General features: G+C 42.6%; 1 protein-coding gene across 4 annotated transcripts; it reads left to right on the plus strand.

Moving 5' to 3' along the window:
• Positions 1-4,983: 4,983 nt before the first annotated feature.
• LOC148012323 (nudix hydrolase 9-like) lies at positions 4,984-116,210 on the plus strand. 4 transcript variants are annotated; one of them, XM_087668823.1, is made up of 9 exons: positions 4,984-5,106; positions 61,764-61,838; positions 61,933-61,989; positions 62,140-62,225; positions 86,969-87,027; positions 113,635-113,783; positions 113,938-114,078; positions 114,848-115,006; positions 115,163-116,207. In XM_087668823.1, exons 1-9 carry the CDS (start codon positions 5,008-5,010, stop codon positions 115,280-115,282), a joined length of 945 nt encoding a protein of 314 aa, XP_087524949.1. In that variant the 5' UTR covers positions 4,984-5,007; the 3' UTR covers positions 115,283-116,207. The 4 variants fall into 4 exon arrangements, with proteins under 4 accessions (XP_087524949.1, XP_087524952.1, XP_087524951.1 ...); XM_087668824.1 differs by lacking the exon at positions 4,984-5,106 and adding an exon at positions 5,175-6,374 and having other exon boundaries at positions 115,163-116,209; XM_087668826.1 differs by lacking the exon at positions 114,848-115,006 and having other exon boundaries at positions 115,746-116,210.
• The last annotated feature ends 2,725 nt before the right edge of the window (positions 116,211-118,935 follow it).

A 118,935-nucleotide genomic window follows, 5' to 3' on the forward strand; every position in this document is an offset into this window, starting at 1 on the left:
ACAAGTTGGATTCAAAGTTCGTCAAATGAATTGGTTATGGTGCTGCAAGTGAGATAGGCTATCACCTTTGGGATGCAAGCTCAGAAGGTTATATGTAGTCATGAGGCATATGAGACCATAGTAGGTGGTTGAGGTATGAGACCTTTCAAGAGGAGCATCATATTATAGTATATCCAGCCCAAATTAGACAACCTGCAACAATTGTTGATGATGTAGTGGCCTAGGATTCCCCTATTGTACATGATCATGATGCTAGACAAAGATGATAGGTTGTACAAGCTCCACAGTCAATTTTGAGATGCTCTACTAGAGCCCCACATCCTCCTTATCATTTTGAGCCCTTTATGCATTATCTCTTCATGACAAATTTTGATGAGCCCTTACTTATGAGAAGGCTATGTGTAGATGTGATAGTCACTCTTGGGAGAGGGCCATGTAGTCCAAGTTTGATTCATTGTAGAAAAATTATATGTGGGACTTGGTTTCCTTGCTAAATGGTAAACATGCATTGTCATGCAAGTGGATCTATAAATTGAAGAGCACCCTTGGTCACCCTAAGCCAACATACAATGCCCATTTGGTTGCAAATAGTTTAAGATAGGAAAAGAGAGTTGATTCTGATGAGATATTCTTCCCCATAGTCAAGATGACTACCTTCAATTGGTTTTAACCTTGGTTACATAGTTAGATTTGGAGCTTTATTAGATGGATTTGAAAACGACTTTCATATATAGGGACCTGCATGATGATATTTATATATAGCACTTCATCAGAGAGATGATTGAGGACAAGTAGATAGAGCTTGTCAAGATCTTGAGTGATAAAAATCCTACTGATCTGCTCACTAAAAGTCCCCCAATGGAACGTGATGCCTTCCTTAGGAAGTTGATGGGCATAGGATGAGATGATGTTTGAGAATTAAGGCTACCCACCCAAGAAACCCTATATAAATAATATGTAAAATAAATAGAATGTCTCTTCTTATGTGTAAAGTCTAATATTCTTCATTATTGCTTCCACCATCACCAAAGCTTGAGAGAGAGAGAGAGAGAGAGAGAGAGAGAGAGAGAGAGAGAGAGAGAGAGAGAGAGAGAGAGAGAGAGAGAGAGAGAGAGAGAGAGAGAGAGTATATGTGCGATTAAAACATATAAAGTTAAATAATTGAAAAAAGTAAATTAAATAACCAATTTCAAGAAATATGTTGAGATATAAACTTAATACTATATATAATGATAATGTATTTTAAAATAAAATAATTAAAAAGTAAAATTTGAATTTTGAGAATGTATATGATTACACTTTGAGAATTTATAAAAATTTTATTTATTTGAAATATAAAAAATAGGAGGAGAAAATAATATAATTGATTTTGTTGAAAGTAGTCCTTAGGATATTTATTCCAAGCCTAAGTCAAAAAATTAAAAAATTATATTAGACTCAATAACTAATTCAAATAGACATATTAAGATATATATTATAATTACATAATGAACATATTGTAAAACTCAATTAGATATATTTTAAAAATTATAAAAGAAATAAATAAATAAAATTATAAATTAAACCTTGATAATATATACAAATTATACTTTGAGAGTTTATATACATATCAAACTCCTTAAAATGTACAAAGTATAGGGAGAGTAGATTTTGTCAACAAGAAGTCCTTAAGAGTAGTCTTTCCATGCTCGAGTGGGTGAAGGGTCTAGCTACTATTACTTACATACATACTAAAGAAGAAGGTGAAAGCCTTACCTTCTAATGCATATTGCAGGCGTAGTCACGGGACCTAGTTGTCATCACAGTTCCACCTACAAAGATGCTAGAAAAGCCATACCCTAAGGAAAATGTTAATATGAAACAACAATTTAGAATATTTAAAAATCTCTAAGTAAATTTAACTTAAAAGGTAAAAGTAGGTAGAATCAAATAAGAATTAATGCATAATCTTACTTAATGGTTAATATATATTTGGGAAAATCAACTCATGATAAATATATTTTACAACCAACCATACTAGAAATTCTAGAGTTTTAGGACATCATCTTTTGCTAGTGCCACTTACTTATAATATGTCATCTACGCATGTGTTAATAAATGAAGGGATTTGACAACTTAATAAAATTTTCTCCAATACAAACACATTGAGGTTTCTCATCATACACTATCATATTTCAAAACTTAGCATTTACCCTTTAGCAACCTAAAAGTTGTGAGAGTATCGATGTGGATCCTAAAGTGTGTGCTCAAGTTATGGTGAAATTGCATCAACCATAACCTATTTACTGAACAAAATCATGAATAAAATCCAAAAATTTATTGATTAGACTCACTAAAGAAATAAAAAATTACACTTAATCAGATATTAAAAACTTAGAGCAAGCAAATCATTCCATAGAATACAATGTTATTGATTAGATTCACTAAAGAATGTAAGAATTATACTTAACCAATATTGAATACTTAGAGAAAGCAAATCATTCCATAGAATACATTGGTATAATTTGCAACATTCAAGGCACCATCGTATTAGTCTTTCAAGTTACCTACATTCACATAGAAAAGAGGATTATAAATTGATACTTAAAATATGGGTGCAAGGTATCCATGAAAATTGATATAAGAGTTATTCTAGGATTTGGGAAAAACTCTCGAGCATGTAATTAAGTCCATCATGTTCAAAGGTTTAAGAACTAATCATACTAATAACTAAGAACCCTAAAGGATTCATGTTTAATTATTTGTACGTAAATCCATATGATAGTGTATTGGCCAATCAGTTGATTTTCATCCATTTATTTTAGTAAAAAGATAGTATAAAGATATAATGGATATGCTTCAGGTTTGTATGCTAAAGACTAAAGTTGCAAAGAAACTTTGCTAAAAACACATCTCCTTATCCCTTTTCTTATGAACTTCTCATAATCCAAACAAAGGAGTAAAGTAAGCTTTTGATGATGAAGACTTAAGAGAGCTTGACCACAAAGACCTAAGGGAAATAATTGAACAACTTAAGAACCTCATTATTTTGTAAGCGCATGAATGTTTTGGTAGAACACAATTAGTTTCTCTCATAACTTTGTTTTTTAATGTATAGAAAAGCTAAATGTAAGCAATTGTAAGGGCTTCTTTATGGATATAAACAATGTGTAATTTAGGTGTATCTATTGCATACATGTGACCATATAATCTAGAGGTAATGGCATACATGTCACAATATATGTGCCTCATCAAGTTTAGGCTAAAGATGCTAAGGATGTCCTTCACTTGTGGCTCATGTTACCATGATTCACACTTATCTCAAAGTGAACTAAGAACCTACTAACTTAGCTGAGAAAGTAAGGCTACTTCTTATATTTATTTCCTATACCCATGCTCAAGGATTAATGCCGTCTACATCCTTAGATACTACCGTCTAGGGCTAATACATCTCAATGTGATATGAAGGACCCTAGATGTGTGGACTTTTGTGGACTTATTCCCAGGTGATTCTAACACGCATTTTGTGCATCCTCCTCCTCCTCCTCCTCCTCTCTCTCTCTCTCTCTCTCTCTCTCTCTCTCTCTCTCTCTCTCTCTCTCTCTCTCTCTCTCTCTCTCTCTCTCTCTCTCTCTCTCTCTCTCTCTCTGTGTCTGGTGAGAGGGCATTATATTAGAAGATAAAAATACACACATAGCTTTTTAATGGCCAAGGCCTTAACCATACTCCACTTTTCAAAGATAACCACCTCCAAAGTTTTTTGGGTGTGGAACCACAAAGATAGAAGCGAATCCTTTTGACCTATAACTTAGAGCCATTGACATTATGTTAATTTGTTCACAACCACTATGAATAATTACAAAGTTATGATAGGGACTAGGGTTTCCACTTACTGGACTATTAAATGCTACGTATAAGTAGATCATAGCATGCAGACCACCTATAATATGTGTTGTAGACTTGATTAGCATCCTTATTATTTTGTAGTAGCATTACAACTTCATCTTCTGCTTTTCTAGCTACAACAATTTGAAGGCATTCTTTGACAACCTTGAGAGTCATGTTTTGCTGCTTCTTCATTTCCCATCACATTCAACCTACACTAGCAAACTCCACTTTAAAGCTTGAAGGAAGGGTTATTTTACCTTGGAATAGGGCTTCATACCTTGGTGACCATATGAACAAGAGAATGTTAGCTTTGAGCCACATCCAAACTTTAGTAGGCATTCCATTAGATTCTCCTAGAAGGAGTTTCTTCCAAGTTGGACTATAGGGGTCATGGCTAGGTTAGCTAAATCAATTGGCACCTTTAAGGTTGTTGCTAAGCTTTTGAAGAAGCTATCTTATCCCACTTAGCGTGATGTAAGTTTCATTCCTCCTTATTTGTTAATATAATGCTTTCACATTAAAAAGCGAGGTTGTATGGGTGGAGGTCTTTATTGATAAACTAGAGAAAGTTCATGATGCCTTCATTGTACTTGTAGCTCAGAAAAAGGTGAGAGATTGATTCGTCTTTTACTTTACATCTTGGATACATACCATTTCCTATTCCAAGTTTTTGAGCCCTTTCCCTGGTCCAATTTGCCTTATGTAAGATGAGCAAGAGCAGAGTGGATTGCTTAGCTTGAATGTCAGGGACCATAAGGGTGGGTTCGGGTGGACTGACTAAGAAACCCATTTTTGTCATGTGGTTCAAAAACGGGTAGACAAATGTGCTATATTGTACTTTTAGTATTAAAAAAAAACCTCAATTAATTGTTGTAGACCAGGTGGAATGGCATCCCCTCTTCAATTGCAGATGGCACAAGTTCAAGCCTTGTATAAATTTGTCCATTTCTTGACTGGCATGGAATGTGGTGGGCAACTCTGATGTCCGCATACTGTTTCCAAGGCCGCTCTCCTTTAGACACAAATGCTAGACGCGCCTATGTAAAGCGAGTGTCCGCCGGACATGTCTAAACCCAAGCCTAAGCACCCTTTATCTATTTTAGAAGGGGCCCTTTTACTCCACCATTTCTTGGAGAGACTATGCTGGGCGGCATAAGCGGCCAGTCCTACGCGGACGATGGCAAAGAGCCTGCCTATGAATTGCTGCTTTCCTGCCCGAGAGGCCTCACTCGCTCGCAGGTGCTTGATAATGAGATTTAGTCTTCCCGTCGAGAGATTTATCCTTTGGAGTGTGTATCAGATCTATTTATTTGTTTATTGTGATTATTTCTGGATTTATTTATTTGTTTTTATGGGGGAAGGCCAGGGGGGACTAACTGTCTAGTTCTCCGGCTTCCCTTCAGTCATAGCTTCGGGGGGCCATGGCTTCTTCAGTTTTACCAATGGCTTGAATGCAAAGGCACGGTTGGCAATGCAGACACGAATTTTTGGCAGTTCTCATGAATTACTTAATCATAGTCTCATGACTCCTTGGTAGTGCAGAGTGTCAGATACACTACTTACAGGATTCGTGAATCCGAAAACAGTGACAATGATATTTGATGTATGTTCTGTGCCATCATATTTGATATTGCGTACTAAAAAGCCCTAATGCAAGCACAAAAAATTGAGACCACCCAAATGATGTTTGAAACCCAGTTGCCGGAACCAGAGCCGCATTCCAGGTCTAGCCTAGTGATCTTTACAGTTTCTCTTGCCAAGTGATCAGATTGATCATGACTTTGGGTGGAAGGAGTTTATGTGAGCTTGTTCAGGGCTTTGTAATCAACAGAAAGCAGCTTGCTTTTGTACTTGACTGAAAGAATAGGTATACCAAAGGGGATTCAAACACACTCCAAGAGGGCAATTGCAAGTGAAACGTGTTGTTTGGAAGGAGACATAATCCTCACTTGTCTATTTGTGGCAGTAGGATGAGGGGTAACATTTTTCATTAACGTGCCAATAGTCGTCTTGGCATAAGTTGATTCTGACCTTGGTGCCTCCCTCAAACTCATCTTATTGCATGAGCAACAGTGAGTTCAAGGAGTTCACACATTAGGTCGAGGAACGAGAATTGAATATGTGATAAGGTCTTGAAAAGAAAAAAATCCTCAGCATTCCATGGTAGAGATGAGAAAGATAGATATGACTATATGGTGGTCGAGCAGTTTGAGGTTGATAATGTAGGAAAGGTCTTTGCTTCCTCTTAGAGGAAAAGGTGAGTTGTGAGACTCTTAATGATGAGTCCACTTGTGCGAGCACATGTGTTGGTATGGAAGTTGTCATCATTGGATTGCGACATTGAGGACAAACAGGTGTAGATTACCATGAACAATCACTTTGAGCTGGGTAAGTGCTCAATACTGCTGCATCAGCAAACATGATGAGCGTGAAGAGTCTTGTTACAAGCAGATGCCAGTCTGTCTGAACTGAAGCACATTCGTCTCAAGCAAGCTTAAATGGACAAGGTGGGTTTGTGCTTTAATACTGTTTCAGCTGAGGTTTCTTTCTCATTCAACACTGGTTGCCAGTCTGCTAGTCTGCTAGGTTCATTTTTATATCATGCTGGATTGCTATCTTGGTGGTTATGCCTTCACAATCTTGACTGGTATTGGAGTCCTCTCCCGAGGTCAAGTTTCAGGCATGCCTACAACATGTGATCAGCACATGAACCTTAGCATTGTACATATAATGGGTCGTGTGGGCATTGGCATTTCAGTGGTCTAGCATTGGGCGCATTTACTATCATATGGGCAGGTCATTTCCAGCCTGGCTGACCTCTATTTGTGGCTCTTTCTGAGGCTGGCTGATCTGATCCATTTGTGACTCCATTTCAGTCTACCTATAGGCCACCTCTCCTTCATGTCATTGTTATCATTCATGCACACATCATCCCATTGGAGAGAGGGAGTATGGCAACACTCTGCTCGCAATCTGTGTAGTTGTACACATTCCTGTGCTCTAGTATGTGGATAATGGATTCCATTTACCAAGTTCATTATTGTTGAGTTCATGTTTTCTTGTTCTATTGCTTAGCTTTCTGTGTATACAACAGTTTCATTGCTTTGCTTCTGTTACTCCCTATCTGTCTGACATGGTATCAAAGCTGAAGCATCTTGGTTCTTGTTCCTTCTGCTGTTGTTGACTGCTGTTTCAGGTCTTCTACACCCTGCTGGACTGTCCAAAGCTTGCGTTTGACTATTCCTATCCAGCTGGACCTTGCAGCCTGTTTAACACAGTGTTTTGTTGCTGTACCCTGTGTTTTATCAGCCTCAATCTGTGTTTTGATCAGCCCTGCGATTGTTTATGCTCAGTTGCTGACGGTTTTATCTTTTATGCAGTTGCTTTGCATTTTTGTGCATGTATAGTCTTTGATTGCCTGTATTTTATGCTTTTTATGAAATTTTCAGCCTGATTTGTACACCTCAAGGAAGGTTCACACATGTTGGTTGTCATGCTACACTTCACATACTATTCCTCTCTTGATTTGAACTAGTATCTCTTCCTTGAATTGTTGAACTGGTGCTTTTGGCTTATTAACCATAAGTGGTCCAAGTATTCTTTCTAAAACACTTATCTTCTCTTCACATCATCTATCAAAGGCTCTTCCATGTTGTAACACTGATGACAAGCTTAAAGGCCTTGACTATCTAACTTGGAGTGCAGTGATGAAAGCCTGGTTTGTGTAGAAGTGTCTTTGGCACATTGTTTCAGGTTCTTTGATGTATCTTGAACGGAGTCCTACCAAGGGTCATCTCCTATGGGAGATCTCTCGAGGTGCAGGAGAAACTCCGGCATATATATGAGGCTCTATCGACCATGAGAGCTATTACCCTCTACAACCACTTGTAGACTATTTGGTTTGAAGCCACTAATATGATTCGGTCATTCATCCTCCAGCTAACAAAAATCTAGGATCAGCTTTGCAATATGTAGTCAGGCCTACCCAAAGCTCACTTCATGGGGATTGTTCTTTACAATTTCCTTCGGAGTTTGATTGTGTGGCAAAGGCCTTATGATCTTGGACATCTACATCTCATCAATTTCCAACACATGATATTTGTATTACTAGAGAATAAATCTGATTTGTGATTATGGGGGAGGCTGCTATGTTAGTTTGGTGGCTCACATTCAAGAACCTTGGTTGTTTTAGAGAGAGGTGACATGTAGAAGAAGAAGAAGAAGAAGAAGGGTCCGTGCTACTTTCGTGGCGGCAAGAAGGGGGACCTTTGTTAGAAGTGGAGCAGTCAATGGAAGAGTAAACATATGCTGTAATAAACTGCTGAACACAAGACAAAAGAGAAAAGAAAAGAAAGAGAGAACATTATACATATGAGAACTCATATGTATACTCGGGAAATGGAATCCATATATCAGACACGAGACTGTCGCATATAACAATTGAGTCATTGGCTGCGTGGGCTCTGGCACCGGCTCCTCTCTCCATGGGACCTCTAGGTAGTGAACTGATTGACTTAGGAGGAGGAGCCCAGAATATATAGGCATGAATAAAGCCATAAAATATGTCAGGTTGGCCAGCAATAAATGCCATAAGCATAAAATGCTACACAATAAAAATGCCTAAAATATCTACATAATGTGCCTAGCCCACAATACACGCTTAGACTCACACATGAGCTGACATACACTGCTAATACCCTCTCTTAGATCGTGAGTGATTTGATACAATACAATAATACAATGATAAATGACTCATCATAGCAAGTAGAACCATGGATACCCAGGTAGTGGGTGATCAAGCCACCACCGAGGTGCCTTGGAGAGAACTTGATGTCGATGTCAATTGTACTAGCTCCTGAAGATAAAGAAGGTTAAAGTAGCTCTCAATGTCTATTAACAATGTCTCTGATGTAGCACGTGACTATCTTGTCACCAATACTGTAGCGCATAAATGACTATGGATCCCCCTTCTTTGGCTAGACCGCCAAAGTGTCCCCTCATGTGAGCTCCAAACGAAAGCCACCCGCTCTCTGTCAAATAACCAGCCCATCATGAACCTGGATATCAATCCCAGCTCTAGGATTTGAATCTGCCAGATTTCGCTCGATGCATTAGGGACGCCCCTCTTTGGATCCTATGCATCTGTATAGAAATATAGATGAGGTGCAACTGCCCCATCTCACCACCCTCTCACTCTTCCTTTGTGGCATTGGGGAGTTGTGAGGGATGACCTCATCACCACCACTTAAAAGCAGTCGAGGAAGGGGCCACCAAGCCCTTTCCATGATCCGAAGAAGAGGATCCCTTTTGCGCCTTGGACTTCATCTTGGTCGGAGGATCTGAGTCGAAATTTGAGGCAAATGATGACTCGTCGGAGGAGTCCACATCCCGCTTCGTCTTTTGCTCTTGTTTCTTCTTGGAAGCCACTAACTCTTTACAGTCCTTCCGCAAATGGCCTTTTTGCCATAGTGGTAACATTGGGCCTTCGACTTCTTTATCTTCGAACCCCTCTCTGAAGCTGCTAGAGCCTCACCCGAACCTCCATAATGTGACAGAAGCCGCCCCTGTAGTCACAAAGTCTCCTCATGCTCAAGTAGCATCGAGGACATTTGAAGAAAACTGACAGGAGTAGTAGATATCTGCGCCCTCAAAGCATTCGCCACTCCATCAAACTCCGGAGGAAGCTTGTAGAGTACCATACCAACAAGATGTGCCTCTGATAGGGCAGACTGCATAGTCCCAAGCTAGTCCTGGATTTGGGTAACTCGAAGTAGGAATGATTGGATCGTATCTTTGGTTTCAAACTTCAATTTGCTAGAGTTGGCCATAGAGAGTAATGGCCCTCATGGTGGAAGGAGCGTCGTACATCAGTTGCAACTTCGACCATATGTTTGAAGCTGTCTTGCAGGAGGTGATTGCCAGTAGGATTTCTTTGGAAATACACCAAAGTAAGGCTGAGTAAGCATGGGCATCATTTGAATCCCATGTAAGCACTGCTTCCTCATGGTTGTCTTCATCAAAATCAGTTGGAACAAGAGAAGGCCGTTGAGGATGTGCAATAGCTCCGCAAACCATGTACCATAAGGCCTTCATCACTGCACTCCACGTGTGATAATTAGGTCCATGGAGCTTGTCATCAGTGGATGTGCATGGAGGAGCCATCTGTAGAGTATTTAGAAGAGAAGTAGAGAAAAGAAGTTATTTGGAGAGGAAACACAACCAAAACAGGAGCATAGACTGCAAAAAGCAAGAGTTCACATATAATATAACCAAAAATCTGACCAAAAGAAGACAAAAGCTGCTGCGAAAAGTAAAAAAATTAGTCGAAAACTGCCAAAAACAGCAAAAACGGCCTGATAATGCAAGCGCCCAGCTAAGAGGAGACAGGAACACCAAGATGCAAGCTGAGTATTGCCACAAATAGGCTGAAAATCTGTCGTAGCAATCTGAAAACTGAAAATGCAGGCAGCAAAGGGGCTGTAGACAGTAGGCGATGGCAAATCTGCAGAAAACGAAGGTAAAATAGGTTGCTTGGTTGGAACAGCAATCACTTGATCAGCAAGGGTGAAAACAGTCCTGAAATCAGCAAGAAAACACAGCAGGAGCATAGATCCTGAAATCTGATACCATGTTAGAAGTGGAGCAGTCAATAGAAGCGTAAGCATATGCTGTAATAAACTGTTGAACACAAGATAAAAGAGAAAAGAAAAGAAAGAGAGAACTCAATACATATAAAAACTCATATGTATGCTTGGGAAATGGAATCCATATATCAGGCATGAGACTGTCGCATACAACAGTGAGTCACTGGCTGTGTGGGCACTGGCACCGGCTTCTCTTTCCATGGGACTTGCAGGTGGTGAATTGACTGACTGAGGAGGAGGTGCCCAGAATATATAGGCACGAATAATGCCATAAAACATGTCAGGTCGGCCAGCAATAAATGCCATAAAGCATAAAATGCTACACAACAAAAATGCCTAAAATATCTACATAATGTGCCTAGCCCACAATACATGCTCAGACTCACACATGAGTTGATATACTTTGCTAACAACCTCCTCTAGGACTACAAGAAGCTCGTGGCATTGTAGAAGTAGAAGGAGAAAAAGAGCAAGGATAAGTTCAACTCTTCATTATCCTTGGATTCCACTACAAGTTCCTGTCATGTGGTGAAGGCCTTGGTGATCTTGGTATCATTCTTCTATCCCAAGTGGCTGCATCCTTGCAACTTTCTAGTGTTAGAGAGGGAGTGTGACTGGGTGGTGGAGGTGGGTCTTGCTAGCCTTGTCCGTATGTAGTTGTGGTGGACCTTGAGCTTGCGTTTTTACATGCACCAATAAAGTTTGATAGATTCAAATTCTAAGTGAGACAAAGAGTGATATTTACTCTTAGTCTATTCCCGCATAAGGGTACACTTTGGTGGTTGGTCAAAGGCGAGAATCCATTGTCATGATGTGCTTTCAATGGAGTTGATTTATGACAGGCATTGAGATTTAAGTATTTCTACTTTTTGTGGCTAGGGATATGCATTTTCGAGGTACCTTGGTAGCGGCTTGATCACCTTGTGCTTGGGTATCCATTGTTCTCTTTGATCGTCATTGTAGTGTGAGAGTGCGCAACGGAAGAAGAACACGAACACAGAGGAGAGGAGAGAGAAAGCAGAGAATGAAGGAAGAAAGTCTGCACTGACTGAGATGAATGCTGAATACACTGGAATGGACAGAACAGTCCCTGCACGCAGCCCGGAGCGTCAGTGAGGGAACCAGGACAGACTGGAAGCAGTGGCAGCACCAATGCCGGAGACGGAGACGACGGGAGCAGTGCTGTACCTGCAGAGCATAATGCTGGACTGACTGGGGGGGCTGCTATAAATAGCCCCCAGGCCAGCAAACTGGCCGACCAGCCAAACTGGCCGACCTGGCCAGATTTGGCCGACCAGCCAGATCTGGCCGACTTTGGCCAGATCTGGCAGACTGCCCAGAAAATGGGCAGTCTGGACAAAAACCAGCCCAGTTTGGGCTGTAACACACCCAGGGCTGCAGGCTAACTAGGGCAGCCACCAAAATGACCTGACAGAGCTCCTCTGTCTCCTGTCAGACTCTGACAGGAGCTCACAACCAGGAGATGACAGATTGAGACTGAAAAAGAGCAGGCTAACACCCCCTCTCAACTCCTGGGAGAGTCTGAAGACCCAAGAACCACATGTGATGAAGCAAAGAAGCCTGAGGCAACGGCTTCGTAAAGAGATCAGCTGCATTGGCCGCCGTAGGACAATAGACCACCACCAGCTCCGAATCCACGATCCGCTCTCGAACATAGTGATACTGAACCTCAATGTGCTTCGTGCGAGCATGGAACACCGGGTTCTTAGCCAGAGCAAGAGCACTCTGGTTATCCACGCGCAGCTCCGTAGGTCCGGTCTGGGAAAAGCCAATCTCCGCGAGTAAGCGACGGAGCCAAACTGCCTCCATAGCGGTCGAACATAGGGCCCGATACTCAGCCTCTGTAGAAGAAAGTGCCACAGTAGGCTGCTTCTTGCTGCTCCAAGAGACAGCACCAGATCCAAGGGTGAAAGCATAACCTGTAGTGGATCGTCTCGAATCCACATCACCTGCCCAATCAGAATCACTCCATCCAGAAAGGGTAATCCCATCTCCATACATGATCCCGAAGGATCGAGTCCCCTGTAAATAGCGAAGAACCCGCAAGGCCGCCTGCCAGTGATCCTGGGTAGGAGTCTGCATAAAAGAAGACAATAAAGCCACCACAAAAGAGATATCCGGCCGAGTGTGAAGCAGCCAGATAAGAGAGCCGACAAGGCACCTGTAACGGGTGGGATCAGTAAGAGGAACTCCAGCTGTCAAAAGCTTGGACTCAGGGTCCATGGGGCATGAGATAGGCCGACACTCAGCCATATCAAACTCCGAAAGAAGCTCGGAGATATACTTGTGCTGCGAGATAAAAATGCCCTGTGCCATCTGATAGATCTCCAGACCTAGAAAGAAGTGAAGGATCCCTAGATCCGTCATGTCAAACTCCTGCTGAAGAATGGACCGTGTATGCTCCACCTGCGGAGTGTCGCTCCCTGTAATGATAAGATCATCCACATACAAGATGAGGAACACCGAAAGAGAATCCACAACCCGTAAGTAGAGGTTGGGATCATAAGCGGAGCGCGCAAAGCCACTCTGTAGAAAGTAGCGATCAATCCACTGGTACCAAGCACGAGGAGCCTGCTTTAGGCAAATAAAGAGCCTTCCGCAGCCTGTAGACATGATCCTCCTTCCCCTGCACAAGAAAACCAGGAGGGTGTGAAACATAAATCTCCTCCTCAAGAACGCCATTCAGAAAAGCAGACTTGACGTCCATCTGATAGACAGGCCAACGGTGGTGAGTAGCAAGAGCCAAAAGAACTCGGATGGTAGACATCCTGGCTGTAGGAGCAAAAGTCTCAAAGTAGTCCAACCCTGCACGCTGTGCAAAACCCTTGGCAACAAGCCTAGCCTTATGCTTGTCCAAGGAGCCATCTGCAAGGTACTTGGTCTTAAAGACCCATTTCACACCAATCACCTTCTGTTTCGCGGGACGCGGTACAAGGTCCCACGTATGGTTTCGCTCGATAGAATCGAGCTCGGCCTGCATAGCCTGTCTCCAAATATCCTGTGCAAGAGCCTCCTCCACGGTGGAGGGCTCGGAATCCTGAAGAATCTGTGACATAAGAGCATAGTTCACACATAGTGAACTGTCCCGCTGGGCTTGTAAACGTGCTGATCGACGTGGACCTGAAGAAGAAGCAGGAAAGTGGGTAACACCTGAATCCTGCATGAGCCGGCGATACCATAAAGGAATCCTGAGAGACTCCTGCTGTGAGGGAGACCGGGGGGTCTCCGGAACCTACAAAGCACCCAAATCGGAGAGGGACTTCCCCTCACCGAGTGAAGGTAGATCCTCCGCATCTGAAGAAGGCTGTACATCCCGTGAAGATCCCGAAGTGGCGGTAGAAGAGCTCGTAGTAGACGAAGGCACATCCACCAAAGGGGAAAGGGAAGCCGAAGGAGGAGGAATAGGGGGGGTGCTAAGAGGCATCCTAGAAGGAAGTGAAGGGAGAGAAGGTGGGGGGGAGTCCGTCGATGATGAAGAAACATCTGTAATAGAACCATCAATCGGATCCTCAGAGGCCGAAGCCTCATCAAAGATCACATCCCTGCTCACCTCAACCGTCCACGTCGTCGGGTCATAGAGCCGATATCCCTTCGTGGTCGTACTATAACCAACGAAGATAAGCTTTCTCGACTTAGAGTCAAACTTCGTCTTCCTCTTCTTCTTGTCCACATGGACAAAAGCATCGCACCCAAAGATGCGAAAATGGGACATGGAAGGCTTCTTCCCAAAGAAAGCCTCGTACGGAGTCATGTCCTGTAATGCCGAAGTCGGAGAGCGGTTGCGAATATGCACCGCTGTAGCCACCGCCTCACCCCATAGGAAATGAGGAAGACTCCTATGCTCCAGCATAGATCGGGCCATCTCAATCATGGTCCGATTCGCACGCTCCACCACACCATTCTCTGATGGTGTGTTCGGATGAGAATACTCCACCCAAATACCATGATCCCTGCAAAACTGAGAGAAAAGGTGAGAAGTGAACTCTCCACCGTGATCAGCTCGAACACCACGAACCTTGGAAGTTGATTGGGTCTCCACAAACACCTGCCACTCACAGAAACGGGAGTACGCCTCGCTCTTGTACTCCAAGAAATAAGGCCACACATAACGACTAAAGTCGTCCACAATCAGCATCAAATACTTGGCCTTCCCAAGGGAGGCCGTGCCCATAGGTCCGCAAAGGTCGGTATGAACCAACTCAAGCGGAGAAGTAGCCCACCTAGAAGCAACCTGCGGGTGAGGCTGCCGGTGCTGCTTGCCCCTCAAGCAGCTAGGGCACAAAGTGTGAAGAGGAGGGAAATCAGGAAGTCCCTCCACCATCTGCCTCCTAGAAGCCCGGCGAAGAGAATCGAGGTTCAAATGACCATACCGAGCATGCCAAAGCAGCCCAAGCTCATGGGAAGTCCGCGCAGCCAAGGCTGTGAGCGTGTAAAGCCCACCCTCCTGAGTACCCGTCCAAAGAGCATCACCTGTAGAAGCATCCTCCACTGTGACTGCATCCTGTGTAAAAATGACTTGGGTACCTAACTGAGTAAGGCCATGCACAGATAATAGGTTAAAACCCAAATCAGGGACATAGAGAACTTTGGCGGAGGAAGACCGCCTGTCAGAAAACATAGGTAAAGTCCCCACGCCTCGAACAGGAACTGTAGAATTGTCACCAATGGTGACTGTACCCCCTCTGGAACGAAGATCCTGAAGCCAATCTTGACGGAAGGTCATATGTGAAGATGCTCCACTGTCGACGAGCCAAGGCTTCTCTTGCGTGGTAGAAGCTAGGGCAGTGTCCTCCTCAACAAAGACATGCACAAACGCAGATTCTGTTGTGGCTGGGGCCGCCTTCGAGTCCTTCTCCTTAGGCTTCAAATGGGGATACTTCTGCCAACACTTCTCCTCGGGATGAGTGCCCTTCCCACAATGGGGACACTTGGGCTTCTTCTCCTTCGCATCCTTCTTGTCCTCCTCCTTCTTGTCCTTGGCCTTCTCCTTCTTTTGTTTCTTCTTCTTGCCGCCACCTGTGCCGGCCATAAATGCCTTGGTGGAGCCACTGGCTCCCACCTCTTTGAGTCGCTCGTCATGCTCCAAGACAAGCGGGGAAAGCTCCTCCCATAGGAGTGTCTCACGGGTCCTCGAAGTGATGAGGCTGGTGTAGAAGACATCATAACGGGGTGATGGCAGCTGAGTCAACAGAATCATCGCCATATCCTCAGACGATATCAGACGACCAAGAGAGGCTAGCTCGCCTCGCATATCCTCCATCTTCGTGATGTGCTCCTTCATGGAAGAAGAACCATCAAGACTGAGCATCTGCAATTTCTTCTCCAGGGAAATCTTGTGAGCAAATGTCTTGTGCTGATACAAAGACGCAAGCTTTGTTCACACTTCCGCCGCGGTCTGTAACCTGTGAACATGTACAAGAACGGAATCATGGAGACTCATAAAAAGAAAAGAACGGGCTCTAGAGTTGAGCCTATCCCATAAGGCTGCACGGTCCATAGAGGTGCCATCGAACGAATCCACGGGGGGTCGGTCGATGGGCGAAGAAACAAGCTCCCAAAGGTCAAAGGTATCAAGGATGCAAGCCACCTTGCACGACCATAGGGAGTAGTTGGAACCATCCAACTTATCTTCCTTCGGAAAGGAAGGGAGAATCGGCACCTGAATAGAGGGAATCAAGGAAGGCATCCGCACATCTGAAGCAGTCTTCACTGAAGAAACCTTCGCAGTAGATGGAACCCTCTGAGATGCATGGACTGAAGAAGGACGAGTGCGAGGAGGTTCTTCCCGATATCGAACTTCACGATAATCCCGCCTCCGCTCAGAGGAATGATGAGAGAGAAGCTCATCCTCTGAGTCTTCAAAGCCTGAAAACTGGTAAGACATCTTCCAATCTGCAAAATACCAAAGAAAGTTGTGCCGCTGTCGAAATAGGACCAGCAATGTGGTCACCAACCACCAAGACGCAGGCAGGGAGTGCCTACAAACACCTGGATCTGCAAAACGCAAAGAGAACTGATGTCGAACACCAGAGAAGAGACCACCAGCACCAGGAAACAGCCCGGACAGAGGTCTCCAGCAGGAAAAGGGCCGCCTGAGGTGGAAGCGACCTACAGAACAGCAAAACGCAGCCTGTAGGGAGGTCGCCCAGCATCAGGAGAGGCAGCCTGGTGGAAAACGCAGGGTTGCTGCGTCGCTGGATGACGTGGCAGCCTCTGTAGTCAGCGTGAGCAGCAAACGCAGGTTGAACAGCCTCCTGTAGCAGTCGCCTGGCTGTGGTTGATCTGTTGACAGCAGCAGCAGGGTATCTCACTCCTGAGGGTATGTCCTCCGTGCTCTCAATCAGGCGATGATACCATGTGAGAGTGCGCAACGGAAGAAGAACACGAACACAGAGGAGAGGAGAGAGAAAGCAGAGAATGAAGGAAGAAAGTCTGCACTGACTGAGATGAATGCTGAATACATTGGAATGGACAGAACAGTCCCTGCACGCAGCCCGGAGCGTCAGTGAGGGAACCAGGACAGACTGGAAGCAGTGGCAGCACCAATGCCGGAGACGGAGACGACGGGAGCAGTGCTGTACCTGCAGAGCATAATGCTGGACTGACTGGGGGGGCTGCTATAAATAGTCCCCAGGCCAGCAAACTGGCCGACCAGCCAAACTGGCCGACCTGGCCATATTTGGCCGACCAGCCAGATCTGGCCGACTTTGGCCAGATCTGGCCGACTGCCCAGAAAATGGGCAGTCTGGACAAAAACCAGCCCAGTTTGGGCTGTAACACACCCAGGGCTGCAGGCTAACTAGGGCAGCCACCAAAATGACCTGACAGAGCTCCTCTGTCTCCTGTCAGACTCTGACAGGAGCTCACAACCAGGAGATGACAGACTGAGACTGAAAAAGAGCAGGCTAACATGTAGTATGTACCATTGTGGGTATTTCATTATTGTATTTTTCATTGTGCTTGTTGCTTGTGATCCGAGAGAGGGTGTTAGCATTGTACATATTATGGGTTGTGCATGCATTTCAATGATCCAACATTGGGTGCATCTACTTTCCTATTGGCAAGTCATTTCCAACTTGGTGCCCTCTCTCCTCCATATCATCATCATTCATGCATGTGGCATCCTATTGGAGAGAGGTAGTCTAGGAGCACTTTGTTTGTTGCCCACAACTCATTTGGCTATGCACATTCTTGTGCTTTGGTATATGGATTCCATTTCCCTGGGTCATTATTTTTGAGGTCGTGTTCTTGTTCTTTTGTTCAATTATCTATCTAAACAATAGCTTCATTGCTTTGTTTTTGCTGCTCCATATTTATTTGATAGAGCCCAAGATGGAGTACGAGCATGTCCCAACTAACTAGATGGCTGAGTCCCTTTCTACCTCTACTAGTGAAGGGGTGTTAAGTCATTCTTCTTCATTAGGCTACTTTAGGACTCATCTTCATGAGGTTCTTGGCACCATGAGCGAATAGTAGCTCCTTTGTGGTCTTTGGCATGATATCCATGTTTCGAGAGTAGGTTATTTACTCCACATGATACATGTAGGTTTTGACTTGTCTTCTTTGTCTTTGACATTAGCATTTGAAACTAGTGTTCTTTGATTGAGAAGAGTGGTGAAGCCTTGATTTACAACTGATTATATCAAAGCAATTGTTAAAACAAATAACTAAATCAAATTGAACACTTTACCAACTTTGTGTGGTCATATGCTTCCGCATTTGCTGCACTCTGACATGGTATTAAAGCAACGTTGAAGGGCTGATTAATTGTGGGTAGACCTGAAAGGGAGATTTCAGTGCGTCAAAAGTTTGCATTTTTAGCATCTCGATGAGCGGGAGGGTTGTGCATCAACACAAGACTGAGGTGAACAAGTGAAGCGTGGGAAAGGAGTGAAGTTGCTGTTTTCTTACAGGTTTTTGCTGTTCCTATAGGAGAAAAGCCTGCGTTTTCAGCCTTTTGGTGCAGATTTTGAGTTTTCATCATGTTTGGCGGTTAAAATAGGTTTAGGACAAGCAGAGGAAGCCCTAACAGGCTGCATTTTTGGAGTTAGAGGGGCTGCCCTTGTTTTTGGGCATGCTTTTGTTGAAACCTTGCACTACAAGGCAAACCTTGTACTACAAGGCAAACCTTATATTTATCTAAAATTCCATTAGCTTTCAATTTGGTCCTAAAGATCCACTTAGTCCCAATGACCTTCTTGTGGCCTGGACAATCCATTAAGGTCTAGGTTTTGTTATGATCAATGCTCTCGAGCTCCTTTTCCATGGCCTCATACCATTGTGGATGCTTTAGAGCCTCCTGCCAAATCTTCAACTCAGAATGCGCTATGTAATCTACCGTAAAGACAAATACAAATGTGACAGTATGTGCAAGTCGGACAGATCTTCTCGAGCCCTCTGGGATAGAATCCAATGGAAGGATCCTTGAATGCTGCATGTTTTGTTGATACTAGTGAGGTAATGGGTACTAGGAGAAGGTCTAGGAGCTGAAGACTTTGCAGGTGGGCCAAGAGCGAGTAGTAGACCTGTGTCAGATGGCACTATCTCCGATGAAGTAGGCTGAGGAATCGGCTTAGAGGTCTACGCAGCGGGATGAACTATATCTCTCTCGTCAAAAACTACATCTCTCTGAGTAATCATCTTGGTTGTTCGAGGATTGGACAAGTGATAGGCTTTCGCCTCAGAGGAGGGTCTTATAAAATCAAGAGATGAGCTCAGGGATCAAGATTTTCCATCTTATCATCAAGCATGTGCATGTAGGTATGACACTTAAAGACATTGAAGTGGGAGATGAGAGGCATAGTGCGAAAGGATGCCTCAAAGACGGTCTTTTGAGGGACTGCCGTAGTTAGGTACTGGTTGAGGATGTATATTGATGTGTTAACAACCTTGGTCCATAGGTGCTTGCGGAGCTCTACTTCAAACAACATAGAGTGTGCCATGTTTACAATCAGGTTCCTACGCTTTATGACTCCATTTTGAGAGGGAGAGTTGATAGAGGTGAATTGGTGTGAGATGCTGTGCTTGTGTAAGGACTCGGAACACTCATGGGTGGTAAACTCACTACTGCTATCACTCCTCATGGTTATGATATGACGACCCATCTAATTTTGTACAAGACACACCCTAGTGGAGAAGTATATGAAGGCGTCAAATTTATGCTTTAAGAAATACACCTACATATATCTTGAATAATCATTCACGATAAAAAAGAAGTGCAATGAGCCATTGATGGTGGTGGTGGATGTTGGCATGCATAGATCAACATGAATCAATCTAAGGGGCTCCTTAGCTCTATGTTTGGTTTGTTGTGGGAATGGCATATGGTGTTGCTTCCCAAGTTGACAGGCTCTACAGACATCCTTGGACAGTTTGAGATATGGAAGGCCCTTAGCCATTTGACGGCATGACAACTGGTAGAGAGAGTCATACCCAATGTGTCCAAAGTGGAAATGCCAGAGACACTCATCATTCATAGACTTCCGTGTGGTGGCTAAAGCTCGGAAATTATGGAACTCAAAGTTCTCTGTGGTTGGTTGGAAAAGAAGCTAAGTCATTATATAGAGGCCACTAGGTTGTGCCTTGTTGTGAGCAATCTAAATTAGTTTGAGAATTTATGGCCTCAATTGTGGTCATAGAAAAGAAGACTGCTCGCCCAAATCGGGAAAGCTATTGTATGGATAAAAGGTTTACCCCAAGCTAGGGGACATAGTATACATTGTCCAACAAAGTGAGATCTTGGTCTGCGTCAATATCAAACTTGACATGACCTAGACCATGGATCTTAACCAAGGAGTTGTTTCCATGTTAGACATTCCCATTGCAAGGGCTTAGGAGACAAAAATGTCCTAGAAGGGGGTCATATGATGGGTGGCTCCACTATCCAAAACCTAAACGGTTGAAGATGTGCTCCAGTTCAGTAGAATGGGCCTTTGTGGTTGCCTTGTCATGAGGTAACTCATGAATATGGACTAAGCTCGCATCCTTTGATGTCTCTATAGAGACAAGCTGGACCTGTGGTCCGATAGACTAGTCAAAAATGCCCTTTGGTGTTGAGAACGAAACTAGCTGTGATGGTTGACCACTGGCAGTGTGGGAGTCCTCCACTACCCCTGATTGTGGTTATCACCACCTTGTCTCTCTTGTTGGCTTACCTGACTGAGGTGGGGGTTTGATTCTTGGGTTTATGTTGTGTGTCTTTTACCTTTGATCAACACTCATAATTAAAATGGCTAGTCTTTTGATAGTGTCAGCAATATCTATTTTTCTTAGGTATATTTTACCACCCTGGTTTGAGAGCACTAGGGTTCCCTTGTGATTCACTTGATTGATTGTGTTTTAGGTTTGATTTTGATTTTGATTTTAGTTTTGTGCCTTCTTGCCTTGCCCTTGTTACCTCCTTCGAGAGATGGTGACAAGAGCCCCTTTCTCAGGAGGGCATACTATGGAACAGATCAAACATCAGAGCATAATACAATAGCCGATACCTCATAGAACATGGGCATAGTCAGCTGTGGAGTCACTTTTACTAAATGAAATTGAAGTATTTCTTTGGAAGCTTATTAAGAAATAGTGTGACTTGGCCGTTTGGGGACTTAGGAGGCCCTATGCTGGATAACTCAGCGATGAGTAATCACCGATATTTTGCCAACTTGACGTTAAGGTCATCCTAGTCTGTGATCCTAAAATCTTGGAGCTCATAGTCGAGATTTATATGATGGGTCCTATCCTAAGTTGCATAGCGGTCAGTCAAGTATTCCCACTATTCCAATGCAAGGTCAAAATGCTGTAGCTGTGAATGAAACTCTGCGAGTAATCCTTGCATCAACTCAATGATAGTGGAGGTGTTTCTAGCTTTCCAAGAACAGACAACCTCGTATGGAATAATGCGAGGGTCTAGTTGGGGTTCCAGCCCTTGTACAATGTCCCACAAGTTCTGTGAGTTTGGGACATGCCCCATTAGGTTTGACCAAGTAGTGTAATTAGACCCATTGAAACGAGTCTTGCCAGTAAATGCATGCTTGGCTTATGAGGAAGAACTATGAGGTGTTGGATAAGAGGGGTAAGTTGGGTAAAAAGGTGGATGAGATGGATTGGCATGAATGGGCTGAGATGGTCCAAAAGGTGCCATTGGAGGAGGCATTAGGACTCTATAGCCTTACCCAACTGTAGGCTCAAGCATGAGAACATAACCAGTTGGTCTAGTAGGTAAAGCCATCTAGGAAAACTGTGGTACCAGCTGATCCACACTTGGGAAAGCTTGGGAGGATGTCCTATGTGAAGCAGGAAAAAGCCAAAAAGTGTATCAGATGGAGGTTGAGCCTCCCCCATTGGTGTATTTGCACCACTCGAAAAAAAATAAAAATCCTAAAGGTTGTGTTTAAGTTTGAAGAACCTCCTGTTGTGATGTGAGATGTCACTAGTAGTGTGTGCATAGGAAAGTGAATAATGTAAATGGTAATGCAACGGAAGAAGTGGGTGGGAAATTTAATTGCGGTGATGATAATGTGTGAGTAAATTCATTAAATTGATTTTTTGAATTTAGTCTTTGAAATTGAAATGTGGATGAAGATGGAAAAGAAGAATGAGATGTTTTTGCCAATGTTTTGGCCAATGGGTTGTAGCCCAAGTGGTTTGAGTGTGTTGGCGTGTACATAGGTGCATGAGTTCAAGCCTTGGATACAACCTTGAGGCATCTTGCATCTTTTAAATTTCAAGCTTTCTCAAGAAAAAGAAAAAGAAAAAAGAAAGAGATGTTTCAATTCAAATTGACCTCAAGAAGCAAAACTTGGAGGACAAGTAGAAGAAGGAAAACTTACAGAAGGGTTTACAGATTTTTTCTTATAAGCACCTCTTTGTGTGTTTACATAAAGATATTGGTCCTTTTTTAGGACTTGCAATTGTTAGAGTGCAGCGATGCGGAAGCGTGGGACCAAGACTGAGAGAGAGTGAACATAGAGAGAAGAGAGAGAGAAAAGGAGACAGTGAAACAAAGAAAATCTGCAGTGCAGAATGCTGTATAGAAATGCAGAAATACACATGGGTGCAGAGAAAATATCTGCGTATGTCTCTGCCTTGAGGATCTCGATCTCTGTCAGCCCGCGCGCTGTCAGTCTCAGCAGGCTGTCTTTGTCAGATGCAAGTGACCAGAGTGTACTACAGGACTGCTGTAAATAGCAGAAAAATACCACGAAAAAATGGCCAGAATCAGGTCAACTGCATTTAATGCAGCCGACTGCATAAAAACTGTCCGATTGCTGCTGTGCCATGTTTCAACCAGTCCGACTGCACTGCGACCGCTAACGTGGCTCCTCCTGCACTGTTCATATTGCGTGCTGCAGCACAGCCGTCCAGGGAATGATACCTCTAACACCCCCTCTCAGATTCCCCTCAAATACTGAAGAATCCTCAGGGCAGCTTGCCAATGCACCTATTTGGGTTCACTCATGAACCCCACCAAAAGATCCACAACAAAATAAAGATCAACATGAGTGTTGAGTAGCCAAATCAAGGATCCAATCAACTGATGGTAGCGGGAAGTATTCGTCAAGGGAGAATCTGAGTGTGAAGTGGCCTTCCAGTTCGGATCCATAGGAGTAGAAATGGTCCGACAAGTCTCCATCTCAAAAGTCACCAAGAGCTCTTGAATATATCTCTACTGAGAGATAAAAATACCCCTCTGAGACTGATAAATCTTGTGACCCAAGAAGAAATGAAGAAGCCCCAAATTTTTCATCTCGAACGTTTGATGTAAAGTTGTCTTGGTCTCTTGGACCTTCTGTGCCTAGTCACCTGCAAATATCAAATCATCAACATACAAGACAAATAACACATGACCAACCTCGGAAGTGTGCACATAAAGCTGCGGATCGGCCTTGGAGCGTCGATATCCCAACTTTGACTGAAGAAACGAGTTAATCTTCTCATTCCATGCACGTGGAGCATGCTTGAGGCCATACAAGGCCTTCTTCAACTTGTAAACTTTCCCATTTGAGGATCCAAAGCCAGTAGGTTGCTCTACATAGATCTCCTCCTGCAAGTCACCATTGAGAAAGGAGGACTTCACATCCAATTGATAGACAGGCCATCTCCTATGGCTAGCCAAGGCAAGAACAGCTCGAATAGTCGCCATATGAGCAATGGGTGCAAAAGTATCATGGAAGTTAATGCCTAGGCGCTGAGCAAAACCTTTAGCAACAAAGTGAGCCTTGTGCTTGTCCAAAGAACCATTGCTAAGGTACTTGGTCTTGAAGACGCACTTGACGCCAATCACCTTCTTGTGAGAGGGATGAGACACAAGGGACCAAGTGCCATTCCTCTCAATAGCCTCCAACTCGGCTTCCATAGCCTTTCGCCAACGGTCAGATTGCAAAGCCTTCTTCATAGAAGTGGGCTCTCGATCCTGTATAACACGGGTCATCAAACAATAGCTAGAGCAAACAAACTCCGTAGAATGTGCGTGATTCCGCCGTGACCTCTTCGGTCCATCCTGCGGTTCCCACTCCTCAAGGATCTCCTTGATCCTTGAATCTCAAAGTGTGTCACGGGCCCAACGAGGAGGAGGCCGGACCTCTCCCCGACCTCTCCCCGTCGCTCTCCATCTGCTGAAGACTCGGGTATATCCATCGGTGGAAGGGAAGACTCTGAATCAAAAGACGAATCTCCATCAAGAGGCTTTGGCTCCAAAGGATTTGTCTCGGGAGCCCAACACTCCCTTGGATCTCCAAGGACGGGGTGCTCCTCACCCCCCTTTGTGGTTGAAACTTCCACGAACCGCACATCTCGGCTCATGTAGACATTCCGCTTGATGGGATCAAACAATCGATAACCTTGGGATTGGGAGCTGTGACCAACAAAAACCTATCGTCGGGAAGCCACCTCAAACTTGTCACGCTATGTCTTCGGGATGTGCACATAGGCGTCACACCCAAAGATCTTGAAATAAGAGACATTAGGCTTAGTCCCCAAAGTAAGCCTCAAAAGGTGTCATCCTGTTAATGGCCGAAGTGGGAGATCAATTGAGGATACGAACTGTGGTTGTCACTGCCTCGGCCCACAGAAACCGAGGTGTCTTTCGGGGTGCTCCATCATGGTGCGCACCATCTCGATCACACTTCGGTTCTTTCGCTCCAAAATGCCATTCTCTTGAGGAGTGTTGGTGTTAGCAAACTCCTGGTGAATGCCCCTATCTGCACAAAAACAAGCAAACTCATTAGATACAAATTCACCACCCTTGCTGAGCGCAAGGTCTTCAGTCTTTGGCCAGATTGATTCTCCTCAAAGAGAAGCCAATCCTTGAAGTGAGAGAAAGCCTCTAACTTCAACGTCAAGAAATAGGTCCATGTCATCATGCTATAGTCATCTACGATCAACATGAAGTACAAGCTTCCCTTCACGGACTTGGTTCTTATCGGGCCACAAAGATCCGTAGATACAAGCTCCATAGGTGAAGTAGATCACCGTGAAGCTTTGTTGAGAATCGCATCCCGATGTAGTTTCCCATAAATGCAGGAGACACATGGTTGTTCGCTCACCACTATGTCCGGCAAACCTCGGACAAACGATCCTCACGACGCCTTCTGAAGGTACTCATAGTTCAGATGGCCAAACCGAGCATGCCAGAGCTTGGATTGTGTTTGAGAGGTAAGAAGAAGAGAGGTAAGATTTGTAGAAGACTTCAATTTTTGAATGTCGTTTTCCTCATATCTTGAAGAGAGAACCTTCCTCGATCCACGATCAAGAACTCGAATAGCATCAGTGTCAAACTCCACCAAGAGACCAAGGTGTAGCCTTGTACTAAAGCCTCTATAAGGCCCCTGCTACAGCCTCTGGATGTCCATCATGTTTGTGGTACCCACATTTAGCCTTTTCTACAACAGCCTCTGGTGTTTTTCCATGTTTTTGGTATGCCCACACTTTGCAAGTGTTACTTTCACTAAATTCTCTACACACTTTGTACTTTCTGGTTGTGATTGAGGGGGGGTATTGAGATATTTGTAATCACACCTACTGTAGCCTCTTTGTATGAGGTATTTTCGGGCTTAGGACATGTAGGCAGACTAAATCCCATAAGCACAGAAAGAGAAATCTGTACCCATCCAACAACTATAAAGCATTGTACTTGACTACAAGTTTTCATATAGAATAAGGACCGAAAGCAAATGATACCCCAAGCCTGACACATGCAACACCTCGGAAGTGTGGGTACCACCACGTCCATTTGGAATCAAGTGCATCTCACCTTGAACAACAATAGACACAGAAGAGCTGTCTCCAATGAGAATCTGCCCATGTGAAGGTCGCAAATGGGCAACACCAATGGGAGGAGTCATGTGCCGTGAGGCACCACTGTCCACGATCCACTCTCGAGCTTGGGGAGCTGTCATCGCAGCATCAGAAGTCTTCGGTGTAGAGTCCTCAATGACCGTTAAGTGTAGAAAAGCAGTTGATGAGGGTACAGCCACCGCTCCAGAATCCTTCGGGTCCTTCTTGTCCTTGTCGAGGCAATCCTTCTTCCAATGACTGGTCTTACCACAAATATGGCAGGTCGATTTCTTCTCCTTGTTCTTCTTGGATTTGTTGTCTTCTTGCTTCTTCTTTTGATTCTTCCCCTTCTTCTGAGAGGCTTGACCAACCAAAGCCTCCGTTTTGGAAGCATTCTGTCCCTTCAACTATTCCTCTTGGTCCAAGACCATAGGAACTAGCTCTTCCCACCGAAGAGTCGACTCCTGTCCTGATGCAATAAGAGCGGAATGAAAGGTACCGAATCGTGGCAGCAACTGGGACAATAAAGTGATCGCCATGTCTTCGGAGAAAATAGGCTTCCCCGTATTTTGAACCTGCATCTGAAGCTGCCAAAGCTTGTTGATTTGTCCCCGAAGCGAAGAAGACTTATTAACGGACAAGGTCCGCATCTGCACCTCCAAAGAAACCCTCTTCATCAGGGTCATTCGGTTATACATCTGGTCGGAGCTCCAACCATATCTCTTGAGCCACTGTCAAGTGCTTGATGTGAGCTATCACGGCTGTAGTACAAGACAGAAAAAGAAAAGAACGAATCCTGGCATTCAGTTTGTCCCAAGGAGACTGGGCCTTAGTCAACTTCGCATGAGCATTGGAAGAGAGTTTGGACTCATCTCTCACCGAGGGCCGGTTAATCTCCTCCATCACAAGCTCCGCCAAATCATAAGACTCCAGAATGGCCAACATCATCACACGCCAGATGCGGTAATTGTCACCATCAAGCTTCTGATCTGATGGAAGAGCCGGTAGGACAGGCACCTTCCTATCCATGATTGCCTGAAACTCCAAGTCAATCTTTGTAGACATGTTCACCTACAATTCTTGCACAAACGCAAAATCAGTCCCCCCTTTGACTGTGAAAACACAGCCTGTTAGGGCTCTTTCCTCTGCTTCCTGAATCTTCTTCAGCTGCCGGAGGCGATGAAAAAGTAAAATCTGCAATGGAAGGCCTGAAACATAGGCTTCATTCCCTTCAAACAGCAACAATCTGCAGCGAATTCACCAATTGGACTCCTTTCCCGCACGCCCACACTCACTTCAGCCTAGTTCTGATGTGCAGCCCTCCCACTCACACTCGAATGTTGGAAACCCAGCCTTGTGTCATGCTGAAATCTCCTTTTCAAGTAGGTTCTTCAATCAGTTAGTCTGATTTCACCACTTTGATACCATGTCAGAGTGCAGTGATGCAGAAGTGTGGGACCAAGACTGAGAGAGAGTGAACACAGAGAGAAGAGAGAGAGAGAGAGAGAGAGAGAGAGAGAGAGAGAGAGAAAGAAAAGGAGACCGTGAAACACAGAAAATCTGCAGTGTAGAATGCTGTATAGAAATGCAGAAATATACGCGGGTGCAGAGAAAATATCTGCGTATGTCTCCACCTTGAGGATCTTGATCTCTGTCAGCTTGCGTGCTGTCAGTCTCAGCAGGCTGTCTCTGTCAGATGCAAGTGACCAGAGTGTTCTAGAGGACTGCTATAAATAGCAGAAAAGTACCACGAAAAAATGGCCAGAATCAGGTACTGCATAAAAACTGTCCAACTGCTGCTGTGCCATGTGGGAACTGGTCTGACTGCACTACGACTGCTGACGTGGCTCCTCCTGCATTGTCCGTACTGCCTGCTGCAGCACAGCTGTCCAAAAAGGCTTGTACTTCGTGCTGGTTTCTCTAGTAGAATGACCTGTCCCACATGGAGTGATTCTTCTTGCAAAATTTGTGGAACTTCACCAAATCTAAAGGGGATAACAAAGGTTTACCTTCTAGTAGCTATTAAGCTCGGTGCATAAGGATAAGATCGTACTTGGCTCGCATAATCTCATACGGTTGGTGGACTCCATGGTAGTCCAGTATCTCCTCCCTTATTCGATCCTTGTAGAGCAATTTGTGAGGCCCACTCTTGCTCAGGTCTCTGCATGGCGGGTTTGGGAGATTGAAGTGGTATGGAAGCATTTGAAGTCATCTTCCCTTTGTGAACTTGTTTCTAATGACAAGCTTTCCAATCAAAAGCCTAGGTTCCTTCTTTGAGTACCTAGCTTTCATACTATGGAAAGAAATACTCGTCTATAGATAATAAACACAATCATATGACAAAGCATAGATTGATAAAGAACACAGTTAGGGTTAGGTTGACTCAAAGATAGTAAATATTGAAGAAGATAATGAATGAATGAATGCTGAATATATATGATGCTCAATGTAGCAAACGCACTATGCAAAGGTAAAATATAGACCCCCGAACTCCTGTCTCTAGGACCGAGGCAAAGAGTATGAGCTGAAGTGTGTCGTACTTTGATGGATCCGCATCAGTAAGCCTTTGGAGATGTCTAGTCACAGCACATGCAGCAACGTGGAGCTGGGCTAAACAGCAGCAGCAACAACAAATCTGGGAGTAAATGCAGGTTGAAATCAGGTTGCCAGCTGATGTAGAGGGTTGAACAGCAGGCTTGCGGTGTTGGACAGCAGTAGACAGCAGCTCAAACTTGAGCTCCATTTGTATCATATGTCTTCCATTCACTACTTTTTACTTTTTTCTTTTGTGTCATTCGAGATCATTGTATTTTCATCGTGTTTGTACACTTTGAATGCTTTAATTGTGTTTGTAAACTATGTGTTTTCTTTGTGCAAACCCTAGCATATCTTCATAGCCCAGATGATGATGTAGCAAAAGCACTGTTGATTGTACCTGCTTTCTTGAACTTGTCTCCTTGTGGCGTGCATTATGCTCCAAGATCATTGGGAGTAACTCAGGGTGGTTTCATACAATTTGTATGATATGTTCAATACACAAATATGTATGGTATGGAACATACACAAATTTTGAGAATAAAATATGACGTTTCATACTCTCGTTAAAAAGTACATATAAAATTGTATATAAAATCAGCTTATACATATAAGCTTGAATGGAAGGTGGATGAGGCTTGAGCTTGAATGGAAAGTGTAGATGAAGCATGAATGAAGGTGGATGATATCAACAAATCTAATGTAGCTAGCATTGCTATGACTAAGGTTCTACTTGCTACTAGTTGTACCTAATGCTAATCCACTATTGCATGGTCCTTAGTCTAACGTGAGATTGATTTCTCAACTCTCTCCCTCAAGCTCAAGTGATTGGTATTACTCCAAGCAGCTTCTTGAAGTACATCAGCTTATCTTTACCAAATGACTCGTTGAAATGTTAACTAGCTTTGTATCTTCACATGAATTAAGTCTATCTTTCTTGCTAGAACCATTTCTTTGGTAAAATGATAATGTACTTCAATATGCTTTGTCTTGGTATGATTGGTGGCAAGTTGAGCACTACTTATGTTGTCATAATATAGCTTAATTGGTTTGTCATCATGAATATCCGAATCTTGCAGTAGTTTACGTAACTTGACAATTTCACATTCAACTAATGCTGCACTTCTATATGCTTCTTTTGTACTTGACAAGGCAACTCTAGATTACTTTTTGCTACTCCAACTAATTATTCGGCTTCCAATCCAAATGTATATCCACTAGTCTCTAGTTGATACTCATAATTTATTATAAGGACATCATGTCCCATTAGCATCATTATACCCAATAAGCTTGATAGGTTTTGTAGATTCATAAAATTAACCATGTTATGTTGTAGCCTTCACATATCTGATGATTCTTCTGATCATATGCAAGTGGTTTTTGTATGAACTAATTGATAACACCAACTAGGTAGTTGAGATTTGGCCTTGTAATAGTGAGATAAATTAAGCTACCAACGATATGTATATACATGGTGATATCTTTTCTTTCACATTTGGTTTTGATCAAGAGTTGTGGCCATAGGTTTACATTCCGGTGTACCACATCTTGCCATGTCAAGTGCATATTGTCTTTGAATTAACAAGATCCAATTGGAACATCAATGACAAGAAAATACTTTAGGTTTTCTAAGTCTTTCATATCAAACTAGGTTTGCAATATTTCCTTAATCTTATTTAACATTGCCATTGTTGCCATCACCACTTAGGGTTAAGCCATTTGCATAAATAATAGTCACAACAAGTTCTGTTGGAGAGACTTGTAGATAGAGAATACTTTGCCTTGCTAACTTTAAAATCAATGCTTTTGAGATAGTTGTTTATATTTTCATTCCATGCTCTAGGTGCTTGCGTTAATCCACATAAGGCCTTCTTTAACCTGCAAACATTGCTTGGATACTTAGGGTGCATCTTTAGGTTAATCCATATATACTTCAATTGGGTCACCATTTAGAAAAGCGTTTCGAACATCCATCTATTGCAAATCCCATCCTTTTGCAACTACAAGAGTATAACAGTCTTACAAGTTGCCATTTTAGGAATATGGTTAAATATTTTTTCATAATCTAATTCATATTGTTATGCATATTCTTTTGCTATAAATCTTGCCTCCTATCTCTTAATTGAACGATCTGATTTGTATTTGACCTTGTAAACTCATTTGCATGCTGTAGAGCTATTTTCTTTCGAGAGTTTAACTTTTGCCTCCAGATCTTGGATGATCTCCAAGAACTTGATCTTCGAATGATTGGCAAGCATAATCCAAAATCTTGAAAGGCTTGCCATCTCCAAATCTAGTCTTTGCACACAAGCTTGTGTTATCAAACGAATTGGAGCACCACCATCAATATACACCTCCCCAATGTTCTCTAGATTAGCCAAGTGTTATGTCCCTAGATATCTGGATGGGCACTAATAGCATTGGTCCCAATGGGTACAAAGTGATTTAGTGTGAATGCACTAAGGACATTTTGGGGCTAGGCCAGTCGAGTCCTAATTATAGGACTCAAGGCCCTATTGTACACATTTATTGTGTGATCACCACTCTTGGACTCTTGGCGTGTTGGCCGACGCATCTGTGGTATGTACACAAAGATGGTGTGGGCTGGTGGTATGGGACGGAAACCCTTGGGATGCAATCGTGACTCAAAGTGTTGCTAGCTCCCATATTCAGCGGTGAGCCCGTTTGGCTCTATGGGTGGGAGGTGACTCTGATGCCTAGTCCCTTTCATTGTGAGATTGGCTTGCATTGTGTCTTGTGTGTAGGTTGGACCCTAGGGGACGTTTCATTGGTACTAGTGCATCAACCTGCAATTGCATGCGAGATCTGATGATGTGCATAAAACCACTTTTGCTCATGGAACCGTGATGGTTCACACGTGAGAGGTACGCCTTTATCTCATTAAGGGTGGTATGGGACACTGTTGACAGGAGGGGTGTGCATGGGGGGACATGTGTTGCGGGTGGTTTGTACAAAAGCAAGGTATGCTTCTTGTTTTGTACTTGTGTTGGGGTTTTGTGTCGGGGCGGTGCTTGTGTGCAAGGATTTTCAGTGGTTTTGATGATCGGTGTTCGGGGAGTTACCACTCTAGGGCTATGGTAGACTAATGCCAGAAGCGGAAACCTTGTGGCCTGGATAAGCATCATAAGTTCAATCGACATTAATATTTAATGTTAATGTTATCATTACTTTTAATTTAACCATTAACATTTAATGTTTACAATCATTAATTTTGATGCTGACATTATGTTTGTTGCAATAGTAAATTTTACTGTTGATATATGTTGAAGTCGTCATGAGAGAATGAGGTAGACTGTTTAGAAATAGATAGTCATGGAGAGAGAGATTTTAAGAAGTTGGAGAGAAGGAAACATTGTGGTTTTAGAGAGAGAGAAAACACTCTCTCTCTATTGAGTGATGAGAAATATGAAGCGTAGTCGAATATTTTTTGGCCATGTCCTCATTTCTTTTTCTAAGTACAAAAATGAACTGTAAACTCTCTAACCTTTCCTTTTAAAAGACTTTAGTCAGAGATTTGTTCTATTGTCCACCCAAAGCTGCCCCCTTGCTACCCACAAAAAAAAAGGAGGTTCCAGTTTTGCATTAAATGCAGACTTTTTTTAGTTTTGTAGAGTCTCTCTCATATAATTTACTCCCCTCTCTTGCGCTCTTCCATCTCCAAATTGTTATATCTCTCTATCTCTCCAAAGTTTCATTTCTTCTCTCAACTTTCTCTTACTGATACCATGACTTCTCACGGGGTGTTTGCTTTTGATGCACCTGTTCCCATTAAACCTCAACACATGGAGGATGTTGGGAATAAAGGGCCATTGTGCCTTTTATATGTGCTCACGTGTGAATGCACCCTTAGCACTTGTACTTTACATATATCTATCACAAAAACCTAAAAGCATAGAGATAGGGAATGCCCGTTCTGGCACATAGGAACGGATCAACGCGTTTCGGGAGGTCCGAGCCCAGGAAACGTTGGCGGAATGTTCCAGCCCGTTCCCTTGCGTTCCCTGGCCGTTCCCTCTTGTTTCAGGGCCGTTCCCTATTTGGAACGGCCGTTTTAGCAGCTAATTAAAAAAAAAGGGTCGTTTCGCTGGCGTGTTGACTCTTCGGCCTCTCCCGCGCCTCTCGCCTTTGTCACCTGCGTTACTCGATTGCCCCGCCTGTGTCGCTTGTGTTGCGCCTACTCCCGCTACTCTTACCTGTCGCCCGCCTGCCCTGCTTGTGTCGCGACTTGCTAGCTTGCTCCCGCGACTCCTGCCTGCCGCGCGTGTGTAGCACATCTGCTCCTGCTTCTCTCGCGTGCTCCACTTGCCACACCTGCCTCACCTGGGCCCTGCCTGCCTCTCTCGCCTACTTGGTGTGCGGCCCACCTCTCTTGCTTGCCTGGCTTGACTCTGGCCCGCGATTAGGTAAGGTCCGAGAAAATTGGGTGCGGCCCACCTCTCTTGCGCGCTTGGCTTGAACTTTCAACTTTGGTTGAAATTTCTACAATTTCATTGAACTTTTGACACATGGATGTTGAAATTTTGGCTGCAAATTTTTGCAATTTCATTGAAGTTTATTGATTATTTGTCACTTCTATATAGATGGCAGCATTGACATCCATGGGATCTTCATCATCCTCAGTAGGTACTTCGTCATCAACTGAACGAAGTCAAAGCGGTACTTGGTCATGGTGGGATGAGGTAGATGCAGGGGCGCCATTGAGAGGTGGAGGGGCTTGCCCTTGGAAATGCAAACTTTGCTCTTATGCTCGCACTAGTGGGGCTGATAAAGTGAGAGCCCATCTTCTACATGAGGAGGGGAAAGAGGTGCGTTTTTGCACCAATGTATTAATTGAGAAAAGGCAGGAGTTACTTGACTGCATAGCCACTTCTATGGGGAATTTACATGCTAGGAGGATGCCAAATATAGTAGTGGATCCAACAACATGAACTCCAAGGCCAGCAGGGCATGATGCTTCATACAAAAGACCACTAGGATTAGTGGCTACGTAGCCTTCTCGTGGGCCATCAATGGCACTAGGTCATGGTGTTAGATAGAGTTCATTGCACACTTCATGGGAACCAAGGAAAAAAGAGGAAACAAATGCAGTAGTGGCACACTTTTTTTACCATGACCATAGCAGTTTGTAGTCGTCTTCAGTCGCTGGTTGTTGCAGGCAGTTAAAGTGTGCAGACGCAAGTCGTAGGTCAGGTGTCAATCAGCGTAGGTGTCACAGCAGCTCAGGCGACGGGTTTCTGTGGCAGTTCCCAGGCGTAGGTCGCACGCAATATATTGATAGTCAATGTTTTTCTTAAGGCAAAAAATTTGTGTTTTTTTCAAAGGTTCATCCTTGCAAATTTTTTGGTGGGCTGTTATGTACGCATAAGCATATTTTGACAATTTTGAGAGAGTGGGCATGCATTTACTCCAGAAAATTGGGGCTTTTGGCGTATGTATGAAGATTTTACTCAGCTGAGTAAAATTTGTGGAGTTTGCATATATTTGGGTCTTAGAAATTGGGGCTTTTCATGTAATTGTGGAAATTGTAGTGGGATAGGTATTATTTCTTGAAATTTTGACAGATTGGACCCTGCACAATTTGGGGCTTTTGCAAAATTTGCAAAATTTGTGTCAAATTTGGTCTTGGTATGTACTTGTAGTGCAATTTCTTTGCAAATTGAGCACATTGAACCCCGGAAAAATTTGGGGCTTTTGCAAAATTTGTGGAATTTTGGCAAAATTGGATCATGGAATCTACTTGGGAGTTATATTTGATGTAATTTGAGTAGTTTGAGTAGAGAAGTTTTGGGGCTTTTGACCGTGTGAGTCAAATTTGTGCCCATGGATGCATTCGGAGCAGAAATTGCAGCTAAAATTTGGGGCTTTCTCATGCAATTGATGTATTAGCCCATGGCACAGCTGCAATTACTTGTGGTGTGCTGCAGCACACATTTTATGACTCTGAAAATTGATTTGCAGATCTGAAATTGCTGCAATTACTTGTTTTTCCATTGCTGATTGGTACTTGCTTTGTACCTTGGTCATTTGAGTGACAATTGGGCTCACATTTGTTGGCTTTTGAGTTACTTTTGAGCTGTAAATCATGGTTGACAGCAATGATAGTAGCAATCTTTTGCACATTAAGAAGCTTGAGGGTACACATAACATTGCTATAAGGTAGAAGCAGTGCTATAATATATTGGTGTAGAAGAAACAGGTAAAGCCCATAAAGACAAAAGGAATAAAACCAGTAACCATGGATCAAGATGAGTGGGATGAGTTAGATGAGCTTGCACGCTTTACCATAGAGCTTTCAGTGTAAGACACTTAACATAGAGAAATTGAAATCTGCTTATGATATGTCGTAAAGACTTGAGGAGTTATATGCTCAGAAAAGTGCACCAAGCAAGGTTTATTGATTGAAAAAATTAATGGACCTTTGTATGAAGGTACAACCATGTTTGTATATTTAAATGATTTTAACTCTATTTTTAGCCAACTGATTGCTTTGGAATTCCACATTGATGAGGAGTTCAAGCAACATTTTTGCTATGCACTTTGCTTGAAAGTTAGGACACTTTTAAGGCAGCAATGAGTAACTCCAATGCCGCGTTGTTATATTCTGATGTGGAGAGCTAACTCATGGAAGAGCTAAATAGGCAAGGCATTGCATACTAGGGATAGATCCCAATAGAAGGGTAATCCTGAAAATAAAGCACGTAGCAAGTCTCATGGGAAAAATGTGAAGTGCCATCATTGTGGCAAGAAAGGGCATTTCAAGCGGGATTGCTTTAAGTGGATGTTAGAGAAGGGCAAGGGCAAAAGCATTGATGATAGCAAATATGAGAAAAAGAACCACCAATATGCTAAGAAAAGCAGTGTGAAGATAGAAGAAGTCAATGTAGTCCGTTACGAGAGTGAGTGGTAATGAGAAAAAGGACAATCGACATGCAAAGAAGAGCAGTGTGAAGATAGAAGAAGTCAGTCATGAGAGTGATAGTGGCAGCGATGTACTCTTTGCTTATTCTTTTAGTGCACAGTAATTGATTGTATATTCTGATGATGATATGCATACTTGGATTCTTGATTCAGGTGCTTCATTCCATGTGATACCACACCGTGAGTGGTTCTTTGATTATAGTAGTGGTAGATATGGTGTTGTCCTCTTGGGGGATAACTATGCATGTGACATTATAGGGATTGGCAATGTGCAGTTGGCATTTCAGCATGGTTCAATGTTCACCTTGCATAATGTCAGGTATGTATCCAAGCTCAAGAAGAACTTGATAAGCACAAGGTAGCTAGATGATAAAGGCTATCACACCACTTTTAGGGATGGAAGATAGAAGATATGTAAGGTATCTAGGATTGTTGCTAAAGGCTCTAAGAGTGACACTTTGTATCCATTACATGTATCTAGTGTGCGTGATCATGTTGTCGCCATAATCGAATTGCCAAGTGTGTCTTTGTGGCATGGCTGGTTGGGGCACATGAGTCAAACTGGAATGAAAGTGCTTTCTTGTTTGGGTTATTTGCCGTGTTTGAGGTATGTTGATTTTGATCATTGTGATCATTGCATTTTTGGTAAGCATGCTCAAACATCACATAAAAAGTCTCTTTCATTAAAACCTTCCCCCTTAGAGTTGGTACATTCAGATGTATGTGAGATGCTAGGGTTGTCTCTAGGGAGAAAGAAATATCTTATCACATTCATTGATGATGCCAAACGCAAACTATGGGTTTATCCAATCCGTTATAAAGATGAGGCATTAGATAAGTTTAAAAAATTCTTAGCATTTGCTGAAAATATAACTAGCAATATGTTAAAGTGTCTTTGCTTTGACAATGGTGGGGAATATGTGTTAAAAGCTTTTCAGGCCTTTTGTGACAACAAAGGGATAAAGAAAGAGCTCACTGCCCCTTATAATCCATTCCAAAACGGTGTTGTAGAGTGTATGAATAGGACTATTTAGGAGAAGATCTGTAACTCGGTCACTAAATAGGTCTTTGGGGAGAGAGAGTTCCTTAAGAAGTGTGGTTGGGCAAGCCATCTTCGTATGTACACTTGAGAGTATTTGGCTACGAGGTTTTTGTATATATACGTAAAAAAATGCAGCAAATTGGAGCCAAAGTCTTGTAAATGCATTTTCCTAGGATATGATGAGGAGGGTGAAATGGGATATAGATTATGAGATCTCAAGAAAAGGAAAATTGTATGTAGCAATGATATTATCTTTTGGAAATATCGCATGCATAAACAACTTGAAAAGACTGAGGAAGTCAAAAGGGTTGTGTTCCAAGAAGAGATACCCGTAAGATAGCAAAGAGTGCCTGCTGTAAAGCAATAAATACCTACTGTAAATGACCCTATAAATGCATGGAATGATGCTGAAATTGATCACAAGAAGTTGCCCATGATATAGTACAGCTTCAGCAAGAAAATGTACCAATAGAACAGCCGGAACAGGTAGGACAGCATGCTGAACCCTTTGAAGAACAAGCTGTTAATGCAGATTTGCAGGCTGAACAACTAGCAAACATTGATCATTGGGTCCGTAGGTTGACTAGAAATACCAAATACCTAGATAGATTTGTTCCTTGTGCAAATTATGTTGCTGATTATGTCATGTTGACAGATTGTGGTGAACCGTCATGCTTCAAGGAAGCAATGGACAGAGAGGATAGCAAGAAATGGCATAAAGCTATATTTGTTAGAGATGGAATCTCTAAAAAAGAATGATACTTGGGATTTGGTGCGTTTTCCCAAGGGGCAGAAAGTCCTACCATATGCAAATGGGTTTACAAGATGAAGATCACTTCTGGTTCCTCGCCAAAGTACAAAGCACAACTTGTTGGAAAGGGGTATAAGTAGGAACATGGGATTGATTTTGACGAGATCTTTTCTCCTGTAGTTAAGATGACTACTTTGCGAACCATATTGGGCTTGGTTGCATGTGAGGATATGGAAATCATACAGATGGATGTAAAGACTACTTTCTTACATGGTAATTTGCATGAGGACATATATATGCAATAGCGAGAAGGTTTTGTGGCCAAGGGATAGGAAAAGATGGTATGTAAACTCAATAAAAGCTTGTATATGCTGAAATAGATACCGCGTGAATGATATCATAAGTTTGATACATTCATGCAATCACAAGGATTTAAAAGGAGTCAAGCGGATCATTGCTTATATACCAAACAAGTAGTAGATGGTAGTCTTATTATATTGGTTTTATATGTGGATGACATGTTGATTGGAGATAGGGAAGCTTATGCTTTGGACACATTGAAGCAAAACCTACACAATAATTTTGACATGACGGATCTTGGTGAGGCAAATCACATTCTTGGCATGCGCATACTTAAGGACAAATCGAAAGGTCTACTTTATTTGCCACAGAGTAGGAGTATGTATCCATGATTTTGTAGCGTTTCAATATGGAGGGAGAGGGGGAAGCAATTGACGTACCATTGCCTCCATGAAACTTACTGCAAAGTACAATCCTATATTTGATGATGAAAAGGTTGAAATGGCCAAGATTCCATATGCTTCAGCTGTGGATAGCTTGATATATGCTATGGTTGCTACACGTCCTGGCATCATTTGCAGTGGGAGTGGTTAGCAGGTACATGACACATCCTGGTAGAAAGCACTGGGAAGCAGTGAAAGATATCATGAGATATCTTAAGGGCACAAAAGACTTGTGCATTTGCTTTGGAAAGTAGTAGGCATCTATTGTTGGCTTTACAGATACAGACTATACCGGTTATGTTGGCTTTACGGATACAGACTATGCCGGTTATGTTGACTGCAGGAAGTCTACTTTAGGGTAGGTATTCACCTTCACAGGGGGAGCAGTTTCTTAGATTTCCAAGCTACATAACTGTGTTGCATTGTCTATAGCGGAGGCAGAGTATATGGCTGCTACACTGAGACATGCAAGGAGGCTTTATGGCTTTCACATTTGGTGGGAGAAATCGGCATTATTGAGACCCCTGCCCTCCATTGTGATAGTCAGAGTGCTATCATGCTAGCATGGAACCTGGTCTTTCATGCAAAGACGAAGCATATACAGATGAAGTATAATTTTATTAGGGATGTACTTGACAACTAGCTTTGAGCTTGTCAAGGTACATATAGATGATAACCTTGTAGATCTTCTCATGAAGGGTTTTCTAGCATAGTGGTTTGCTCATTGCCGATAGATGATGGGAGTTGGATAGTATATATATTTCAGCTTTGTATATACTTTGACTTTGTTGATTCTTTTCTCCGACCTTAAAGGCATGCTACCTTAGGTGGGAGGTTGTTGGGAATAAAGGGCCATCCTGCCTTTTATACGTGCTGAAGTTTGAACACACCTTTAGCACTTGGTACTTTACATATATCTATAACAAAGATCTAAAAGAGGCACAACTCATTGTACCTACACATCATGCATCTCTCTCACTCTCACTCTCTACTACTACTCACTCACTCACTCACTCACTCACTCTCTCTCTCTACCATTGCCATTATTGAACATCATATCTCTATTGTGCATACACCACTTTAGAGGATGCCTATTCGGCTTCTCTTGAATTAAAACTCACACATGGGCAGCATCTTGAAGCCTCTTCTTCTTTCAAATCCGATGGAGATTCGTCCCTTGTGGTGACTCTCCAATCTCGGGTCAAAGAAATGTAGTGGCAGTTTGTAACGTGCCAGCTCCTCAAATTGCGGGACACATCTTAGCAGTCCATCGAGAGATATATCTAGAAGACGCCGCCCGGCACTTCCATGGAATGACACGGGTTTTGCCAACTAGGGTCTCTCGAGTCTGCCCTGCAACGGAACTTATCCGGCCATTCCCACTAGGATCGACCTGAAGTCCGGGTTCCTTGTCTAACTAATGTCCGCATCAAATAAATTCCATTGAGGAAAGCTCTCGGCTAACCGAGACCACCCTATCGTAGGATGGACCCGACGGTCACATCCACCACACTTCCCTCGAGGGTTGTTTTAGTTATCTAATTACCTACCATATTATGTTTGACACATAAAAGCAGCTTCCTTAATTAACCCATTAGTCACAGGTTCCTTTACGTAATTTAGGCCACTGACACGAAGACAAGATAAAACACTTCCTTAACTTATCTTCAGATTAATGTGTGTCTCCCGCCCATACAGGAGAATTAAGTGTTCCTTTCTGCCTCCGCAGAAAAATCCTTCCGTCTTCCGGAAACAAAACCTGAAGGTTTATTCTACTAAGATTCCGCCTTGTAACTAGTATCGAGGCCTCGAGATCCCATCTCGAGTCACGTAGAATACTTGTGTAGGGCCCGGAGGCATTGGGATTTACGGCCAGAGCCCCCACTGGCACCCAAGTGTCCTCCTACGCCAAGTAATTTCCATGGAGAGACCTCTCGTGGCGGGTTTGGTCCACATTTCCGGCACGGATTCACAACCCCCTTGGTTAGGGTTTGGCAGTTCGCGGGGGGTAGCTAGCGCCATCCTTCCTTAATTATCCCTTTAGGAAATCAACCATAGTTGAAGCAACCAACTTAATAACATTTACTAGGGAAAACATCCCTTTTGTTTCCATGGCAATCAATCATCACAGACCCGGCCATGAAGTCATCAACCACACCCCACTTGGGTTAACATCCAAAACCACATTAACAAACAGTTGAATGCACAACCTCTTGCTTCAAGGTATCACAATCCCATTGCATGCACAACTAGAGTTTAACTTGGATGTATCAAAATACTTTTACAACCTAAACAACCAAGCATAACTTGGGTCAACAATCCATCTTTAACAAGATCAACCTTCGTTAAAACCATTTCAACAGTTCTAAGTAACATGCTTAGCATGAATCAACTACCCTAAAGTTCGCTCTCCCCCTTGGGTTAGGGCTTCGCAATGTCGATTTAACAAGTTCCTTCTAGATCCTTTAAAGGAACTAAGTGATTTCATCTTAACCTTTATTAATCATGGCTACCTATTTAGGGTAGAAGATCAACCCAATTCCTAGAGTAGCTATCTAATATCACAGGTCACCAAGTGCTAACCCATATTGCTAGTACATCATTAAGAGTACATTAATGAGATTCCAACATGATTAGCCATAGGTTATCCAATCTTCATCTATCGGCTAGAGTTCGGACAAGGATCTCTAAACGGAATTTCTTTTAGAATCACTGTTCTAACAATGTTTATCGTGCAATCCCATTGAGTGTGCAAGTTAACATATACCGACATGTACATGATCTAACTGTTACTTTAATGTACTCTATCATCCTTGCGCATGAAAAACTTGTTTGCAATCTTAGGATGTTATTGCATTTTTTTGATAAGGGAGTATTTTTATCTCTTTCGATGCGAGGCTCCAATCCTTTTCATGAAAATAATGCAAGATTCTAGCTCTTTCTAAATGCAAACTAAGGTAATCCATTCAGTGTATAATACACAAATATCTTCTATTATTAATCAGTAGAATGTTCTTCATGCAAGATCAACCTTCGTTAAAACCATTTCAACAGTTCTAAGCAACATGCTTAGCATGAATCAACTACCCTAAAGTTCGCTCTCCCCCTTGGGTTAGGGCTTCACAAGGTCGATTTAACAAGTTCCTTCTAGATCCTTTAAAGGAACTAAGTGATTTCATCTTAACCTTTATTAATCATGGCTACCTATTTAGGGTAGAAGATCAACCCAATTCCTAGAGTAGCTATCTAATATCACAGGTTACCAAGTGCTAACCCATATTGCTAGTACATCATTAAGAGTACATTAATGAGATTCCAACCTGATTAGCCATAGGCTATCCAATCTTCATCTATTGGCTAGAGTTCGGACAAGGATCTCTAAACGGAATTTCATTTAGAATTACTGTTCTAACAATGTTTATCGTGCAATCCCATTGAGTGTGCAAGTTAACATATACCGACATGTACATGATCTAACTGTTACTTTAATGTACTCTATCATTCTTGCGCATGAAAAACTTGTTTGCAATCTTAGGATGCTATTGCATTTTTTTGATAAGGGAGTATTTTTATCTCTTTCGATGCGAGGCTCCAATCCTTTTCATGAAAATAATGCAAGATTCTAGCTCTTTCTAAATGCAAACTAAGGTAATCCATTCAGTGTATAATACACAAATATCTTCTATTATTAATCAGTAGAATGTTCTTCATGCAAGTGTTTGTGTCAGGCATTTCGGTATCCTATAATGCGTTTTCCTTAATCAATTTACCTATCATTTCATTGACCATAAAGATGAAATATCTTATGATCATTACATCTATCGTAACTAGATTCATACCTAGGTTCTTTACCTATCAAACCATGCAATATAAATTTTATTATAATCCCCTATCCTCATGAGATAAGCAAGACATCGAAGTAGTACCTGATTGTGGGGAGAAACTTTAGTGTTTACCCTTGGCAGTGTGTTTGCATGGGTGGTGGCATTTTGACCCGAATCTCCGTCCATGGGTGTGGGATTCCCATTCACTTGGGAAGATCTCCGCTTCGGGGCCATCCTCAATTATGAGACTCCCTCTCTCTTCTTTTCTCTTCTCTCCCTTGTTTTCTACCTAGCAGCATCTCGTCATTCCTAACTTCCACCTTCTCTCTTTCTTACTAATCGTCATCTTTTCCTCTAACTTCTCCCTCTCTTCTTGTCTTCTCTTCTTCCTCTCCTTTCTCTCTCTCTTTCTCTCCTTCTTCTTCTCCTCTCTCTCCCTCTTCTTCTTTTCCTCTTCTTCTCCTCCTTCTCTCCCTCTTTTTCTCCTTCTTCTTCTCTTCTCTCCTTCTTTCTCTCCCTTCCTCTTCTCCTTTTTCTTCTTCTTCTTCTTCTTCTCTTCTCTCTCCCTCTTCTCTCTTCTTCTCTTCTCTCCTTCTTTCTCTCCCTTTCTCTTCTCCTACTTCTTTTCCTTCTCTCTCCCTCTTCTTCTCCTTCTTTCTCTCCCTTCTTCTCTTCTTCTCTCTCTCTTCTTCTCCTTCTCTTCTCCCTCTTCCTCTCCTTCTCCCTTTTCTTCTTCTTCTTTTCTCTTCTCTCTTCTCTCTCTCTCTCCTTCTCCTCTTCCTCTTCTCTGCTCACGGTGCCGCAGCAGATTGGCGATCAAGAGGGGGGGGGGGGGGGGGGACGCTCTGACAGTCACGGCCGTAGGGGGGGTTGTTGATCGGACGCCGGGGGGGTGCGCTGTACCCCAAACGGAGGGGGGGGGAACGTTACATTAGAACCGGAGGGGGGGCGTTGTTGCTCACGGCCAGCAGGGGGGGCCGTTTGCACAGAAGATGGAGGGATTAGTACGGGGTTAGTATGGAGGGATTAGTACGGGGTTACGGGGTCAGTACGGGGTTATGGGGGAGGGAAGGAGACATTACATCCTCTCCCCTTTAGAGGAATCGAGATGTCCTCATCTCAAGAGAAATTGGGGAAGACAAGCACAATTGGGGCTTATAGCTTGTGGGTTAGGGCCCATCACGCTTTCACTGCACTACTTTGATTACTCAAATTCTCAACTTGGGATATCTAGTCATCCTCAAAGGTTACAATAAGCTCCAAGCCTTCATCATCATATGGTTCATAATATGAGCCAAAAGTAGAGTTTAGACGGCTTCGTTTGACCGCACGTTCCTGATTCTCAGGGTCCAACTCAGGACAATCTGCTTGGATGTGTCCTAGTTCATTGCAGTGGAAACATCGGTGGTTGGGGTATCTCTTACGGATGTGTCCTATCTCTCCGCACTTGTGGCACCTCTTGTCTTGATCTCGTGAGCCATCTTTATCATAGTTGCCTGATTTAAGTTCTTGGACGATTGGATTCGCTCAGAGTAATGCGTCTTGCAAGTCCGTTGGGCGCATTGATTCCAAACGAGTGTTTATGGGTGGATTCAACCCAACACAGAATTTTGACACCTGTTGTGTCATATCCATTGGGGGTGCATACTTTAGGAGTGAAATGAACTTTGAATAATATGCTTCAAGGGATAATCCTAGCTGCTTCAAGTCGTAGAATTCATTCATCTTCTGTGTGCGGTAGGCAGGTGGCAAATATCTCCCTCGCACAGATTTCTTAAGCTTATCCCAAGTGACTATCCCCTCCGAGATCGCTTGGTCTCTGCACCACTATTTCCACCAAAGTCTCGCTTCGCCTGTAAGCTTAGGTTTGGCGAGCATGGCTTGGTTAGCAGGTGCAGTTCTTGCTACCTCAAAATAGTTCTCCATGGACTCAATCCAGATCTCGGTGTCGGCTTGAAAAGTCCTTCCCCTGCCTTCAAACTTGGGTGGCTTAATTTGTTTGAGAAGGAATTTCTTCTTTTGCATGTCAGCATTCGGGGTGCAGGAGGTATCTGACAATCAAGCCATATCACTTAGGTTATTTCTGTTTAGGATATGTCCATGAACCGAAGATTAATCAATCATGTATCATTAAGAAGTTTTGCTCTGATACCAACTGTAACGTGCCCGCTCCTCAAATTGCGGGACACGTCTTAGCAGTCCATCGGGAGATTCTAGAAGACGCCACCCGGCACTCCTAAGGAATGACACGGGTTTTGCCAACTAGGGTCTCTCGAGTCTGCCCCGCAACGGAACTTATCCGGCTGTTCCCACTAGGATCAACCTGAAGTCCGGGTTCCTTGTCTAAGGTCCGCATCAAATAAATTCCATTGAGGAAAGCTCTCGGCTAACTGAGACCACCCTACCGTAGGATGGACCTGACGGTCACATCCACCACGCTTCCCTCGGGGGTTGTTTTAGTTATCTAATTACCTACCACATTATGTTTGACACATAAAAGCAGATTCCTTAATTAACCCATTAATCACAGGTTCCTTTACGTAATTTAGGCCATTGACACAAAGACAAGATAAAACAAGATCAAACACTTCCTTAACTTATCTTCAGATTAATGTTTGTCTCCTGCCCATACAGGAGAATTAAGTGTTCCTTTCTGCCTCCGCAGAAAAATCCTTATATTTCCCGGCAACAAAATCTGAAGGTTTATCCTACCGAGATTCCGCCTTGTAACTAGTATCAAGGCCTCGAGATCCCATCTCGAGTCACGTAGAACACTTGTATAGGGCCCGGAGGCATTGGGATTTATGACCAGAGTCCTCACTGGCACCCAAGCGTCCTCCTACGCCAAGTAATTTCCACGGAGAGACCTCTTGCGGCGGGTTCGGTCCACATTCCCGGAGCGGATTCACAACCCCCTTAGTTAGGGTTTGGCGGTTCGCGGGGGGTAGCTAGCGCCATCCTTCCTTAATTAACCCTTTAGGAAATCAACCACAGCTGAAGCAACGAGCTTAATAACATTTACTAGGGAAAACATCCCTTTTGTTTCCATGGCAATCAATCATCACAGACCCATCCATGAAGTCATCAACCACACTCCACTTGGGTTAACATCCAAAACCACATTAACAAACCACCACTATTCTTGCTGCCGCTCTATCTTTAATACGCTTGTAGGCCCCATCGAAGTAGAGGGCATGGGTATTCTCCACGGAGGGATTAGTACAGGGTTACGGGGGAGGGGAGGAGACATTACACAGTTGACTGAGTTGCACACTCCCCATTCCCCATTTGTGCTCGCAGCCATGAGGATGTTGTCTCTTCAATTTCAATCCGATTCCTTTAAAGGGGAGAAGAAGGAATGTGATAAGATGAACATCGATTCATGGCTAGCCAAATGGATGGCATATTTTGATTTGTATCAATTCAATGATGCCCAATATATCAAGTAGATACAAATCATGTTACAAGGAAAGGCATCTGCATGGTGGGCGGGGCTACGACCCATGCTTGTGACATGGGCTCATTTTCAATCTGTTTCTCGGAAACATTTTGTGATTAATGATCGGATTGAAAATTTTAGAAAATTATTTGAGCTTGATGTGGAGAAGAAGAGCTTGGATGTGTATTCACAGGAGTTTAAGGATCAGCTGCATAAAACGAAGGCCTTTGATGATCCTTAAGTGCTACTCTACATGCAATATCTTTTCGGATTGCCTTTTGACTACTAGAATGAGATGCTCCGCAATCCGCTTCATTTGCTCGAGGATGTCTATAGGTATGCAAGGAATTTTGATAATACTTTGGCTGCGAGTAGGGGCAAATAGTCAATGGGAGCTTCCATTGAGCTGTCTCTATCTTTAAGTCAAAGAAGTTAGCTGCCCTTGTAGCAACTTGTTAGTCATCTTCAGAGTTGCATAGGAATAAAAATGGTAAGTACAAGGTCACTCGCAAGAGGATCGCCCGAAGGGCTGTTGCTTCGCTTGCCATCAGATGGGTCACTTCCTTGGTGGTGATCGAGAGTGTCCCCAGAACAAGAAGGCGAAGTCTACTTCGAAGATACTTGATGCCAAAGGCAAAATTTGTAATAAGTTATGTTTGACATGTACTATGTGAAGGTAAAATTTGTATTTTTGTTATGTTTATTTACTGATTGTTGTAATTAAGTGATTGATTAGGAATCACCACCCTATCCGAGAAGGAAGGCTAGTTGCAAAGAGAGTTCTTCAGGCTTTGACTCTTACTCGGAGAAGCCTCAATGCCCATACTGTGGGAAGGGGACATATCTAGAGGAGAAATGTTGGAAGAAGTATCCTCACCTTCGCCCGAGAGCGAAGGATAGAGCTAACACATTCGATCCTTGTACCTCTACTCCAGCAGTTATCCATGAGTTAGTGTTACTTCAGTTGGAGGAGCCTTCTTCAGTGGTTGCCTCATCTTTTGAGAGGCCTTGGCTGGTTGATAGTGGAGCTACTAGTCATATGGCTCCACAAGGTGATTCGTTGTAGGATCTACACCCTTTTGAGGGTTCAGTCACTGTTGATGTCATTGTATCGGTGTCTATTAGTAGTGTTGGCACTTTGCCTTTGTTTCTTGACCGCGTGTTGAGCTCCCTTTTACAAGCCCTAGATGAGGACTTTAGGAGCTCTGACATGTATGTCACTTGTTTGATGGAGGAGGTAGCTCACTCTAGAGCAACCATTTTAGTGCCTTTTTATGCATACAAGAGATTCTAGGGGGTCACTCAATATTCAATTGTCCCAACTTGATGATCTTCCATTCCTTCTCATTGGTAATTGCATCCTTTGTTTTGGTAAATCTTCGAATTAAATCCATGTTTGCATTCACATAATCCACTTCCGTGGCCTTTAGTTAGGTGGCTTGTTGGGCCACATACATTGCCAGCCATTCTCTAGCTGCCTCAAGGATTTTGTTGTAAAAGATTTGGAGCTAGTTCTCCTTGTCCAATCTACTCATCAAACATGTTTTCTCAAAGTCTTCTACAAATTGGATAACATGTTCATCCTTGCTCCCAAAAAGCATTGTTAGTTACCTACCACCTCCGTGACGATATGCTAAGGTTTGCATGGAGAAAACACAATGTACAAACATGACTGAAACACAAACAGAGAAGAAAGATAACTCTGAAGCAAAGGAACCAATGCTGAAAGTAAACGAATGAATGTATAAGATACTCAAAGGCGAAGCTCTCCAACAGCGGATGACACTCTTGGGAGTGGGCTGAGGGAGGACTATGAGTGTAACGTCCACTAGAGATAGATCTCAAGGGCTGTAACCATCAGTCGGAGTAGGCAGGCAGCAGAATGCAGCCTATAGAGTGTGTATCAGGCTGATGCAGACCTACAGGAGCAAGGCAGCAGCCGTATGACCTGGCTGAACCAAAAAGGCAGCAGTTCTAGTACCAATCTGATTAGGGTGCAGCTGGGAAGTCCAGAATAGGGGCTGCAGCTGACATGGAGAGTGTCCAGAGCAGTGAAGGAGTGTTTGGCAGCGGGGCGATAGTAGTAGACTGCAAAATGGTGATTGGGACTGACCGTAGAGCAATATACAAGGCTAGTGTCAGCAGTAGACTGCAAAACATTAAGCCTCTAGATGGTTGGGCGGCAGGCTGCAGCTGCTAGTAGGTCGCCAAGGGCTGGAGAAGGCATGGCATGCTGGAATAGTTATAGAAGAGTTGGCAGCTGCATGGAGAAGAGGGTTGAGCTGAAATGAATAGGATGATTGAGTGACTGAGCATGCTATCTATAGATGAGAAACTAACCAAACTAGGAGAGTTTGCTTATGAAACACAAAAACTCTTTTTAGTATTAAAGTTTGAGTTTTGGGGCTTTTAAAATGAGCTAATCAAGGTTTAGTGAGAAATGCTCCTTTCGTAGCTTAATACCCCCTCTTAGGCCACAAATGGGAACTAGGAATGGGCTCCAAGTGTAACTCATCCCATGTATAACCCAAGACGTCCCACCCCAAAGCAACCAAGGCATTGATCATTTGGTGCACGTTGGCTGCCCAAGAACCTACCAAGACTAGTGAGGTGATGGTTATCTTACCTTGAAAGTCGAAAGAGCCACCCCAAAGAGGCCAAGGTATTGGACAAAAGGTGCTCGTTGGCTGCCCAGTGGCCTATTAGGACTTGCAAAGGCAATGTAAAATCACTTTGACCCTTTTTCAAAACAAACTTTAAAGTAATTGTGCCCATGTGGTGAAAGAAGGGATGATTGGCTCACAAATCACAAAACATACAATATGTACTCATACACTCGCAAGGGTGTCAATAATGAAGAAAAGGGGTGAAGTGTACCATTGGTGGAGACAGCTCAAGATCTGCTTAGGGGTGCTTTGCACAATGAGATATGTAGAGGATTGCTACATGATGAGAATGCACATGTACCAAGGTGTCACTTGGACAATGCTCCTCATGGGGGAAGTTTTTTTTTTCTTCAGAGAAAAGTAAAAATTCTATTAACACACCTTAGAACAAAGTGTCCCAAGGCAAAAAAAATTAAGAGCTGCCAACCCATATATAGAGACAGAGACTTTGAGGTATCAGGGGAGCCAGAGTCATAATGGAGAGCATCAGGGAGGTGGTACCCCTTGAATGTGTTGGGCTTGACTCATGACCTACACTCACAGAGAAGTGTCAGTGATCCTTTGTAGGACATTGGGACACTTTTTACTCTCCTTACAAGAGGTTTTTTCCCCTAGATTTATTCTGTTTTGTTTTATGTGCCTATGTTACACAATTTGGGCACTTATCATGTTTTACACCTTTTGAGTGTGAACACACTTTAGCAACTCTAAGGTTTAAGGGTTGTACTTTGTACTTGCACATTACACTCTTTGATTATTGCACTGGGAGTCATGTCTTCACTCTCACACACTCTCTTCACTATCAACTCTACTCTCAGTGGAGCTTTGATCTCTATCCATTCTCTCACATCTCACATTTGGTATCAGAGCTGGCCTTCGGTGCTGAGCTCGTGGCCACCACCAGTTGAGCCACCACTTGCAATGATAGCAACTCTAGTCCCACCAGTTGCTCTAGGTTCGTCACCAGCAGCAGGTCAACTCAAAGGTAGTGCCTTTGCTTCAGCTGCCACCACTAGGCAGACCAAACCTGCAATGCCAGGTCAGCTGCCAGCTGTTAACGTTACCACCAGGCAGGCCCGTTGCCTACGCCACTTGCGCCATTGCCTCTTGTGCGCCGCCAGTGCTAGCAGGCGCCCGCCAGACCTTGTCCACCAGCCCGCTAGTCTAGCTCCTTGCGTAGAGTTGCTGCCCCAGGTGCCACTAGTCTAGCTCCTTGGGTCTCCTGTAAGGCGCCTGCCCCTTGGTCAGCTCCCGCTCATGCAACTTGGTCTATACTGCCACCAGCTGAAGGTTTGCCTTTAGTCACCTCCATTGCCAGAGCTGCTAGCTCAACCACCCGAATCATAGGTAAAAAATGATAAAATTTTAAAATTTTTATTAAGATTTAATCTTCTGGAAGGGGCTTTTGCTTGGGCAACATATCTTTGTTTGTGCAAGTGCCAAGGACACATTTACTGCAGAGATTTTGTGTTTTTCGAGTGAGAAATTTGAGGCTTTTGATGTCAGCTCAAACATTGGAAAATGTACATCAATGATAGCCTATAATAGACTGAATTATGCATTTTGGGACAAGAAATTTTGGGGCTTTTGCATTTTTTGTTCTGCGAGCATTGTTTGTATCTTTGGACAATGTGCACATCAGACAATTTTTGATAGTGTGATCAGATTTGCTAATTACAGCAAGGTGGAAATTCTCAGCCAGCTTGAAGTATTGCTCTTGTGCTCTTTGATTAGTGACATTTGCCATGGCCAATCAGGGACAAGGTGATGTATTCACATATGTGTCCAAGGAGAATAGATTGGATGACAACAACTATTCTCTATAGTCTTTTATGATGAAAAATGTGCTAATTGCGAAAAATCTTTGGGATTATGTTAGTGGTGAAGAAGTTTGTCTTGGAGTTGTGGCTCCTGCTACACCTCATCCAGGAGGACGTGGTCAAAGGCCTGCTCAGTTTGTTCAGCCCGCTCCATCTGAGCCACTTCCCTAGAGATCAGTAGCACAAAAGGCTTGGGACACACGGGATGCTTAGGTATTGTCGCTGATTGCATTGGCAGTTCAACGGTCTATCATCCCATACATTTAGTTTGTAGCTTCTTCACGAGAAGCATGGCTGACCCTTGAGTAGATGTTTGCTGGAAAAAATGAGACATGCATCTCTTTCTTGAAGAAAGAGCTCGAGAGTGTGAAGATACATGAAGGTGATTCTATGCAAGATTATCTCAATAAAATTTAGTACTTGTGTGAGCAGCTTATGAATGTAGATGAGTACTACTCGAATGCGTAGTTGATCTCTACTACTTTAAATTCATTGCTGCTCTCTTATTTGGCTTTTCATACAGCCTTGAATCTCATCATGAGAATTTCTCCGCAGCCACTTACTTTCCTTTAATTGGTTAGTTTGCTCTTAGAGGAAGAGCAAACAAGAAACAGTAGTGGGGTGGATGTTACAGTCTCTGAGTAGGCTTTTATGGCAAGGCAGAAGGGTAAGGGCAACCAAACTAAAAATGCTCCACAGAGCTCTAGGACATTAGGTACTTCACAGAGAAGTAAGAAACAGGGGGGCACGCAAGCCAAGAGGGGAAAGTGCTACTATTGCAAGAAGCTAGGTCACTATATCATAAAATGTAGAAAGTGTATAGCCAAGGAGAAGGAGTCAGGGATATTTGTTTCTGATGCACCTTCTATTGCTATTGAGTCCGCGTCTTTTATGCAGACCAGGACTATTATTTTTACACTTCTAGTTATGACTCTTCTTGGGTCGATAGAGCATTTAGATCTACTGAGGATGCAAGTACTTGGTTCTTTGACAGTGGTACTTCCAAGCATATTACATCCCACAGGGATTTGTTTTCCTCCGTTATTACAGCTCCTGTTGGCAAGTTTTATAGTGTTCCAACAATGCATCATACCTCTGTTAGAGGTATTGGGGAGATTGTGTTGACAACCATTGATGGCTTTATTCTCTGTTTGTAGGATGCATTATTTGTGCCAGGCATAAAGAAGAATTTATTGTCTATCAGAAATAAAGAACACGTGACTTTAGTTTTGACTGGCACTTTTTGTCATGGACTATATGAGTTATATGCTTATTCAGTTGATCAGTTGGTCTATCTAGTATCTACTCTTACTTCTACTATGTCACAGGTAGAGCTATGGCATGCTCACATGGGGCATGTAAACTATGGCAGCTTGATGCTTATGCAACGTACACGGATGCTTGATGGTTTACCTCTTTTGGAGAGACCTCCTGAGCATATATGTGAGGGATGCATTTTGGGAAAAATTTATCTTTTTTCGTTTTCCGCTGATGTTGCTTTAAAAGCAACTGCCAGATTATAGATTGTGCATTCAGATGTATGTGGCCCTATGCAAAGTCATTGGGTGGGTGTTACTATTTTGCCACTTTCATTGATGACTTTACTCGTTTTTGTTGGGTCTACTCTTTGGCGAAAAAGTTAGAAGTGTATGATGCATTTTTGGCTTTTGTAGCACTTTCTGAAAATCAATCTAGTTGTAGGATTAAGACTCTCCGTTCAAACCAAGGGGAAGAATACATGTCTTTCATGCTGAATAATTTTTTGAAGTGAAAGGGAGCGACGAATCGAAGGTTGGACTCGAGAGCTATGGCGGGAGAGCAAGAGCAAGAAAGGGAGAGACTAGAAATGGGAACTCCAACAGTCACAATGTGTGACCGGGCCTTCCTTTATTCAAACTGTCACTAAAAGAATAAAGAATAAAGTGATGGTGACGGGTGCCCGCCACTTGCAGTGTGCAATGGCGGTGACTGTCAGTGTAGTAATACACGGGCGGCTAGGCAGAGGCGCCTTTACCCCCAACAACCTCCCACTTAAAGGTGAATCTGCCCCAGTGAGGAGTGAAAAGAAAAAGAAAAAAGACAGTACAACATGTACACATGTACAACAGGATGAGGAAAGACATTATCTCATCCCACGCCCATCAACCTCCTGAGGAAGGTAAAGTGCTCTGTGGAGAGGCTTTTCATGAGCAAATCTGCAGGCTTCTGGTTAGTCGAGATCTTGACAAGATCAACAGACTTGTCCTCAACGACCCCACGTATGAAGTGATACCTCACCTCAATGTATTTCGTCTTCGCATGGAAGACCGGATTCTTGGCTAACTGAATAGCACTCATAGAATCCGAATGCAGTGTAAGAATAGCATCATCCAAGAAACAGCACCTCCAGTATAGGTGAATACATAGCCGGAAGTGGAATTCCTACTATCTGCATGTTCTACATAATCAGAGTTAGTGTACCCCACAACTCCTGTATCCTGGCTGTCATAGCATATGCACATATCTGCAGTGCTCTTCAGGTGCCTCATGATACTCTTCACGGCATCCCAATGCTTCTTGCTAGGTGTAGCCATATAGGGTGCCATAATACCAACTGCAAAGGCAATATCTGGACGAGTGGCTATCATGGCTTACATAAGACTGCCCACTGCGGATGCATAGGAAATCTTGGTCATCTCAGCCCTCTGGTTATCTGTCTGCGGACAATCAGCCTGTGATACCTTCACATAAGAAGGCAATGGACAGCCAATAGGCTTTACGTTCTGCATGCGGAAGCGCTCAAGGACTTTACGAATGTACTTCCTCTATGACAAGTAGAGGAGTCCCTGATGCCTGTTGTGTCTAATACGTATACCAAGTATGTGAGCGGCCTGTCCCAGATCTTTCATCTCAAAGCTCTTCTTGAGCCGAGCCTTAAGAGTATCTAGCTCATCATGAGCTTTCCCTACTATCAGCATATCATCCACATAGAGTACCAAAATCAATAAAGAACCATCACGGGCTTTCTTCGTGTAAAGACACGGATCCATAGCACTCCGGCTATAGCTCTGTGACTGCATAAATGCATTAAACTTATGATACCACTCCCTAGGTGCCTGTTTCAAGCCATAAAGACTTTTATTCAATTTGCACACTAGGTGCTGCCTGCCAGGTTCTGCAAAGCCCTTAGGCTGCTTCATATAAATCTCATCATGCAAGTCCCCATGTAAGAAAGTCGTCTTGACATCCATCTGGTATAAATCCAAGTCAAGCTGAGCAACCAAAGCCAAGACTAAGCACAGGGTGGTCATCTTAACCACAGGAGAAAAGACCTCGTCAAAGTCCACACCATGCTCCTGCTTAAAACCCTTTGCTACCAATCTAGCCTTGTATGCCGGCTTGGGGTGTCCAAGGGTACTTTTTAGCTTGTACACCCACTTGCATGGCAAAGCCTTTTTGCCCGTAGGCAAGGAAACCAAATCCCAAGTGTCATTCTTATGTAGGGAGTCTATCTCAGACTGCATAGCCCTCTCCCAGGAGTGACTGTCACCCTTGCGTATAGCCTCATCATAGGTGAAAGGCTCTCCTACATCTGTAACTAAGACATAATGCATCGAGGGCTGAAACCTATCAGGTGGACGTCTGTCTCTAGTAGATCATCTCACGGCAGGCTTTGCTGCCTGCCCAACTGCCTGTCCAACACCCTGACTATGAGCATCTGCTGCAGCTGTAGGCTGTCCAACTGGCTGTGCGGGAGATCTCGACTTCTCCTGAAATATGACCCTGTGGATCTCAACAACTCTCTTAGGCTGCCTATGCATTTTGTCTTCATGGAAGACTACATCATGACTGCGGATGACTTCCGCGCCTACGGATACCAGAGACGGTAACCCATCTCGCCTATATTTCCATAACCAAGGAAAATGCATTTGATACTCTTGGGATCCAGCTTACTTCTCTTGTCCCTGGGCACATGGCAAAATGCCTCACATCCAAAGACACGGAGATGCACATAAGAGGGAGGTTTTCCAGTCCATACCTCCTCTGCAACCTGGAAATCCAAACCACTAGAGGGTGATCTGTTTATGACATGCACAACTGTACTAACTGCCTCAGCCCAAAAGCTCTGTGGTAGGCCTGCATGGCTAAGCATACTGCGTACACGCTCCTGGATGGTTCTATTCATCCGCTCACGCAAACCATTCTGGGGGGGGGGGGGAGGGGTGTAGGGGGCGGTCAACTGATGCTTAATACCCCTCTCATCACATAATTGCTTAAAAGCACGTGAGACATACTCACCCCCATTATCTATTCTTAGGCATTTTAGCCTATACCCAGACTGGTTCTCAACCAATGCAAGCCATCTCTGAAACACAGCCAAGACATCGGATTTCAGCTTAATGGGATAAGCCCAAACTTTTCGTGAAAAATCATCTATGAACGTAACAAAATACTTCGCACCACCCATAGACTGACAAGGCATGGGCCCACAGACATCCGAATGTACCAATGCCAAGGGCTCACTCATGCGTGGCCTACCAGACTTCTTATGCGTAGACCTAGTCTGCCTGCCATAAAGACAATGCTCACATGAATCAAAACATGCATAATCAAGGGGCGATAAGTACTGCAAACCAGAAAGCATTTTCATTTCCTTCAAAGACATATGGCCCAAACGGGCATGCCAAAGAGATAAATGTGGGGTAGAACCCACATACAAAACATGATCAATGGAAGAAGCTGATACAATCAAGGGGTAGAGATTGCCAGTCTTGGCACCTCTCGCAATCACAAGCCTGCCACGAGTGATCTTCCATGCAGAGTCTCCAAAACATACATGATATCCTTCGCCATCAAGCTGTCCCAGCTGACATGAGACTGCGTGTCAAAGCAGGTACATGATGTACATCTTGCATAACAAAATTGCTGCTAGAAGGAAACTGCAGCCTAACATCACCAATGCCCACAATATCAAGAGAGCTGTTATCACCCAAGCGCACAGAACCCGAAACAGTACAATATGAATGAAACCACTCTCGGCAAGGTGTCACATGAAAGGACGCACCTGAGTCCAAGAGCCAACACTGTGCATACATAGAGTGTATCTTTGTCATCTGCGAAGCACTAGAAGAGGCTGCTAGGATATAATCATCATCATCAACATTCTCAAGCTGCATAACATTGATCTCTTCAATTTTAACACTGGACTTTGCAGGTACTATGCTGTAATCAGAAGACTTATCCTGCACTTTGTCTTTCCTCTTATCTTTGCGCCTTTCATTGCGCAATTCATGGCATTGTGGCCTAATATGGCTCTTTTTTCCACAATGGTGATAAGTAACATCTGCATTTCTGCCACGGGATTTGCTACGTGACTTCCCACGAGACTTGGACCGAGATTTCTGAGAATCCCGTCCATGGCCACTAACACTGCCATGCTTTCCATATCCATCATTCCTGCCTCTAACTGTCATAGCATGAGACACACGAGAGGCATCCAAATTCTTACGGTTAACCTCTTCTTGCAGAAGAGCACTCTCAACATCAGATAATTTCAAGGTAGCAGTAGAGGCACATAATGCAGTGCGGAATACATCCCATGACTCATTAAGAGTATCAAGCAAGAAAAGAGGAGTGGCATCCTCTGCAAAAGTGATGTCCTGCGAAGTCAAGTTCTTGAGTATAGCATGGAACTGGCTCAAGTGAGCAGACATATTCACATTCTCCTTCATGCGTAGATCCATAAGCTGCTTCAGCCAATACATCTAACTCGCTGGACTTTTCTTGTCATAGAGATTTTTGATCTTTTCCCATAACTGCCATGCACTCTGTTCTTCCTCAAAGATATTATAGTGAACCTGTTCTGTGAGAGACAATACAATAGTGGACTTGCATAACTCATCAAGCTCAAGTCATTCCTCATCTGGCATAGTTGCAGGCGGATGCCCGCTTAACCTCAAAGGTTTGATCTGCGATTTCTGCACCAACATCTGCTAAAATGTGGCTCTTCCAATAAGAGTAATTCGTACCATCAAGTTTAATGATGTTGAAAATAGCATGATCAGTGGATGAACTCGCCGTAATGCAGGTTGGAAGACTGTAGACAGTTCAAAACTGCTTGCTGTTTACTGCAGAAAATGACCAAAAAATCACCAAAATCGAGGAAAAATAGTGAAGAAAGTGGAAGCAAAGCTGCTGCCCACCAAGTACTAGTGAAAGTACATCATTTCAGAGTGTTTTAGCATGAAAAATCCATGTCAGTCCATACATATATGCTTGCTGTAATAAATTTCAGATTTTAGTAAAAGAGAGCTAACAGTGCCAAAATCGGATCCCAAGGCAATCAGATACTGCCAAGACCAAAGTCGGCATCATGTGGGCATAGCATAAGCATATGACGGCCGATAAGCATAAATCCAATACCCAAGTATGTCATACAAACATCTGCAAGTGAGTAGGCACACCCCCCAAGCAACGGGGCAAAGTGTTCCTGCCACTACTAAAACTTGACACAAGTAGGTGTCAGTTCACAAAGATACGGATCCAAAACTGAGACTTAGCTCATAAGCATACAGTGAACCAAGACATATGATGTATCATCCCAAAAGGTAAGAAGTCCCAAAGTCTGAAGTGTCTGTAATTGCTCAATAGCATGTAACGACTCAATGCATAAAAGTACCACCTGCTCAATGTCTGATAAGCATTCAAGAATACTCCCACTGGCACAAAAGCCGTATGTACGAGCTCAAGAGCTCAAGCCAAGGCAAGACACAGTGCCAATGACATAAGTCCAAGACAATATATCAATAGTACATTCCGAATATGTAGGCGGTAGAGTATTCGTATGTAGCATCCATAAGCATGTAAGACATCAAGTATATCCCAAGATACAACTTTGGCAAGCCAATAAATAGCTCAAGTAAGCTTCAAGAATCCAAGGTCAAGCCAAGACCGAGCTCCAGTAGCAATAGGCTCCAAACAATGTAACTAGCATATAGTAATGGCATAGGTTAGACATAAGCAACATATATGCCATAAGTACATCCAAGACGGAGTATCCAAATGCTTTGCAAAGCGAGCTCAAGCTCAACCAACGATCCTGAATCAAAACCAAGCTCTATGTCGAGCCCCAAGTGTCAATACATCACCATATATGCCCGAAACATAGCCCGAAAAGCATAGGCATAAGTATACATGAGTAAAATGACTTCAGTCCAACTGTGTACAGTAGTGATTTACCATTCAAAACTAAGAATTTCAGCACCAAAATCAGCTCCAAATGGTTGCCAAACAATAGGCATCATTCCCCTAACATCCGGGCATCAAATGGGACCAACCGGGCATCAAATGACAATGCCAAACAAGCTGTAGCATCAAATGCCAGTGTAATACTGTCATAAACTGCCTGTGGACTGTTATGACAGTCAAAAAACAGTGTTAAATCAGTCCAAATGCTATGCCAACACATCAACCATCAAAACCAAGCATCAAAGCATGTTCATATGCCCGAAATGGAGCCTTTTCAAGTGCCAATGGAGGGGGAGAGCTGCTGTTGTGACTGTCAATGCTGAAGATATATATGGGAGGGCTGCGTGATTCCGCCAACTGTAAATGCTGGTCCTGGGGTTGCAAAAAATGGTGGCCAAGCTTCGGAGGGATCCGGTTAAAGCCAAGGAAGGCCTCAAACAAGCTCCAACAAGTCTTGTTCAAAGGCAAGTGAGATATGAAGCAAGGGAGCTTCAATGGTGGCTGCCCCAATCTTGTTTTTGCCTGTGAGACCTGAGAACTGAAGTAAACCCTGAAAAAAATGATCAAATACCTCTGATGTAATGCCGTGAAGGTGTCTAACAATGTCGGGAAGGTGCTCGGGAAGCCGGGGAGTGACGGGAGCTCGAAAGAGTCAGATATGGCTGCCGGGAAGGAGACCCAATGCAAGTAGGGAGTCGATGGGATGCTGAGAATGCCATGAACCAAGCTCAAGAGTCGGAAAGCAAAGCTCTGATACCAGTTGAAAGGGAGCGACGGATCGAAGGTTGGACTCGAGAGCTATGGTGGGAGAGCAAGAGTAAGAAAGGGAGAGACTAGAAATGGGAACTCCAACAGTCACAATGTGTGACTGGGCCTTCCTTTATTTAAACTGTCACTAAAAGAATAAAGAATAAAGTGACGGTGATGGGCACCCGCTAGTTGCAGTGTGTAGTGGCGGTGACTGTCAGTGTAGTAATACACGGGCGGCTAGGCAGAGGCGCCTTTACCCCCAACATGAAGCAGAAAGACATTGTCCATCAGTACACTATTTCCTATATTCCAGAGCAGAATGGGGTTGGAGAGAGGAAGAATCGGTCACTCATGGAGATGATCAGATGTATATTGAAAGTAAAGAGTTTGCCACATAGTATTTGGATGGAAGCAGTTATGTGTGCTTGCCATGTTTTGAATAGGTGCCCTACCAAGGATTAAAGAATGTCATACCTTTTGAGGCTCGGAACGGCCGGAAACCTTCTGTTGGACATTTTTGTACTTTTGGGTGTCTTGTGTATGCTCACATTTCCAAGGTACTTAGAAAGAAGTTGGACAACAAGGCTGTTAAATGCATTTTTGTGGGGTATAGCAATGAGAGCAAAGAATATAGATTGTATGATCCTGTCTCTATAGGGATGTGGTTTTTGATGAAAAATCAGAATTATCCCTTGCTGGTTTTGATACATATCAGGCTGCCAATGATGTATCGAAGGGCTGTTGCCCATTTCTTTTGGTGATACAGTTGGAGCTTTAACAAGTGAGCTTAATGTTCAGCCAGTTGCTCCATTGAGTAATGCAGAAAATCAGCCTATGGCTGATCTGAATATTTAGCAAGATGCTGAATTTGAAGTTCAGCAGGAGTTGTACACAGTCAGGAATCTAGGTAGATGCCTAGATGGTACTTGCAAACTATGAAAGATAGTCATTTGGATGCTCCTATTGCTGGTCGTACTAGAAGATAAGCTCGTCTGGATGATGGTGCATATACAATGGAGTTTGTTATGGCAGCATATAAACTTGATGATGAGGAGTGTAAATGTTTTGAGGATATACAACATAGTGTGCATTGGATGGCAACAATGCAAGTTGAGTTTGATTCTTTTATAAAGAATCAAGCATGGGATTCAGTGACCTTGCCTGTTGGGAAGAAAGCCATTGGTACAAAGTGGGTCTATAAGCTGAAAAGGAATGCAGATGGATCCATTGACAAGTATAAGGCCAGGCTAGTGGCCAAAGGCTACGCACAAAAGAAAGGCATTGACTATGGGGAGACATTTGCCTCTACATCCTGCATGAGTACCATTTGGTCTATGGTTGCTATGGCTGCCCATTATGGTTGGACTGTGGCTGCCCATTATGGTTGGACTGTGCGCCAACTTGATATTAAGACTACATTTTTACATAGGGAACTTCAAGAAGAAGTCTATGTACATCAGCCCATTGGTTTTGCAGTTGTGGGATCGGAATACTTGGTATGTCTTTATGTTGAGGATCTTCTACTCACAGGGACACATGCTGATCAAATTTCAGTATTCAAACAAAGTTTGCATCAAATTTTTTTTTATGTTTCACCTAGGGCCTTTGCACTATTATTTGGGCATTTAGTTCATTCATGATGCTAGAGGCATTGTATTATCACAGTCTAGATACATTGGTAGACTTCCTGAGAGGTTTGGCTTAAAGGATTGCAAGCCAATTTGTACACCAATGGACATTGGACTCAAGCTGTCCTTGCATGGTGATAGTGATTTGTTTGATATCCATATGTATACTCCAGCAGTCGGATGTGTCATTTACTTATGCAACATAAGGCCAGACATTTAGTTTGCAGTTTTAGCCCTGAGTAGATATATGCACCAGGCATGCATGTCACATTGGCAAGCTATGAAGTGTGTTTTTCGTTACTTGCAGGATACGAGGACTCTTGGATGGCTTTATACCAAGGGGAGACCATTGCAATTATATGCTTACAGTGAATCAGATTGGGCTCGTGATTTTGATTCACGTCTCTCTACTAGTGGTAATTGTTTCTTTCTTGGCTCATCTTGCATCTCTTGGCTTAGCAAGAAACAATCCACGGTTGCCACATCGTCATGTGAAGGTGAATACAAGGTAGCTTTCACTACCACAGTTGAATGCACATAGTTTACACGCTTGTTGGCAGATCTTGATGTATCTGTCATGGAGCCTACTCCTTTGTTTATTGACAGTTAGAGTGCCATTGTAGTGGCATGGAACCTAGTGTTTCATGCACACGCGAAACACATAGAGATTCACTATCACTTTGTCAGAGAGAGGCTACATGCAGGAGATATCAGCCTTGTCTACTGTCCTACCACTAGTAATGTGGCATACATCTTTACCAAAGCTCTTCCTCGTAACAAATTTGAAGCATTCTGCAATGCTTTAAATTTGATCTCTTTTGGTGGATGATCCTTGTATATTGATCACCATTTACTCCAGGGGGGTTTGTTGAGTTTGACTCATGCCTACACTCGTAGAGGAGTGTTGGTGATCCTCGGTAGAACATTGGGGCACTTTTTACTCTCCTTACGAAAGGTTTTTCCCCGTAGATTTATTCTCTTTTATTTTATGTGCCCATGTTACATAGTTTAGGCACTTATCGTGTTTTATACCTTTCAGGTGTGAACACACTTCAGCAACCCTAAGGTTTAAGGGTTGTACTACTTTGTACTTGCACATTACACTCTTTGATTATTGCATTGGGAGTCATGTCTTCACTCTCACACACTCTCTTCACTATCAACTGTAGTCTCAGCCGAGCTTCGATCTCTATGCATCCTCTCACATCTCACAGAATGGAGGAATGATACAGTGAGAGATTAGACATGGATAGGGATCTTACTAGAGAAGAGATCCTTCTTGCAGTGGTAGCCACTAGTGGAGAGTGTGTTTACTTTTTCAGTAGAGATGGATGGCAGACTTAGGTGAGAGGATCCAGATCAGTTAGAGTCCACAAGATGCTCTCGACAAAGGATTAGAGTTGTGGCTCATTGTGATAGGGCTTGGTACTTTGACCCAAACCCTCAAACTTGTATGGAAGATGGATGGAGACATTGGGCATATAGGAGGAGGCCACTAGAGAGGCTTCAGCTATTATAGCACCTCATTGCTGTGATGAAAAGCAAATTACAAGATTCAAGACTTAGAATAAGTTGGCAAGGTGGGAGGCATCAACTTGGTAGAAGAAATTGAGGATGGTGAGGAAGAGCTATTTTTAAAGCAAATCCATATGTGGTCCCTCTTTTGAGATTGATGTGGAAATCATCACGGAAGGGTATAAAGAGCACTCTAGAGGATTGGTTGGAAATGTACTTCTTGAATAGCAAACTATTCGATGGGAAAACTAGTCAGAACAACATCCTAAAGGTTCTTGTGCAAGTCGGGAGCGGTTTTATTTTCAATATAGGTCAGGAAGTGAGAAATATAAAGTGGTTGAGGATCATGGATTTAGTCATCTTGCATCTGAGCAGCAAGGGAAACCTAAAAATTACCAAACTAATGGGGTCTAGTTTATGGACAACTCTAATGTGTGCTTTCTCTAGGAACAAAGTCTATGGGAAGTGGTTTGAGTCTTGTAAGCCAGTCTACTTCTAACTGCCTTTGACCCAGTTCACTGCTCAGGCTGTTAGCAACTGCATTATGGAGCTGTAGAATGGGTCTGCTTCCTTGGTAGTTTGCAACTGAATCAATGTATTGGGTTGCATAGAGATCTGGATCCTGCACCAGTTGAACTCTCTCCCATAAGGACTTGATTTTCTTGGTCGCATATTTGGTGTACCCATAAAGACTCCGCCTAGCTGACATTCCAGTGTGTCATTCCTAAAATAAATTGGTCAGAACATAATGTCCTGGATCAGTTTAAGCTAAGCAACTGAATCCTCAAGTCTTGTAATAATGTCTAGTTCCAATCATATCGAGCAGCAGGGAACTGTTTTATAGTGAAAATTGTTCTTAAGGGAACCTTGTGTAAGTATGATTGTTGGTGAATTAGCCTTATATTGGTGAAGTCAAATTGCTTATGCAGTGGCGTATGAAAAACCAATTAATGAGGTTACAAATTGTACATATGTTGTGCGATCTGTTATGATATTTAAATCTCAAGTAAAGTGATAGGTTTATAAAATAAACATGTTCAAGCGTATTGCCTTCTCATGTTTTTTGTTTGCTGCTTCTATTTGTGCAGCTGAGAGTCGATTTTGCCTCTAAGTATGATAGAGTTCCTCATCCTGTTCCAGAGCTTGAACAAGCCATTGGAAAAGTTAGTGTGTTCTCAGATTGTGTCAGAAGGTATATGTTTTCCAACCTTTTTGTTGTTATTGGCAGTAATGGACTCATTCAATAATTCTTCACAGATATGGGAGGACCGTTTGGCAGCAAACCCATCTTTATTCAATGCTACCAAGTTTCGAGTATGAGACATTTAATTTCAAACTATTTGCAAAATTGTATTTGGACACATGAGTGCAAGCAGAATAAAGCTTATGGCTTTGGTTGAGCAGTTAACTGTTCTAGTGGTTCAGGATTACAGCCTTAATCTGAAGACTGATGGCTTTGTGCAGTATGGAGGATATGAAACCCTTGATATGGGCAGCAACGAAAGTGACACAGTCAACATCTGTCTTTGCCTTGGCCTCACTGACTACAAGTTAGTATATGTACTTGAAGACTTTTATGTGTGTGTGTCACCCTCAAACAGATTTCAAGCTGGGGCTTGGATAAATGGAAGGTCAAATGTGGTCACAATAGAAGCTGTCTACATGGCTGCTGCATGTTCAATTGAGAATATTACAATCTTGTCATGCATAGATACAGTTTTTCCTACCACAGATCATGGGGACTAAGCTGTATGTCTATAGCAATTGAGTTCTAGTAGAAAACTGAGAGACACAAGAAAGGTGTTAGACTTTTGGCTGTGAGAAAGGCTGCCCGTTCAAAATCTCATGTTGGACTGGATGTTCTTAACTTTCATTATCATGTTTTGGCTTACAAATTGGCTTGTTGCAGAAATTTACTAAGGGATAGCAACCTTGGACCAAAATGTTAGCGGCTTGTACACAAATCCTGCATGAATATGTTTGGAAAGGGGACCATTTATGTTGAGGATTGGATCTTGTGACATTTAAAGGTTCCATACTTTTGTGTCCTTTTGCTATAAAATTGGTCATTAACTGTGAAGAAGCTCTTTCTCACGAGTCACATCAAATGGATGGATAGCACTGATGTTGAAGGACTAGAGAGTTTGTATTGGATCAACACAGTTTTTGATCTTCCTCTCGCTGTTGTTGCAGAACCAAGAAAGGCTATTCCTTAAAGCTCAAACAATATATGTCCTAGATCATCATTATAGGCCTCTTTGGAACTTGATTGGGAGTATAATTGAACCATTTTAGCTGGTTTTTGTGTTTAAAGGTGGAGATAGATTGTAGGATTGGATCATTTCATACAATGCAAGTTGCAATAAAGTATGTTCTTTATGTAATGAGAACCAAAAGAATGTATGTAGAAGAGTTTCAAAAATTTGGATCAATGAAATATTCTTTATGGAGTGATGAAAGATGAAAGAAATTCTAAACAGAATATAATTATTCTATTGTACCTTTATTGTAGCATCTTCTCCAGCATGAGGAGGCTGACATGTCTCACCAAGCATCTTCACTAGCCTCTTTTGTTCTTTCCAAGAAAAGAAAAATCTGTTGATAGCACCTTGGGAGAAATCCCGGAGGTAAAATACAAAGGACAAAAAAGGCATTGTGAGGGACTAAGTACATCAAAATGCAACAGTCGAGTGAACCATCGATCTGGTGGGCTGTAATGCTAGACATATGTGGTGCTAATTGGAGAAAGTGTTCTTGGTCTTCTCTCTCCTTCCACATCTTGCACATGCTACAAGAGCCATGCCATATATTTGAGTTAGGTGCTAGTTGCCACACTCCTATGGGCTACAAGCCATGGGAAGGGAGACATCTTCCTGGGTTTGAAGCTATCCTCCAATCTCCACCAAAATTCTATAAAAATGGGTGTTGAGATAACTTGTCTGTGCTATGCTGAGTAGCAACTGGCTCTCCTTAGATCCTACTCATTTGAATCCTTGTCCTTAACCTATTGGTGTAGCCAAAGAAGGCTACATTGCAAGGTCTATTGAGAAATGGGTCTCTCCTCTAGTAGGTTCCTCCTCTAGTCGGTCCAATGTCTCCATTTCACCATCATGCATGTTATTGGGTCTGGGTCAATGTACCATCTTCCATCATAGTGTGCCACTACTCTAATCCTTTGTTGGGAGCATCTTGTGAACTCTATCTACTCCAAGTGTTCTCTCATAAGTCAGTTGTCCTCCATTTCAAAAGTGAAAATCCTCTCTCTGCTGGCTGGCTAATCACATTTGCAACAATTTTATTAGCAGTTCCAAGCAATGTGATTGGTCTTAATTGTGTGGTTTTGAATTTGTATCTGCTATCCTTGGGAATGAGGTGGATCAATCCCTTGGATAGCCTGTTTGGCATGTCTCCTGATACCATGATCTCCTGGAGAGCTATGATAAGGCATGTGTTGAGAATGCCCCAATAACTCAAGAAGAAAGCCTTGTCCAATCCATATACCCTAGGCACTTGCTTGAAGGCAAGTTTACAAGTGCCTTTGCAAGCTCCTCCTCCGCGAAAGTAGCTATCAAATGTGTGCTCATGCTCTTAGTGACCATCCTCTTGGTACTCTCCCAAACCATCTCTTTCTCTCTCTAGTAAGTGAGGGGTCTGTAGCGCATTGTAGCCACCTGTCCAATCTCATGAGGGCCCTCCACTATGGATCCATTAGCTCTCTCAGTCTCTGCACTCCTAGTCTAGAGTGTTTGAGAAGTCTCTATTAAATTTGTCACCAGTCTGAGTTCACTAGGAACACGCACAATATTTGTATTCTGGCCTACCTTATCTCATTGCATCTATCTTTGCTCTAGCAACATGTGTTACAACCCTAAGTAATTTTGCAAGTCATTTGACTGTGTACTATCTCCTAAACATAATGTGTCAGGGTATAACCCAAACTTGTAATAGAAGAGGGTAACAAGATAAAAGGTGTACATGATGTAACAATGAAGTATCGGGAGTCAAGGTTGGACCACGAATGAGATTTTTAGTCCATATGTAAATTGGCGGAAAGAGGATTCCAAGATGCATCTAATTGTGAACATGACCTGGTTCTCAGAATGATGATTTGGCAATATGGCATCGGATGGTTACTGGCAGCATGTGGATCACATTTATCTGATTAAGAATAATTTTTTATTTGATTTTTGAATTTTAATTTTAATCCTTTAAAAATTGATAATTTAAATACTGAGCTCATGTAAATCTATGTGTAGCTTTTACTGTTATGTTCTTAGTTTTATATGAAAGAAAAGCTAGAATTATTTTGAGCAAGTCTAGTCTCTAAAGACGGGATAGTTGTGGCTGTACTTTGTGCAAAGCTAGGAGCAAATTGTGGGAGTTCTGCAAGAAGACATGTCTGTCCAAATAAGGTCAAGGCTGTCCTGGCTGAAGGGAAGCTGTGTGGATGCTGATGAGGCTGTCCTGGAAGCAGTCGAGGCTAAGTTGACAGTATATGATGTGTTGACAGCAGTTGTGGTTGTTTCCTGATTATGATGGAAGTTTGTGGCTATCTTGGCTGTGGGCGGGGCTTTCTTGGCCATTGTGAAGGCTGCTTTATCAGTCTGAGAGAAGATTGGCTGCATGTGAACTGCTGTAAGTCATGAGGCATCAGATTTGGGCTGCACACTGCTGGCTGGATTGACACAGTGCTGTCCTGGCACATTCGAGATCATGTTTTGGGGCTGTTGTGCAAAGATCGATGGTTGCCCATGTTGGTAGTGACACAATCACACTGCTGGTTGTGCTGATATAGAGTGCTGTCCAGGCACTTCTAGAATCGTGTTCTGTGTTATGGTGCAAAGATCGATGGTTTCCCTGCTGGTAGTGGCACACATACTGCTAGATTTGAAGGATTCCAAGTTCTATCTTTTGTGTCAAATGTCCATGGGATAAAGTTAAAAGAAAAGTCATAAGGGCGCATGGTTTTTAGGCCAATCTATCTTGGTGTGTGGGTGAAATTTTTGTAATTGCACAGGAGCTATACTTTTTTGTGTTCAATGTTTCTATTGAAGTGCTGAATTTGTTCTATAGTTGGAAGTTCTACTGCCCTGCTAGTAGACATGTCTTTATGTGCCTTTCTCTGTGTGTCTCTCCTAGCTGTGAGTCGTAGCTAGAGTCTAGCAAGGTTGTTTGGAGCTCTGGCATCGTCTATGTCTATTAGTCCTTGGCATGCATCAGTAAGAGACACTATTCCTTGTGCTAGATGTGGGGAACATGAGGAGACTCAGAGGCATTGCTTATGGGATTGCTCACGGGTTCAGGAGGTCTAGAGGAGAGCCCTTAGGATGGTGTTTCATGGTAGTACAGATTCTGTGATTGCTACGTGGGGGACAGTTGCATGGGTCATTGACAAAGGCCCAACTTGTGGGTATGAGGATGCACGGGGGCGTCAAGCTTATCTCATCTCGGGGCAGCTTGTGAGCAGAACTTTCATGCCAGATTTCTCACAGACAGTATGGATTCAGGAGCATTGTCACATATGGGAGCTCAGAGCTAGCATTATTGCTTGGTACAGATGGACAGCAAGATGTAGCGAGGCTATTGATATTTTGGACATATCTACTGCAGAGACTCTCTCTAGGATTTGGGTAGAGACTGTGCATACTCTTCATGGGAGATGGGAGAGAATATAGGGCAGTTCGGAGACTATGAGGAACAGGAGAGATGCTTTTCTCGAGACATGGGATTTTGGCACTTTTTTCCTCTTCTAGACCCACATAGTTTGGCATTGTAGACCTCCGGAGTGGCTATTCACTCAAGCTTTGTAATAGGCATCCCCTTGTTATATAATTCTTGTTATAGAAGTCCCTTATAGGGATGCTTTGTACTTGGTTTTTTGCCTTGGGACACTTTGTTTTGAGGTGTGTTAATATAAATTTTTCTTTTCTCTGAAAAACAAACAAAAACAGCAGCATACTGATATTTTATAGTATCCAATTTAGTGTGATATACCATATTGATAGCTGAAATTTGAGGCATACAAGACAGTGAATCAGCCACTACATTATTTTTCCCATCTAGGTGTACAATCTAAAATTGAAATATAGATAAGAGGTTCACCTATCTTATGTGCTTCTCAAATAACTTAGTGACTGCATTTGGGATGCCAACTTCCACACTACGTAAAAAATTGCCCTAGGTTGTACGCTGCTGGGTTGGGTTGTTCTAGCCAAAGAGATTGTTTTGTTTTGACATCTGGCCTGCTGTTCTGCTGTCTTTAGCTCTCTGTATCAGATTTCTACTCTAGCATTGGTGGTTTGCTGCACTCAAGGTTGGTTCTGGGAGGATGACACTCTTTGACACTCCTTTGGTCCACTCCCATGAGAGATGGTGATTGCTGGATAGTCTCTGCTCCTTGAGCTCCCTTTATCAGTATTACATCATTCATTCATTACTACCTTCTTCTTTTATTTTTTGCATTCTTGTTTGAGTCCATGTCCGGTTACTTGTGTTTGTATCCTCTCAGTATTTTCTTTGCAAACCCTAGTGTACTATGCTCATCATCATGCCATTCTCTCCTTGTCATTATGGTTATGGTTATCATTCCTATTTGAAGAAGGAACTGATTTCTTGGAGACTCTCATCCAAATCTCTGTTGCTCAGCAATGTGACCATTATCTAGACCCCCAAATATGTGTGATGGGCTCTCTGGGATCATCATCATAGTACAGGTTGTCTAGAAAGGGGTCTCTTGAGGAGAATTAATTGAACCCTTGAATGATTTGAGAGAGTAGTGCCAGAAATGATGCCAGCTATGCTATTTTTGCCACAAGCATACTCATCCGTAGTAAACCTATTAATTTGAAGAAAGATCATGGCTCCTCATGCCCTATCTCTCTTGGAGAATTGAAGTGAGCCTGTGGATTTACCAAACATTGTTGTGAACCAAGGCTCCTATCCTCTAATATGTAAGATGAACTCCTCCCAAGCAACTTGCTCTCCTTCTCTAATTATCTCTATGCATTCTCCCCTCTTGTTCTCCTTGGCCTCCACCAAATTGAGATCCCTACTTACTATCCAATGATCAACCTGGGATAATGATTGATTGAGGGTAGCCAAATTGTATCCTATATCGCTAATTATTTGGGATGTAAATGACCAGCAATCTAATAAGGTCATGGAGTGTACTCGCTTTGGTGCGAGGGCGACTCAATAGGCGGATGTGTAGGTGGATGATGAGGGAGTCACAAGGGTTTAGTGGCATCAGAGGGGGAGGAGACAAGGCGGACATTGCAGTCACATTGCGAGCAAAGGGCACGGGGCTGGGAGTTAGGTCCTCGCCAAAGGGCCCCTCCCCGCAGGAGAGTAGGGCTTCCCCTACCCTCTCCCCCCCGCCCCTTCCTCCCTTCCACATGGTCCCTCACTGACCTTAACCCCCCTAGCCATAGCCTTTCCCCATAGGAGGCGACCACTCCCATAGCCCTATTAGCTCACCTCATCCATAGCCTACCTTCCCCCTACACATTGCCACCAGTTTTGCAGCTATGCTAGTTCCTCACACTTTCCCCTACCAAGCACAGCTTATGACACAGGAGTTCTTCTGCTATGCCCTATGGTCATACATGAGAGTAGAGGGATAGACAGAGTTTTCGCTTCCCTAGAGGTGGGGATCTTTGTGGTCTGTAAATTGAGGGGCAGCAACATCAATTGGCGGTTGCAGGGCTGAAGTCCCATGCCTAGGCATCATCTTTTGAGCCCCCCCACCTAGTGGATCTTACTGATGGATATGATTGAGTGGCCAGTTGCCTAGACTGCACTATTCTATCAGATGACAAAGTCCCGTCGCTCAACATGGCCTATGGATACCCTGGTTGTGCAACAAGAGCGTCTATTACCCCCCTTATATGTCAGAGGTATACCATGGGGGAATGGTGTTCACCCTCTAGGCCTCTAACAAAACAAATGTGCAAGCCCCACAGTTTCTTTTCCTCTATAGCTCGTCCATGCTGAACAAGAGCCTATTTGGAAACTACTAGCCTTTCCACAAGTCTACATCTTGCATCTTGGAACTTGAACCTCCATTATGGTGGGGCACATGATTCTAGGAAATTGATTGTTCGTCAAGAGCTACAGCTAGACCATGTTGGGGATGGACTGATATTTTACTTCTTCACACGAGCATGAGCTTTCCTTAGCCCAGGCTAGGAGGGTAGGGAAGGTACTTCTAGGGAGATCACACACCTATTGGGAGCACTCCATTGGTGCCCATGATAGGAAGGGGGGTGTCTGCACCTCTATTGGTCTGAGTTTGTTGGCCTACATGGGAGACCATGGGATGATTGGGGCACAAAGGGTGCTATGGGTTAGACTTGATGTGGGGGACTCACGTCTAGGGGACCTCAACATCTATGCTTGCGCATGCACCAGTTTTTGGATGGGGGTTGCTGCAGGGCTCCCGAGATCAACTCTTGGATTGTGGAGATGATTGCAACAACCTAGAGATCCTAGAGGTTCAGCAAGGCCATGATAGAGAGTTCCAAGGCATAGCAGAGGAGTAGGAGGCATGGGAGGTCCTCCTTACAATGGTATCCAAGAGATGCTTGGAGGGACCCTGCCTTCCATAGGCGAGATGGTTCATTGGAGTTCTCTTGGGGTTACAAGCAGTTGGGTGGTACCCTTTTGGAGTGGTTGGACAAGTTTTATGTTGGAGAGTGAGGGTGCTCTAGAGGAGGACAGATAGTTGGTAGAGCACCCCAGTCCACCCTGAGGCTGAATCTATCCTTCAACAATTACACCATAGCCCTCAGTTTGAATTGGAAGGACATACCTACAATCTCACCCCCCCAATGCGTGTAGCAACAGCTACACCTCCCGATGGATGGTGCATTAGAGGCCCCCCTCTCTACTCCCCATTTGTGACATGGAAGCCATCTTTAGGCTCGCCACAAAGAACGAGTATCATCTTAGTGGCATATTAGGCAACCACAAGCCCAAACATAAGGTACTCAAGTTCTTTTTAGAAGCTCTGTATTTGCAAGTTAAGACCTTTAGCATCTCTTGCAGGGTGGCCTCCATGTTCTTTTTGCCCGACACTTCAGCTATAGCTTTGGGCAAGAGTTTTTCTCGAGCACTTGCATGTGGAGTGCAAGAGTGTGGGCATCTACCCTGTTGAGCTCAGAGGCACGAGAATCGAGACACGCAGTGCTTACTAGCAGTAACAAAGAGAGTAAGAGAGGGAGTGCAGAGTTGAGAGAGTGTGAGCACGACTTGTGGGTACAATTGAGTGTGTAGCTCTTTAGGTTTTTAGATAGATATATATATAAAAGTACAAATGTGCTAAGGGTGTATTCACACCCGAGCACATGTAAAAGGCACGATGGCCCTTTATTCCCAACAACCTCCCACCTAAAGGCAATGTGCCTTAAGAGGAGAAAAGAATTAACTAAGTCTAGGTACATACAAAGTTGAAAGACATATATCTATCCAACTCCCATCATCTGTCAGCAATGAGCAAACCGCTTTGCTAGAAGACCCTTCGTGAGAAGGTCTGCAAGATTATCATTTGTATGCACTTTGACAAGTTCAATGCTCTTGCTGTCAAGTACATCTCTAATGAAGTGGTACTTCACCTATATATGCTTTGTCTTTGCATGAAAGACGGGATTCCATGCTAGCATGATAGCACTCTAACTATCACAATGGAGAACAGGTAACTCTGTAATATCAAGCTCTCCCGCTAGACGTGAAAGCTATAAAGCCTCCTTGTATGCCTCAGTGGCAGCCACATACTCTGTCTCTGTAGTAGACAATGCAACACACTTTTGTAGCCTGGAGATCCAAGAGACTGCTCCTCATATGAAGGTAAACATGACCAGCAGTCTGCATCCGTAAAGCCAACAATAGATGCCTTCTGCTTTCCAAAGCAGATGCACAAATCCTTTGTGCCTTTGAGGTATCTCATAATATCTTTCACTGCTTCTCAATGCTTTTTACCAGGGTTAGCCATGTATCTGCTAACCACTCCCACTGCAAAGGCAATGTCAGGACGTGTAGCAACCATAGCATACATCAAACTGCCAACAGCTGAAGCATATGATATCTTGGCCATTTCAGCCTTCTCATCATCAGATGTAGGGCTGTCCTCTGCACTGAGTTTCACATATGGAGGCAATGGAACCCCAATTATTTTCCCCCCCTCCATATTGAAACGCTGCAAAACCTTGGAGATATACTCATGCTAAGATGGATAGAGTAATCCTTTTAACGTATCTCTGAGTATTCGCATGCCAAGAATGTGGTTTGTTTCACCAAGATCCTTCATGTCAAAACTGCCATGAAGACTTTGCTTCAGTGAGTCCAAGGCATGAGTATCCCTGCTAGCAATTAGCATGTCATCAACATATAAAACCAAGATAATGAGGCTGCCTTTTGCTGCCTTCTTGGTGTACAGGCAATGATCCACTTGACTTCTATGAAAACCTTGAGGCTGCATAAATGTATCAAGCTTATGATACCATTCTCTTGGTGCTTGTTTCAGCCCATACAAACTCCTTTTGAGTTTACATACCATCTTCTCTTTCCCTTTTGCCACAAACCCTTCAGGCTGCTACATATATATGTCTTCATGCAGATCACCATGTAAGAATGTAGTCTTTACATCCATCTGTATGAGCTCCATATCTTCAGCTGCAACCAAGCCCAAAATGGTTCTCAATGTAGTCATCTTGACTATAGGAGAGAAGATCTCATCAAAGTCAACTCCATGTTCTTGCTTGTATCCCTTTGCAACCAATCTTGCATTGTACTTTGGCAAGGAACCAGAAGTGACAACATGGCTTTATATCATTTCTTGCTGTCCTGTCTGTCCATTGCTTCCTTGAAGCAAGACGGTTTACCACAGTCTGTCAACATGACATAATCAGCCACATTGTTTACACTAGGAATGAATCTATCAAGTTGTTTAGTAGCCCTAGACGATCTCCTCACCCAATGATCATTGTTTGTTGGCTGTTGAGCATTTTTAGGTTGTTGTCTTGGCATTTCAGCTTGTAAATCAGCATTAACAGCTTGCTGTCCTGGCTGTTCTTGCACGTGTAGTGGCTCATTATCATGGGCAATAGCTGGCTGATCATTTCTAGCATTATTTTCTTCATTTACAGGTCATTTACAGCAGGTATTTGCTGCTGTACAGCGGGGACATTTTGCTGTACAAAATGTATTTTTTCCCGGAATACAACCCTATGGACCTTCTCAGTGTTTTCGGGCTGTTTATGCATGCGATCTTCTCCAAAGATAACATCATTGCTGTGTACTAATTTCCTTTTCTCGGGATCCCATAATCTATATCCCATTTCACCCTCGTCACCATATCCTGGAAATATGCATTTACAGGACTTTGGCTCAAGTTTGCTGCGTTTTTCTTTACGAATGTGCACAAAAGCCTCATAGGCAAACACTTTTAGGTGAGCATATGAAGGTGGCTTGCCCGACCACACTTCTTGGGAAACTCTCCTCCCCAAAGATTTGTTTGGTGACCAATTAATCAAGTGTAATGCTGTCATAACAGCCTCTACCCAAAAACCATGGGTTAGTGCAGGACGAGACAACATCGTACGTACCTTATCCTATATGGTCCGATTCGTACGCTCTGCAACTCCATTTTGGAGTGAATTATGAGGGGCAGTGAGCTCCCTCTTTATCCCTTTGCTGTCACAAAATGCTTGAAAGGCCTTGGACACATATTTCCCACCATTGTCAGAGCGAAGACACTTAAGTGTCTTATCAGTTTGATTCTTAACCAATGTCAAGAATTTTTTAAACTTGTCAAGCACTTCATCCTTGCTACGAATAGGGTAAACCCATACCTTCCGTGTAGCATAGTCGACAAAGGTGACAAAGTATTTCTTTCCCCCTAAAGATAACCCTGGCATTTGACATACATCAGAATGTACTAACTCTAGAGGAGAAGATTTCAGCGAAAGAGACTTCTTATGAGACGCCTGTGCATGTTTACCATAAACACAATGATCACAATGCTCAAAATCAGCATAATGAAGACAAGGCAAGTAACCCAAACAAGAGAGCACTTTCATTCCAGTTTGACTCATGTGTCCCAACCGGCCATGTCACAAAGAAACACTTGGCTGCTCGGTCACGGCAACATGATCGCTCACACTAGATACATGGAGAGGATACAAGGTATCACTTTTACAACCTCTGGCAATTACTCTAGATCCCTTACAGATCTTCCATTTTCCATCACCAAAGCTGGTATGAAATCCATCGTCATCTAGCTGCCCTGTGCTAATCAAGCTCTTTTTGAGCTGAGGTACATGCCGTACATGCTAAAATGTGAAGACAAAACCATGCTGAAACTGCAACTGCACACTGCTAATACCTGCAATGTCACATGCATAGTTGTCCCCAAGATGGACAACACCATGTCGACCCCCTGTATAGTCAGAGAACCACTCACGATTACGCGCACAATGTCTGCAATTTCTGACGCAGATGTCTCAATTTTGCATGAACAACACTCAATCTAGAAAAGCCCTAAGTTTCTGGGCCTAAATTTGCACAAATCTGCATACTGTGCTTGCGTGTGTGAACCCTCGTCAAGAAAGAGGAGTAAAATAGAAAAGTGATTTTCCCTTTTTTGTTTAAAAAAAAAGGAATGTGACGGGGGGGAGGGGGGTCCATTGACCCGCCATGTAGGTCGCTGCTTGGTCGCCTGTGAAGTTGCTCGTTGGTCCCGCTATCTCATCAGTTGCAGTCTCGTGCGGTCGACTGTCCATGCCTACGCCTGGTCGTTGTCCGCCAACTGGTCGTCACACAGTTGTGTCGCATGCTGCTGTACACCTGCTCCCCCGCTTGACTGGTCGTTGACTGTCCACGCCTCTAGTCAAGTTTGCATCACGTTGGTCGTCGCTAGCTCGTTTGACTTACCCGCTGTGCAGTCTGAACTAGTCAACTGCCTCTTCTACACTTGTCGATTGCCTCTCCTGCACATGGCCCTGTGACTCTCCTGCACCTGCCAACTGCTTCGTTCGAGAAGTGTACACTCCTTGCCGCTCTGATACCAGTTTTTTGAGCTCAGAGAGGCTCGAGGATTGAGACATGTAGTGCTTACTAGCAGTAGAGAGAGTGAGAGAGGGAGTGTAGAGTTGAGAGAGAGTGTGAACACGACTTGTGGGTACAATCGAGTGTGTACCTCTTTAGGTTTTAGATAGATACATATATGAAAGTACGAATGTACTAAGAGTGTGTTTACACCCAAACACATATAAAAGGCACGATGGCCCTTTATTCCCAACATACCCTTCAGATATTACAGTTTGTGGCATTTGCATCCATCGCCACTAGCTGTTTTACTATGGTGTTCTATTGTTGCATTCTACTGTGGCATTTTATTGCAACGTTCTATTGCTATGTTTTACTGCAGTGTTTTATTTACTGCTGCATTCTATTGCTACATTTGACTGCTCCATCAGGAGGCTGCCTTCCTCATCACCAAGCGCCATCATCCCAAGCTATGTTTTGGTGTCAGGGCACTTCTCGGCATTGGCTTTGCCTCCGAAAGGCACCCGCTATTCTATCTAGGCTGCATTTTGCAGTTTCTGGTCTTGCTAGGGTTAGATTCTTTCATCGTCCATAGCTGGTGATCTTCTTCCGCGACTCTGATGGGACCAGAGGACTGCGTTTTGCTCCCTTGATAGTTATCCTTCATCTTCAACAATACTTTCTATACCCTACTGCCTAGATGATTGTGTTTCTCTTCCTCTACAGTGCAGATTCCCTTTAGGTACTAGCACGTGATCAAATAGGATAGTGCAGTCATCTTCAGAGCTTCGATTCTGCCGTATCAGCTTGATTTACTTAGCACGATTTAGTGATTCATCATTTGTGATCTTCTTCTTTTGTGTTTTCTCTGAGTTTCTTATTCTCTTAGTGTTTTATTTTGACATGGTATTAGAGCATACCTATTATTTTGACATGGCATCAAAGTATGCGTGTTATTTTGAGAGGAGGCAAGAGAGGGCACTTCCACGGTGTGGAATGGAAGGTGTCTAGTGGGGCGGCTCTATCTTTGCTGGGCTAGAGTGTCAATAGGGTCTCATCTGTGAAAAAAGTCTTTCATTGCTCTCCTTGTGGGTTCCTCTAGGTGAGCTGGGGCCTCTTGTCTCACAATAGTAGTATGCGGTGCCTTTGGAACTCTAGGAGGAAAAGACCTAGGCATCTCTAATTCTTGTACTCCATGACATGACAAAGAGGTCCAAAAGCCATCACGGAAAAGGCAGTGGTACTATCCTCATATATCATAGTATATTGTACATTTGCATATGTAATGTGTCTTTGTCTTAGGCTCTCGGTCACAAAACTGACAAGTTCTATCTTTTGTTGGAGTATTTGTCCATCTACTAGTCTCCATCTATAGTGTCACTAAATTGATTGCTTAATACGTATTCTCTATTTAATAAATTTATGTCAATAAATTAATGACTCACTTTTCTTTAAGTGTTGATGATGATCTAGTATGGCCATGAGACCATTTAAAGACCACTATTCCTAGTGCATCACTTAATGGGGTGATCAGAGTACTGTGATGGGGATATCTAGTACAGGCAGTACAAGTTATGAAAGGGGGAAAGAAGTGTTTGCCAAGTGTAAGAGTGTATACAAGAACCAAGGAGTTACACATAAATGAAGATGGATTGAGTTCTAAGAAGAGGAAGTGCATTAGCATTATGTATATGTATTTATGTGTGCATTTGCAGACGCCTGAGAACGTTTACTTGTGTGTAATGAGCATTGCATTCATTTGGGGTCATCCTCTCCCTTACGAGTCAAGGTTTAAGGTCTTTTTTTTCATTAAGAAAGATTAGAGAGGTAATTCTCTCACTAAGAAAGATGAGAGACGTGATCCTCTGGAAGTGAGGAGAGAAGTGATTTTCTTTTTCTAAGGTCTAAAATGACACAAGCTTTTGTGTGGAATTCAATCTTAAGGTTGAGGCCCAAGGCAATCTAATGAACTCTCCTTATCTATGGCTCAAGTTGGTTTTATGGACCATAAGTTAAGAGTAGAGTTTAAAAAGCTATTTTTCTTAAAATAGACATGGTGAATCAATTTTTAAAATATCTCGTGATAAAAAGACGATCTCTAAAATCAGCCCGTTAGGATTATTGAAAACAACGAGATCTACAACTTTTGTGTTGGACGTTTTTTCATCCCAGCAACGCACAGAGAGATATCTTGAAATTGGTGTTGCAAAGTAGGTCCTGGAACAGCCACATCTTGCATGAAGATCAACCTTTCCAATCTTGGCACTTAAGTCTCTCTCCAAGAAGAGAAGCTCTTGAAAGCCTATAAAAGAGGAGGCTCTCCTTGGGTGTGGGGGAGGTGAACGAAGCATCACTTTGCATGCATCCAAGAGGAGAAGAGAAGGTGCAAGTGTTGCGGAAGCTCTACTGAAATCAAGTTCCAAGAGGAGAAGAGAAGGTGCAAGTGCTGCGGAAGCTCTGTTGAAATCAAGCTCCAAGAGAAGATCCCTATACATATTGTGTAGGAGAGAAGGAGAGACTCAAGAAGGATCAAAAGGTGCCAACTTCCAAGTTGTGCAAGTGTTAGCTGGTTGTATACCGTGCAAGGAACCGTGATCTTGTTTCCAAGATCTACAAGTAAGAACTGGTTTATGTGTAACGGAGGAGCTTGCTCCTTGTCAATAATATAACTCCACAAAGGGGGGAACTGGCCCATCTTCCAGTCCCTAGTGTGTTGTCAATCTCTATCTTTCTCTCTTTCTCTCTCTACATCTTTCTTTTCTTTCATCTGTTCTCTCTCTGTGCCAACATAATATTCACCATATATATTTTAAGTATATAAGAAAGTCGAGCGTGTATCTCGGATCTTATAACACGTAGTTAATGAGAGGAGGTACGAATTTGTCCGATAGCAGCCTTATATGCTCTGGGAGAGATTGGTGTCCATGTATGTTGGCTGAATAGTAATCCATCATCAAAGAGACAAGAAGTGACTCCGGTAGAGCTCCATCCTCGATCCTAGAGGGAGTGGTTGGTGGATCCATGTCCTTGCTGTCTTAGTCCTCAACATATGAGCTCTGATTAGCTAAGAGAAAGTGTAGGGTAGCCAAGGCTACAGTCAAAAGGTGGAAGGTAGTCAATATCCAAACCATGTAGGCTCATCGAGATAGTCATATATGAAAACTAATAGTTCTTTTTGCCCCTTGTTGCTAGTTGTCTAGATGAAGCTAGTACCAATTTGAAGTATCTATGATGTGGGGGGTTTTGTGATTGTTCCAAAAGGTCATTGCCTTGAAGAGTGCCTCCATGACTATAGGTGCTACCTCTAGCTTTGCTTTGAGAATGAGATGTGAGGTGGAGGGCTTACTCCTAATCTTACATGCTATCATCTTGATCAGTGGCCTTTCCATGCTATCCCAACCATCATAATAGTCTCTCTTTGTTTTAGTCTAATTATTGAGTGGATTGAGATGCTTGTGGTACAAGTTGCAACCCCATATCTCTACTCCATACAATAGTGTAGGTGTGACTAGGGTGTCAAACAACTGTAGTTTGGTACGAGGCTCTGAAACCAGCCTTCCTTCTGTGGATGGGTGGTAAGTCCTTGATTACAACTTAATTACAGCAGCAAACAATAAATGCAAATCTGAAAATACAAATTTACCTACCGATCTTGGACAATGCACACCCGATTGGCCCCAAAATTGGTGCTCCTTTTGGTATTTCATTAGCTTTATTGAAGAAAAAGTTGATTTACAATGGGATTCTCCCAATGCCTTTCGGTATTTCAACTCCCTTTGCTGTCCAAAGTGATCCGCAAGTTTTCAATCTATTTTGCCCCTTGATTCGGGCACTTAATTGGCCTTCACCCACTTCATAGACGATGGAAATGCCCCAAATTCAATGGCTGGCTAGTCCTCCACTTGAATTCAGCTGAAATTCACCTTCAACCTTGTTGAATCTAAGTCTTGGAGCTTCCAATTTTTGGCATGCTTCCCAAGGCTGGCTAAACCCTAATTTTTGCTGTAAATTAGGGTTTACAGCAGAGAAATTTGCAATTTCTCAGCCTCCAAGGGTCCAAATGCTGAGATCTTCGGAGCAAGGCTGTGAAATGGCTGGGAGATGAGAGGGAAAGTTGTAGAGAGAGAAAATTCAGAGCTTTGTCACGAAGAATGATTGAAAATCAGCCAAATGCAGCTACTACCCTGCCACAATAGCTTGTAGATGCAAAGAACTGAAGAAAATCAGTCATTTACAGCTGCTGTGCTGTCTCAACAGCCTGTAGATGCTGCTTCCTGCTGTTGATTGGTCTTCTCTTGCCCTTGGCAGCCTCAAAAGGTCCTCCAATGGCTGCAAATCAGACTAGCAGCCTCTCCTTCCTCTCCCTTGCAAGTTGAATTTATAGAAATGCTTCTCTCTAGCCTCTAAAGACATTTTTCAGACTTGCATGGGCATTTTTGACAAGTGACAGCCTTCCCAAATGGTTTTTCCAGTATTTTTTATAATTAAATATTAAATTTTAGTTTTTAAATATTAAAAATTAATCTAATAATTATTTTGGTGCCTTAAAAAATAATTTGACTGGCCAATAATTAAATTGGCTAGGCAACTTCCATTCTCGAGTGTCTCTGCGCCATCTTTGACCATCAGATTGGTGTTAGGTACCATTAAATGCCACTTCTCTAGTATCACCAAATGGATGACCTAGGCCGATAATTGGCACCAGATACCACCAAGTACCTATGCGGCATAACTTATGGCAACTTTTTCCTTTGACATCCCGTGATTTCTTCAGGTCTCGGGCTTGTAAATTTACTTTAAACCCAGTTGCACCTCACATGTGCATCATTTACTTAATCACGTGATTAAAAATTAACCCACATGTTAAGTGAGATTTCAAAAATACATGTCCTCATGATAGGCTCCTGGAACTATATGTGAGCACATTGACTTTGGAGTGTCCCTAGTGTTGCAAAGCCTCGTGCCAGATGTGCCTTTGATGCTCCTCTCAACGTAAATCATGGGCAAGAGAAGGTGACTCCTAGATAGACATATTCTTTCACATGCTTCATCATGTCTCCTCCAAATGTGAATTGGTACATAGATCTAGCCACCCATGCTGCTAAAGTATTGAAGATCATGGTTTTGGTCTTCCCAAGGTTTATTGTGAGGTCTCTATCTCTACAAAAGACGTGCAAAGCATCTAGGTGGTGCAACAATTCCATTGGTGATTCCGAAATAAGAACAATGTCATGTGCATATAATAATATCGGTATCGACATCCCTGCTAGACTAGCTTCGGCTCCTCCTTGGTCAATGTAATCAGACACTTCATCTATATATAAACCAAATAATGTGGGTGAAAGCAAATATCCTTGTTTTACTCATGAGTCCTATGCCACTGTCAATCCTCTCTAATAACCCCCTAGGTGCGTGTACATGACTTGTCACTGTCTCATATAGTGCATAGATATCCCATTATATAGCTTTTGGTACTCCAATATCTTGCATTCCATGCATAATACATGTATGAGGCATTGTATCAAAAGCTTTGTGGAAATCTACAAAGCAGTAATAGATCCTCTTGTCTCGAGCTCGACCCTCCTCGACAATGGCTCTGGGTGTAAAGATATGGTCCAATGTTGTATATCCGTGTCTAAAACCTGCTTGTCCTTCTGCTCTCTTGCCTTGCATCTGAGCCCACTCACTGAGTTCATGTTCCAGAATAGATCCATATATCTTGGCCAAAGTATGGTTGATCATGATATTCGTGCAGTTGCTAGGGGTCAAAGAGTCACCACTCTTAAAGTGTGGAATTATAGTATTGTTTGACCAACTCGTAGCGAAGGCCTCACATACTGCTCGATTGAACATATGTGCCAGTATGGGTGCTAGTATGTTGCAAGCATGTGAGAAATGTTCAGCCCATCCTCACCCTGTTCCCTCCCATTTTGTAATCTATAGATTGCTTTTGTAACCATTTTCTAGGTGAAGACATGCTTGTGGGGGACTGCATAGGTGGCTGTCTTGGCAGGCCATACACCTATCTTCCATAGTCATGGTGATGTAATCTGCATGGGGGGTTGTCTTCCATGAAACATCTTTCATGCACTCTTGCTATCTCGTCCCAAAATAACTAATATATCTCTGTTTTTTCTTTTGCCAAGTAGTCTTACTTCTTCTTTCACACAAGGCATTTGAAGAATGCCCTTGCTTGATGATGGTGTCTGAGTGCCTAGCTCCACTTCCATGAAACATCTTTCATGCACTCTTGCTATCTTGTCCCAAAATAACTAATATATCTCTATATTTACTTTTGCCAAGTAGTCTTACTTCTTCTTCCGCACAAGGCATTTGAAGAATGCCCTTGCTTGATGATGTGTCTGAGTGCCTAGCTCCACTTCTCTCTGTAAGTTGTAAGCTAGCCCAAGTAATTCCGCACTCATCATCATACCAGCTATTTTGGGGAGTAGGAGTGTGTGGGTCTACATCAAGGCAGGGTGTGTGGAAGGCATACATAACTTATCTATGTACGGGCTTATGCTAAGTCCCTTGTGCATTCCTCCAATGATCTGCTCAAGTCCAATGTATGTAAACTATTTTGCAAAGAGCCACTGTAGATGTGTGAGGTGTCTTCTACAAAGTGGCATTTGGGATGTTTAGAGAGGTGTGGTGTTCCATGTTTCATATGAGAGAGAGAGAGAGAGAGAGAGAGAGAGAGAGAGAGAGAGAGAGAGAGAGAGAGAGAGAGAGAGAGAGCGGGATGCCGTCGTGAATGGTGCCGCCGTTTCCTGTCGCCCTGCCGTCGCCTGGTACTGCACGCCCTGCCGTCGCGTAGCCCTGTGCCGTCGAAGACTGACGACCCGCCTGTCGTCACCCCTCGCGCGCGTCAGCCCCGTCGTGGCCTGACGTTCCGCCTCAGCCCGTCGGTCGTTCGTGCCCTGTCTGCACCGCCGACGACTGCGTTTCCGCCCGCCTTCGCACGCTGCTCACACACTGTCCTGCGCCGTCAGCGAAAACCCTAGACGTCAGAGCAAGAGCCGTCGTCTCCTGTTCCGCCTTCTGTCCCGTGTCCTGCTGCCTGTCCCGTCCTGTCCCCTGCCCCATCGCGCTGCCACGTCACCAGTCGCCCCGCTGCCTTCGTCTGTACTGCTGTTTGCAGCTCAGCCTGCCTGTGCGTGTCGTCTTCTGCTGAGGCGTCCAGCTTCTGTGAAGCCCCACGCCCGTTGGCTGTCAGAGAGACAGCGTCTCGGCCAGAGTACCCACTGATCCGTCCAAAAAAAGAGAGAGCGAGAGAGAGAGAGAAAAACAGGGTCAGTCCTCCTTCAAGATCAAATTGTCATACGATGGCTAGTTTGGATCTGGATTTCATAGACCAAACAGTGGCAGCACTTGGCCCGGATTCTGATGCCGAGGAACCTGAGGACATGGTTCCGTGCAACGAAGAGATGCCCCCTGGTCCCGACATTCAGCCTGCGGGTAAACGTACCAAGCATACTCCGGAAGAGATAGGTGTTCCTCAGGATCGTTCATATGCTCAGGTTGCTTCGGATCCTGTGGACTCCCAGGATGTTGACTGGGAGCATTTGCTGGAATTTGCCAACACGTTGCTTGGCGATTACGTTCAACACAATCAGGAAGCCTTTTCCGACTCAGCGCCTGACGATGTTCTAGACGCCACCGTCGACCCAAAAACTGTCCTACGCTCCTTTTCAGTATTTTATGATCGCGCTGTGATACTCTTCTTCACTGGTCGAATCCCCCTGCTTTCCCGTATTCGCCAGTGGCTGCACAGTCTGCTCCAAGGGGAATGTGTTGAAGAGATTTTTGTTGGCTCCCGGGGGTTTTTTGAGGTTCTGTTGAAATCAGAGACGCACCGCGCTGCTCTCCTGTCTAAACTGCCTTTATTTTTTGAACGCCGGTTGGTTCATGTGGTTCCATGGCGTCCAATGGCAGATTTTCAGCGTCTGCTGCAACGGGAATGCCCTGTATGGGTCGAAGTGGAAAATTGCCCGGCGGTTTATTGGCCACTGTTGAAGGATGCTATGGCCGCGGTGGGCACTGTTCTCGTCCCTCCCAGTCTCCGGACAGTGAATCGCAACCGCTTGTGCATGCTATGGGACACTGCAAGAAAAAGGCCTGCTTGGTTGCGCCTTAATTGCTCGGGCATGCATCCGTTACACTTTCGATTGAAATGGGGCAATTTCGCAGGGCATTGCTTTTCCTGTGGACAGTTGGGGCATTTCATGGCTGAATGCCCGGAACAACAACATACCTCCGATGTTGGCCATGCTGCACCGCCCACGGAAGATATGGTGTGTGATGCCCCGTCGCTGGATGCTATCCACCAGCCCCAAGTTCTGGCCAAAGGTAAACAACAGGATTCGGGTCTGGATTCCCGTGCCACTGATTGGGTGGAAGTACGTGCAAAAAAAGGCAACAGGGTTGTTGCTGGCATGGAAAATACTGTGTCTACTCCCTCACAAGATTCCATGCGTACATATATGCGCAGGAAGGAAATGTTGTCTTCTGAGCGCGCTGCCCCTGCTATGGTTTCCTCTGCCCACCGTCATCAGCCCGCCAGAAAAATGTATTCAGATCGTCCAAAGGGTCCCCTTGCTAAGCTGGCATTCGATACCAGAGGTAATGTCATTACCCCATGGGACCGTCGTTACCCCCGCTTCAACCCCAAGCCAGCAGATATGCCGTCTACTTCCAAATCTGGTCCTCAGAACTCTTTTGCTGTGTTGGCGGATTTCTTGGACGAGGGAGTCCTGGACATTCTTGCTGACAAGGTCAAATCGAGGCAAGCTGTGCCTCGTACCTGATTTGGTTTTAACTACACATGAAAATAGCCACGTGGAATGTGCGAGGAATTTGTTCTCGCCACAAGCAACATGCCATGTGGACGGTATTGCACGAAAATCAGTGGGATGTCCTGTGCGCTGTTGAGCACAAGAGTCACGGTGAAGCCGGAAAAGTAGTGGATTGCAATGGCTTTCGACTGTTCTATGCAGGGACAAAGGCCATGCATTATTCGGGAGTGCTCATGATTGTACATGACAAATATCAGCCTATGCTTATTAAAAATGATGTTCATGGCCGCTTTTTGGTGATTGAAATTTTATTCGAAGGGGAAATCTTATGGTTAGTTGGCCTCTATGCTCCGAATGATTCGTTATCTCGTCGGGAGCTTTGGCAGACTTTGCAGACCTCCTTGTCACTTGGCAGACGAGGCTTCTTCATGGGGGATTTTAATATGTGTGTGGATTCTTTCCAGTCCACATCAGAGCATTCGGTGATGGACGCACCTGAAAGTCGTACGTGGCATGGGTTGGCTCTTTCTGTTCTTAAGCAAGATCTCTGGTCCTGGCTACACCCGTCTTCTACAGGGTTTACTTTCCATTCGGCTCAGTATGCAACAACATGGTCGCGACTGGATCGTATGTATATCATGCAGAATGATGACTTTCTTCCCGAGATGCTCGACATCAAAGTGTTGCAGCAATATGCTTTGTCAGACCATTTCCCTCTGCAGCTTGAGCTGCTTGCACAACCCATTGCACCTTTCAAGCGATTTCTGGACCGACTCCCTTTGCGCTTCAACTCATCTTACCTGAAGCATGCACTCTTTCAGGGCTATATGCAGCAATTGATTGACAGATTTGTCTTGGACTTCTCTTCTCAGGGCACTGCATCTTTTGAAAGATTGCTCTCTAATGTACAACGGGTTGCTCGACAGTATGGGATTTATCATGCCTCGCTTTGTCGGCAGCGTCCCAAGACAGCAGAGGATCTGCTGGCTTTGGTTCGTTCTCTGTTGGTCGACACTCCGGATGATCCATTTCTGCTTGCACTAGACATGCGGGTGGCTGATCTTATTAAAGCATTCCAGTTAAAATCATATCAGCAGGCCAAACTGCAACATCTGACGGAAACTTTGCAAGATAGTGCATGTCAGACCCATAAGTTCTTTCGAGCGCTCCATGCCTCTCCTGCTCGAGAAAATATGACCAGACTCGAGGATGCAGAAGGCCACCTTATCCTGGATCCGCAGACTATTGTGCATATGTGCAGGAATTATTTCCATGACCTTCTCGGTTTCACCTCTCCCCCTTCGGCCCAAATTACTCAGGCCCGTTCGGCTTTTTATGACCTGGTCCGCAATCAGCTTCCGCAGGACATGCAAACTGCTATGGAGTCTGATATTTGTGAGGCAGAGGTTATGGACGTCTTGTTACACTTACCTAAGGATAAAAGCCCGGGTTGGGATGGTCTCACTAATGAGTTCTTTGAAGCTTTTGCTACCCAACTGGTGAAACCTTTGCAGGCTTTGTTCCAGCAGGTGTGGGAAACGGGGATCATGCCTTCCTCATGGAAAGAAGGCCTCATTAAACTGCTTCCAAAAGCTCCTTCGCCATCTAAGTTGACACAGTGGCGCCCAATTTCTTTGATGGGTTCAATGTACAAAATCTTTTCCAAAGTAATGGCGAATCGGCTCCATAAACATCTCCCGGCCATTGTGCACCCTCTACAGTATGGTTTTATTAAGGGCCGAAATATCCTACACAATGTATTGAATGCTCAACTGGCAATTGATTATGCTAGGCATTCCAATCAGGAGGTCGTACTGATTCAACTGGACCTGGAAAAGGCTTTTGACTATCTAGATTGGTCTTTCGTTGCTGAACTTATGTCTGCTATGGGCTTTGGTCCGCGGATGTCTAGTCTCATATACACTATTAGCGCTGCAGCGTCTTCGCGGGTCATGCTGAACGGAGGTGTTACTGAGCCATTTGTCCTCGCCTGCTCTGTCAGGCAAGGATGCCCTTTGAGCCCTCTCTTTTTTGCCCTTGCCACACATCCAGTTCTTTCAATGTTATCTCATATGGCAGCCTCTTCTCAGTTGGCAGGACTGTCACTTCCTACAGGACAGCACTTCATTGGCCAATCCCTGGCGGATGATACTTTTATGATTTTGCGTGCGGACAGGGATAACCTTCGAAGAGCATTGGATGTTTGGGGCCTCTTTGGTCAGGCGTCCGGCCTTCGCATCAACGCCCTCAAATCAGCCATTCTCAGCTGCACGGAGTCGGATTTGCAGTCCTTGGACTGGCAGGGTCTGGTTGTTCCTCGTGGCTCCATTGTCAGGCACCTTGGGTACCCTTTGGGTGTTGATGTTCCCCCAAAGCAACTGCTGCAGTGGATTTCTCAGAAAATGGTGGCTAAGTTTATGTATTGGAAATCTCAAGCCTGGCCTTTTCATGTTCGTCTAAAAGTGGCCCAGACTATTATGTTGCCAATGCTCACATATTTCTTACCATTGTTGCCCTGGACTACTACGACTCTCAATGCTCTTACTCAGTCCATTCGTTTCATGCTATGGAAGAAAGACTCATTGCATGCAGGTATTTCCTGGATCTCTTGGTCGCATGCGTGCACTCCTAAACGCATGGGTGGCGGAGCTATTTTAGATGCCCAAACTCACATGCAGGCACTCCGTTGGTCGCTTTTCCGCGCCATGTGCTCGGATCATCATCCATGGGTCGATATAGCCCGTTATTTCCTTGAGGGCCAGGGGCTTCAACATGGCAATACCCAGATCCGGAGTTCTTGGTGGCATGTTCTTAATGCTGATTCGCGATTCTCCAGCTCTTCTTCGTTCCTGCTCACTCATTTGGTGTGTTCCTGGAAACACGTCCTCCAGAAGGCCCAGTGGCATCCAGCAGAGGATCGCTTAGCTGCTAACTCTTTTCAATTGGAGTTGCTGGCAGTTTCCCGTTTACTTGCATGGGAAGGTAAACAGGACCTCAGACCACAATTCAACCGGATGGCCCGTTTGGGTTTGTCTTCCGTTGCGGATGCCACCCTTGCCAGTCGTAATGTGCTTATATCTTTTCGTACAGCCAGGCGGCTTTTCAGGATCCCTCGTGGTTACAGGCCTTTATGGGAACAGCTTTTGAGGGTGCTCCAGAGCAGACAACCCTTTCCTGCCCTTGCTTCGGATCATCCCTGGCAGGATTGGGACCTACAAGGCCGGCTGACCTTAAGCAAAGCCTCTGCTAACCAAGTGTATCATATTCTGATTAAAGATCATCAATGGCTCGTCACCAAAGTGAATGCTTTATGGGGATTACGTAAATCCCGGTCATGGTGGAGGGAAACTGTGATGGCGGGCTGGTTGAACAAGACACCCTTCAAATGTAAAGTTTTTCTTTGGAGAATGATGGTTGGTGGTCTTCCGCTTGCTTCGGCTCTCTCCAAGCGACGAATCTCCAATGGCCACTGTTTCTTTTGCACCGCTGCTGTGGAATCCGCCCGCCACCGATTTATTTCTTGCCCCATCGCAAAGAAAGTCTGGTTATTTATGTCGGCTGTCTGGCAAGGAGTGGTTGGTTCCACCCTGCGCCCCTTTGATTGGGTTTTCGGGCAGCCCAAATACCCCGCTCCTGCACAACCACATATGAAGCTCGTGTATCATTTTCTTCGATATTGGGGCTGCTGGCATAACTGGACCGTCCGGAATGCTTTTCTTTTTGACTCCGCCTATAATATTCAGCAGCATATTGCCAGGCTTAAGGGCCTCTTGTATTGGCAGTTGGATCTTCTCCGGCATTCTGATTTGCTCTCTAGGGAGGACTTACGTCCCTGGCATAGGGCAATTTCCTCTGCATCTTTGCCATGACGTTGTAACTTGTAGCACTTAGAATCTCTTCACATGATGACTTAGATTGTCGTCATGTATCTTGTAATCAAGTAATCTTGTATTTTTTTCGTAATTAATACAATTACCTTTTACGAAAAAAGAAAGAAAGAGAGAGAGTGTGTGTGTGTGGAAGGTTGATTCTTGAAAAAAAGGGGTTTGGGGGCGGGTGGCCAAAAACACCCTATGTTTTTCGTATGAAATCGTACTAATACGTATTCTACTGTACTGTACGGATCAGCCCGTATTATGTACAGAGACAACCCTGTACTTAGCTACACTATATAGGGTCGAATCAGCCTGTACTACGTACAGAGACAACCCTGTACTTAGCTACTCTATACAGGGTTCTTTGTACTTTTTGTATTTTACCTTTGGGGGATCTTCTCTGAGGTGTTACAAATAGAGCTTTCTCTTCTTTGGAAACAAAAAGTAATGAGGTCAAATTAAAGAAATGACTTGAGATGGTGGTTTATGTAGATAATGTAATTTCATTATGAAACTTACATTTTTGTTGATGATATTGTTAAAAAGAAGAAGTTTGAGTTTATCTTGCACTCAATGTTACAGGACATTTGTGGGCACAAACTTAAGCAAAAATTGGGAGGCATTTCTTAGCAAGGAAGGAGGTAGGTTGAGTTGTTCTTTTGATTGACATTGTTCTTGAAGGTTGAAAATAAGGGAATGCATAACCAAGATTTGGGTTTAGTAAATCACTTAGCCAATTATTGTTTAAGGAGTCTATTGTTGAAGAAAACTTTTGTGCCGCACAGTGGTGATGCAATCTGTTGTAGTCCTAGATGAAAATGCCCAAAAAATGGTACATACAAGCAGTCTGTAGCCTTTAAGGTTGTACACACCATTGGTAGACATCATCACAAAATTGAGGGTGTATTATCAACACAAACATGATGTGTCGAGACTGTGGGGGCAGCTCAGCCCTAGTTGATGAGCTCTGAACCTGTGTGCAGACAGTGCATCTGAATTAGCAATAGTGCACAGGTGATGCCTTTGAGAACAAGTATCAGCAATGGAATTCAGTTTACAGCCAGCATACTTGCAGGTGGAAGCAATTTACAACTACATTGTGTTGCTCCGGACAGAACTGGGGATGCCAGGTAGCATGTATTCGAAGCACTTAGTACAGGTATCTGTGAATGGATTAAACAATCATGTCTAGGAGTGCCACACAAAGCGTACAGGAGAGCTGGCTCATTGACCTTATAGGGATTGTTTGGTTTGAGCCCATCATTAGATTTGTTTGTATGTTGTCCACCTACCCACATGCCTGGACAGCTACCCAAAGCTGCCTGCAGCTACATTCTCCTCTGCCATGTTATGATCAACACCATTTGACATGTGGCATTCACAATGCCAGGCCATGTGCCCAACTCTATGTTGTCATGATCCATATGGTCATCATCAGGGGTGACTATTTGGACTCTGTTTCATCTTGGCTGGAATCTTTCATCCCGACTTTACTATTGCAATGTGGCTATCTCTGGTGTCTGAAATATGATTCTTTTCCAGAGCTGATATTTAACATGAGACCAGCAGCAGAGGCTAGAGTGATTTAGCTACACTAGATGGACAAGCACATTTCCAGGAATGAAAAAGAAAGCTGTGGCTTTTTGACACGTAAGTCTCAACTTAGGTACTGAGGAGTGGGCTAGTTTGGAAAGGATCCAAATAGTTATGCTATTTAGGATGATACATAGCACAGATTTTTTCCACATCAGATTCTCTAATTTAAATTCACATCCCTCCAAATGATCCTTGAGTCCTCACTTGGCATTGGCGTCATCCAAGAGACTTGCTACCCAAGGAGACTCAGGATCTTCATATGCTAGGGCTATGCCTTGGTTCACTTCACATGGCCTGAAGATTGATAGACTTCTCCCTTCCAATAAATTCATAATCTACTGTCAGATTATTACCCTACAGACATCTAGATTTCAGTTGGCTCAAGCCTCATAGCACAGAGGCATTCACTTTTACATACCCACAATGCAGGTACTCAGTCAGAGGACTTACAACCAACCCTTCCATGGATACGTGTCCCATGAGATGGGATAGCCGTTGGCTAGTTGAGGGTCAGTCTGACCAGCTATACATAATAGAGACCAGGCGGGCAACAGTGGATTAATTTATCAACATGATAATATACCTATATAGTAGAGCCAATAGGTTGTGTTGGTTGGCCAGTTGAGGGTCAATATCAACAACTATGCATAATAGAGACTAGGCATGCGATAGTGGATTAGTTGATCAACATGATATTATACCTGTAGAGTAGAGCCAATAGAGCCTGTCAGCTCCTATGTCTATTTTGGTATCACATTCATTAGGCATATGTTTCCCATGGGGAATGCAGCAAGGCGAGACATGCCATGTGCAATACTAGGGACATTTGAGAGGCTTTGTGCATAGGTACAGTTAAGGAGACATGGACAAACATATGGCTGTATGACACAATATTCACTCCTACACTACCCTAGTGCATCTTTATGGGGGTGAGTCTATACCATAGGAGGAGACATAGAGGAGGCTTGAAGGAGTCAGATCGAGAGGAGCTTTATGATGTTTGGAAGCCAATGGAGTAGCCCCTGATGACGATGATGATGATGTCCAACACAAGTTTGAACAAGGCATTGGTACCACATGAGATTCTTATAGCAGAGTTAGGGAAGTGCCAGTGGTGGTAGAGGCCCTTCTAAAGACAATGACATTTCTACATATCTATGGGAACTCCACAATAGAGATACCGCTCGCAGCTCGCTAGCATTATATTCCTCCCAATGCTTGGGATTAGACAAGGAGACACAATGTTGGTACTGATAGCTGAGCACATGGCTTAGGATACATGGCATGCAGATAGATGCAGTGCCTCTATTCAAGTATATTTTAGAGGTCCCCTCTGATCAGCCACTTTGAGTTGAATAGTGTCATGAGTGTAGATATCATTAGAATAGGTAGCTAGATGCCTTTGAGTTATCAGCATAGCCATTGGGGACAAAGATGCCATTTTGCTGAGATTAGTTGCTTCACCTTGTTCATGACAGGTTCATCATGCACCCTTGATACAAGGACACTCAGTTGTCACATGGATTGAGGTATGGTAATGCTTCAAGTATCTTTGATGGCCACTTAGATCTTTGGCACCCCTTCACTGTTCACTGCATTTGCAAATGAGGCTAGCGAAGAGATGACCAATCCTCTACCATGTGACAAACTCCATTGCAAGTCCCGGGAAGAGGAGAGTGAGAGAGTGGTAGCGAAAAACCGATGGTAGCTGTGGAAGTTATAGCAGGGTATCAAATGGATGGCTCCTTTCCCAGGTCAGGGGATTGTCAACCACCGCTTATGCAGTCTTTGTGGACAAGGAGTGAAATCTTGAAGATTCCTTGCCCCATCTTTGGACTCAACAATGCATGAAGTATCAATATCAAGGGTGAAGCCAATTCCAATCCGAAGTGTAGTATGGGAGAGGGAGTGTTCAACATCCTGTCCGAAGACCACGGTCCCCTCATACTCCGTTGCATGCATGGACTGAAGGTGCTCCTTGGATAGAACCACGTGCATGGTTGTAGGCTTGCTTGCAGTGGCTAGTTGCATTGATGTCGAACAAGAGGTTTACATTGTCTACACTTGAGGTGTATTCCCAGGCCAAGAGCCTATGAACATAAGACTTTGATGAAGGCTGTCACATGACAGAAGGAAAGGAAAATGCCTAGTCATCATCCTCGGAAAAGTTAACAATGTTACTCGTCAACTCAAAGGAACTTGTGATCTGGCACCACAACCTCACCAAATGATCCGGATGGCTCTCAACTAAGGCCATAAGGTATCCATACCTTCGACCCTCAGTTATCAAGTCATCCATCTTTCATGATCATGCAGCACAAAGTCTATCCATGCCATTGAAGCTTTGGTGGAAGGTAATTGCAAGCTGATTGTGGGGGCATTGTAGTCTGGACTTGCATTTCTTGTGAGAGAGAAAGCATCACAACTGATCATGTTTGCTGGCAAAACAATGGTCAATGATTCCCTCATCCTCAATGATCATTCGTGGCAGCAGGAGGCTGTGTTTGCAGCTGAATTCAGACCTACCCTCATTGTGGCAGCTTCCCTGATGTGATTGATGACTAATATAGCAGAATTGACGTGGTGTATATGCACTTTGAGGCAGCAGACTGTGCATTGTGCTGGTAGCAGAAGGTGACATATTTTCTCCCTGTTCCATGCAGTTTTCTACTGATTTTCTGCACTCTTATTGCTGTCGAGCCCTAGTCTGCATCCAAAATCCTGCACAAGAGCTAGCAGGTAGCTGCATTTTGCAGGTTACAACAGCGACTTTACTTTCTAGCATTAGGCTCCATCCATTCTAGAAGTCATCAATCTTTTGGGCCAATCATCAACATTTCTAGGCAAGCCATCGTCACTTCCTGCTGCATTTTGAATCATGCAACATCATTTGGCAGCAAGAGACAACATCTAGAGCTGCATTTTTGCAGTTTCCTCTGATTTGGTGAGTGTTTTGCAAATTTATCAATCATTGTTGCTGCATATTTTATTTGTCATGGATTCCATGTTTGTTCCTAATATCAAATTGGCCAGAGACAACTATGAAATATTGAAATGGTCCATCAGGCCTATCCCAATGGTCTATCAAGACTAACCTAAAGATGCATTCTTACTAGGAGTTATCAAAAGTATTGCTCCACTCAGATAAAAATAGCATCAGGTGTCCTCAATTCTAGCAAGTTGTCCAACTTTCAAGCTAGTAATCTATATTTCTAGGTGAATAATCATCATTTCTTGCTGCAATTTACATCACACGACATCAATTGGAAGTAGGAGACAACATCCATATTTGTGCTTTTGCACATAGTTGACCGAAATGCCATTTTGGACTCTTGAAATGTAAACGGGGGTATGGAAACATTTTGAGTAGGAAGAAATATGTATTGGGACAGGCATTTCAGTTTAGGGCATTTTCTCCAATTTCAACCATGCATTTTTCATTTTCTGCAATTTTGGTCTGCAGTTTTTGCCCTTCCTATTCAGCTGTGCTGCTGCTACGTAATGCTTTACACATGCCATTTCACCTTCATCCTTTAGCTGTCAACCTTCACCTTTCAGTATCCACACCTTTGCAGCTGGTATTTTCTGTTTCCAGCAGCTACATCCACAGTGAAGGATGCTTTTTGGAGTCACACGCACATTATTAGCAACTATAGAGGTAAGTGGTGGGAAAGCAACTACTGCCACCTCATGCAGATGGGGAGTTTTTACCCTAGTGAAGGATCATCTTGCCTATAGAAGTGGTAAGATATAGATAATTGTCCCAATGTGCCAAATGATGTTTATGCTAGTTTAGAGCAATGCCTTGTGGTTCAAATCAGCAACAAAGTTCATGTCTTGCCACAAACAATAGTGCCCCAAAGAGGTGTAGAGTATTGATAGATGTTGGTTCCATAGATGCGATATAGAAGCAAGCACAAGTACATCTGTGGAGGGTCCAGTTCCTAGAACCCCTTTGCCACATCCCTCAATGGATGGGCATGGCCATATTAGTGTATCAGTAACTGCAGCATCCACTAGATAACAAAGGGATCATTGAAAAGAGCAAGTGTTAGAGCAATGCTTCAAAAGCAACAAAGATAGAGTCTGCTTGTGAGATCATGAGATTATGCATAGAGTGTGCTATCCCTTTTCATATTGCATGCACAAACGAGTGAAAGAGGACAAATTGAGCCATTAGTTGGATTGGATGTGAGTGGGAGGGCTTGTCCTATTGAGTCTCTGCAGAGAAGGGAGCTTGTTAGAGAAATAAGTTATCGAGGTGGGAAACTTGGGCAAAATATGGATGTACTATCTTATGTGATTGATGGATTATTGTCAGGAGAAGGAATGCGTATCATATCTTAGTATCCTCATGCAAAGGCACCATGTTCTTGCATGCCATTGATAGCAACATGGGACATTATTATAGGTGAATACATGTATATGCACATTTAAGCTACCATTTTGGAGATTGCTGTGGAGAATGGAATATAGATTTTCATAGACAATGGTAGTAATTGTATGGGTGTTTTACTCAAGAGAGAGTTCTCTATGACCATGTAGATTTTACACTTCTCATTGCTTGGATCTAGTTATGGAGGACCTTCAAAAGATGCAATGGATAGATGAGGTTTTCAGGAAGAAGTATAGTGAAGTTTGTCACAAAGAGGCTTAGAATACATACCCTATACAAGGCAAATAGTGACTTGGATCTCTTGAAGACATCTATCAAAGCAGTTTCTGATGATATAGTTCCATATTTTGCTCACTTGCCGAGAGACAAAAAGAATCTCATTTTTCCTATGTATTTATAGTTGCGAGGAGGCTCGTGAGTCTATTAGAGCCTTATTTGGACACTCATCTTGACAAAGTGGGCCCCATGGAATAAGAGACCTCAGCCAAAAGCTTTGACATTTGTTGGAAATATGATAGATGAGGAATACTGGGATGATACATATGCATTGGTGAAATTTCTCAATCCTATATATATAGTTTTGAGAATCACTAATATGGAGGGAAACACCTTAGGCCTCTTGTACAAGTATATGTATAAGATCTAAGAGGCTTTGGATAGAAAGATCCGCTTATCTTAGGATATGTAACTTGCTTTTATAAATTATATCAATATTTATTGCTCATTCTCTTTTGTAAATTATATTAGTTATAACTTATATGTTGATTGATCCAAGAGGGCCTTTAGAGTTGTTGGCCATGTGCGTAACTATAAAATATACATGTAAAGGAAGAATGGGTGCACTACCTAGGGGAGTGTCTACCTTACCGTGTAGTACATTGTGCAAGTGGTGGTGGAACTAGGACATGGGTCGACAAGCTTGAGGTATTGTCCCACACTTGAGGTTGGGGGATAGCGTTTCGGGTTTTGTAAAGGGGCGTTTTGGGGTGTTTCTTGCTTCTATGGTCCAACCGTCTTCTATGGTTTGTCTCATTCTTTGAATAGACAATCATGTCGTCAAAGAAAGTGCCCACAAATCCTCTACGTGGCTTGAAACTATAATCCATCATCCAATTAAAAGTGGCAAGAGCATTCGTAAGCCCAAACGGCATGACAAGAAACTCATATAATCCAAAAGATGCCTTGAAAGCTATCTTAGGCATATCCTCTAGTCTAATGCATATCTGATGATACCCACTATTTAAATTTATATGGCTGAAAATGGCTACCCCTACAATCTATCAATAACATCATCGATCCAAGGGATCAAAAACAGATTGTTTATCGTGATCTTATTTAGAGCTTGATAATCAACGTACATACGCCATGAACCATCTGCTTTTTGTACCAAAAGCACTAGAGAATAAAAAGGATATGAGCTAGACTGAATCAGCCCTTTTTCTAACAGCTCATTAACCTAACTCGTCATCTCCTCCTGTTGGGCTGCATTGACTCTGTAGGGCAGCTTACTAGGTGGGCTACTTCTAGGGGATATGATCTATGCCATGATCTTTAGGCCGTTCAAGCAGTATCGGACCTGGAAGTAACTGAGAGAAACAATCAACATACATTTTTTAGAAATGACATGCGATCCTCCTCTAACTTAGACATATTTCCAACATTCTCATTATCATCTTTATCCTTAGTAAAAATGAAGTATGTTGAAAGATGATTTTTCATTACTTTAGAAATGGCAACTACAAATACAACAAGGACAAATTGTCCTTTTAACTTTACATCAAGTGTTGAGTGTCTTTCCCTTATGTTGAATAGCGATCTCTTTTGCATGAGAATCAATCACTGCATGTATATATTGATACGATGGCATTCTAAGCAATAGACCGTTAAGTGGAGCAATGAAGAACTCTTTGATGTCCACATATCCCTGTATATACAACTGAAGCTTTCCAATGAGTGGTGTGATAGGCTCTGCATGACCTTTACATGCCATTCTAACTTCCCCCATGGATCCTATCTCATCCTCTCTAATTCCTAGACGGGCTGCTATGTCTACAAAGATAAAGTTGGCTCGTGCACCATCCCTAATTTTTCCCCATGCTGTAAACAACTCAGTAGCATCATCATTGGGCAGATCACTATAACAACATCAAGCACCAATCCCACTGATGTTTTGGGCTTCTTTCCCTTAGAATCTCCTTGATTTTCTAATTTTCTAGCTTGCTGCCTATTGGGACAGTCCCTTGCAATATGACCCTCCTATTCACAAATGAAACATTTATTTATAGCCATCAATTCCCTACATTGTGACAATGTTTTCGAGCCCTTTCTTTACTGTTTTGGCCTCTTTTTAAGCTAATCTTCAGATCTGTCTCTTTTCTTAGAAAACTTTTTATTTGGCTTCATCCCACTCTCTAGGAAGCTAGAATCCATCCCACATAGCAAAGTATCTACTGTAGTAGTAGTCTCTATGAGCTGAGACATGCTAGAGATGGTGGATTTAATACAAAAATCCCTAATTCCTTTAGGAAGCCCACAAACATATTTTTCCACTTGCTCATGAAGGGGTATGGGGTAATAAGAAGTGATGTGCAGCAATGCATCCCAGAACTTCTTATTGTCTTGCTAAAAAATCTTACTTTCTTTAGCATCCAGCTTATTCCAACAAGCTATCATGATGTCCACCCCAAAGGTACTTGTCAACCAATTCGATGCAAACATTTGCTTGAATTGTACCCATGTTGATGGAGCTTTATCTTGCATCAAAAGAGTGGACCACCACTGCACTGCATTTCTCTTCAAGAAAGTGGCTGCCTTTTGAGTCTTTGAAGACTCTGTGAAGTTCCCCCTTGAATAGGTTGCATCAAACTGTTGAATGAAAGTCAAAGTTCTCAGCCTATCTTGTGCACCACTGAAGGACTCAAAATTCATTGCTTTTCCACCCTCATCATAGTCTTTTGATGCCTCTTTGGGTGTCAAATTGTCATATACTGGCTGCTGCAAAAAGGGTCCATTTGCTGACTTTACATTGAAACCATCACCAAACAGAGTATTTGCGTTACTAGCACTCATTCCTTGAGCCGCATAGTCATTCGGGGATGTAGATGCATTACCAAACGTGCTACTTTGTGCCCCGAGCATCAAGTCAATGCTGCCATACATAGGGTTTCAACATTTCCAACCATACTCGAATACATCGGGCCTTGCACACCATTCATTGGCTATTGCATGCCATAGGGATTTGTATGTGGTCCCTGTCCAACCATAGCATGAAAGATTATTCTTCCACCAAAGTATCCTAGCTGCCCCATCATAACATGCATGCTTGGTTGTCCAAAATCCATTGGATTGGCACTTCCATGATGGCCTTGCATTTGCATTCCTTGCCCCGTACATACCAACTGTTTTACTTCATTAGCATCTTTGGGAGCTTCAAATGAAGGCTTTGGCATTACCTTCGATGCATCTTGCTGTCCCGAAAATGTAAAAGATGACTTCTTCTTCTTACCCTTGCTGTCCTCCTTGGAGTATTCAAAAATCAGGTAAACTGAGGATCCTTTGCCAATTCAGCAAAGAGATTTACTGTTGTCCTCATCCAATTCTTAAATTGGTCATTAAATTCCTCTTCACTTTATTAGTCATCAACCTCATTATGCCTTGAAGGCCCTACATCTTACCCAATAGCAACATTTTCAGCTTGATGTCTGTGGTTGAGAGCCTTGTCCAAAATTAGGCATTGCATTTCTTCCTTCCCCATGTGAATGTCCATTCTGAGAAGCAACATCATTGCTTGATTCCATCTCACTGTATGAAGACATATTGCTGTAATTTCTCAGTTGAGAGGTAAAATCGGCACTAGCACAAAGCTTTTGGCTTACAATCAGGTGCCTCGGGCCCACCAAATCAAGAGATTGAGTGGTATCCTGCCCGCCAATGAAACCATGAAATCAACCTTTCTTCTCAAATAGGGTGGTAAAACCTAATCAAGCACTGAATTACAACAATTAAAAATTGAGCATAGACTAAAATAGACACACTACCTTACCAATCTTGAACAATAGACACCCAGTTGTCCCCAAAACTGGCGCCCCTCTTGGTATTTCTTTAACTTTAATTACTAATGGATTGAGTACAAGTTAAGATTTCACAATCTCCTTTGCTGATCCAAAAGCCCCTTGCTATACATACAGTCAGCAAGCAATTTGGGCCAATGACCCCTTGATTTTCACCCAAGAATTGCACAAATGGAACCACCAACTAGCCAAGTGTTGCCCCAATTCACAATGGATGGCCTGGCATATGAAATCCTTGTTAATTCTATGAATTTCAAGTGTTGATTTCAGCGTGTGATGCCTTCTCCTATTGGCATGGATCCCAAGATGGCTACTAAGTCCTAATTTCTACAAAAATTTAGAGTTTATAATAGAAATCCCTTTGTTGTCTACCAAATTTGACTGAGATCTACTCAAAATGACTGAGAAATTTTGAGATCTCCTAGAATGGGTTGAAGAAAGTGAGAGAAAGCTAAGATGAGAGAGAAATCTGATTATCTTAACGAGAAAACCCTAAAGTCTTCTTGCTGCTCCAGCCCGCATTTAATTCAGTCACTTATTGCCAGGCACCTCCAAAATGCTATCACCTGATCAGTAATGCTGTTGCCAGCCCCTGGAAGATGTCTCCTTGCTATCCCCTGCCTGTTGAGGCCCCCAAATGGCTGTCTTCTGCAATAAATTGTTGTTCTCTGGACTAGCAGCTCTCTCTCCCTCCCAGGTTGTAAATTGACTGAATGGCTGAGACCCAACCCCTAAAAACGTTTCCTTTATTTGCATGGGCATTTTTGCCAAGTAGCAGCCTTCTAAACCCATTTTTCAGCATTATCCAACCATTTAATTAATTTTTAGAATTACATATCCTAAAATTTAATTTCAATTCTTCTGAACCTGACCAAAATTAAATGCTCCCATCCATAATTGAATTGGCTAGGCCATTTGCAACTTGGAGTGATCCCCAACCTCTATTGACCCTTAGACTGACATTAATTAATTAATTAATGCTAGTCCCTAGTGTCACCACTGACATTTATTGGCCATGCAACTATCCTAGGGTCAAAATTGTTACCAACTGACCCCCAAAGCCTAGCTGGCATAACTTATTATAATTTTTGCCTTTGACACCCATTGCACCCTCGGGATTCTTAGCCTGTTACTATGAAATAACTGCCATGTGCATCACATGTGCTAAACAACCTTGCACGTTTGATTAATAACTCAATCAAGTGTTATCAGGAAGATTAAAGCATCTCAAAATTTCACATCTCTGTGATATGTGGGACCACCTTTCAACATCACTACAACCTTTCCCTTCCCTCCTTCCTGATCGACCCTAGCAAGATTGGGACCTTGTAGATAAACTTCATTTGGAAAAGGCTTCAGCTAATCAAGTATACCATCTCATGATTTAAGGACCACCATTGGCTGGTCACTAAAGCCAACACTGTTTGGGGCGTGCACAAACCACAGTATTAGTGGAAAATAACTATTATGGAGGGTTGGTTCAATAAGACGCTGCACAAAAGTAGTCTTCCTTTGGTGTGTCATAGTTGTCTGCCTCTTGGTATTTGATGTGAATGCAACAACGTATCCACCATTATTTCCATTATGGCCATTTAGCCATATCTCCTCCTTTAATAACATGGCACTAAACTCCTAAAAAGTAAAAGCAAGAGTTCTTACCTGAGCTATGACCAGGCCATCACACTTGGGGGGTGTTGAGATGTTGAACTCCACATGAGCTAGTATCCACTACATGCCTTGGTGATGTGTGTCAAGGAAAATGCTTACATCAAAAGCATCCTTGATACAGTTTGGAGGGGTGCTAACCAAGAAGTTTACTCACTAGCACCTTAGGTGAGTGACATGGAGGATATGCTAGTGATTCTACTGCTAGACTACATCCATATAGTTCACTCTTAGTTATGACATATTCATTGTGTCACCTCATGCATCCTTAGTGTGTTCACAGTTAGTGATCACATATACATATATTTTAGTACTCTCATATTAGTCTTTTATCATATTTTAGACCAAGTCCTTTTGTATGGAAGAAGAAGAAAGAAGAAAAAGAAGATTTTGGCCCTTCTCTGTGTACACAAGTCTTCATTGTGGATATACTCATGGTTACTTTATCTCTTTCTCCTCTTGTCTGTTTACATGGTATTTGAGTTGTCCCATGGTTGTGTGGAGCTTGATTGAAAAGGCTGAGGTGAAGGTGACAAAGCACGAAAGCAAGCATGTAAGCATTGGGTAAGAAGCTCTTCCATCTTGTTTGATTTTCCATGGAATATAGCTACAAGAGGCTCCCAAGGCTAGCATGGCTACAGTCTCCAATAGCATGAAGAGTAGTGTATATGTTGTAGATTAGCTCTTTAGGTCTTTTCCACATTGATTTTTACCATCTAAGGTCATTTTGGCCTCCATTTTGGCCCTATAAGTTGGTTGAAAGCAATTTCTAGGTATACTACAATTTCGGTTGTGTTTGCAATTTATAGGTGCAGAGGTTATAGATTCTAAATTTGTAAGGTTTCAAGTGTTTGCTAGGTTACAAACATAAAGGGCATCTACACACAGATTACATATTGCAATTATTATTATGCAATTAGTGAATAAGGTTGCATGTTTTGGCTGTAGTACACTTGGTATTGACTTGGTTGCAAATTGTAGGTTTTGCAAGGTTATTTATCTTACCAAAATGTTTGATAATTTCAACCAAACTATCAATGAGAATCTTAATAAGAACAATTATCATGCATGGAAGTTCAGGATGACGATTTTTTGAATGGCAAAGGCATTTGCATTTACATTGAAGGAGACATGGTAGTGGCACCTAAAGTCCCTCTACGAAATGCTACTGCAGAGCAAATAAAGACTAAAGAGAATTGGTAGATATAGAGTAAAGTAATGTATTGAAGGAGACATGGTAGTGGCACCTAAAGTCCCTCTACGAAATGCTACTGCAGAGCAAATAAAGGCTAAGGAGAATTGGTAGATATAGAGTAAAGTAATGTATTGGCTATCCGTGAGTATAACAGATGGTATGATGGGCTATTTGCAGGAATTTGAAACCCCTGTTATTGCATGGAAAGATCTAGCAAGGCTGCTTGAGGTAAACACAAAGGCCAAAAAGCTACAACTCAAGTCAGAGCTAAATCAAGTTAAAAGAGAGAATCTATCCATAAATGACACGATGATCAAGTCGACATAGGTCATCTCATAACCATCTAGTCTTCAAGGTTAAACCCCTTCAAGTGTCAAAATTGGGAACCCTTCTAATGTCCAGTGTCCATCATGGCTTCTTCTCATTTGGGGGCCTTACAACATTTGGCACTTGGACCATAGGTAGGTGACTGGAGAGGTGGGCATTTAGGTAACTTCCAACATATGCAGCTCCTTATTTCACATTGATTATGTAGTTGGATTTTTGCCTCTTGTCATACGGGTTCCACCTCCATCTACCAAGTTACCATCTCAACTTCTCTTTACCTCTTCATGATGGTCTTCACCAATGCATGTGCCAAAGCTTTTCCATTAGTTGAAGAGGGGGGGTACAATTAGAATGGTGTGATTGTTTGGAGGGTTTTGCTCATCTCCATCATGTACTATACCATCTAGAGGAGGCCCATGAGGAGACATTAGCGGACGGTTGTGCTCAATCTATTTTGATGTTGGGAACTAGTTCCTAGATATCTGCATACTAGTATGAGATATTCATATATTGTACCTTTTAAAGTTTATCTATAATGCAGTTTGTTGATCTCCAAGGATCACACAATGATGGGGAGGTACTGATAGGGTTCTCGATAAGAGAATGGTGTGCGTTTAGTAGGAGAGAGAAGCCTTGTTATAGTGGTTCTATTACAAATGATTGGAGACATATATTGTAGGAGGAGATTTTTCCTATTGTCGGAGATGATTAACCACCTTGTTTTGGGTCATACTTGGGGATCTCTTTCTAGACCTCAGTTGCAGATAGCTGCATATCAATGGATTACTTCTACAGCATGGTATCCAATGGGATTAGCTTCAAATCTTGTCTCCTATTGTTTGGTCCCCATCTCTCTTAGTGTTGTTGCATGATTGTTGTACATTGCTAGTAGGAGATTTCGTCTTTGGAGTTCCAAGCATAGATCTTGAATCCTTGTGCTTTTGGACTAGGAGTTCTCTAAATATCTACAGATTTGAAGCTTTCACTTGGTTTAAGACTAGTTAGCTATTGCTTCTCAATGTTGAATGATTTGTGACTTGCTCTTGTGGTCTATATACACTCGATTGGACTATTCATCTCATCACATGGAGATTATCCCTTTTGATATCTTATGGAGATTCAAAGGGGTACCAAATATAGGTCTCTATCTTGAAGACTTCCAATGTTTTAGAAGCTACTTTCCAAAGCTTCCTTCATGCCTGTTTCCTTTCTAAGATTTGTTGAGAAACATGGATCTAGAGCATGGCTATGGTGGTTCAAAGACGGGAAGAAAACTCATGTAGACATAGACTTAGACACTAACTGTCACACAAGTGAATTAGGTTTCAAGATTGAGACTTGAACTCATAAACACAATCTTGTGTGTGGACAATGACATTGACACTTTACTGAAAAGAAAAGAGTACTATCATTGCATTAAGAAAAGGAAGCAAGTACAATGCTTTATAGGAAAGTAGGAAACTGCAGTAGGCACCACTGTGCATATGGGATACGTAAGCCTGCATGTCCTTGGCCCTGAAGCTCCATACAAAGAGGCTGTCAGTGAGTGTGATTGCTGAATCTCAACACCCCTCCTCAATCACAACTAGAAAGGCACAAAGTGTGTAGAGGCTGTAATGAGAACCATCTGCAAAGTGTGGGCACACCACAAACATGGTAGACACCAGAGGCTGTCGCAGAAAAAGCTAAGTGTGGGCACCAAAACATGATGGATATCTAGAGGCTGTAACAGGGGCCTCACAAAGTGTACAGGGACTGTAGTGCCAAGTTACATGAGGAGTTTACAAAGCTTATGGCAAGAAGCATTAGGGCTAGGAAATACCAGGCTTTTAAAACAGTTTATCAGAGTAATGAGAGTAGAAGGACTAATGAGGCTTGTCCTTCCGATCCTGGTGGTCTTCATCTTCATCTTCATCTTCATCTTTTGGTCCATGGTCTTCTTCTTCTTTCACAGCTGTGCAAGATAGGCCTTTTGGGACCTCTTCCTAGCATGACAGAACTTCTCAGCGTGTCCGGTCCTTTTGCAGAAGTCAGAGAAGAGCGGTTCCTTTTTACCTTTGTATCTGTTGTTTATATATAACATTTGTTCATCCTTTGAAGTGCTAGGCTCTTCTTTGCTTTTAAGTTTCTTTTCTTCCTCTAGCAGAGAGGCTTTAATATCAACAAGTTGAGGATCAAGCATATTGGTTAGAGTGGTTGATACATTATTATAGGCAGGAGGCAGGCTTTTTAACAAGACACCAATACAAACATCTTCATCCATTTTTAGCTTTATCCCTGCAAGCTGGGTTAGGAGACTTTCCATGTAATTTAGATGGGATGCCAGGGATGTATGAGGCTTCATATCAAGTCGGAAAAATTCAATCAATAGACCATACTTAGACGACTTTGAGTGTGCACAACTGTCCCCAAGCTTTTAATAATTTGCGCGTCTCTGGAGTGTGAGTTGTGTTTGCAACTACATCACTGATAGCATTGATTTTCACTGGCGACTTAGGCTTGTTGTCAGAAACCTTGCTTTGTCCCTTGTTTGGACATTGCTTCGCTATGTGGCCTGTTTGTCCACATTTAAAGCACTTTCCTTCTTTCATGAAGCGTTGCTTTTCTTCTTCGGAAAGTTGCTTTGCTTGTGGGTATAGATTGGAGCGAAATTGAGGAGCATTAGGAGGTGCATAGGGCTTCATCTTCTTTTGATTTGATGGCTGCTATTGCCGTTGTTTTTGTCCTTCATTTGGGGCTGAATACTCCTCATCATCAGCTACTCTCTTCTTATCATTCTTTTGGAATGATTTGTTGCCATTGTGCTCCATTTCCCATGTCTCAGCATGGTCAATGAGTTCCCTGAGACTAGAACAATGATAATGATTAAGAGCAGTACGAAGTTTAAAATGCAAACCTCCTTGAAACTTCCTAAGCTTTTCCGAACTGCTGATCTTCTTGAAATGTTGGACCTTCAAAAGTAGCTCCCAAAATCTCTTGGTATAGTCACCAAGTGACTCATTTTTCCTTTGCCAAAGCCGATCCCATTCCATTTTTACATCTCTTTTGAAATGAACAGCCGGAGCAACTCTTGGAACCTGAACAGATTTTGTTTCACAAGGATCAAACCACGAGAAGTGGCCTTGTGACACGAAAATTCTTACTAAAATTCAAGAATCTACCCACAATAGATGCACAGTGGGTAGATGAAAAATTCATGAAGGATTACCCAAACATTCTTCAGCCATATCAAGAAGCTTTTCAGCTGAGGACAGCTGAATAAAAGCCAGAGGGCTATCACAACTCTATAGAAACAGAATTTGTATCCTTTTTCATTAATTTATCTATATAATGATTTATTAAATTTATTTCCTTTGCACTAATTAGATATAAAGAAAAGTGCATTGGCGCTGGCCACTGATGAGTGGTCACAGGTTATGGTGGACCCACGCGGTGGGTTAGAGAAAAGATAGTTCACACTTCCACATATATGGCCCGATTGGGTGTCTGTGACCAGAACTCACGCATATCAGGATTAGACTCGCACACAGAAAAGATTGATGCCTTGAAGTGTGGGCTAGATCCACCAGAACAGACAGTTACAATCAACAAGATGGCATGATCATGAAATGCTTGTATAATGTGCATGTGTGGGCTGAAAGCTTGAAATGCACATTTCTTTGCATAGGAAAGTCACATGAAGATTCTGATACCGTTGTTTCTATTCTTGACAGTATGCGGGCCAAAAAGGAAGGCCATAGAGAAGAGACAAGTGTCAAGACACTTGTCACACAAGTTTCCAAGTGTCCCACCACTTGTCACATCTCATGACATGTGGCTGGACACTTGTCTTGTGCTACTCCACTTTCCCCTTTTGTACTAGCTCTTCCCTCTCCTATAAATAAGAGCTCGTTTTTCTTCATTCAGCATCATTTTTCTTTGCTGTAAACTGATGTACAGCACCCACAGATAGCCAGAAACTGGCCCCATCCATCCCCATCATCATCCCCCACTTCTCCATTATCAAATTCCTCCATATTCCCTCTTCTATCACTGTTGTTTTATAGGACAACAAGCCTGTAAATTCATTACAGCACCTCCTTCTCAAGCTCTTTCTTCCATTTTAGCAACAAGAAGCAAGCCCTATCCATGTATTACTGTTCAACGATGAAGAAAGGCTGATTTTCCCTCTTTCTTCTCTCATACTGTAAAGAAATCAGTTCTTATCATTGCATAATAGATAATGCATGTGTGTTTGTACATCTTTGCAGAGTGAGAATTACTTCTCCTCACTCTCAGGTTGATTGTAACTGAGCTCTTCCCTAAGGGACTTGGGTTGAGCAGAAATAGATTTCTTCGGGGCGGGGGGGGGGGGGGGGGGGGGGGGGGGGTTGCCCATCTTCAACCCTCAATCTTGTCTCCATTACTTTTACATTCTCATGGCTGTAATTTTGTGAGTAATTTTCATTTTCAGCTTTAAGTGTTCATTCTCTTTTATATTAAATCTCGAAAACAAGCGAAATCATAATTGTTAAGTATACTACGTTGTTCGGGGCGTTTACAGATATAAGCGACTCAATCTAATAGGGTGCTGCTGGCTATGGCTGCCATGGAAGCTCAAGTGAAGGTAGAGTTGGGAGATGAAGTCATGGGATGAAACTGAGCTGACTAGAGATTAATATGAGCTGAGAGAGAGCAGAGGAGAGCTAAGCTGAGCTGAGCCATGCCCGACTGGGCTCTGATACCATGTTGAGAAACACGGATCTAGAGCATGGCTATGGTGATTCAAAGACGGGAAGAAAACTCATGTAGACATAGACTTAGACACTGATTGTCACACAAGTGAATTAGGTTTCAAGATTGAGACTTGAACTCATAAACACAATCTTGTGTGTGGACAATGACACTGACACTTTACTGAAAAGAAAAGAGTACTATCATTGCATTAAGAAAAGGAAGCAAGTACAATGCTTTATAGGAAAGTAGGAAACTGTAGTAGGCACCACTGTGCATATGGGATAGGTAAGCCTGCATGTCCTTGGCCCTGAAGCTCCATACAAAGAGGCTGTCAGTGAGTGTGATTGCTGAATCTCAACAAGATTGAGTGTAGGTATCGAGCTCCACTTCTCTACTATTGTGTATTCAAGTGTATTTACTAGGATTTCTCTGGAAATAAGCATATTTGTGAGGATTTCTAGCAACTAGGTGTATTTACCAGGATTTTTGCTTGACTAATAGGAATAGAGATGTTTCTTTGAGCCCTCTAAAATGAGTCCAAGAATTTATAGAGTCAGCCTTCAAGAGTGGAGTGCTTGCCCTTGGTGGATCCCTATTAGAGATGGTGTTCCCAACTTTTGCTCCAATCTAACTTGTTCAGTGCCCTACGCAAGGTTTGAGAGCGGACGTTAGAGGTACATGCATACGTCAAGTCAGTGGGGGAGATTGTGGAGCTTTGATATATTTAGTCTGTTTATGGTTGGTTTGATCATTTTTGTTACATTAATAAGGTAAATTATGGGAAACAGGCGCGAGGGATGACCGTTCGGGGGCCTTGGGCATCCGAACGGGGTCTAGGGGAGCCTAGAGAGTTAGAGAGTCCAAGAATAGTAGGACTCACCTGAAGTGGACGGCTGACAGAGGAAACGAGAAGGGAGGTGCCAGCAACTATCTAGGCGAGGTTGGGAGGTGAAACAAAGGTCTCGTGCCACTGTTTTCAAGATCGTTAGACATTTTCACTAAGTGATTCGGCTCTTCGTCAGTCTAGTTCCACGTTTCATTGGTGTTAGAGCCGCCGGGTCCTGCTTTTGCTTGTTTTCCCACGAAGGCTTTCTCCGGTGCCCACACATCACACGTCACACAGGTCAAGCGAGAAGACGGTGCCCACACGTCATACGTCACACTGGCCCGTATCTTGTCATACACAATTGATTTCGTGAGGCGCAGCGATCGAACGGCAGTATTTCGGGAAGCGCAGCAATCGAACGGCAGTCGCAATCGAACGGTAGTAGCAATCGAACGGTAGTAAAACCCGTCACCAGTCGGACGAAGCCAGTCGGACGAGTCTCACACGTAACAAGGATACAATTGGTTCATGTGACCCGTTTAGGGAGGGGGTGTGTTTAGGCCCTTCCTTATTCGGTGTTTCCACCAATAAGCTTTATTGTCAATGTGACTGGCTCAGTTTGGGAAAGACGAACTATTTCTCACTCTTCGGGTTATTACTAAAAGCCATCAACAGTTGCCCTATCACTATAACCAGGGAAGTACTTCACTTTGTACGCAAATTTCTTATATTTGCTTTCCAATTCCAGTGTATTAATGGAGGGGAAAGGGAGAGAGGGAGTAATTGAGGGTTCTAGTTCTGGGGATCACTCTATGGTAGATCCCCATGAAACGGAGATACAAGAAGAGCAGTGGGAAGAATTTTTTGCCACACGAGAACAATTTGATGATCTAACTGCTCGTGTGTAGGCACAGGGGATTCAAATGGAATTTTTAACTCAAACACTCATCGAAATAAAATCTCAATTAACTTTATTACTAGAAAGGGATAAAAATAGGTTAGAAACCTTGGATATTCCATCTTCATCGAAAGATTTGGATGTGACTATGCAAGAACCTAAAGAGCCTCACCAAAAGTTGAGGGATAATCCAGTATTAAAAGATATGAAACCCCCTCAGTTTCACGGGGAGGAAAAAGATAGAAATAAAGACACTATCTTTAATTTTCTCCAAAAATGGGAGAATTTGCACAAACTTAAAAATACTCCACCACATCTCCAAGCGCTGGAGGCCAGTTTAACTTTGGGACCAAAGGCGTATAAATGGTGGCGAACTTTAAAGGAGGCAAATAAAATACCTAAAACTTGGGCTCAATTTGAATCGGTCTTTTTGAAAGAATTCCTTTCTGAAAATGAAATGGAATGAAATTGGGAAGATTGGGATTATGTTAGACAAAAGGGAAGACCCCTGCTGACATATCTAGAGGAATATCGTGAGATAATCCTCAAATTGGAAGGAATAGATGAATTTCAAAAGACAAGAGAATTCAAGAGGGGACTAGATAAGGCCTGTAAAAAGGAAGTGAAAAGGAGTTCACCTAAGATGCTTGAAGAGGCATTTAAATTTGCATTAATCAATGAAGATAGTGCGCATCCAGGTACACTCACTAGTCTCACTGATATGGAGCCCAAGACTAAAGAATTGGAAACCTCAAAATTTGTAGGCAAATTTAAAAGGAAAATGTCATTTCTTAAGGGCAAGAGACAACCTTTTGAAAAGAAACAATATGTAAGGCCAAATTTAAGTCAAGATGACTTTGATAAGGCCATAAAAGAAAGGTTGTGTTTCAATTGCCTATCCCCTAACCATGTTTCTTGGAATTTCCCTCAAAGGAAAAAGGGGGAAGATAAAGGAAAGGATAAGGACAAGGGCAAGGGAAAAGAAAAACAAATTCATGTAGAGCAGACCCTAGAATTAAAGGGGCATGAAAAGTATAAATCTTTAGAGGTTTTGCACAAGGATGTACAACACAGGTGTTGTATGTCAACTTCTATGTGGCAGCCTACTTTTGGGCCACATGATTTAGTTAGAGTGCATGGATTGATAGCTGGAAAGAGGGTTAGAGTCATGATTGATGACTCCGCTACCCACAATTTCATAAATTATGCACTTGTCAAAAAATTGAAACTTCCCCAACAAAAGAGTGGGCATCAATATGTTGTTCGTATGATGCAAGGTCAGGATAATAAAATATGGGATACAATGGTATCCAATTTGGAAATTGAGATCCAGGGATATAAAGATAAACTTGATTTCCAAATTATGAATATGGAAAGAGCCGATATTGCTTTAGGGAGGGAGTGGCTATGGAGATTGGAACCATCCTTAAAACGTAGTTATCATCATAATACACTGGAATTTGAAAGGGATGGTAATACTTTTGAGATTCAAGGTGAACATGAAGTATCTGATAATCCTTTGTTGTGTTCCACTGAAGTTCAGAAGCTGATAAAGAAGGAAGCTTGTGAGGTATATATGTTATGGCCTCTTCTTGTACAAAACACTTTTACTTTCTGTAATATAAAGCAACAATTTTCTTATGTTTGTGAGTTGAATGTAAGTAATGAATTAAGTGGTTTGTTAGATGAATTTAAAGATGTGTTTCCTTCTGATTTACCAAGTAGCCTTCCACCAGATAGGGGTGATATAAATCATCCAATTGACACAAATAAGGATACACACCTTATTTCTAAACCACCTTATAAGTTAAGTGAAACACAGCACAAAGAAACTGAAAGACAAATTAAGGATTACCTTGATAAAGGGTTTATACAACCCAGCAATTCACCTTGGGCTTCGCCAATTTTATTAGTAAAGAAAAAAGATGATTCTATGCGGCTTTGTGTTGATTATAGAGCACTTAATAAGATAACGGTGAAGAATAAATTTCCTATGCCCAGAATGGAAGATCTTTTTGATCAATTACAAGGGGCAAAATTCTTCACAAAAATAGATTTAAGATCAGGCTATCACCAAGTAAGAATTAAGGCACAAGATATTTCTAAGACAACATTTCGTACTAGATATGGGCATTATGATTTTTTGGTGATGCCTTTTGGCCTCACTAACGCACCAACTACCTTTATGAAGCTGATGAATTGTGTGTTACGGCCCTATTTAGGACACTTTGTAGTAGTCTTCTTGGATGATATCTTGATCTTTAGTAAATCAAGAGAAGAATATTTGGAACACTTACGATTAGTATTCCAATTGTTAAAAATACATTCCCTTTATGCGAAGAAAACTAAATATGAGTTCTTCGCACAAGAGGTCAAATATTTGGAGCATATTATCTCGAAAGAGGGAATCAAAATGGATCCAGAAAAAGTAAGGGCAATTATTGAATGGCCATCTCCAAGGAACCTGGAAGAGCTGCAGATATTCCTAGGATTATCTGGATTTTATCGTAGATTCATTCGAGATTATGCCAAAATAGCTGTTCCAATGACAGACCGAGTTAAAGGGAAAGGGAAGAGTTTTAATTGGGGAACAAACCAAAATGAAAGTTTTCAAAAACTTAAGGTAGCTATTGCTACAGATCCAGTACTATTAATTGTGGATCCCAATAAACCATTTGTGGTTGAAGCTAATGCCAGTGATAAGGCGATAGGCGCGGTCTTATTGCAAGAAGGTCGACGAGTTGCTTTTGAAAGTAAGAAATTAGACCGTGCAAAACGGAATTATTCTGTTTATGAGAGGGAGTTGTATGCAAAGTACATGCAATGAAGAAATGGAGACACTATTTGTATGGTGTCAAACTTTTGATCTTGTTGGATCATGAAAGCATTAAGTGGCTTAATGACCAACCAGATCTACAAGGGTGTAAAGCCAGATGGGCCGAACTCCTCCAAGAGTTCGACTATGAGATAAGGTATAGAAAAGGAAAGTATAATATAGTGGCTGATGCACTACGCAGAATGCCCATCATAAATGAATTGATTTTTACTCAGTTCACTTTCGATTTGCTTGACTCTTTAAAAGGGAAATGCCAGGTTGATCCGGCATATTCCAACATATGGGAAGCAATAGAAAATTGGGATCCAAATGAGGGTCTCCACTGAGGAAGGAATATCTGAGGATGTTTAACAAGGAAATGGAGCATCAGGGGTTGCTCAAATGGGATTCAAGTGGAAGAATTTTACCATTGATAATGGTTTTCTACTCTACAAGGGTAGGGTATGTGTCCCGAAAGATGAAGAAATAAGGCGCCAGATACTCTTTGAGTGTCATGATACCCCTAGCGCGGGACATCCAGGAGTTAATAAGACTTATAGTCTTATTAAAAGGCAGTTCTATTGGCCTGGAATGAGTAAGAACGTCCTTGACTATGTGGTCAAATGTAATAAATGCCAGGTTAATAAAGCTGAAAGATTAAAAATGGGAGGACTTCTCCACCCATTAGAGATTCCTTCGGGAAAATGGGAGAGTATCTCCATGGACTTTATTGTTGCATTACCCAGAACACAGAGGGGGCACGACTTTGTGTGGGTGATTGTGGATAGGTTAACCAAAATGGCTAGGTTTATTCCAACTTCAACTGATGTTAAAACACCAGAATTGGCCAGATTGTTCGTAGAGAACATATACCGATTGTATGGCCTTCCGGCAAATATAGTTTTTGATCAGGATAGAAAATTTGATAGTCAATTTTGGCGTAATGTATTTAGGAAGTTGGATACTAAACTTAGCATGAGTACAGCAGACCACCCGCAAACTGATGGGCAAACTGAAAGGGTTAACCAAATCCTTGAAGATATGCTCAGGGCATATGTAAGTAAAAGGCAAACTAATTGGGAAGAGTATCTACCGATAGTAGAGTTTGCATATAATAGTGCCAAGCACTCTTCCACTGGATATAGTCCATTTATGTTAATGTATGGGTTTCAGCCCAGAGCTCCTCATGCAGTGGGACTGCATAAGGAAAAGGTTCAGGTAGCCAAGGATTTTTTTGAGGATATGAATAATATGTTAAAATTTGCTCAAGAAAATATTAAGAAAGCTCAAAATCGAGCTAGAGCTTATGCAAATCCTCACCGAAGAGACATCTCCTTTGAAGAAGGAGAATTGGTCTATCTTAAGGTGCCTGAATAAACTAAAACCATGAAAACGGGATGATGTCCAAAGCTTTCACCCAGGTATTGTGGTCCTTTCACAATACTTAAAAAGGTGGAAGAACAGGCTTACAAGCTCCAACTACATGCTGGTAGTAAAATACATCCAGTTTTTCATGTAAGTAAGCTAAGGAAGAAGCTGGGTGATTTGGATAATCTAATCTTAAATGATAAACTTGAGGAGCTATTAGATGACCAATCTAATCCACATGAACCAGAAAGAATATTAAATGTTCGTAACAGATGAACAAGGAATACTATTTATCAAGAATGTTTGGTTAAGCGGAAAGATTGTTCAGAAGAAAACTCAACATGGGAGCGAGTAAGTACCCTAAGGAAAAGGTTTCCCAATTTACAGTTGGACCTTCCAAGTATCGTTTTCGAGGACGAAACCGATTCTTAAGGGGAAGGAAATGTTACATTAATAAGGTAAATTATGGGAAACAGGCGTGAGGGATGACCGTCCGGGGGCCTTGGGTACCCGAACGGGGTCTAGGGGAGCCTAGAGAGTTAGAGAGTCCGAGAATAGTAGGACTCACCTGAAGTGGACGGCTGGCAGAGGAAACGAGAAGGGAGGTGCCAGCAACTATCTAGGCGAGGTTGGGAGGTGAAACGAAGGTCTCGTGCCACTGTTTTCAAGATCGTCAGATGTTTTCACTGAGTGATTCGACTCTTTGTCATTCTGGTTCCACATATCAATTTCTGTCTTGGCTAGTTGTGTTTCGGCTAGACACTTTTAGTCTACTTGGACATTTTAAGTCCGCACTCAGGTTTGATATTGGTACTCTCTTTCTTGCTGTTTGGTGTAGACATCAGATGGTTGGTCTACGACCCCTCCCTCTCAATAGCATCCTTAGCGATGCACATCATGAAGTTGATGGGGCCGCTGTCTTGTATTTTGTACCTCCCTTTTGTATCTATGGAGCTCCATGGCTTCTATGTTCATGTCTTCATTCTTGCTTCTGCTGCACACTCTGACAATGTCCAATTCTCTTGCTAGTAGTGTCCTATGCCACCAATTTGAGAGGAGAGTGAATCTCTCAAGCATGAATCATTACGGTTCTGTGAGCATTGAACTTGCACAAAAGGCACAAATATAGAAAAAAGTGATAAATAGTAACGTTTGCAAAAGGCCAAAGTAGCATATGAGACCTGAACATGTAGTACAACTGGGAGGACTCACCTTCTAGCCATAGAGCCAAGCGGGCTTACCCTACAACCTGGGATTGATAGCATAATGGGCCATACTCATGTCCGGAGGATTAACACCCCATACCACAAACCCACACCACCCCAATGTGCAAATATGATGGCATATGGGCCTAGTGTCCAAGTGTGGTGGTCGCAGTAGATGTGGCACAAATGAGCCCTCAAGTCCTTTTTATAGGATGTCTTAAGTCTTTTTTATAGGACACCTTGACGACTTGAGCCTAAGGGCATGTTCACACCTAGCTCTACATGACCCAAGGTCTCACCAATGTTGCAGCAAGTACCCATACTAGATGTACCACAAAGATGTAACCAGATCTCTTTTGGAAATGGTGTTCCTAGCTTCTACTTGATATCTAAGTCTACCACTAGATTGAGATCTTTCCACTGAATGCTTGATAAAATTTTCACATCATGCATGAGCACCATGGATCTTTCTGAATGGTAAACCAGCAATCAGCTCAAAAGCTTGAAGACAAAAGCTCTTGTACTTCCTATAATGAAGCTCAAAGGCTTTAATACCAAACTTAACAAGTTGGTCACCCTCACAACATGATTGAGCGGTGGAAGAAGACCCAATGTGTGCAAAGTGCAAGAGAGAACAGAAGTCCCAAGTTTTTGTCATTCACAACCATAATGTATATGAGGGGGATGGTTACAATGTTTGCTTTAAGGCGTTGTAAGAGACAATACTTGCATGGATTATAGTTGATGGCTATGGAAACAGCAGGAAAGAAGATAGTATCTGGCATCTAGAGACAGATCTAACCCATTGGACAGGGATGATTCTTTTTGTTTTAGAAAATGAGGATAAAGTGGATTAAAAGAGTCAGCATGGGCATGCCTAGCTATTTGTACTAATCTAGACTGGAGAATTGCTGAATTACCCAGTTTGTTCTATTGAGAGAATATCCACATCTAAAAGGCAAAAGTACTTGAGCATAGCATGGACTTTCTTAAGCTTTATTTTGATGTTTATAGCTGTTGGTTAGTCAGAGAGGGGTTTCTTTCAGGCATCATAATGTTTTAAATTACTTATGGGATTTAGAAATCAATCCAATATAATTTTATATAAGGAAAAATATCTAGATCGTTAGTGCCAATTTCCTTTAAAAACAAGATCGGTTTACTATCCTGGCCAACTACAATGTCTTCGAATGGTGTGCTACTAAAACCAACATTATTGGCAAGAGTTGATGTTTCAGGACACACATTCCAGATTCAATGCTAAAAGAGGGATAGGAGCATAATTTAGTGAGTGTCCTTACTAAAAGACAGACAAGCAAAAAAAGAAATCGGAAGTTTTCTAAAGAAAGGAATGCATTAACCAGTGTGTATGAATGGATGTGATGAGAAAAATAAGAGATCAGTAGGACCCCATTGAAACCTTTGAGCTTCCAAGCGGTGGGAGGAGAATCGGATCTTGGACCACGTGCCTGTTGAAGAAGCTGCTGACTTATGACAATGGCTTGGTTAAGGGAATCCATGAGAACCAATAAATTAATTTGATAACCTCAAAAGGTTTGTTTCATAAGTAACGATTTATTCTTTAAAGATTATTTGGAATCCTTGGTTGGTTACTTCTTGTTTCTATTCCCTTTGTTTGAAACCATGAGGATACTGAATGCTTAATAATGCAGAAAAATTGTTCAGTGTAAGAAGTTCTTAGAGGACAAAAAATATCCTCTAATTAAGTGAATGCATAAGAAACATTCCATCTAAAAGAAAAAACCAAAGATTAGAAATACCTTAGTTTCATATTTTAATATTTATTAAAACTATAGCACTGCAAAAAATTCCATACACCTAATGATACGCATGGGCAAGAATATAATTTCTTTACTTAAAAGGCACTAGATTGTGTGATCCAAGCAATGCCATAATTTATATTTACTGGAAGATAGGTTGAAAAAATAGCTAATTGTTCCATCTTGCAATGAGTGATTTATTTTGATAAAAGTAATCAGTTATAGCTGCCTGTCGCACCGTGCCTGTTTCAACCATGGACTGTGTGTCTTAGTTCCCATGCTATTTGATGAGGCATGGTACATGCACCTCCAGGTGGGCCATGGTATCCTAAATGGAAACCCTCAGCATTAATTAACACATGTAATAGTGATATCATTGTGGTTTATCAGATGATGTGGAGAGGTGCAAACACACAGCGAGTCCACTAGGGAATGGAGCAGTTGTCGAGACTACAGATAACTTTATTTTGTTGCTGAAAAGAAGTCAACATGTGGGAGAGTTTCCTGGGCATCTGGTTTTTCCCGGAGGACATTCTGAGGTTGCAACAATTGGTCTAATACTGTCTTTTGTAATGTTCAGAGTCAGGAAACGTCATGCTAATGAGAACAGCTGACTTTAGGGAGTATATGTGAGTTTTTTAAAGTAAATGATTGACAAGTCTGCTCTTTTCAAACATACATATCTCTTTACAGCCTCAGGAAATCGGCATTAATGGGTATGATGGTTCTTCGGCAAACAATCATGAGTCTCTGAATGCAATCATAAGTAAGGAGATGTTTGATGGAATTACAAGGGAGGTTACAGAGGAGACTGGTGTGCCATCTGCTTATTTGGTAAGTGTACCAAAAAAGTTGTACATTTGCAGTGAAAATTATTCTAAAATATCAAAGAAAGAAATGTTAAGTGCATATGCTATACTGCAGAACCATTGGCCTATTTGGGACTTTTAAGTGCATATGCTATACTGCAGAACCACTAACCTATTTGAGAACATTTAATGATTTCCACCCAGCATTCAAAACTAATTGTAAGAATTTGGTCTGCTTCTAGTACTGGAGCGATGTCATAAGTCAAGTAGAGGGTAAATTTTGCCAAAACATTGCAATGTCTGCAAGATTGGCCTGCAAACTATGGGGGAAAGACATGTAACATGTATCTGTAAGCAAGCATTTTTTGATAGTATCTCGTCTTAGTTGTGCACCATAATAAGCTTTTGTTGTCACTTGTCTTGACTTCAGCTGGTGGGAATTGGGTAACATCCATGGGCTGCAAAAAATTATTGGGGAAGAAAGCTATCTTAGTACTCCATGGCATTTTAATGATTTTTTTTCCATCATCAGATTCCTGGTCACCTCCAGAGCATCTACCTTTGTGATCATGAATTTACATCACCTTGTTAATATTTTTGTAGACTTGTTTTGTATCTTTGCTGTTTCTTCCATAGTCACTTCTGCTGCTGGTGACAGAGATCTATAAATATGTGCCATTACAAAATGGGGTTTTGGGTTTAGTGACTGAGTTTCTGATATGTTTAGTCCCCTTAGTTTCTACTAAATAACTATATGCTGGGGGTGAAGACCTAATAGACGATTGATTTTGCAGAGTGATCCTTTATTTCTTGGAATTTCTCGTCGTGTGCTTAATGTTCGTCCAACAGCCTTCTTCTATGTAAAATGCTATATGTCATCATCCGAGATTTTCCAGTACTACAAACATGCCCAGCATGGCTTTGAGTCAGTTGAGTTGGTTTGCATTTCAAAGGTAAGCAATGACCAGTCAGTATCTCTTTTTTTGTTTTGATAACTTACAGAACATATTTTTTCCTTCTCGGAAATGACATCAAACACCTTAATGCTACACCTGTTACTGGTCGGACTTCAAAAACTAAATTATTTCCATTCATTTCTGCACTCTCAGGAGGACTTGATACCTGCAGCAGAACGTATGCCAGGCTGTCATCAGGGGGGTGTAGCACTGTATAAAATTTTTGAAAAGGCAAATCATGGCATGGGTCAAATATATCAAAGGGAGATATAGTTTTCATTTAGGTCATATTGTCAGAGGAGGTCAGTGTGCAGTTACTTAAAGATCAGGACTGCACAGTATTATAATGTGGTCAGTGTGCAGTTACTTCTTACAGATTGGGATTGGTCACTTATAATGAAAATTGGAACAAAAGCTGAGATAGAATGCTCTACACTTAGCAGTAGTAGGACTAGAAGGCTTGGGGGAAAAAACAGAAAAATCAATCCTTTTCATCTAAGAGTGTTCGCTAAACACCTCTCATAATCGTGGAACCAGGTGCATAGTTGACAATACATTGAGCTTATTTCCTCTGTTCTAAGCTCCTGCTTCCCTTGCCTAGTCCCCGGTAGCGAGTTGTAGGTTAGCTCATGCTCTCCAGCCCCACTGCTGCTAAAAACCATGGTATGGTTAGTCGTATTCTTTTCAAGTTCGTTCACTTCTTGTCTTAAAAGCAGATTCCATCCTGCTCTTGCAGTGATCTGCATAGCATGCAACCTGAAGCTCCAACATATACATGATGCAAATGCAAAAGACTTAGTTTGCTGCAGTAGCAGCTGACTGCATTTGGGCAGTTATTAGGGCACAAATGCTATTACTGTGGCAGCTTAAATGAATGGTGTATTTAACTGGAGTTCCGGATCTCCTTTACTTTCATGAATGTATTCAGCTTCATTATACGGTGGAATTTGACAAATTGCCTAATTCTTGTTTCCTTCCATGTTCCTATATGAACTTTGTTCTCCAACCTAGTCTAGATGTCCCTTAATTTTAAGCTAAGGGCTGATAACATTTAAGTTGAACTAAAAAGAGTTCCATGGATCTAATGATAAAGATGCCCCTTAATTTTGACCTAAGGGCTGATAACATTTAAGTTGAAGTCAGAAGAGTTCCATGGATATAATGGTAAATATGTCTCTTTATTTTAACCACAGGACTGATAACATCTAAGTTGAACTAAGAAGAGTTCTCTGGATCTAATGATAAAGCTTGTCTTGTCTCATTGTTCAATCAAGACATGAGAATTCATCCATTGCTTTTACCTATAGAATTGGTGTTCATGGTTTGTAACATTCACAGTGAACCCACTTGATTCTCATATTGGATGACCCTTGAGTTTCATGCATTCCTAGCCTTATATAAAGTTGCAGTATTTTATACTTCCACATTCACACATTTTACATCATTGAGCTCTCTTTATGGTTAGTACTATACTATTGATGTTACTCACGTCTAGACACTTGGTCAATTACTCAGTTACTCTTTTTTCATCATTTTATATCAACGAGAAAAGCTTGAAGCATAGGATGTGCATGCTTTACATTGGGTTGCATACTAGTAACGCACATATTGTTCACATTAGCACTCTCTTCCTGTATCAACTATTCTTCAACGTATATCACATGATGACTAGGCTCTTGATGTTGCTTGGGTGAGATTAGATTAGAGAGGTAAGTGTGTTGTCTTCATCATTATTCATGATCTTTGCTTGTAGATTAATGTGTTCATGTTAGACATGAGCTAAGGCTTGTTTTGTGTAATCTTGTCTTGTTTTGATCAAAATTGTGTATTGTGAAATCTATAATGATTTGGTAGCCACAAGATTGGTCCTAATGGGCACTTTATCTTGTGCTTTTGGTGTATAAAAATAGGTTGAGATTGAACCTTCCATTTTGGTGTTTTTGGCATATGACTGTTGCCTTTTGAGTAGCGATGTCTTTCTTGTTGCCACACTAGTCATTGATGCTACTTGCAAATTCATGGATTGACTAGGTATTCTTTTGATTGTGTGTTTGAAGTCTTTGGAATGGAGTGTTTCTCATCAATCGTGAGTCACTCTTCATTAGAATTGGATCCCATCATAGTTGGCACATGCTCCTAGTCAACCCTTGACGTTGACATCCTACACATGTGGTTCTAGTTTTTTGCATTCTAAGGATCATACTTTGTAAGTGTGAGCATTTCCTAGATTGATTGTGAGTGATGGGTGTTGCAATCAATTATGGAATCTCTTAATAATAAACTTCATAAAAGTCACAATCCTTACTGGCCATTGCCATTGCCATTCATTTCATGGCTCAAAGGTATAGTTGTTCATGAAGAGGAAGAATACGGAATATGTTTGTATGTATGCACGCACACACGCACACAGACTTGCACACATGTGTTACTTTCATGTCCTTGCTTTCTATTTATCTTGATTACAAGGATCTAATTATGGGAATTCATTATGTTGATTATGTTAAGGCTTAATAATCTTAATTTTATTAAGCTAGCCCTCATTCTCTCGCTCTTAGACAAATATTCTCAATTTACTCATTCCGAGCAACAATCCAACTCTCAAATTCTTCATGTTGCCTATTTTACATAATTTTGCATAGCGGAATAATCAAATTCCTTAATCCACTCAAAGTATATATATATATGGTGAAAAGTCCTTATAATCATTATTATACAAATACCCTTCGCTTCCTTTCACATAAATATTTCTTTCCCCCTTCCTAACATTATTTCTCAAACAATTACCCCCCTCGAGCTTGAAAGAGAGAGTAACCAAGGAACATAGACATTAGGGAAGAAAGGAGAAAATATAGGAAAAGATGACAAGGATGGTTCCTCGAACATGCAACTCTCGAATTGCCTTGATTCAAGCAATTGAGTTTAGGTTCCCTTATCAATCATCCAACTTAGCTTCAAAATTGTTAAGACAAATGAAAATGAGAAATGGTGGTTAGGAAGTGTTAATCATGTTTAAAGTTGTTGCTTAAATAGGAAAGGTTGAAAGGAACTCATTTTTTTCAACTATTTTTTGGTTTTGTATGTGAACAATTGAATTGGAAAATGAGAATGAACATTGAATCATGGGGTGATGACCTTGGATTGTAAGGCAAGGAAATTGTGTAAATGATGGGATATAAAATCTTGGACTAAAATAAATATACATTATTGGAGTATAGTGGATGTTGGAGATGGAGTCCCTAGATTGTGGCTAGATGATGCAAGCCTATGATTAATGGGATAATGGAGTCCTTGGACTATGGCAAAAAGTTAGAAAAAAACTCATGGACTTATCTTGATATCCTACTATGTTGTATAGTCGAATTGGGGAGTTAGTCAAGATGAAATAAGTTGGGCAGGATTAATAAATAGGGCCTTGAATGATACAAAAGAATAAGACCCTAAAGGGTAGAGAAAACAAGGTCTTTGTGTGGAAAGGTTAATCCTAGGTCATTGATCTAACACAATGTGTGTTCTATCCATCAATGAAATGTTTGATCAAATGTTTGCATAAGAGATTATTGTAAGGAACTCATCTTAAGGGCCTAAGAAATGAACACAGTTCCTTTTCCCTTTTAGACAATGTGATAGCATAACATGTTTGAACAACTAGAAGTAGCCACATATGTGGGTGGAATGTGAGAGAGAGTGGTCTTTATAGTTACATTCTAAGGACAAGTGACCCAATAGGTGTGTAGCTTTCGAAAGTTTAGAACACAAATACATGACCAAGGTGGGGATTTAAAATCTAGATTTTATCTTGTTTTAGGGGATTGTGGCATTAGTTGTACTCTACTCGAGGGAAAAAGGTTGATGACATCCTTGAACCAGTGTTCATGGGATTGATTCATTGGAAAGGCACTAACTTGCCCAAGGTATATAGCATGAAC

This window comes from Lygodium microphyllum, chromosome 27 (assembly GCF_053477565.2).
Source record: "Lygodium microphyllum isolate KBCC chromosome 27, Lygodium_microphyllum_v1.1.10, whole genome shotgun sequence".
NCBI lineage: Eukaryota > Viridiplantae > Streptophyta > Polypodiopsida > Schizaeales > Lygodiaceae > Lygodium > Lygodium microphyllum.

Bases quoted from the DNA above. Each gene is read 5' to 3' on its own strand.
- LOC148012323 (XM_087668823.1), top strand. From the start codon at position 5,008: ATGCTGGGCGGCATAAGCGGCCAGTCCTACGCGGACGATGGCAAAGAG. The intron at 61,990-62,139 runs GTATGAGACATT...GGCTTTGTGCAG, and splicing joins TCAATGCTACCAAGTTTCGA to TATGGAGGATATGAAACCCT. The intron at 87,028-113,634 runs GTAGGTTGAGTT...GTGGTTTATCAG, and splicing joins ATTTCTTAGCAAGGAAGGAG to ATGATGTGGAGAGGTGCAAA.